At 41.2% G+C, this 144,179-nt stretch overlaps 1 protein-coding gene across 1 annotated transcript; it reads right to left on the bottom strand.

The window, feature by feature from the left end:
• Positions 1–38,555: 38,555 nt before the first annotated feature.
• On the bottom strand, positions 38,556–122,128 carry LOC126252086 (neural-cadherin-like). The gene is made up of 15 exons (XM_049952942.1): positions 122,003–122,128; positions 121,727–121,895; positions 121,437–121,637; positions 97,100–97,368; positions 95,656–95,861; positions 95,365–95,507; positions 94,961–95,221; positions 92,602–92,946; positions 83,767–83,880; positions 83,440–83,626; positions 60,159–60,348; positions 48,051–48,268; positions 46,295–46,492; positions 43,653–43,820; positions 38,556–38,844 (listed from the first exon to the last, which is right to left on the bottom strand). Exons 1-15 carry the CDS (start codon positions 122,035–122,037, stop codon positions 38,777–38,779), a joined length of 2,772 nt encoding a protein of 923 aa, XP_049808899.1. The 5' UTR covers positions 122,038–122,128; the 3' UTR covers positions 38,556–38,776.
• Positions 122,129–144,179: the final 22,051 nt, after the last annotated feature.

The raw sequence follows: 144,179 nt of genomic DNA, 5'->3' as shown, positions 1-144,179 counted from the left end.
GATACGGTGACCGATACTCACAAGGGAACCTCCCCACCGCACCCCCCTCAGATTTAGTTATAAGTTGGCACAGGGATAGGTCTTGAAAAACTGAACACAGATCAATCGAGAAAACAGGAAGAAGTTGTGTGGAACTATGAAAAACATAAGCAAAATATACAAACTGAGTAGTCCATGCGCAAGGTAGGCAACATCAAGGAGAGTGTTAGCTTACGAGCGCCGTGGTCTCGTGGTTAGCGTGAGCAGCTGTGGAACGACAGGTCCTTGGTTCAAATCTTCTCTCGGGTGAAAATTTTAATTTTTTATTTTCAGATAATTATCAAAGTTCAGGCACTCACACATAATCAACTTCGCTCTCCAAAATTCCAGGACATGTTCAGATTTGCTTTGACATATACAGAATTTGACGGTCTACGCAAGGAAACATTTCAAAACGTAAAAAACATATGTTTTGAAAGAGCACAGGGAGAACTGTGCGACTCTGAAACTGTTGCATTCATTTGATGCAGTTTATGTGACAAATTCTTATGTTTTCATCACTTTTTTTGGAGTGATTATCACATCCAATCGGGCAAGGTAGAAGAATCTTTTTACCCATTCGCCAAGTGTGCAAGTTAGGTGGGTCGACAACATATTCCTGTCATGTGACGCACATGCCGTCACCAGTGTCGTAAAGAATATATCAGACGTGTTTTCCTATGTAGGAATCGGTTGACTTATGACCTTGCGATCAAATGTTTTCGGTTCCTATTGGAGAGGCACGTCCTTTCGTCTACTAATCGCACGGTTTTGCGGTGCGGTCGCAAAACACAGACACTAAACTTATTACAGTGAACAGAGACGTCAATGAATGAACGGACAGATCGTAACTTTGCGAAAATAAAGAAAGTAAAATTTTCAGTCGAGGGAGGACTCGAACCAAGGACTTTTCGTTCCGCAGTTGCTCACGCTAACCACGAGACCACGGCGCTCATCAGATAACATTTTCCTTTTTGTTGCCTATCTTACACATGGACTACTCAGTTTGTATATTTTGCCTATTTTTTCATAGTTCCACACAACTTCTTCCTGTTTTCTCGATTGATCTGTGTTCAGTTTTTCAAGGCCTATCCACTGTGTCAATTTATAACTAAATCTGAGGGGGGTGCGATGGTGAGGTTCCCTTGTCAGTGACCAATTACCGTCCAAAGCGCTGGGCGAGTTCATTCGTTTGTTTTGAAGGGGAGGCCTTATTATTTGTCCGCTTACGAATTTTTCTTTAGACTTGTTTGGAGGTATCAATCTGTCACCAGTCTCGAGAGAATTGATCTGATGTAGCACATTCATTTGCGATCGCTCCACGCCAGCGATAAAACCAGAGTGAAATGTCCACAACATTCCTCTTGTTTCATAAACGATTTGAGATATTAAAAGATATTTTGGCAAATGACAGTAAACAAAGAGGAAAGTATTTTGCTGTATGTTTATTAAGCAAAACCTCTTTATCTACGGTGTTACTCCACTAACTACAGACATTTTTCACGAAAGAATTTAAATTTTAAGGGCCATCGGTAGCAGGTGGAATGAGAAATGCAATAGGTTCGGGAACAATGTAAGTGAAGACATTACACGTCTATTTTTGTACCAAGGATGTGTTTTTCATAAAATATTGACCTCACTTAATAAACGTAATGAACCACTGTTTCAGACTTCTCTCAAAATTGTGTCTGCGCAATATGTTCATGAGGTGACATTTTGCAAACTGCACTATGTGTTGGCAGAAGAAACAAATTTTACCATGTCAACAAGAGGTTTTACTCAAAATTCGCCACTCATGACGTTTCTCTGAAAGTTACAAATGGTTAACAGCCTAGGCGAAACTTCCTGGCAGATTAAAACTGTGTGCAGGACCGAGACTCGAACTCGGGACCTTGCCTTTCGCGGGCAGGCGGAAGTAAAGCTGTGAGGACGGGGCGTGAGTCCTGCCTGGGAAGCTCAGTTGGTAGAGTACCTGCCCGCGAAAGGCAAGGTCCCGAGTTCGAGTCTCGGTCCTGCACACAGTTTTAATCTGCCAGGAAGTTTCATATCAGTGCACACTCGGCTGCAGAGTGAAAGTCTCATTCTGGAACCTAGGCGAAAATTAATCACTGCATTTCCAGTGGAATTCTTTATGTATACTAACCACGGTGACCATGCAAGTGTGGGCGTAGACGGGCTCCGCTTAATACTTACACAGAATGTGAGTGTAGGCTTCAGTTTAGAACGGCACTTCCCCTGCAGCCCTCGGCATTTCCCCTACAGCGCCTTCCTGCAGCCTCCACCACTACCGCCCTCTCAACGCGTGCCCTGCCATCTACGCATCTACCAGAAACGGTATTTTGCGTAGACTCTAGATCGTTCAGCGATACTGTGTTGTCAGAACACCTTGAAAACTGTGTGGTATATTTGAACTGTGCGAGAGGGAAGGCCGGTCTCGCATGCGTTTTACGCAGAACGTTGCGGGAAATCCCCACTGCTAGGAAAACGTAGCTTCAGCTAATTCCTTCGCCAATGGACTACACTCCCTGAGGATTCTTCCAATGAATCTGTCTGGCTTCTGCATTACCTGACATTAGTTTTATATGGTCGTTGCACTTTAAAGCGTCTCTGTAACGCTTTTGGGTTTATTAAATGAAGCTGATTTTACAGGACTCCAATGAAACTTTATAGATGAACATGCAATATCGCCAAAACAGCACTATGTGCGGTGGATAATCACACAGATAAACACGCAATATCGCCAAAACACCACTATGCGAGCTGGATACTCACGCCGTAATTGAAACTAGTAGGTGTCAGGTTTCGACAACTGCCTGACTATTTTACATAGCGACCTGCAGTAAGTCGTTTGGTGCGACGGAATACCAGTAAATGGTTTTGTATGTGAGCTCCGTTAAAAATTTAAAACAAACATTCCCTCTCGACATTACTGTGGCTTCAGTTCGTAACAGTGCACAACAGATCAGATTGAAACAGAACCTGTATGTAGAAGCTATAGAAAGAAGATATAGGTGTTCATTCTTTCCGCGTGCTATACGAGATTGGAATAATAGAGAATTGTGGAGGTGGTTCGATGAACCCTCTGCCAGGCACTTAAATTCGATTTGCAGAGTATCCATGTAGATGTAGAAGTAGAACAGAACTCTCGTGGCAGTTTGTAATACGTAAAATATGGCTTAAGAAAGTAGAATTATGACTAATGTGTTCTTCAAACGTTGTAAAACACACGCAGTTTCATGTCAGTGATGTATTATTTCAAAAGTTTTTCAATCAAAAACTGTCGCGGGTCCCCTGACAGCGCTCAACTCTTACGCTACATGGATAAAACGCCCTTGGCCTGCGGATGCTTGTGCTCACAAAAATCGAATTAGAGCCCACGCTTCGCAGGTGATAAGAGCCATTGCTGTTTGCTGCGTCTGCTGAACCAAAAACAATGAATTCTGTGGCTTCGTAAATAGTCAATAGATGCTGCTACATTCGTGCAATTTTTTATACTCTTGCTTTGCAGATATAACACTTAAGCAATCAGTGTACGTCTGTTCAAGGAAAATTAATCGAAGGATTTGGAGTAAATCGTCAAGCGATGTTGGGGATATTTTTGTCTTTAGGTGTCATGGTTTCGTTTATGTGTCACTCTTAGGAAATTGGAAATTTATGGTAAGGTCTTATGGGACCAAACTACTGAGGTCATCGGTCCCTAAGCTTACACACTACTTAATCTTAAAGTAATTTACGCTAAAGACGACACACACCCATGCCCGAGGGGGGACTCGAACCTCCGACTGTGGGAGCCGCGCGGTCCGTGACAAGACGCCCCAGACCACCCGGCTACCCTGCGCGGCAGTCTTAGGCATCTTAGGATTGTTCACTACAAAAACTTACATATGCACGAAGTACTGCAAAGAAGTGAAACCAAACATTTATTTACTTCTGTGGCCGAAATAAGATAGGAGAAAACAAGATTGGAAGAGTGAAAGTGCTGTCGGGGCCCTGTGGCTCGTGTAGCACTATTCGAAGATCTGATATTATAAGTTTGATGAAAAACCAGTTTGTACCGACGCGAGTATGTATGAGGTTCGACGAAAGTGAGTGCAGTATTGTTGATTGGCAGGTCTGTACGTGGTTTCGAAGAGAAACGCGCCAGAGAATAATTATATCGTACGGCCTTTACTTGCTGTGAGCGCGCATGGGAATGTGATAATTCATCAATCTTTTAATGCAACGGATGCGAGAAGTGAATATCTGTTCAGTCAAATTTTATAAGGACGTGACTTAAATTTGACTTTTCGTTATGGGAAGAAATCTACAGTACCGAAATACACCCAACGGTAACAGTTAGTGTAAATTCATAATTACAGAGCACTCTGTTCTGCAGTAAGGTAAAGGAAAATATATGCATTTCAGCCTCTAAAAATACACTCCTGGAAATTGAAATAAGAACACCGTGAATTCATTGTCCCAGGAAGGGGAAACTTTATTGACACATTCCTGGGGTCAGGTACATCACATGATCACACTGACAGAACCACAGGCACATAGACACAGGCAACAGAGCATGCACAATGTCGGCACTAGTACAGTGTATATCCACCTTTCGCAGCAATGCAGGCTGCTATTCTCCCATGGAGACGATCGTAGAGATGCTGGATGTAGTCCTGTGGAACGGCTTGCCATGCCATTTCCACCTGGCGCCTCAGTTGGACCAGCGTTCGTGCTGGACATGCAGACCGCGTGAGACGACGCTTCATCCAGTCCCAAACATGCTCAATGGGGGACAGATCCGGAGATCTTGCTGGCCAGGGTAGTTGACTTACACCTTCTAGAGCACGTTGGGTGGCACGGGATACATGCGGACGTGCATTGTCCTGTTGGAACAGCAAGTTCCCTTGCCGGTCTAGGAATGGTAGAACGATGGGTTCGATGACGGTTTGGATGTACCGTGCACTATTCAGTGTCCCCTCGACGATCACCAGTGGTGTACGGCCAGTGTAGGAGATCGCTGCCCACACCATGATGCCGGGTGTTGGCCCTGTGTGCCTCGGTCGTATGCAGTCCTGATTGTGGCGCTCACCTGCACGGCGCCAAACACGCATACGACCATCATTGGCACCAAGGCAGAAGCGACTCTCATCGCTGAAGACGACACGTCTCCATTCGTCCCTCCATTCACGCCTGTCGCGACACCACTGGAGGCGGGCTGCACGATGTTGGGGCGTGAGCGGAAGACGGCCTCACGGTGTGCGGGACCGTAGCCCAGCTTCATGGAGACGGTTGCGAATGGTCCTCGCCGATACCCCAGGAGCAACAGTGTCCCTAATTTGCTGGGAAGTGGCGGTGCGGTCCCCTACGGCACTGCGTAGGATCCTACGGTCTTGGCGTGCATCCGTGCGTCGCTGCGGTCCGGTCCCAGGTCGACGGGCACGTGCACCTTCCGCCGACCACTGGCGACAACATCGATGTACTGTGGAGACCTCACGCCCCACGTGTTGAGCAATTCGGCGGTACGTCCACCCGGCCTCCCGCATGCCCACTATACGCCCTCGCTCAAAGTCCGTCAACTGCACATACGGTTCACGTCCACGCTGTCGCGGCATGCTACCAGTGTTAAAGACTGCGATGGAGCTCCGTATGCCACGGCAAACTGGCTGACACTGACGGCGGCGGTGCACAAATGCTGCGCAGCTAGCGCCATTCGACGGCCAACACCGCGGTTCCTGGTGTGTCCGCTGTGCCGTGCGTGTGATCATTGCTTGTACAGCCCTCTCGCAGTGTCCGGAGCAAGTATGGTGGGTCTGACACACCGGTGTCAATGTGTTCTTTTTTCCATTTCCAGGAGTGTATTATAGTTATCGTGAAATTTAAATTTGTCGAGAGCATTACATTTGTGTTTGCTGATATTCCGCTAACAAATTTCAAACAGCTATTACCGTTATATATCAATGAAGACAGAAAAAAAAATTATTCTCGCAACTTGCATTCTTATAAATTCCAATAAACTCAAGCACTGCCTCCCACTTCCTCCCCCTGTCCCCGTAGAATTTAAGATTCCACAAATGCCTGGTATTGTAGTTCCTGAGAACAGGCGGAGCGAGGGGGGTAAAATATACCCACTATAGCTTTGATACGATGGTAGCATTGTTAGATTGATTCTACAACTACGACGTTGCACACACTGTACCTTTCAACCCACTGTCCCTCCTTTTAAAGCGACCCATAGACGGCCAATAATACTGCTCAACGTTCCCTGATGAGCTATATTATTGAATGTCTAGGAGTGAGATTGCGAGGTTGCGCAGTAATGCTGAAAACATGAATAACTTTTGAAATATATTGTGCTGCCCGGAAATATTGTACCGTCTGTGGGCAGTCCTTGCCAGTCTCTCGCGTGATGCAGCCCGGTGGTTGCTGGATACCTTTGTGCTCGCTGTTCGTCATTGTTGTGTTGAAAATGAGGTCCAAACAAGACGAAAGAGCATTCTTAATAGAGTGAATTGTGGGATATTAGAGTAGATGAGTACAAAGACAGATATGTAAAGAATGAATAATATTATTTTTTGTTCTGAAAATACCGAGAACTGTGCCATACGGTCAGGAAGGAAGACGTTCTAAGAAATTTTAATTAATACAAAGTTACTAATTAAAGTATATGTAGATATTTATGTATATGTGTATACCTACAATCCTGTAGCTCACGACACATTTCGTTAACTTCGTTTCAATACTCTGAAGTGAAACTGCTTTTGTAAATGTAGTCACCGAAAGGATTGCCAGTAAGAAAGTATCGTAGCGTAGTATATAACTGCTGACTTGGTGGAATTACGTCTCTCTTTTTAGTATTTTATTTTTTGATTAGGGGGACGTGGGCGTCCACAGAATTTTTCAGGCCAGGAGCAGGAGCGGAGAGGGGGCGGGGGATGGCAACATAAAATTGCCGTATTTGGTATAAGTAATTTGGTCGGTTTCGAGACGTGTCACCCCTCGAGAACTAAATTTTATAAGTAGCACAAAAACTTAATATATCCCAGGGTGGTTCTTCACTCAATATTTGTTACAGGAGATAACTTCGATACACAAAATCAACAAACATATATAGCAAATAAACTGCGAAAAATGCAAGGGGCATCCATTACGTAACATTTACCCAAACATTTACGTTGCGCATCAACTGATAAGGCCATAGTATTGTTACATTGCTATCGACCGCGTAGTACTAGACGAGAGGGAGAGGTTTAGCGGAATCACGGGAAATCACTTCTAGAGGTGTGTCAGCATTTTGTAATAAATAAAATTTCTGTACTCCAGATTCCAGGTGGGAGAAGTGCGTAATTATATGGACAACTATTTCCAAAAAAGTATCCAAAGTTAATTGTCCAACACGTAAAAAGTAATGATATCGTATTCTTTTCTTTCCGATGAACCTCACTTCTTTCAACAAATTTTCGTGAGTGTTCTGTGACGCTGCTTGAACCAAATTTTCATCCACCTGTTTTTCCACTTGCAACAAAGTGTAGCAATTATCACGACAGTAGCGTCTTTATCGTCCAATATTCTGAGCCACAATTATGTTGAGCGGTCTAATGAGAACTTCAAAAATATTGCTCAATATTATTGTGCCATATTATTGACCGTCTAGGGGACGCTCAAGAATGTATATATTATTGACCGTCTAGGGGACGCTCAAGAATGTATAAATTCCCTACTCTTACGCATTTTCTTGTTGATAAATTGTGTCTTCTACGCGTGGGTAAAAAAATACACTGCGCGTGTGACAACGAAGCTTCTGCAGCCACTGAACTGCGGGAATAGATTGTGGATTCGAACGTGATAAAGATATAGCATCCTATGTATAACATTGTCAAACGAACATGAAATAAATAATGAGTTTGAGAGCGAAAATGACCACATTTCAGCGAGTGGTCATAATACAGATTCTGAGCAAGAGGTAGACAGTAATGATTCAGAGGATGTGATTGTAATATCTCAAGCAAGCTATAAAAGAAAGAATGGCACTGTGTGGAATAAATCTGCACCCTGGAGGAACACTCACCCTCAATTATCAAATCTGCTGTGAGGGCCACCAGTGCCGGCCGCTGTGGCCGAGCGGTTCTAGGCGTTTCAATCCGGAACCGCGCTGCTGTTGCTGCTGCGGTCGCAGGTTCGAATTCTGCCTCGGGCATGGATGCGTGTGATATCCTTAGGTTGGTTAGGTTTCACTAGTTCTAAGACTCGGGGACTTATGACCTCAGATGTTAATTCCCATAGTGCTTAGAGCCATTTGAGGGCCACCAGTGGAATGGAGGAGCCAAGACAGAAAATAAGAAAGGCTTCTGGAAATGTGAGGTCTGTCACCGAAAAAAGGACCGAAAAACAAAAGCTGTATATAATACTTGCTGCTGGTTAATACACACATCAAAAAAAGTTTTACATCACCTCGGTTCCGAGAGTTCCGGAACCTGTACAGAAAATTGGAATAGATATCAACATAAACATCATTTCCGCACTTCTTATTGCTCATAAAAACCACACATTGCATGTTGTACTACCATAGAGCAAGACCTTCAGAGGTGGTGGTCCAGATTGCTGTACACACTGGTACCTCTAATATCCAGTAGCACGTCCTCTTCCATTGATGCATGCCTGTATTCCTCATGGCATACTATCCACAAGTTCATCAAGGCACTGTTGGTCCAGATTGTCCCACTCCTCAATGGCGATGCGGCGTAGATCCCTCAGAGTGGTTGGTGGGTCACGTCGTCCATAAACAGCCCTTTTTAATCTATCCTAAGCATGTTCGATAGGGTTCATGTCTGGAGAACATGCTGGCCACTCTAGTCAAGCGATGTCGTTATCCTGAAAGAAGTCATTCACAAGTGTACGATGGAGGCGCGAATTGTCGTCCATGAATGCCTCGCCAATATGTTGCCGATATGGTTGCACTATCGGTCGGAGGATGGCATTTACGTATCGTACAGCCGTTACGGCGCCTTTCATGACCACCAGCGGCGCACGTCGGACCCACATAATGCCACTCCGAAACAGTAGGGAACGTCCATCTTGCTGCACTCGCTGGACAGTGTGTCTAAAGAGTTCAGCCTGACTGGGTTGCCTCCAAACACGTCTCCGACGATTGTCTGGTCGAAGGTATATGCGAGACTCATCGGCGAAGAGAACGTGATGTCAGTCCTGAGTGGTCCATTCGGCATGTTGTTGGGCTCGTCTGTACCGCGCTGCATGGTGTCGTGGTTGCAAAGATGGACCTTGCCATGGATGTCGGGAGAGAAGCTGCGCATCAAGCAGCCTATTGCACACAATTTGAAGCGTAACGCAACGTCCTGTGGCTGCACGAAAAGCATTATTCAACATTGTGGCGTTGCTGTCAGGATTCCTCCGAGCCATAATCCGTAGGTAGCGGACATCCACTGCAGTACTAGCCCTTGGGTGGCCTGAGCGAGGCATGTGATCGACAGTTCCTGTCTCTCTATATCTTCTCCATGTCCGAACAACATCGCTTTGGTTCACTCCGAGATGCCTGGACACTTCCCTTGTTGAGAGCCCTTCCTGGCACAAAGTAAAAATGCAGACTCGATCGAACCGCGGTATTGACCGTCTAGAGCATGGTTGAACTACAGCCGTGTACCTCCCTCCTGGTGGAATGACTGGAACTGATAGGCTGTCGGACCGCCTCCGTCTAATAGGTGCTGCTCATGCAGGGTCGCTTACATGTTTGGGTAGGTTTAGTGACATCTTTGAACAGTCAAAGGGACTTTGTCTGTAATACAATATCCACAGTCAACGTTTATCTTCAGGAGTTCTGGAAATGGGGTGATGCAAAACTTTTTTTGATGTGTATATGTAAGGAACATTAATTTTCAGCTTGTGAAGAATTTAGGCAGTGTACGACGTCTGTTCAAAAAAAAATCCGGAACATTCGTAATTTCGCGCCTCGCCAATGGTGTGTTGGAGTGGAAATGTGATTGGCACCCCTGCACACGCCTGTTTTTAATGTGCTACTGCCGGAAGTTTCATTGTTATATGGCTGTTAGTTACTATTCAGTGCTGTATTGAAAAGAATTTTTGTCCCACAGTTTGTAAATTTCGGAAAGGCAGAGTTAGAGGAGCAACGCGTCTGCATTAAATTTTACGTGAAACTCGAGAAAACCTTTACAGAGACGCACCAAACGGTGTAGGAAGCCTATGGTGATGAGTACTAAAGACATTCTCGGTGTTACGAATGGTTCACACGGTTTAACAATGGCAGGATGGAATCTAAAGATGAACCTCATTCAGGACGCCCTTCGACGTCTACCGAAAGGTTAGTTCATCATGGATTCGTGCCACACCGACAAACTTAATTGATGATACATCGAGATGTGTGGCGACGCCTGCGAGAAAATGTGAGAAAGCAACGGCCTGAAATGTGGCGAGACAATTCGCGGCTCTTGCATCACGATAACGCACCCGCACATTCATCCCTGTTGGTGTGTGGCTGTTGCACAAGAAACGAAATATCACTGTGGTGACTCATAGGACGAAGATTTTCAACAACAGACAAGATAAAAGAAAACTCTCAGACGGCGTTTCTTGGGATCCAGCGAGAGCCGTACCAAGACTGCTTTCGGAAGTGGAAACGGCGTTGGGAACGGTGTATCAATTGTGATTAGATTAGATTAGATTAGTACTTGTTCCATAGATCATGAATACGACACTTCGTAATGATGTGGAACGTGTCAGGTTAATAAAAGGTGTCCATACAAGATATTACATTAGACAAAATATTACATGACACTCAATAATTTTTTTGTGGAGGTTGGGAAACTACCCCCTTACTATATCCAAAAATTCATCTAATGAGTAGAAGGAGTTGCCATTAAGAAATTCTTTTAATTTCCTTTTAAATGCTATATGGCTATCTGTCAGACTTTTGATGCTATTAGGTAAGTGACCAAAGACTTTTGTGGCAGCATAATTTACCCCCTTCTGAGCCAAAGTTAGATTTAACATTGAGTAGTGAAGATCATCCTTTCTCCTAGTGTTGTAGCTATGTACACTGCTATTACTTTTGAATTGGTTCGGATTGTTAATAACAAATTTCACACACACACACACACACACACACACACACACAATAAGTGTCTGCAGGATGATCTTGGATGAGCTCCAGCAATTATTCTGATTACACGCTTTTGTGCAATGAACATTCTTTTACTCAATGATGAGTTACCCCAGAATATGATGCCATACGAAAGCAGAGAATGAAAATAGGCGTGGTAAGCTAATTTACTCAGATGTATATCGCCAAAATTTGCAATGACCCTAATAGCATAAGTAGCTGAACTCAAACGTTTCAGCAGATCCTCAATGTGTTTTTTCCAGTTCAACCCCTCATCAATGCATACACCTAGAAATTTTGAATATTCTACCTTAGCTACCGATTTCTGATTAAAGTCTATATTTATTAATGGAATCATTCCATTTACTGTGTGGAACTGTATATACTGTTTTGTCAAAGTTTGGAGAAGAGTATTTCGATGGAGGCCAGGCACGATAAGTAAATGGTAAGCGCAGGAAAATTTTGTGGAAAACATTCCGGGATTTTTTGGACAGACCTCATATATTGCTACTCGAGTGGCAATAGCGTCACATGGAAATTTCCACTCTGTGCGCATCCTCAGCCACGGAGGCGGGTTCATTATATTTACCAATTCGGAAATAATTTTGGAGAAACTGACCTGTTCTGTAATTACGCAGGCATTCAACAACCAAGAATTCTGCGCAGCGGTCTTCTTGGATGTTACAAAAGCTTTCGATAGCGTTTGGCACAAGGGACTCGTTTGGAAGCTCCACAACTTCGGAGCACCCCTGCCACTCATCAAGTTCCTCTCAACATACCTCGGTCTTCTTGGATGTCACAAAAGCTTTCGATAGCGTTTGGCACAAGGGACTCGTTTGGAAGCTCCACAACTTCGGAGCACCCCTGCCACTCATCAAGTTCCTCTCATGATACCTCGAAGAAAGAAGCTTTACACTCAAAGTCGAAGATGCACAATCAACCACACGTGCCGGAGTTCCCCAAGGATCCGTTCTAGGACCGACGCTGCATTCATTGTACTCATCGGATCTACCACAGTCTCCCAGAGTTGAGAGAGCAATATATGCCGACGACACCGTCCTGTATACCAGAAACAGATGGACAGAAGCAGTACACCGACGCCTACAAGATGCCTGCCACAACCTAGAAGACTGGTCTCGTAAATGGCGCATTGGATTCAATCCACAGAAGAGTCAAGCCATCGTTTTTACGAAGAGAAGAGCCTTCCACGTTCAAGAAATAACACTTTTCGGCACCGAATTGGCATGGCAATACACGGCCACGTACCTCGGAGTAGTTCTGGATGCACAACTCAATTGGAAACATCAAGTTGACTCCGTCTGGAATACGGTCAACCAGAGGATTGGTGCACTCTATCCCATGATTAATGAAAACTCCGCATTATCAGTCGAAAATGGCGTGCTGATATTCAGAATGTTTATACAACCTGTAATGGACTACGCATGCCTCGTTTGGGGAAATGCAGCATCTACTCATCTACACCGACTTCAGACAATGCAGAATCGAATCCTCAGAAGAATCTTTCACGTTCATCACATGTTTCCACATCGTCCACTCCACGACGTAGCGGGAGAACCAGAAGTCCTTGCAAGGTTTCAAGCCACAGCCCGGAAATTCTACGAAAAGGAGGCCTCCAACAGTGAATTAATCAAGAACTTAGGCGCACCGAACGAAGACAGAGACCGCTATAAGCGGCCCGTGGCTCTGCTGTATCGCTAAAAGCCTACAGCATCCACAAGAAGATGTAACAAATCCAAAATTAGTACCCCAATTACCCATACCGTAATAAAGATGACATTAACACCCCCAGAAGTTCCAAATACAGTCCTCTACACTCATAATAGTAGTAAATGCTCCTGAGTAAATACTACGCGAACACAGACACTAGTCTAAGAAGATAACGGAACGGCGCTAATGTAGAGCCTTTTTTCCGATATCTGCCAAACAGAACAAGAATGGCAGGGCATTTGAAACATTATACACATTGTTTCTTTGCACTGACCATGAATTTACGGATTTCTTGCCCTCTGTCTGCTGCCACTGACTTGAAGCAAGACATTCACTGTTACTCTAAGATTCAAGTGATAATCAATGGAAGTTTTCTCACTTCGTTATTTGTGCTTGATGAGCATAAGGGAAGTAATGACGCACTATTGGTCACAGAACCAGATCAGGACGTATATCAGTCACTCCTCATACAGAATTGGGATGTACTGCCATGTTGCATCATAAAATAGAATACATATGCTGCAGCCTAAGATCACTAGAGCGATCTGGGGATTTTACACCTAAAGCGCCGGAAGTTCAAGCTGTTCGACCATGATTCTCTTGGGCTTCGTTATTTCGAAACAGATGATGGCAGGATAATCCTCGTACTCACAGGGGTATGTGTGATTGTGCCTTCGTATCATAGATATAACCAACAACAAAATAGGACATGCTTATGTTTTCATGAAATTACAAGAGATTCCGACGTTGGCCTATAGAAAAGAAGTTTTCAAAGGCAAATTCTCAGGTTTAAAATCGTCAACAACAAAAACGATATCTAGAGGACAGTAACCTCATTCATTTACTTCAATTCCTTGCTAATGCTACTGCTCATCGCATTGTCGTTCAGAATCACACACAAAACCAACAGTTATCGTGTATTACGCAGACCATGATGTCAACCTTAAAAAGAAGGTCACTTCAACTCATTTCAAGTTACACCGCTGTTTCAAATAACCGCATTTTACGATACCAGTACTGCTAGTTTACATCTTATTCAAAAGAAGAAAAAACCCGTCATACGATTTGATTCTATTACAGGATGATCCGCACACATACACAAGTAACGTCATTGGCCATATGTGTGCACAGCTGCAATTTTCACATCATATATGTAATCATTTCCCGTGATCTTTTTCCTTACAGAATGAATGAGCCAGAGTTCAGACACTTTACACTACGTATAATATGCACAAATTTAGTTTCTCCATGATTAATCCTCAGTTATTAAATAGTAGAATGAACCCACCTCCGTGGCCAGGGACGCGCACAAGGTGGAAATATGTATGAGATTACTACCACTCGAATGGCAATAACCACTGCCAAGAACGAGTCGGAAAAGATTATGATTAGATAAAATACAAATTGTCCAGAATACTCTGTATTTTTCGAAATTTATTTTTTGTAATTATGAGACATGAGTGTTTACATCTTAAAGATCATTAAATATATCTGTAAAATACTCTAATGTTGTGATGTGACGTTAAAAATCAAGAAATGTGAATTTGTAAAAACGAAAGATCCGCGGAAATTAGAAACAGTTAGAGATTGCCAACCATTAAAGACTATAAAAGCAGCTTAAGTCGTTTTTTTGGCTTATGTAATTTCTTTCGCAAATATGTAAATGAGCAAACTTTCAATGATCCAGATTTATGTAATTTATTGAAGGAAAATAGTGCATCTGTGTGGACGGAAGAGTGTCAGTTAGCTTTCAACAAAATAAAACAGGAACTTACAAAGAGCCAAATTTTACACCATCCTGATTTATCATTACCGTTCCATATGGGAACTGATGCATACGATTATAGCGTTGCAGTTCATATTTTTCAGAAAACAGGGGTAGGTGGAAGTAAAGAAATTCGTTCTATATATGGCTAATACAATGCCCTTTTCTATGCTATTGATATTCCCAAAACCTTTTCTGCTATGTCTTCCATTTCATCGTAAGATGGAAACAATTTATTCAAGTTTCTAACGTGATAACGATCAGCTCCTTCACACAGGTCTGCACACATTGTTAACTTAAGTATTAGGTTGTGAAATGACATCAGAGATGTTGTAATGAAGCTTAGTAAATTCAGTAATGTGGAACAATCAACAGGAACCTAAAAAACAAAATCAGGAAAGACACTCAAATTAAATTTTACATAACTGTTGCAGTTCCCACATTGCTCTATGGAAGTGAGACACTGGTGATTACCAAGAAGCAAGAAAGCCGGATTCAGGCGCAAGAAATGAAATTCTTTAGAGGTGTTAAAGGTTGTTCAAGAGAAGATAGGCTAAGAAATCAAGATATTAGAGAAGAACTGCAAATCTTTAGCCTCAATGATAAAATTCGACATTACGGAAGAAAATGGAATGGACATCTACAAAGAGTGGAGAGTGAGAGACTTCCCTAAAAGTCACGAAACTATAAGTACCATGGGAGAAGATACAGAGGAAGTCCGCGACAGAGATGGGTACTGTAACAGGCAATTCCTGCGTTCATTTCTTCATAAGATGGATACAATTTATTCACGTTTCTAACATGATAACACTCAGCTCCTTCGGTAACTTAATTATTCGTAAGTTAACTTCACTCCTTTCACCAGTTTCTACTACTTCATCAAAATACACATTTATCTTCCTGTCTCCCACTGAAAAATCATTTCCTTCCTATCACAGTCAATAATTACTTTACGCTTAGTCATCCAATCCATACCTGCAATTATTTCAATACTTAGCTGAAGAACCACTAAGAAATCGTGTTCAAACAACACATTTTTAATAACCATTTGTAACCACATATGAGATTTTATTGGTTTACTACAACTACCAGTAGCACCTATTATCTTCACGCTCTCAACTGACATCTCGACTATTTCACGTTCATTCCTAATATGCTCATAAAATGACTGGAAACACACACTAATCTGACTAGGTACCACTATCGATTAATATCTCAGCTTCCACACCATGTATATTTACAGAGATCATTATTTGTTCACATTGTCTCGTCTCATCACCTCTATCTTCCCATAATAAATCCTGTTCCACTTCCAAATCATTCCACAGTATACCGCCCGGCTCAACCATTTTATCCGATGGTGTTTTCTGCCTCCTACTACTACCTTCTTCTGTTTGAAACAAAACAAGTTTTATTTCCGCAGTATCTGTTGCATCGTCAAGCTGGCTTACTAAATCTGAACACAATGCTTCTGCCGTAACTTGGTACACATTGTAATCTTCCGTTTCGCTCACTAATCTCACCCAGTTATCAGAACAAGCAGACGCTTGCCCTATAACACAGTTTCCGGCTGTCTTTTCTAATCCGCTGTATTACGCACCTCACATGCCCACATTCTTTATTATATTCACATATCTCATCAACATTATTTACTTTATGTCACATCTCTTTCAAATTACTTGCTCCTTTCGTCTCACAAACAAAATACTCATCTTCATTACTCATCACTTCCTCATTACTTTCCGTAAAATATACGCTACTTTCTTTCTTCCAATCCGTCAAACCATCGAACATATTACTTAATTGCGTCAGCCATCCCTTATCCTCAGTTATTTCCACTTCATTTACCGAGACAACTTGCTTATTAGCTACCGGAAGATGCGCCACTCCAACAACATTCGATATTTCTCTTGCTAATATATCTAATTCGACCGGTGCCCAAGTCACGACATTTCAAATGGTTCTAAGCACTATGGGAATTAACATCCGAGGTCATCAGTCTCCTAGACTTAGAACTACTTAAACCTAAGTAACTTAAGGGCATCACACACATCCATGCCCGAGGCTGGATTCGAACCTGCGACCGTAGCAGAAGTGAGTGCTGTTTCCAGAGTACACTTCACCTCGTTTAACCCTTTCACTGCTCCAGATGTAAATACACGCTAATCGTTTCAGTGCTCCAGACGTATATATACTATTTGCTATAAAAAATACTTACAGCGGTTCCCTGCTACAGTCGTATAGTTGCATATAACGCCGACAATCAGGCCAGCGAGTCGGAGGTAATTGTTGCGCAAGTATGCAGTTTAATTGTTGGAATACTAGGAAATACCTGAACGACTATTGAATGCTCAATTCTCTTTCTGCTGAGTTCATTCGTATCGCTATATTACCTAGTTTGCGTGCGGCCGTTTCCGCGTTACCGAATAAAATGACGCGACGTTACCGTCTGTTTACAGACGATGAGCTGCTGAGTATTCTAAACCAAGTGACGACGAGGACATCATCATGCCCAATCCAGCTGATTATGGGAGGACAGATAATGATGATGGCGAGCTGGTAGATAAATCTGTCACCACAAATATAAAAAAATATTTGTGAACCAACAAACGTTGAACCAGTAAATGCAGATCCAGATTTTGATGTTATCGTCGATTCTTTCTCCGATTCTGAAGAAGAGCCTGAGCGTATGCCTGAATAATCTCCTAAGAGACACAAAACAGTTGATTTTAGATGGAAAGACTGATTTAGACCCTAAAGTCTATAATTTCGATAACAGTGGTTCCGGTTGCAAAATCGTCAATTCAGATGATTCATATACTGTATACGACTGCTTCCAAGGTTTTTTAAATTTTTTTTTTGTTTTAGCCAAGAAATTGTGAGCTACATAGCTGAGCAATGTAATTTATATTATGAACACCTTTGCAATGATGCCAGTGAAAAATCAAGACTGCGACGTTGGAAAAACACAAACAGTGACGAAGTTTACTGTTTCCTTGCTGTAAATTTTGTGATGGCTCAAGTGAGAAAAAATGAAATAAACAGTTACTGGACCAATGATCAGTTACTGTCTACTCCAATGTTTGCGCAAATCATGCCGAGAGATAGATATCTTCTGTTACTTAGAATGTTGCATTTTGCTGATAACAAAACCTGGAAATTACGTCGAATTGTGGATCACTTAAGAAAAGTATTTCCAGGTGCTTTCTATCCTTTTAAAAATTTGTGCATTTACAAAAGTTTAGTTCTCTTCAAAGGTCGTGTCTTCTTCAACTAGTACATTCCTTCCAAACGCCACAGATTTGGTGTAAAATTTTTTGTGTTATGTGATTGTGAAACTGGTTATATTCTTGACTTTTTTTATTTATGTGGGTGCAGCAACAGACGTAAAAAAAGAAAATGACTTTGGTGTAAATGTTGGAATACCTGGAAGCATTGTTCTCACTTTACTTGAACGTTGCCTTGGTAAAGGTCACACATTGTGTGTTGATAATTGGTACATTAGCCCAACGTTATTTTCTTATTTGCATGACAGAGTGACTACTGCCTGTGGAACTGTGAGAACAAACCGCGAAGGCATGCCTGCTTTATCAAATGGCTGGGTTCGAATGGTTCTGAGCACTATGGGACTTAACATCTATGGTCATCAGTCCCCTAGAACTTAGAACTACTTAAACCTAACTAACCTAAGGACATCACACAACACCCAGTCATCACGAGGCAGAGAAAATCCCTGACCCCGCCGGGAATGCTTTATCAAAAACACTTAGAAAAGGCGAGATCGAGTTTATGTCAACAGATCTTGCTCTGAAGTGGCAGAACAAGCGGGAAGTGAGGATGCTTTCAACCCTTCATACAAGCGAAATTACAGCGACTGACAAAATTGACAGAACCACAAATGAACCAAAAATAAGACCAGCTTGCATCGGAAGCTACACTGAAAATATGGGGGCCGTCGACAGGAGCGACATGATGCTAAGTCAGTAGAATGTGTACGAAAAACTGTAAAATGGTATAAAAAAGTATTTTTTCGTTTTGTGGATCTGTCTCTGCTCAATGCGCATGCATTATACAAACGGGACGAAATATTTCAGTATTTTATTTTCAACAGAAATTTATCAAGGAGATCCTAGAGATTCACCACCAACCGCAGAGGACGTCGTGGAAGGAGATAGGCTGATGGTGACAATCCCTTACACCTAACCGAGCGCCACTTTATCTTGCTAATCCCAGGAACTTCAAAGAAGGCCGCCCAGAGAAGGTGTATTCTATGTGCAAAACATGATAAACGAAGTGACAAAAGATACATTTGTGTAAAATGTAATGTGCCTTTATGTTTGAATCTTTGTTTCGAGAGATACCACACTTTGAAGTATTACTAATGTAATATGTTTTGTATTTTTTTATCCTAATAAAGTACCTTTTCTGAATAAAATAAGACTTTCTGAACAAAGATTTTTAAAAAGGAAACGATTTACACCGACAATACTGGATTTTGCGTCTCATTTTTATCTCAATAATAACGGTAGACTGCTACAGTCGTATATATACGCACCGGGTGAAAATAACGCGCATAGAGCGGGAGCCGTTGAGAGTAAATGCTCAGTGAAAGGGTTAAGTTCGTTACTCGTTTTGGTTCCCTTGGCGTCGTCATTGTTTCGGCGGCAATACTGTTTCTGAAGCCGGCGGGGTCTCACAAAGCATTCCTCAGCAGTTAAGATCCGCTACTGTTGCGGACCCCCGTTTCCCACTCTTATCATTGCCATGGTGGTTACAATTATAATCTCCCCTACCACGGCCAAAACCTCTTTCGCCTCGTCTTCCACTATCTACATGTGCCGGTCCCACATTGTAATCACTATGTAAGTTTCCGTTTTGACTTTGATTATTTTGACCAAGTCTTTCGTAATAGTTACTATTTCCTTTCTGATTATAGCTCCTGTTGTGGTGACTGTACTGGCGATTTTCGTTATCACGGTATAACACATCTAGATCTCCTATCTTTTTAAAAACGCTGTTTTGCTACGGTCACCATCGTGTAGCCGCGGACACTACGTGGCAATTTGCCGAGCAGTATGTCCAACATTCTCTGTTCGGTTATGTGTCCTTTTACATGCTCGATCTTTTTACACATATCTTCGCTTTAACTTTTCATATTTGAGTCTCTGCTGGCACGGTACTGAGGAGCATACGTAAATTACGTAATTACTTCCTCTTGTTTACTGGCTGATCAGTATTCGTCTTCAAATCGTTTTAAGAATTCGTCAAGCGTTTCGCAGCCGCTCAGGGCGCGATCTGTCCAACTATCTGCGTCAGCACTTAGTCGTGTCCTGGCAATCCTGACACGATTTTCTTCTGGCAATTCTTTCGGAATTAACGCCTTACATTTGTCCATGAACACGACAGGTAACTACCACCTTTCGGATCAAATTTATCAATCTCCCTTCTTATTTGGCTCTGGCATGTCCTCGTATAACGTACATGGCGGTTAGATTTCATGCGTTCTCCAGATTTTTAATACACTAATTTACCTCACCCACATCTTTGTCTTTTATTTCAGAAAACTTATTAATATATATTTCCAACGCCTGAACTTTGGCCTTAACAGTTACAATTTGGAAATTCAAAGAAGCCACCGAGTTTTTAAAGTCAGAACGGACTCTTGCTATTTTCCGATTCACCTTTATGTTAACATTTTCATTGATCTCGTCCGTTCTCACACCGATATCATGTTGTAGTTGATTTTCGATATGTCCACAATTTTCATCTACTACGTCACCCTATTGTTGTTGCATGTTGTCCTTCATTCTTTTCATTCCGCCCGTAAAAAGTTTCATCACATCTTTTCTGTTATTACTAAATTTAGTATCTAAGTCATTTATTTCTTTTCACAAGGTTTTGTTTGAAATTGCTATTTCACCTCTCACATTAGTTATTTCCTCATTTACAGGCGTTATCTCACTACTTACGGTCTTCGTCACGAATCTAATCTCACTGCCTTATTTGCTCACGCAATTTTTTGAAGCATGTGCATTAAAGCATTCGTAATACTAAATACCGGCAAATTACTACCCTGTTGCATTGTTTGTTTGGTTTTCGTCTCTGTTGCATTTACATCACTTTTATATCCTGTGTCTTTCATTTCCAAATTATCATTACTGTCATCAAATATTTCGTGCTTCAGCTTTGCATTGTTTACACATTCCATTCCTCCAGCATTGTTTAGTTTGTCGTCAATATCAGAAACATTGTCGAACATGTCTACGCACTAGTAAAGGCTGCTCTTGATTCTCAAGGTGACATATTAAGTGACCATTCCCTTATAGGTTTTGTTCACTGTCACATTTTGCGATGAATGTTGATTGACGAGAGTAATTATTCTGTACTGAAAATCACAAACATTGGAAGGGCTGTTATAGTACTGGTATTGCTAAAACCAATTGTAATCAACATAATCCCTCCAATTAATTGGCTAGCGAGTTGGGTCTGTGAACACTGTACATCTGACCACTTCTTTAACTGAGTCGAATAATTCAGAGTTATCTAAGCAGTGAACTGCCACTAGTGAAGTCATCATTACTAGGCAGCTGATATTTTGACTTGTTCATGTAATTATACCTTTCATGGGCATAGTTTTCCAAATGCGTTCTATGGATAACATAACTGAAAAAAGGAGACAAAATTAGACAAGCACAGGAATTTGCTACCTACTGCTAATATAATTTTGAAGGTAAACATTCCATGTGCATTACAAATTACTGTGCATTTGTTTTTCAAATACATTGTGTGAAGTTTGGTGAGAGTGAACACTAAAATATAAAATTTGCAGCCCACACATATTACAGTATAACAAAAGTGGCCAGAGTTAAGTTGCGTTCTCTCCCCTCTCCGCACTTGTAGGACTTTTTTTTGGTGTTTATTGCTTCTTTCACCTCTGGCGAACATATGAATAATGCCAATATGCACCAAAGTGTGGAGTCTACATTTAACTATAGGGCCCCTTAGAACTAGTTGTGTAAGTCATTTCAAAATTTGGAGAAAGGCAAGGGCATACCACTTCCATTTGAATCCCACCTAGTGAAGCACTGTGGCATTCAAACCTAACTTCACTGTATCAGATTTACTTTATGTGCATATTCACATCACTTTAGCTCTGTTAATACTTTGTTTCAGCTAAGCGTCTAAGCTTAGGCAGATGCATTTAATGTACCAGTACCATAATATCAAACAGATAACATCAAATCATCTGCAAAAAGAAAAGCCAACATAAAGTTTGTTATGCATTTCACTGTTTAAGATGGTCCCTCACTCAGGTGGAACACATTGTTTCAAAGCCAACACGCATTTTCTGCATACAATCCTTTTCATTATCAAGGACTGAATGGGCCCCTATACATTTCACTAGTTTGATAAACATATGTCTGTAGTATAAGTAGGGCATCTCTCTTTCATAGTTTGACAGTTGCTCTATACTGTGTGGAATGTGCTGGTTGGTTTGCAAAAAAATAATTCCTCATAACAAACAGATAGTTACCACAAATTATTTACCAATTATTACAGTACTTTGATATTAAACTTAATGTAGCTTCAACTACACACACACACACACACACATGCATGCATGTTTACAAGGCTGAATAATTTTCTCCTTTCCATGAGAGAATGATAGGTAGTAGGCTACAAGTAATTTTATTTTCTAACGTAATGTTTATCAAATGATGCCATTGGTTGACAACTGTGATGAGTTATTTGTGACAACATTCACAAAAGGGTTGCTGCCAAGCCTAACTGCTGAAACATTTGTCTGTGTAGAAAGTTTGGAAAAGTTCTCTGTTGATTATAGGTATTTCTTATTTCTCCGAGATAAATATTGTTGTCAAAGCTCAGAAATAAGACTATGTTGTTAATGACAGAAAGTGTTGAAAGGAAGCATACATTCTAAAAGTTTGATAGCCATAATCACATGTAGATTGAATGAAATATTCGTAACTCAAGTGCATATTAAGATCTAATAATAATTTTAAGAAATATGCTATCCATCCTTTACAGAATTCATTATAGTTCAGTCATTTATGACAAGCTTAACTGCGTGATGGACCAGGGCTTGAGCCTGGACTCTTGCCTTTTGCAACCAAAGATCTTGCAGTAGTACTGTCCTAACATCCTTCACCTACTTGCTGGCCCTTCTCTATTAATTTTATTCTCTACAGAGACTCTCATGGATGCTAGCACAGGGTTTGACATAACCACTGTCTCAAGGTTGTAACTGATGTAGAAGTTTTTACTTTTGGCAGAATATACATTACATTGCCCAATTACTTTCAGCCAAAATCCTGTGCTGGATGGAATTTTAACAATTATATGTGAGTGTTCAGTGCTAAATTATATTTTAAGGGCAAGTGTAGACAAATTATCAGAAGACTACTGACAGAATCATGCATAATGGTAAAATACGGATGCTGGAGGCTTAGAGAAGTAGCTTCTATGCAAAGGGTGATGGACAACATCTTTCTGTTAGATCACAGCTTTTCATGGAATGATGTGTACAGTCTGATTAATTCCACAATCAGCAGCATCAGCTAAGCACTGTGGCCTTCTTTGGAATACATTTCATTATCTAAACAAGCCATGTCAGATTATATTATAATGATATTTGCCATAAATACTAAGCAAATGACATGCACTGATGTAAAGTTAACGAAGAAGCTCCTTATTCAGCTTTGCAAGAACAGAATAAAATTGAGAGTAATAAATCCTTAACAACGATGGAAATGTTATAAAAAACAAAGGGTAATAGTAGTGTCACTTTACTCCCTCCAAAGCCCAACACTTTGATTCATTGACTGTGGCATCTCCAACACAGAACCCCTGTGGAAGGGCGGAACTACTAGGATATATGGGTATCCGTATGTTATCCTCTGACACACTTGAGAGGTCCTATCTGTCACATGTGTTGCCTATGTCTTTTCTCTCGGGGTGTCCGACCTCTTGATGGCAGTGTGCCATTTTCATGTCCTGGTCAACTTTCCTGCTGTCCTCGAGGGGGTGTCTCTTCCTGTCTCCTATTTGTTATTTCTTTATCAGTTGCCAGTATGTGGGTGGGCTTCACTATTTCCAATGAGACAATCAGTGATTTGTTGTGTACATCTGTCTGCAATGAATGTTCACCCCTCACCAGTACTCTGTACAGTCCTGAATAAGGTGGATGCGGTGGTGATTGAATGGCATCTGTCCTCAGCATGATGTGCAAACATGCACAAAGCTCCTTATGGAAGAGCATTTTTCTGTTTCCATACCGTGATCCCTTGGAGACCAGAGTTTAGATATCTGGTCTTACTTGTTAAGCCATGTGGAAATTCTACGATCATCAACAGCTCTTGTGCTGTGAAGAACTCAACTCGTAGACACAAGGTCTCTCCACAGATCATTTCCACTATTGACACTTTTTAAATCTGGTCCGTAGGCAACTCACATTCCCAGTAGAACTACTGGCAATGCTGAGGCCCAACTGTTGACACATGAACACAGCCTTCAATGTCTGGCGCTGCTGCTCAACCATTCTGTCACTGGCTAGATGGTAGATGGTTGTGTGATGGTGTCAGAATCTGTGTAGTTTGGACAACTCCAAAAATAATGTTGACCCGAACTGGTGACCCTAGTCTGTAATGACACTCAATGAGCAACTGAATCTAGCTATCCGTAAGGCCAGAAAGACCCATGCTACTGTCTCTGCTGATGTACCTGTTAGTGTCACTGCATCTTGTATATCAGTCTACTACTGTAAGGAGATAATGAAAATCTTCTGATGGCAGCAGTGGTCCCACGATGTCCAGTTTCTGTCATGAGCATCACTGTGGTGTTCTCACATTTGGGTGGGTTAGCCCATGAATACTTCCAAAGAATAACTTTTGCAGTTTTGTGGGGGCAAATGGTCATGGCTTGCCTTCTGACGTATCACACCAAACCTCAGTCCACATTCCTGCTGGTCATATTTGCTTGAACTGCAGCCCTGTAGAGATGTCGTGCCTGTATTTTTTGAGCTGTAGGTCAAGTATTTGAGTCCTTGCCGGCTGGTCATAATCAGTGGTTTGTAATATGGGTTGCACCCTTGACAAGAAATCAGCAATGATGTTCTCCACTCAGCCAATGTGATGCAGGTCTGCTGTAAATTGCACTGTAAATTCCAACTGCCTAAAGTGTCATGGGGAGCAGGTATACTTATTCTTGCTAAATGCATAGGTGATAGGCTTATGGTCAGTGGAGACAGTAGATGCTTTGGCTTCTATGCATGGGCGAAAGTATCACACCCCCACATATATCACAAGTAACTTCTGTCATTCATGCTCCATTTGATTTGCAATGCTGTAAGTTTGCATGAAAAGAACCCTAAGGGCGCCAGAGTCCATCCACATTTTGTTGGAGGACTGCTCCAATTGTCTGTTGGCTGGCATCAACAATTATGGCTAAATGTACTCGTGGGACCGGATGTGCCAACAGGATCACATTCCTCAGGATGTATTTCACTTGTTAAAAAGCTTTTTGCATCTCAGGGGACCATTTCAGGAGATGTTGGCCTGTCGTGTCTCTGCTCCATAGAGCAGCCACCAGTGTTGTCTACATATCGGCCGTACCTGGTAAATGCTGTCTATAGAAATTGACTGCTTCGAGAAACCTTCTAAGTTTGTGATAATATGTGGGAGGTGGTATTTTCTCAATGAAACCTATTTTGTCGTTTGGAGGGCATATCCCGGTCACTGAAACATCATAATGCAGAAACGTTACTTGTTTCTGCCGGAGTGTACATTTCGCTTCATTCTCTACAACTCCATATCTCTTTATATCTGCTTGATTATAGCCTTGAACTGTTCTTCTTGGTCACTTTATGACTTTGAAAACACTAAAATGTTATCTAATGATATGAAACATTTTCATCCACACAGCATCTCATCAATAAATCACTGTGACACCTGTGCCGCATTTTTTGGGCCAGAAGGCATTTTCATTTATTAGAACAAGCTGAAGTGTGTTATTACTGCTATTTTCTGAAAGCCATCTTCTATGACCAGAATTTGGGGGCAAATGTTCATGCAGTCACTCACAATGAACATTGTTGTCCCTGCCAATACAGTGGTAAAGTCTCTGACATTGGGTACTGGATACCAGACCAGAACTGTGCAGGCATTAAGTGCCCTGTAATCACCACAGGGCCTCCAAGTACCATCTTTTTTCTTTGTCAAATGCAAACAGTGAGGTCCACAGGTTGTCAGGCCTGCATATCATGCCATTTTGCAGTAAGTCTCCGAATTCTGTTTTCACTGCTACAAAACAGTATGGGGCTAATCTCCTCAGGCAATTTGACACTGGTTGACCAGTTGTCACTTGAATTGGCTACATGAAGTCGTGTACTACTTACTGTATAGGTGATACTTTGGTGCTGTTTGTACCTGGCAACAATAACATACTTGCACAGGTCACTGCCTGTCTAGTGTTTCATTCCAGTATGCCCCTAATCACTTCACTGTCCTTTCAAACCTGTGTGGTGCTAATGTTGACTTCCATTCTGGTGTGGTAAAGAAAACCAGCACCTAGTATGGAGTCTGTTGCTTCTGCTATAACAATAGTTGACTCACAGCTCTGCTGCAAACTGAAGCTGGCTTTTAATGTGCATTTACTGTGCGTGGCTATTGGTCATTTATTGGCTGCTGTAAGGCCTGCTTGCTGGGAATTTCCTGTCACTGTACAGCTTCCTGCTGGTGGTATGCTAACATCTGATCTGGACTCTATAAGTTAGTAATGGCCGGAACATGTCTCTGATGTACATACAGTCTATGGGACAGGATTGATACATAAGATAAGTTACTCACCATGTTCCCTTGCTCACCTCCTTGTCGCCGGTGTTTGTGGTAGCTGCATGGTGCAATGCATCTCATGGTTCTGTTGCCAAATCACCCGAGGTACCAACAGACCAGCTGCTGAAAACTGTTCTGGTTCATCTCATTTCCATTCCTACTGTCTAGCCTAGTTGAGTTCTTCTGTAGCTCGAAGTAACTAAATATCTGTTTCTGTAGTGACTTGATCTTCTTTTTCAGTTCATGCAGTTGATGATTTAGATCTGATTGTTGGCTTCTCTTTATAGCTGCCACATCTTGTTTTTCACAGCCATTAGCAACCAGTGTGATGCTCACTGTCTATGAGTTGTTTAATATTGCACAGGATTTGTCTGCTAATGTTATCAATGCGGTAATACCATCTCTTGCATGGAACCACTGCTGTTTTTACTGCTACTGGTAGCTGTGTTAATCATATATGCCATAGCACTCTGTCTTGTAAATCTGCGTCTCCTATGAAGCCAAGCAAGCAATACTGGGAGGGAGTTAAGTTGTTCCCAATTTACTTGTAATGTAACACTTTCTGGATATGCAGATCCAATGGTTTAAACATGCAATCAGTTAGTGCTTTCTTCAAGCATATATATTGTTGCTTCTCCAGCAGCTTGAGTATTATGTCCGTGCCAATAGTGGCCATCCTGTTATCTAATTCATTCAATGATGCCACGAGTTTTTTGTGCTCATCCATTACCTCATTTTGCACGAATGCCAGTTCCAGCATCACAAACTGTAGTGCTAGTTTGCCTGGTAGGAATTGTGGTGCCTATACCTCCATCTGCAATCTTCTCATGATAGGACATCTAGTCCTATTTGTGATCACAGACTGGTCACTGGACTAGTTTGCTCTGCCACTGCTAACTGCAGGTCTGCAATTTGCCTCTGCTAATTGTCCTGTAAGGCTGGCAACTGCATTCTCATCTCCTGTTTTATCACATCTTTACATGATGATACCGCCTGATTTTGCATATTCATTTTTGCAAACTTAGGTCTATTTGCTTGCGGGGTCACCAATTTATAGTTATATTCACTATAAACAGTATGAAAATAACACACACCGGTGTAAAGCTATGAAAAAGGTGAGAACAGAATCAAATCTATAATAAAAAATTCTGAACAACTATGGGATGAGGAGATAAGGTAATGGCAGAATTAAAGCTGTGGGGATGGGTTGTGAGTCATGCTTGTGTAGCTCAGATGGTAGAAACTGCGAAAGGCAAAGGTCCGAAGTTTGAGTCTCGGTCTGGCACACAGTTTTAATCTGCCAGAAAGTTTCAGCTATGGAACTATTATAAAAAACAAAGAGTAGTAGTAATGTCACTCTACTCCTTCCAAACCACAACACTTTGATTCACTGTGCAATTATTTCCTCTCACTGCAACAACTCCCACAATATGATAGTATGAAGAAGGAGACCCTTGACCATCGTCAAAAGTGTCATCTGGCTGCTTTTCCGTAAGTTGTTTGAACAACACTGGGAGAAGCTCAACTGTAATAGGGAGACCCTTCATTGCTGCATAATTTCCCTTGAACATGCGGTGGGATTTATTTGCTGGCTAAATTCAATCTGTTTTGCGTTGGGCTAACTGTAATCAGATAACTGAAGGCAAAATTTTTTCATGTGCTCAGATTCCCTGAATATAATTAAAAATATTCATCAGACATGCTAACATGGTAAATGACCCAGTACATTGAGGATGGCATTTTTCTTTTCCATTGTAACAGTGAAGGAGTCTTACCCTTTTGGAAGCTGGAGCAAGCAAGTATCCTGTGAAATGAGGAAGCTGATGCAGTGGCTTATGTTGCTTGAAGACGATGTACTGGGGGAAGTTGTTAAGGGAAAGACCTTCATCTAGTTGGTAGTAAGTGGAAGAAGATCCAGTGCAACAGTGTATATTTCAATAACCAACCAACTATCTGGATCTGGCAAACATTCTACCGGTTACTCACATGCAAACCTCATGATTAAGGAGAGTGCAGTGCCCTCTGGCAAGATCAAGAGTCCTTCATTTTATGATGTTTATGGTGCACCTACAGCCAGGTACATAAAAACTCGTGTTTTAAGGTATACCAACAATGTTAAATTAAGCAAATTCAGGTCACTTTTCTCAGAAACTACTGGACAGACTTGTCTGAAGATTTCTCTGTAAATTAAATGATCTTTGTGCTCCTCACTGATCTGAAATGGCTGTGGTATTTTAATTCAGAATATATTTACAAATTTAACTTCCATACATTCAATTTTTTGTGAAAAAGTAATAAATATTTTTATTGCTCGAGAATTATTAGTATAGTAACATGACTGATGATCCACAGCTGCAATAAAGTGATGTTTACAAGCTGTGAAATTTTCAGTAAAGTTTCTTTCACAGTTTCGGAAAAAACAGGACAAATGCAAGTTTGCTCTTGAGTGTATGCGGGTGTCCATCATCTTTTTAACATGCCCCAAACATTCTAATTTTATTACTGGAAGATTATAAGATTCACTATGCCAGATAGGACTGAGTATTTTGCTATCTCTAGTGTCTAGATATTCCATATACTGTACACTTCTCTCAGACTCAGATCTACTGAAGACAGCTACAGTTGCAGAAACTTCCATCCCCCGATTGAGCCTTTATAGTTTTTCACATACCTAGGTTTGTGAAGAGCCATTGTGTTTTGATCTATCCCTATTACTGAGCATCCACGACATTATTTAGTATGTACCTGGAAGTGGACAACTTTACCTGTGTCAACACCTGTTGCTGTAGATCAGCCATTCTTAGAAGTGTGCCCTCTCTTCTGCCCAGCTCCCATCAAAGGCAACAGGAATGCCATTTCCATTGTCATTAATTTCTGCTGCTTCTTACTTGTAGATTTCATTGAATATTCAGCTGCTGTAGTGATAGTATCCAATATGTAATTAGTGTACCTGTGACACTTTGTAGAAATTTTTGGCAAATTAATTACTGGTAATAGCATTTCACCATCTATAAGATCCTGCCCAGTGCACCAAAGACAATAAACTAACCTCACATTAGTGTCATATAAATCACTGTTAGAACACTGTTGTGATGTGTAAAATAGTTTTTCACTGCTGCAGACACTGCAACTATTTTCAGTTTACATACTACAGCTACCCTGACACCTGCATCTTCACAAAAACTTACTTGAGCACCACACAACTTCCAGATCAACACTTCACTTAGAATACACCACAATAATCCTAGATCTACTATAATATTAGTACTGCCACAACTTTCACTATTTTTGTGCAGGCATCAACTGTTATCTTCTGTCTCACTTGGTGGTGTTTCACATACAAGATACAGACTGCTGCTACACTGATTTTGACATTTACTTACAATAGGTTTCCAGTTTTGATTTCCTCTGAATTTACATTTCTTGAAAACACTTCTTGGTTTCATTATTATAGAACCATAGGTTATTATACATCACACTAAAACTTCCAAGAAACTTTATATTCACGAACAATAGCAAACAATGAGAGACGTATTTCCAAGAAAACAGCTTTTGCTAACAAGTACGCCGGATGACAGTCAGCTATCAAAATGTGCTGTAGCAGGTTAATCAACACAAGACTGACTGTAAACTAAAAGAGCTGGAGATGTAAAACTTTTTATGGAGAAGGGCAAAAAATTACTACAGTGACAGATGTCATAAAAATAAAAAAAAATAATAAAGCAGTTACAACTGGTGGACAGTAATAAGTAGAATGTAAATGTTCAAAAACATAGTATTTAATTACATGAAAAACTAAAAATTCATGTTTTGAAAAGTTTCAGCCTCCTGTCTTACCCGGAGCAAGCAGGTATCCTGTGAAATAAGGAAGCTGATGCAGTGGCCTACACAGCTTGAAGACAATGTACTGTGGGAAGTTGGTAAGGGAAAGACCTTCACCTAGTGGGTAATAAATGGGAGAAGATCCAGTGCAACAATTTATAACTCAATAACCAACTATTTGTACCTGGGAAACATTCTACCAGTTACTCATATGGGTATCTACACTGGGCCAAGAGTACTTCAGTGTATGGTGCTTAAGTGCACCTACTGCCAGGTACATAAAAAGTCTTGTTTGAGTGATGATCTACTGATTTACATGAAAACTAAAATTTTTAAGGACATAATGATAAATGTGGCTGTACCTCTGATTTCAAGTAAAAATATCGAAAACCCGCAGATGGGAGTTTTGAACTAAGACTCAACAAATGCTTCTTGAAATTTCTTATAAAATATTTTGAACTTAGGCCCACTTCATATCTAATGTTATGATGGCTAAGAATTTTGTTTGGTAGGAAATATTAACTCTAACCTCATTAAATGTGGAACTAAACTGTTAATACTGGAAGATAATTTGCCAGCACCACTAGTTCTTAAAACATAGTATGTAGAAAGTATTGCCATTTGGCCAACAGTGGAAGTGGACCATAAGCTTTTCTCGATTAATAAGTGCAATCAATAAGAAAGTCTTAAGGCTGGTTTACACGTTGATGGAATGTCTGTGTTAAACAACATTTTCTTTAGGTCAAATGGTGCCACTCACTCTCACTCCCAATAGAACAGAACTGAATGTCAGCATCAAACATGTCAAAAATTCTCAGGAAGATTGCTGTGGTGCCTCCCTAAATTCTAAAATTTTGTGAGACCTACCATCTGTCCTAGCAGACATCTCTACCGTTGCAGCCACACCTTGATTCTCTTCAAAGCATCCATGCCATAATGGAACCTAAACTGATGCCATCCAGAATTGCCATCTGCATGCAAGGCAATCTTTTTTGATGTGCGTGAGTGATGAACAGTCAATGCATCATGTGCACAAATACACCTCCCTTTGTTGTGAACCAGTGCTACTGTCTGTGAACCAGTGCTTCTATCTGTGAAACAGTGCTTTTGTTTACAACAAGGACCAAAGGACTATCACACAATAACTATTTAAGGACAATCTACTACACAATAACTATTTGAGAATAATCCTTGTGGATTGCTTTGGGAAGATAGCTTGCAAATGCCATAGCTTCCTGAGCAGGACCAGTCACAGTCCAGTGGTTAATGGCTCAGGTGCTGTCCTCCCTTTAGTTTTTCTGAGGCTTTGGAGAGCTGCACTCCAATTTCCAGAGGCCATAAATTCCACATGCAGTAGCACACATAAATGCCCTCTACGTTGTACTGCTTTTTGCTAATTAGTGCTGAGCACCCACGTGGACCAACCTACTAAATCATTACACAGCTTCATATCCTCCTTTGTCCATGGCAGTGTCTTGCCACAGTGTTCCTGTTACCTTTATTTGTCATTACCTTTGTTCTCTGCTGGGAACAAACTTTTAGGGTTTAAATTGAGCTTTTGAGCTTTGTGTAAATTTTGATGAAGGCTCCCACCTACGAACTTTAAACATATTTTTGTTCCTGTATTGGCAGTGATAAACTAAGAAGCTTTGCTGTGCAAGTCACACCTAAATTTTGTACCGATCACATATTCCCCTTTTTGTTTCTGTTAAATGAAATGTAGTAGTGTCTACCATAACAAATGATTTGTATTGCCAAAAATTTGCCCCCTTGTTTCTTTTTTGTTGCTTCTCTGAAAGATGTTTTCCATGAAATTTCCCACCTTCTTCTTCTTTTCCTCTTAATTTCCCTCACCTGACAGCTGTGATGTACATTGTGCAGCAAAATACTTTTGGCACTGCAAGCATTACCATCCCGGTGACCCAGACTTCAAGCACCCCATTTCCACCATCCCCATTCCTCTTATGCTCCATGCAGCTCACCTCCCGCAGTATGCTACCCTTTGTGCAGTTATGCACTGCTCCACAAGCTCCAAGTGGTGTTTATTCATTGTTTCCGTCATGCACTTGCACCCTCGTCAGTACCAAATGTATGTTTTTTTCTTCTCCCTCCCAGTCATATTCATCCTGCTCTCATGCCCAAGATGCAGCCTACATAAGGAAGCCAAAATGATCCCTCAAATCTCATCCACAGTGGAGTGTGTTTCATCCAGCCTAATCCCTGTCCCTAGTCCATGCAAGCTGCTTGTTAAAGTAGCTGGTTTAAATCAGTTTCTCACCCAGTTCGCACAACTCTTGTGCACCATTACACCTCAGGTACAGGTCTCGTTTCCAACCCATCAATCATACAACACTTCTGCCCACCTCCCTGCATTCAACACCTGTGCCCTGCACCTGTGTTTTCCTCTGCTGACATGATCTTTGGCATGTCCCGAGTTATGAGTGACAAACAAAGTTCACCCCTACTATTGCTGAGCCGGAATCCTCTGTCATGACAGAGGCTTGTGACATCATTACCAGCCTCCACAGTCTGACAGTGACCATAAATTAAAAGAGCATCTGACACATGATTGCTGTCATCCGAAATGCAGCGCTCCTGGTCACTATTTTCTGTGGAGGAGTGTTCTGGCATGAGGCCCATCCAGCTCCTCCAGCACTTCTATGGCTTAGCTGAACCCCATGTCTTGACAGAAAACCTTTTATTCTACAACTGGAAATCTTGCTTGCCTTCAATGATTCATATGGCACTCGCCACATAGAACCACACAGACGTCGGCACCACTGCCGTTCATTGCAGATCAGTTGTTTAAGTCTCTTGGCCCCTTGCTGGCCATAGCTGCCACCCAGCCCCTTATCCTTACCCCACCTCCTACTTCAGTCCCCTTGTGCTACATGGCAAGTCCCTCAGCCACCCCAAAGTGCAACTGGCAGTGGTGTCCCCACAGTCCATGCTTCGAGATGCACAGTCAGATCTAGTGCAAATCATGATGTGTTTGAACAGTGAGATGGCCAGCTTAACTGCTGCCCTCACTAGCTCTCGTCTGCCCATTTCTGCACTCCCCATCCTGCCCCACCCACACAGTCCAAGGTCACTATCGACATGGCTCATGCAACTGCATCTTCCCTCTCCACAGTGACTGCCAGATTGCACACCTGTGCAGGTGTTACTATTCCCCACTGGGCTGGCAAGCTGGAGGATCCACGCAATGTTGAACATTTGTGCTGGTATCACTAGCACTTCAGCAGTGACATTGCCAACTGCAGACTGCTGTGCCCATGGCATTCAAACTCAGTTAATGACTGGCAGTAGGCACACCCAGTTTCTCAGCAATTCCTCAGTGTCTGTTTGCACTTGACCACTGTAACCCCACCTCACTTATCGCCTATCTCATAACATCAACAGCAGCTCAAGCCTGTCCATCTTCCCATGCAAACTCCTGCCCTGGTCTGGCTCCCCATCCCCCTTCCTCCTCGCTGACACAAATGGCTCCATCATCACTACCTACAGTCCCCACACCTGCCGCCCTCATCCCAGACTTGATGAAGAGGTTCTTTAGACTTTCACTATGGCTGATGTCACTGACCTAATCCGTGGCACAGATTTTATCTCTCATTTCAATCTTCTTCCTGACCTTGCACAGTGTCACCTAGTTGATGGCATGTCGGGTCACTCCACCCCCTGCACTTCTCACCCCACTGCTCACCTTGCCATTAAACAACTTTCTTACAATGGCACTTTCACTAATTTCCTTTCTGAATTCCCGCCTCTCACCCACCACCAGTACCACCTGCTAGTTGCACAATGATATGATGCACTACATCATGAGTGCTCCAGGCTCACCAGTTCACTGCTGTGCCTGTTCTCTTCCATCGGGCAACCACAGGTTTGCACAAGCAGAAATCTAGACTTCCATTGACACTGGAATGCTCTGCCCATCCAAAAGCCCTGGATCCTCCACACTCCATTTAGCAATGAAGAAAGATGGGACCTATGTGCTTGTAGTGATTATCGGCAGCTCAGTGTGAGAACAATTCCTGACCATTGTCCTGTCCCACTCTTACACAGCTATAGTGATGACATAAGAAGTGTAACAAACCTGTACTGTGCACCCTACCTGTAACAACCAGTTTCGAGCGAGAGGACTAAGCATGACCTCACCAGTGTGGCCCTTCTGGCATACCCCTACTCTCAACCTCTCTTGCTCTCGCCACTGATGTGAATCAGTTCACGATCAGCTTGGTCCTTCGACAGCGCATCAAGTACATTTGGCAGCCTCGCCATATTCTGGGCTAAGCTATGTGAGACCCAGCACAAATGGGCTGAGTGCAGTCAAGAAAAGCTCATCATCAAATAGATAGTGAAGTACTTCCGCTCTTTTACCATCTTCACTGACCACCACTCTCTTGTGACAGGGTTTCATCAGAAATATGGTGCCAAAATATCACAGTTCTATCAGCAGGAGTACATGGCTCAGTTTTCTACCAATATATACCAAGTAGCTGATGTTGATAACATTTTTGTTGACCATCTCAGTTGCTCCTGCACCTTGAGCCAATCATTAGATTAAAAGGTCATCACAAAAGCCCAGTCCACCAATCCCACACTAGCTCAGTTAAGGCAGAACCTGAATTGTGACATTGCCCTCCATGTCCGTGGCACAGACCCGCAAATTTAGTGTGATACACTTTTTGACCTCACACATACTGTCAGCTCCAAAGATCCCATCCACCCCTACCTCCCCCTCCCCCCCCCCCCCCCCCCCCCACTTTCTGTAAACCAGCTTTTGACTGCTTGCATGGCTTGGCACAAACTGGCATCTGCATGTCCACTGCCCTCATCCAGGAACATTTGTTTTGTCCTGGCATTCAACGGGACTGTTGCACTTGGGCCTGCACCTGTGTGTCATGCCTGTGCACTGAGTGGACTGTCATTTTCATGCTCCATTTCCCCCTATCGAATATCAGATTTCCCACATTTACACTGACATCATCAGATCCCTGCCATCCCTAGACACCTGTTGCTATCTTCTCACAATAATAAACCAGTTTAGACTCTGGCCAGAAGCCATCCCCATCCCAGACACTTTGGCTGAAATGGTTACTACCTCATTCATCATGCCTGGGTTTTGCATTTTGGCTGCCCCACCACAATTCACTTCCTATTTATTCAAACCCCTGTCTGGGACTTGCACCCTTGTTCATTTGACCACCATCTACCACCCCACAGCTAATGGCATGGTGGATCATTTCTATCATACTCTAAAATCTGCCCTTATCTGCTATGACACAAAATCGTCCACAGCCCTGCCACTTGTCCTGTTAGGTTTGTGGGTGGCCTACAAGGCCGACCTGGAAGTGTCTGCCACTGACCTGGTTTACATGCAGCCCCTACCCCTACCAGGCGACCTTATTGAGCTGCAGACCCTCATGCTACTACCCGTGTCCTTGCTTGTGCCCAGCAGCTTCAACACAGTATGGCCTGGCTCTGACTGATGCCTCCACAGTGCCATGGTGAGGGCAAGACTTTTGTACACCATGACCTAAAGTTGTACACTCATGTAATGCTACACATAAATGCCCCCACTCTGCCCACAATACTCAGGTTCTCACCTCATTTCACAATTAAATGACAAAACATTTACCATGCATCTCCATGGCACCCCTTCCATTGTGTCCTTCAATAGATTAAAGCCAGCTTAAATGCTCACCCTCAACAATGCCCAGTGACAGTCCAGGTCTCTGTGTCTGCCACTGATGCCACTGCTGATGCCACTACCGACACCACCCCTTTACCCTGCCCCCGCCAGTGCTGCTGAACCATCAGCTGGCACCTGGGACCTCTCTCCCATTTGTTTCTCCTCCTACTCCTGCCTTTTAGCATGTGGAGCCTGATACTAAGCATGTAGTGCCTGATCTGAACACACTACCTCACCACTGCCACCAGACAGAGTCTCAGACAATGCTCCTCCAGACCTCCAGATTCAATGTCATGCCCTGCAACCATGCCAGCCAGCTTCTCACAAGGTTGCCTGGAAGATGGCAGCAACAGCAGCATCTGCACTTACTCAGCATGCACTATATCATATGTGGCAGCTGCACATTGTGCATAGCTATATGTGCTCTGCCTGCCCGAGTGCTCACCCCCCCAACCCGCACTCAGTGAGACTACACCGTGCTGCATCTCCTCGTGCTGCCCAACACCTTCTCTGCAACCATTGCTCTGCCACGCAGCCCCTTGTTTCCCGAGATGCAGCCCAAGTGATGTCGCACATCATCAGGCATACCTTCGCCAATGCAGTACAACATGCTGTCCTGCTGCTTGTCTGTCACACGTTCTGGACTGCTGCCTGCTGCCACACACAGCACACCACCCTCGTTCATCACCATCGCTACTGCACCACCCTTGCTGCTGGTAGCGGCCAGCTGTTTGCCCCCCCCCCCCCCCCCCCACTGCACCGCAGTCCGCGTCCGCACCACTACACCATGCTGTCAACTCAGAGGCTGTCAGATGTTGTGGACATCACCTGTCACCCATCCATGCCACCGCTGCCAGTGTTCACTGCCGCAGTGATCTAAGCAAGGGGTTCTTTAGGCTGGTCAGTAGTCTTCCCCGGCTGTCTCCGTGGGATTTGCCCACCAAGTGAGTTGTGGTCTACAATGCAGAACTATATGTTTCTGAATGCCCTGGTGTGGATAAGACATTTTCTCATGTGCTTTGACTTCCTCAGTTCCATCCAAGTGATTTCATAGATGTAACCAGCAGAAAAAAATGCCTCAGATGATTATGGACTCCATGACACATCTCCATAACAAGGGACAGGAAGCAGTATTCTGCTGGATATCAGGACATGTCAGAATCCAGTATGATAATAATTCAACCAAGGAAGCTTGTCAGGACACACAGCGAAAACATATGGTGTCTACTTATGCAATATTTCCTCACTGTTGAGCCAGAAAGTCATAAACTGTTGTGGGGCAGTGTGTTTCAATGTGTTGGAAAAGAAGCTCCGGTCTGTGAAACCAATTATCTGTCTGTGTTAAGCCTCCTTCTGGTTGCAGAAGCTGGATGAAGTGGCACTGACCTGTCTCCATTGTCCTCTGACTCATGGATTTTTGCTCCTGTGAGGACCTGCCAGTTTGTGGAGCACATGGAGTGTGTGTTTCAATACATCACATTCTAACAGACTGTTCTATATTCTAACAAGAGGGCAAGAGTAAATTTAAGTGAGAACATGCTGTCTATGTTAGTTGATGGTAAGATGAGTGTGGTATACATATTAAAATTTTGTGAATTTCCAGACTCAAACCTAAACTGTTAGGCTGGAGGTTTTAGAATGTTACAGAGTGACTGTCACATCCTGTTTTTATTTAATAAGCAGGCAGCCACATTTGTTCCTTTTTCAATATTTTAAGAACTGACACATGACAAGCTTTTATAATATGTTTGTTTTTGTGTGTTTTGTCTACAATTTTTCAGCATTCTTACACATTTTAATCAAATTCATCTTCTCAGACCTTAGTATCGGCTCTGAAAACATTTATGTCATTTGCCCAAATAAATCTTGTCACCATCAAATAAGCCAAAACCAAATGTTGGGTGGCACATGAAAACAAGGTAGAGATATTACAAAATTCGTCAGGAGAGTTTACTCTCTGGAGTACATGACAACTGAATGTAGTAATACACCATTGCATCGCAGCTACAGTAAAAATAGTGGCAGAAGATTCCTGTCTGACTTGTTTGTATTGAAAGAGTTTTGTTTCTTTTAATCACATCTACATTATCATGTCCAAGAATTAACTTGGCCACAGACATATTGCTGTCTTTGTATATAGCAGTAAATGCCGTCAGTGAAAAACAAAGGCAGAGAGTAGATCTCCGAAAAGAATTTTTATTGTGAAAACACTGGTGTTTTTGGTTTTATTGTTGAAAAAATTGTTTAAATGATGGAAAAGTATTGGGAAATCTTACTAATATTTTGAAGCCAAACAAGTGTAAGCAGTCAAGAATGCTGTACAACCAAAGCAATTACATTGCATATTTTCATTAAAAAAAAAAAAAAAAAAAAAGATTTAGAAACTCTTATCAAAAAATTTTATTGTTTTTAAGGATAAGTTGACAATAGTACCCATCAGTTATTTATATGTAAAAAAATCTGTTTTCACAGGAAGTTAAATCTCCATTCATCAACAGAAAACACATATTATATCAACAAGTCAGTGATAAAAAATATATGTATATGTATATGTTCACATTTGTTATTTATAAAAATATGTTAAGTCTTGATTTTTTTCAAATAATATCACAACACTGCAGCAAGCAGAGAGTATGTATACAAAGAAAGTGTCTGTGAATGATAGAACACTTCTATCCTTAGTCTCACTTTTGAGAAGTTGGTCTACTACCACTGCAGGTTTCTTACTCAACCCTGTAAGATGTGTCACATTGAGTGCAAGACTTATTGGTCCTGCCAAGGTGTATGTATTATACTCTGGTAACATCTTGTGCAATTTTTGTGATGTCCTTGCAATCCTTTTCTGTGCCATCATACTCTGGAAGAGATGAATAAGGAACTAAATTTTGAGTGTAGTTAGGAAACTATCAAATGTAGAATCATACTAATACACTACAAAATCTAGGAATAGTTAACACGAAAGCCTTCTACAGATTAATATTTTAATTTTTCTTTTATATAATGTGCAATTTAGAGCAAAATAATAATTTATGTTATTAACTAAATTTCAGTGCAACATCATGTCATCAAAGTTTCCAGACACTGCACACACTAACCAACATTACTTCTTTCAGCAAATAATGTGGTGTGTGTGTGTGTGTGTGTGTGAAAGAGAGAGAGAGAGAGAGAGAGAGAGAGAGAGAGAGAGAGTGAGTGAGAGAGACCTTCAGCGTACTGGACAAGGGAGACCTTGTCAGTGCAGATGCACCATTTCCCAGTCACCAGGCTGCCTGTGTCATGTCCCCAAACAAACCCAATCCAACCTCTGCAACATCTGAGTCCATCCCTATACAACTCTCAAGCCCAATCCCTTGCCACAGTGATCATGTCCCTGTAAAAGACCCAGGTGCAAGACCCTGCCCAGTCCATCCACCCAGCATTTTGTATTTCAGTCCTGTCACAGGCTTATCCTTCCGAACTAGAGTTTGGGCCATATGTGAAAGCAGTTGTGTCATGTACCAGCTCTGCTGAAATCACTGCACAGCTTTTTATATTGGTACGACCACCAACGAGCTGTCCACCAGGATGAATGAACACAACCAGAGTGTGGTCAAGAGCAAAGTGGACCACCATGTGGCACAACATGCACCTGTACATGACATGCTTAACTTCAGTGGCTGCTTTACAACCTGGGCCATCTGGATCATTCCATCCACCACCAGCTTTTCTGGACAAAGAAGATGGGAAATATCCTTACAACAGATTCTCCTCTCCAGAAATTATCCCAGCCTCACCCTAAGGCAACCTTCTATCCACACCCCATCCATCCAAGGAGTTTCTGCTCCCTCTGTCCTATCACCTCCTTCCAATTCAGGCCCCCTCACCCTCATTGTGCATTGCTCTCTCTGGCCAAGCAGTTCCAGGCACTCCACTCCAGAACCGCACTGTTGCTACGGTCGCAGGTTCGAATCCTGTGCATTTTCCTTCCTTTTCTGAAGAAAGGCTTTGGTCAAAAGCTATGTGTAACAGTCTTTTTGCTGTGGCTGTCTGCAGCTCAGTGCTGCATCTTTATGGTATCAATCTCTCCTTTCCATAACTGCTAATATTCCAACCTGGACTTTCCATTGCTTAGCACTGAAAGAAACTTTGATAGACAGGGACCACTTGTGTGATGAAATGAAATGAACATATTATTTCACTACTGTAATAAGGGAACACACAAATTTACAAAGACTGAAGGACTCAAGCATAAGGAAAAAAATAGTTAAATACATGTGTGTGTGCATGGGGATGGGCGCATACACATGCGCGCACTTGCGCGCGCGGGCATGTGTGTGTGTGTGTGTGTGTGTCTGTGCACGCATGCATGCTTGCGCCTTATACAGGGTGTTACAAAAAGGTACGGCCAAACTTTCAGAAAACATTCCTCACACACAAAGAAAGAAAATATGTTATGTGGACATGTGTCCGGAAACGCTTACTTTCCATGTTAGAGCTCATTTTATTACTTCTCTTCAAATCACATTAATCATGGAATGGAAACACATAGCAACAGAACCTACCAGCGTGACTTCAAACACTTTGTTACAGGAAATATTCAAAATGTCCTCCGTTAGCGAGGATACATGCATCCACCCTCCGTCGCATGGAATCCCTGATGCGCTGATGCAGCCCTGGAGAATGGCGTATTGTATCACAGCCGTCCACAATACGAGCACGAAGAGTCTCTACATTTGGTACCGGGGTTGTGTAGACAAGAGCTTTCAAATGCCCCCATAAATGAAAGTCAAGAGGGTTGAGGTCAGGAGAGCGTGGAGGCCACGGAATTGGTCCGCCTCTACCAATCCATCAGTCACATCTGTTGTTGAGAAGCATACGAACACTTTGACTGAAATGTGCAGGAGCTCCATCGTGCATGAACCACACATTGTGTCGTACTTGTAAAGGCACATGTTCTAGCAGCACAGGTAGAGTATCCCGTATGAAATCATGATAACATGCTCCATTGAGTGTAGGTGGACGAACATGGGGCCCAATCAAGACATCACCAACAATGCCTGCCCAAACGTTCACAGAAAATCTGTGTTGATGACGTGATTGCACAATTGCGTGCAGATTCTCGTCAGCCCACACATGTTGATTGTGAAAATTTACAATTTGATCACGTTGAAATGAAGCATCATCTGTAAAGAGAACATTTGCACTGAAATGAGGATTGACACATTGTTGGATGAACCATTCACAGAAGTGTACCCGTGGAGGCCAGTCAGCTGCTGATAGTGCCTGCACACGCTGTACATGGTACGGAAACAACTGGTTCTCCCGTAGCACTCTCCATACAGTGACGTGGTCAACGTTACCTTGTACAGCAGCAACTTCTCTGACACTGACATTAGGGTTATCGTCAACTGCACGAAGAATTGCCTTGCCCATTGCAGGTGTCCTCGTCATTCTAGGTCTTCCCCAGTCACGACTCATAGGCTGGAATGTTCCGTGCTCCCTAAGATGCCGATCAATTGCTTTGAAAGTCTTCCTGTCGGGACACCTCCGTTCTGGAAATCTGTCTTGATACAAACGTACCGTGCCACGGCTATTGCCCCGTGCTAATCCATACATCAAATGGGCATCTGCCAACTCCGCATTTGTAAACATTGCACTGACTGCAAAACCACGTTCGTGATGAACACTAACCTGTTGATGCTACATACTGATGTGCTTGATGCTAGTACTGTAGAGCAATGAGTCACATGTCAACACAAGCACCGAAGTCAACATTACCTTCCTTCAATTGGGCCAACTGGCGGTGAATCGAGCAAGTACAGCACATACTGACGAAACTAAAATGAGCTGTAACATGGAAATTAAGTGTTTCCAGACACATGTCCACATAACATCTTTTCTTTATTTGTGTGTGAGGAATGTTTCCTGAAAGTTTGGCCGTACCTTTTTGTAACACCCTGTATAATGTGCAATTTAGAGCAAAATAGTAATTTATGTTATTAACTAAATTTGGGGACCATAAAATGAAACAATAGAGATACACAGTAAATGTTCAGTGTAGCTGCCAGGGTTCACCATTTGCAGGTTGGCTCTTATCTTCTTCCAATTAAGACATTTGCAATTAAAAGGTTGTTCTTAAAATAGATCAAATGCTTTTGTTTGACAGTGTCAGATTTCAATGGGCCACACTGTCCTATCACATCTCACTTTTCTGGCTTTGCTGTTTCTCACTTCACCATAACATGATGAACTGTCTACCAAGATATACTCAATCCAGTCACTCATACTCAATACCCAAGAGGAACATATATTCCTAAATAGGTGCTGCATGGTACTAAATCAAATGTATCAAAGAAAGGGTATAATTTGTATGCTCCTGCTGGTTGTGATGAAGAATGTCATTTGGTTCAAAGTCGCTCAATAGATTCGATATATTTTATAGAAACCTGTAACCAACTCAGTTGTGTATAGTAGTAGTTCCCTTAATCTTTTCTACTGCTTTTCAACACTCACACTCAGTCACTCACTCACACACACACACACACACACACACACACATAATTTTAGTGATCTACTAAAAGAATGTTTGAATAGGATTAGAAGAGACACATGAAGTGAAAAGTGAAAATTTACTATTAACAAATCTACCAACTTCCTTGTTATAAAGCTATAAAGAAGGTAAAATAATCCTTTGTTGCTGGAAAAAAATGAAAATAACTTTTTCAGTTTCAATGGTCTTGATGTCGTTGTGATGAACTGAGATTTTTATACTTATACATTGTGGCATGCTACTATAACCTTTTAGTATGTTTATCTACCAGGGCTGACTGTCACACAAGAGGGGGGAAATTTGTAACTCAGACACTGAAATGACACTTAGTTGTGTTAAGTTTTACAATTTCAATTATTAATCATTTTGCAGAAAAAAGCTATAAGTTCAGTAATGACTCTTTCACCCACCACTGAATCGGCATTATATTGAACATTTCTGGCAGATAAAAACTGTGTGCCAGTCCAGGATTTAACTGGGAACCTTGCCTTTCCTGCGTAACATTTTTACTGACTGAGTTATCTAGGTAAAAGTCACAAACAACACTAACAGCTTTACTGCCACCAGCTCCTCTCCTGTCTTTCAAATTTTGCAGATGTTCTCCTACATACCTTTTGGACTAATACTCCTGGAAGAAAGGATACTGTAGAGAAATGACTTAATCATAGCCTAGGGAATTGTTTCGAGAATGAATCTTTTACTTGGCAGTGATATGCAGGAGAACTTCTGTGATGTTTGGGAGGTAGGAGTGAGGTACTGGCAGAAGTGAATCTGAGAGGACAGGTCTGAGTCATGCCTGGATAGTTCAGTTAGAAAGAACAAGTCCCTGTTCGAGTCCTGGTCTGAGTCCTGGTCCAGTATGTAAATCTGCCAGGAAGTTTGAAAACAGTGTACACTCCCTGCAGAGTGAAAGATTCATTATGAAAAGAATTCCCTAGCTATGTATAGCCATTTACCTGCAACATCCTTTCTTCCAGGAGTGCTAGTCTGATAAGTAAGCAAGTAAACTTCAGTAAAATCTGGAAAGTAAGACAGCTACTAGTGGAAATAGAGCTGTGAGGGTGAGTACTGAGTCATTCCTGCATAATTTCAATATTTGCCACTGTCTGCTAAAACATTTAAAATTAATTGTGTACCTGTGGTCAAAGAGGATAAAGAACTAGAAGCTTCTGCAATGCCTTCAAAGTCATAGCAACATGTGTGGTCCAAATTGTCAGAGAATATTTTCATATCAATTTCTCTTTTGTGTTTTTCTATTATATTTTTTAATATTTCTTCAGAATTCTGTTGAATCTCTGAAAATTCTGCAAAAAGAAAATGAAATTTGAGAGGATAGCATATTATTTTGTATTGAAGAAATCGTATTTGTACTCCATAACATATATTTGTTCCAGCATTATTGTAATAATGCTACTCTCTCTCTCTCTCTCTCTCTCTCTCTCTCTCTCTCTCTCTCACACACACACACACACAGAGCTATTGTTTCTTCTCAGCATTGCTGCCTGATTAAAGTGAGGTGTGGATGATATAGATGTATAAAAGATGTGGTTTTAGAGGGGAGGAAGAATCATATATTGTGAAAGATTTATGGATATTCTGGGGGCCGGGTAGGGGCTGGTGTGTGAAACATTATGGGAATAGAACACAGGGAAAGTCAAGCAATTGAAGTAAGAAAACAAAATAAGGAAAGGGTGATATATATGAACACAATGCAGTAAAAAGTAACAAGAAGGGTGTGAGGCTGGTGTGAGGGCAAGGGGGTGACATAACAAGGAAATGGGATAGGGAGCAGGGTTGGGTAGAGGGCAGGGAATGATGGAGACAGGTGGCAGATGAGTCACAGCAACAGATGGTATGTTGCAGGTACAGTTTTTATTTTCACAAGTTGCAGATGGCGCAGGTTGTTAAGAAGCAGAGCAATTTGCTTTGCAAGTAGATGATGTTAGTTGCTCCTCCACCACAACTTGGTGATGGTAATACATCTGGCTACATTATTGGTTTGTGGCCATATCGGTGTAACCAAGTGCACTGAGTGCTTTAAAGTTCATAGGTATTGTGGCTGCTTGTGCACATTGCCCTAACTACAATGCCACAGGCAATGCTAGCACGAGGGCTGGAATATGAGTGGTGTATTGATGTTTGGCACAGGTCTTTCAGCTGTCTTCCTCAGGATATGACAGTTTGGACTGGGAGCTTAAAGCTGGGTAGGCATATAGATGGCTATGAATGTTATGTATGTTGTGTGGATGATAGAATATTGCATTGAAAGATGTAGGAAGGATAATGGGGAGGATATGTTCATTTAAAGGGACAGTCAGACAATGTAATTTAGTTTCCCAGTCCTTGGTGGATAGTGGTGATGAAGAAGGGGCTATTTTGTGGTTGGTCAGCAGGTGTACAGTGAATATGGAATGAACATATGGATATGGTATGGGATAATCTCTTTTCGGAAAAGATGAGAAGAGTAATGTCAATATGCAAAGGCCTTTGTAAAACTTTCAGCATACTAGGAGGATGATTCTTTGCTACTGCAGTTAATGCATAATGCATCTGTGGGTGACTGGTCTATATTTTTTAGTGCTTTATAGTTGGTAGCTGTTGAAATACAAGCAATTTTTTGAATTTATTTGCAACATGCTCCATTGCAGTATTTGTAATACTACATGTACATACTTGTGTGTGTGTGTGTGTGTGTGTGTGTGTGTGTGTGTGTGTGTGTGTGTGTGTGTGTGTGTGTGCGTGTGTGTATGTGTGTGTTGAGTGTAATGTAATGTTCGTGTTGTATGATGATGATGATGATAATGGGAGAAGGTAGAGGGTGAAACCCAGTGCAGGCACATAGCCTACTCTTCGTGAATAGCACCAAGGAGGCCGCTGATCTTAACTTCCCCATTCGAAGGACAGATCATCATCAACAGTGTCACATACCCTCACTTTGTGAGACACTGTGGAGAGGTTTGGTATTTAAACTAGGACATTGGTACAAAGTCTGATGTTCAGGAACTTTACACCACCACCTCTCCTTCCCTTGCCAGCCAAATGCTGATGATGAAAAATTTTTACACCACCAGGATTCAAACTGTCATAGCCCCAGGTCAAGCACCACTGCACAAGTGTGTATGAATGACCTTGGCCACAGAGGTAGGTTACAAGCATTGTTTGTGACTGGCTTTAGTGTGAGTGTAGGTTCTTATGTACTCATCACTGATATGGGTGTCCATGTCTAGGAAGCTCACTGACCTGATGGTAGAAGGTGAACAATGAGAGAAAATGTGTTAATGAGGGTCTGTTGTCCTTAATCTGGGACTAGATCATCATCAGTAAATCTGAAGAAGGCACAGGATTTAGAACTATGAGTAGCTAGTAAAGATTCCCCTAGATGGCCTTTGAGTGGAATGGCGTAGGAAGTTGCAGTCTTGAGTGCGCAATGGAGTGCAGTAGATGTGACTGTAGGTGATGCCTTTAAACAAGTTGAAGTTATGGGTAAGCCATGATTACGAGGGAGGAGGAGATAAAAGTTGAAAATCAGCTGAATAAGTTAGAGTTGGACTGTGACATGAATGGGGATGTTAGTATAAATTTAATTTTTGTATACATTTAATTTCTTAGAATCAAGGAACAGATTATTAGAACACAGCATAAGTTTGTTAACTTTGCAGATAAAACCATATTTTTCTAGAAAAGTAATTATATGCATTGGCTACAAAAAAAAGTCTGGCACTTCTGTAGAATAGAAATTACATGTGACATCTAAAAATCTTAGAGGTTTTGTACATACTGTGCATTTCCACTGATTCTGTAGGCCCAATCTTGTCAACATATATTTTCAATTCTTTCATGCTACAGGAGACTGTGTCGTCTTTCCCTCCTCCTTCATCAGCGTGAAATATCACATTTTCTTGAACATCATTCTTTACTTCAGTTGTTTCATGGGTACTGCATTGATATTTGTATCCAATGAACATTGCACCTAGCACTGCAAATCAAATTTATTACACTATGTTTATTAAAAACAGATCTTAAATAAAAATAAAAGCAGTAGTTTGATCAGATACATGTATGAAGAAGTCAGAAAGGTGACTAGGGATTGAGATGTATTTGCTCTTACAATATACTAAAAAGTGTTTAAAGCCCTACATGTATACATTTTGTTGTTATAAGAGCATGTGAAGGACTTTGCTGCAACAAAAATCATTTCTCACCACAATTCATCAGTTTTGTTAATACACCATTAATTCATGTATTCTGTTTTAGTCAGATTATCTTTTTGCTTCTCTCCATTGTCTTCTTGAATGGTTATGCTTTTTCTCATTTCATATTGTTCATACACATATCATTTTCCATCAATCCTATCATGAAAGGGACCTTGTATATGTGGGTTGTATCAAACTATACATTCATGAACTGCTCATGGGTACTCAGGTAGGTGTGTCATGTAGATGGTGCAGGCTAAGTAGATGTGGAGATAAACAAACATCTCCCATTTCTTGACTGCTGGTTAAATGGAGACCAAATGATGTGCTATGGTATAACATTTACTGAAAGCCAATGAATTGAGATTTGTCCTTGCACATTTTCAGCTGTCATAAGTCCATCTGAACAGACCTCTAAAAGCTCAAGGGTACCAACTGACCACCGTGTCTTCCTCAGCCGAGTTTGAGTCTCGGTCGGGCACACAGTTTTAATCTGCCAGGAAGTTTCATGTCAGCGCACACTCCACTGCAGAGTGAAAATCTCATTCTGGAAACATCCCCCAGGCTGTGGCTAAGCCATGTCTCCGCTGTATCCTTTCTTTCAGGAGTGCTAGTTCTGCAAGGTTCACAGGAGAGCTTCTGTAAAGTTTGGAAGGTAGGAGACGAGATACTGGCAGAAGTAAAGCTGTGAGTACCACGCGTGATTCGTGCTTCGGTAGCTCAGATGGTAGAGCACTTGCCCGAGAAAGGCAAAGGTCCCGAGTTCGAGTCTCGGTCGGGCACACAGTTTTAATCTGCCAGGAAGTTTCATGTCAGCGCACACTCCGCTGAAGAGTGAAAATCTCATTCTGGAGATTAAGAAGTGATTCCAAAGTGTCACAATTCCCCTAGAAAAGGTAGATTGAAGTTGTTTAGTAAGAGCAAGAAAGTGTGTAGAAAATAATGAATTTACCTTAAGAGAAACAAGACTAAAACCCTCTAGTCTGCAGTCAAAATGTTGAGCACTACACACTTCTTCCTTAGATTTCTAGAATAAAGTTAGTGGAGCTTTTGTAGAGTTTAACAACAGTATGCCATTCACTGCTAAATTAATACTCAGCACTAATCCAAGAGATATCTCCAAGTTACATAATTATGAGAACAATACACAATACATTTAAGTCTGGGTTTGAGTTCTATTTTGGTGCACAGTTTATATTTTTTTGCAAGCAAACACTTTACTAAGAGGAAAAGAAGTTGTTTGAGAAATTTCTCGATTTCTAAAATCAAATTTGTAATTATATGATTCCTGGTCTGCATTTTTTAATAAATTATCTTCTTATTTAATAAAAACAATCTTACCAAAGAACAAGACAGCTGATGATAGCAACACAATCAGAATCCATATACCAAGAGAAAATGTGTTCCTCTCTTGTAGAAATCCATGCCTTACACCTTCTGCATCATCAGGGCAAACACACTTGTAACTAAGTTTTGAGTGTTGATAGAGACATTTTCCACTTTCGGGATTACTACAAATGTCAGCTCCTGGTTTCAAAGTACTGCTTTCACTGCCACACCTAGTAACAGAGATAAAACAATGTTTGTCCAAAATATGAAAATGACATCCAAAGGTGGAGTTTATGCTACAAAAAACAAATTATAATGATATATCCATATAAATAATCTGAAAACCTTTATTTATGTTACATTAGAATTTGCTAAAGTATGGTACTCATATTCTTGTGAAAACTTTTAAGATAATCTATTAGCTAAGTGGAAATTTCTCAAATATTGTTGGATTCAAGTTGCTCTAAATGTATTTTGCTTCTGACGTCTCACTTCACCATATTAAAACTTCCAGGTCTGTTGTGCTCACATTTGATATCATATGTGTAACGACCTTATGTATAAAATGATCTATGTGTATGTACCGAACTTTCAATTAAACACTTCTTTTTCTAATAAAAATTTCAGATGCAGTCCATATGTACTTCTCCAACACTGTAATTAGCTCTGTGTCACTCATAAATATCCAGACTCTAGAAACAGCATAAAAAACTTTTAAAGCAAAATATTAAGACCATGTTCTTCTGATATAGCAACTGTTCTCAGCCATATATTTAATGTATCACTTTCATGATTTTTTTTCCAGACAGGCTAAATTTTTCTATTGTTAGACCTCTCTTTAAGAAAGGTTCTAGGACAGATACTAATAGCTTTTGATCCCTTTCACTATTAAGTGCCTGCTCAAAAGTGTTGTAAAAGATAATATTTAGAAAATGGTTGAACAAACCTGCAAATGTAATATTTTGAGGCAGTCTCAATTCAATGGCAAGGTTTCACCTACCCATTTTTTATGAACTGTCTAAGACCTTCAGTTGTACAGATCACAGGATACTACACCCACATCTATATCCACATCCTGCAAACGACTGTGAAGTGCATGGCAGAGGCTACATCTCATTACACCTGTTATTAGGGCTTATTCCAATTCCGCTCACATATTGGCTGTGGGAAGAATGAGTGCCCAAATGTCCCAGTGCACACTGTAATTAATCTAATCTTGTCTTGACGGTCTGTATGGGAGTGATACATAAGTGTTTATAGTATATTCTTAGATCTGTCACTTGAGGGGAGCTTGAACACCCTATGTCAACAATGTTAAATTGATACTTGGCTTCTCTACATTTCAGAAATCACTGCAGCAATGGACATAGAACTTTTGCAAATGGTTCAAATGGCTCTGAGCACTATGGGACTCAACTGCTGTGGTCATAAGTCCCCTAGAACTTAGAACTACTTAAACCTAACTAACCTAAGGACAGCACACAACACCCAGCCATCACGAGGCAGAGAAAATCCCTGACCCCGCCGGGAATCGAACCCGGGAACCCGGGCGTGGGGAGCAAGAACGCTACTGCACGACCACGAGATGCGGGCGAACTTTTGCAAGAAATTACACATTACATATTCTGATTTAAAAGCATTGCATTTCAGTCATTGGTTTGAGAAATACAATACTTCAAGTACACTAGTGTTCAAAATTAAAGCAGCAAACTGCTATATCCCTGTCCTGTGTCTAATACAAGATATAATCATACAAACAGTCTACAGGTGTCATTACAATCATGTTCTGCATGGAAGACGGCATTCAAATCAATGTACAACTACACCAGCAATGACTTCAGGGCACCTGTCAAGTGGGGGTAGTGCTTGAAGGGTAGGCCCACATCCGCAGTTGCTGTGTACACAGTCACAGACGGTGCAGTATGGTACAGAGAAGACGTCTACAGACTCTCTGCTGTGGAGGGCCACAGAAAGAATGGAAGCGGGAGAGTCTCAAACTGTTGTGGCCTGATGGCTTAATGTGAACTGTTCTGTTGTTTCTCGGATGAGGCAACAGTGTATAGAGACCGCAACTGTATCCCAGAGACCAGGAAGGGTCGACCATGTGTGACATCAGAAAGAGTGGACCATTATTTGCCTGTAAAAGCATGATGGTACCGCCTTAGTACTGCACTGCCACTGGCATCTGACCTCACAACATCCCCTGGATGTGTTATAGTGAGGCAAATGGTGCACAGAAGGCTTCAGCGGAGTGGCTTTTATTGTTGGAGACCTGCTGTCTGTTGACCTCTGTAATGTCTTCAAAGAGGGTAAAGTGTAGAGTGGAGATGTCAACATGCTACTTGGACAATCGAATGGTGGGCCAATGTTGCTTTCACAAATGAGTCTCGATTTGGTCTGGAAGCAATTCTTGACAGATTCACACTGAAGGGCAGGTGGAACACAGTTTTGGGACCCAAACATTATGGAAAGAGACTGATATCAAGGAGGATCTCTAATGGTGTGGGCAGGGATTATGCTGAATAACCCTTCATGAAAATTGTACAGGTGAATAAGTAAGATTTAATCTCCTGAATTGAATCTCAATTAACATGTCTGAGACGCACTAGGGAGACAGGTTGCATCACATCAGCATCCCCCAACAACTCTCCAAGACTTGTGAACAGTGCAGCAGGAAGAATGTGCATTATTGCCTCAACATGAAATTGACGACATCATTCACAGCATGTCCCATTGTTGTCAGGCCTGTATTGGTGCCAGAGGTGGTCACACCCCGTACTGAGCACATTAACCAGTTGACAGAATGTGTGTGCAAATCTTTTAAGTTGGGAAAAAATGAAGAACATTTTCGTCTACTGTTATACGTGTTGCAGTTGATAACATTCCATGTTCTTTACATTGTTTCTACTTTACTACCTCCTGTTTACACTGCTTTGTGGCAAAAAGAATACAACCTAGCAAAATTTCTGTTTGTTGCTTTAATTCTGGGCATCAGTGGATATAGTTAAAATTTTTTATAATTTTTTTCACTCTCTCCAAAATAGTTTTAATTATATTTGGCATTATGTTTTTATTTTAGTTCGGGAGACTCAGTATATCCATGTGTCAGCTTCATGAAAATTTGAATATTCTACTCAAGTTCTTTCTAAAATTTGGTGAATAATGCAAGTAAAAGCTTAATTTTCAGAAACAGCTTCTAAAATCTGAAATGACTAAAAATTATTGAATATATGTTGTATTTCTTTGTTTGTACTATCTCAGACACACCCTGTTCAGTATTGTGTATCACCCTTTTAACCATTTTCCATGGATCTCATTTTTTTCTATCTTCTATATTCCCTAGTGATCATTTCTGGTGCACACTGTGCTTTATGAATGTGAACTGTGTATTTGTAAAATTTCTCTGGTGCTGTTTTCTCCAGGAATAATTTCTCATATACTGTAGCACTTTCACCTTACTAATGTCGTTATCATTAAAAGCAGTAGTAGCATCACAGACTCCCCATTTGAGTGCCTCCTCCCAACCAAAACTTTTTTGGTATGTGAGTCCATCTGAGATTGTTGAAAGACACGTTTGGATTCTTATGTAGACACATTTTCAAACAGTTGGGATGTGCCCAAGCTTTGTAAATGGGTTTTATGACTTCTATAACTGCTGTCGGGATGGAATGTTTCTGGTTGTATGAAGTATTTGAGCACTGGATGTTGTGTTACTTGCATAATGAATCTGGTCCGTGAGGGCGAAGTTGATGTAATGGTTTGCCATCTGACAGTTTGTGGAGAAGGTGGTCCATACTTATCAGTATTATTCCTGATCTCCATCCTCTAGTGTTGTTGTATTCCGTTAATAATTTTGACTGCCAGCCTACCCCTTATAGTTTTAGCCTCAGAAAGTTTCTTGTTTCTCAAACTTAGTTTCAGCTTCCTCAGCCTGGTGCCCATCCTCTTCTGAACATGATCCACAGATTCCAGCTCTGTGATAATATTATCATCTTAATGCTGAGTACTATTACATTTGCTTTTGCATCCCCGTCCTCTAAGACACTTGAATAACAAACACCCATTTCACTCATGGCTCGACTCAAAATTTCAGTATATGCAGAGCCCTCCATTTCACCACTTGTTCCTTCATGGTTCCTGTCACAGATGTGAACTACCTGTTTCAATCATTTACATTCATAACAATGTTTTTTCAGAATCTGAAAGTCAACCACCTTCTGGTGTCCACACTGGTCATCATAGCAAAAGAATTCTTTGAACTCGTACATACTACATGGGTTTATATTATGAAAAACTACTATACTGTTTTCAACAGTGCTATCAATACAAACAAAATAATTTTGCTGTTGTAATACTGCAATCCACAGCCTTCTGCATAAAGAATTATATTTTTTTTAAAATCTTGAAGCTATGCTTCAAAAATATTCTAAATAGTAAGTTTATAAGTGGTTGTATATCAATTTCTTAAGGAAATTACAAATTTTATAATGGGATAAAAATGTAAAAAACTTTTTTTCTGTTCTAACTCCCCTTAAAGTTGGTTTTAGAAACTGTCAAAGTAGGTTTTCATGGGATAGTGTCTGCCTTCAAGAATCCACCAGTTGAGTTCTTTCAACATCTCCATGACACTGTCTCCGTTAGTCTTATTTGGTGTGTGTCCAACACACAATATTCTAGGATGGGCTGCACAAGTGTTTTGTATCCAGTCTCTTTTGTAGACTATTTGCATTTCCCTGGTATTCTTTAGATGAACCACAGTCTGCCACTTGCTTTACCTACAACTGCGACTGTGTGATCATTTTATTTCATATACCTACAAATTATTACACACAGGTATTTGTGTGAGATGACTGGTTGCAGATATGTCTCACTGGTATTATAGTCATAAGCTATGTTTTTGTTTTGTGAGGTGCACAATTTTACATTTCTGAACATTTAAAGCAAGTTGCCAGTCTTTGCACCATTTGAAATTGTGCACTTTGAAATCTTATCAAGATATGTGCAACTTCTTTCAGGCACTACTTCATTATAGATAACTGTGTCATCTGCAGAAAATCTGAGATTACTATTAATATTATCCAAAAAGTCATTAATATACAATTTTTTTGGAATAATGTATTAGTGGTTCACTTCATATTTAACATAGGAAACAGAGTCTCACTAGATAGCTCTAAGAATGGGTCTTGGGTACAGTTCAGTATATGAAAGGGTGATTGTTAAAAGATACACTACTCATTTTTTCATAGTTTTAAGAAAAACAAAATAAACTTATTTTCTAGTGTGTTATTAAATAGTGCTTTGCAAATTTTACATATTAAAATGTGTACATAGATCTACAATCAGTTACAGTGTTGAAGCATAACACCTGATAGGAAACCAGAAAAAAATATTTTACCTTGTTGACTTGCATACCTTTTAATTCCCCAAAAAATTTGAAGCATGTTTTTGCTTCAGGCAAAGCAGATTTTTATTAAACAGTAATATCTGTTAGCACATATTACAAACACAAATAGTTGATGAATATTATTGCATTACAACAACTTGTATTTCTGAATCTTATTCATTATCATTGTGAGAAACAGAAGCTACTGGCCACTGTAAAAGTAGATCATAAAAGCCTTTGTGTTTTTCTACAATATATGGCATAACTTTCTTTAAGTCTTTAAGTCTTCAATTCTGCAATTTTTGATGGGTATTTTTCCTTGCAGATAAGCTTCTTTACTAAGTAAAGATACTTCATTAGTTTTCTTGAGGATAAAAGTATTCAAACTTTGAAAACCATCTCATCTTATGTACTCAGTTGTTTTCACAATACCTTTATGCTCATGAGAGTATTCAAAATAATGATATTTTGAAATACTACATTGTGCTATTTCATTTCTTGAAAGTGTCTTGTTTCAAGACAGATTAATGAATTTTTGTAATAAATGGGTCATCAAGTAAGTTAAATATGTCTACTTGTGTCTGTATGTGTGTGGATGGATATGTGTGTGTGTGTGTGCGCGAGTGTATACCCGTCCTTTTTTCCCCCTAAGGTAAGTCTTTCCGCTCCCGGGATTGGAATGACTCCTTACCCTCTCCCTTAAAACCCACATCCTTTCGTCTTTCCCTCTCCTTCCCTCTTTCCTGATGAGGCAACAGTTTGTTGCGAAAGCTTGAATTTTGTGTGTATGGTTGTGTTTGTTTGTGTGTCTGTCGACCTGCCAGCACTTTCATTTGGTAAGTCACATCATCTTTGTTTTTAGATATATTTTTCCTACGTGGAATGTTTCCCTCTATTATGTGTGTTTGTGTTTGTGTTTGTTTGTGTGTCTATCGACCTGCCAGCACTTTCATTCGGTAAGTCACATCATCTTTGTTTTTAAATATATATTTTTCACACGCGGAATGTTTCCCTCTATATATATATATATATATATATATATATATATATATATATATATATATATATATAAAACAAAGATGCCTGTGTCCATTCATGCGAATGGACAGTTTGTTGCTGGTCATTCCCACATAGAATGCATCACAGTGTAGGCAGGTCAGTTGGTAGATCACGTGGGTGCTTTCACACGTGGCTCTGCCTTTGATCGTATACACCTTCCGGGTTACAGGACTGGAGTAGGTGGTGGTGGGAGGGTGCATGGGACAGGTTTTACACCGGGGGCGGTTACAAGGGTAGGAGCCAGAGGGTAGGGAAGGTGGTTTGGGGATTTCATAGGGATGAACTAAGAGGTTACGAAGGTTAGGTGGACAGCGGAAAGACACTCTTGGTGGAGTGGGGAGGATTTCATGAAGGATGGATCTCATTTCAGGGCAGGATTTGAGGAAGTCGTAACCCTGCTGGAGAGCCACATTCAGAATCTGATCCAGTCCCGGAAAGTATCCTGTCACAAGTGGGGCACTTTTGTGGTTCTTCTGTGTGAGGTTCTGGGTTTGAGAGGATGAGGAAGTGGCTCTGGTTATTTGCTTCTGTACCAGCTCGGGAGGGTAGTTGCGGGATGCGAAAGCTGTTGTCAGGTTGTTGGTGTAATGCTTCAGGGATTCCGGACTGGAGCAGATTCGTTTGCCACGAAGACCTAGGCTGTAGGGAAGGGACCGTTTGATGTGGAATGGGTGGCAGCTGTCATAATGCAGGTACTGTTGCTTGTTGGTGGGTTTCATGTGGACGGACGTGTGAAGCTGGCCATTGGACAGGTGGAGGTCAACGTCAAGGAAAGTGGCATGGGATTTGGAGTAGGACCAGGTGAATGGATATGTGTGTGTGTGCGAGTGTATACCTGTCCTTTTTTCCCCCTAAGGTAAGTCTTTCCACTCCCAGGATTGGAATGACTCCTTACCCTCTCCCTTAAAACCCACATCCTTTCGTCTTTCCCTCTCCTTCCCCTCTTTCCTGATGAGGCAACAGTTTGTTGCGAAAGCTTGAATTTTGTGTGTATGTTTGTGTTCGTTTGTGTGTCTGTCGACCTGCCAGCACTTTCATTTGGTAAGTCACATCATCTTTGTTTTTAGATATATTTTTCCTACGTGGAATGTTTCCCTATATACAAAGATGATGTGACTTACCGAACAAAAGCGCTGGCAGGTCGATAGACACACAAACAAACACAAACACACACACAAAATTCAAGCTTTCGCAACAAACTGTTGCCTCATCAGGAAAGAGGGAAGGAGAGGGAAAGACGAAAGATGTGGGTTTTAAGGGAGAGGGTAAGGAGTCATTCCAATCCCGGGAGCGGAAAGACTTACCTTAGGGGGAAAAAAGGACAGGTATACACTCGCACACACACACATATCCATCCACACATATACAGACACAAGCAGATCCTAATCCTACTCCTACTCCTAATGATCCAACTCCCCAAGACACTATCCAAATTGAACCCTGCCTGGAACAGTTCCGTCCTCCGTCACAGCGGGACCCACCTCCTCTTCCTCAAAATCACCCTCTCCAAACCTTCCAGGAATTTCTGACTTCCAGCCTTGCCTCTCAATCCTTCTTAAAAAACCTTAATCCTACTCCCAGCATCACCACTGCTGAAGCCCAGGCTATCCGTGATCTGAAGGCTGACCGGTCCATCGTCATTCTTCCGGCGGACAAGGGTTCCACGACTGTGGTACTTGATCGTCGGGAGTATGTGGCTGAGGGACTGCGTCAGCTTTCAGACAACACCACATACAAAGTTTGCCAAGGTAATCCCATTCCTGATGTCCAGGTGGAGCTTCAAGGAATCCTCAGAACCTTAGGCCCCCTACAAAACCTTTCATCTGACTCCATCAACCTCCTGACCCCACCGACACCCCGCACCCCTACCTTCTACCTTCTTCCTAAAATTCACAAACCCAATCATCCCGGCCGCCCCATTGTAGCTGGTTACCAAGCCCCCACAGAACGTATCTCTGCCTACGTAGATCAACACCTTCAACCCATTACATGCAGTCTCCCATCCTTCATCAAAGACACCAACCACTTTCTCGAACGCCTGGAATCCTTACCCAATCCGTTACCCCCAGAAACCATCCTTGTAACAATTGATGCCACTTCCTTATACACAAATATCCCACATGTCCAGGGCCTCGCTGCGATGGAACACTTCCTTTCACGCCGATCACCTGCCACCCTACCTAAAACCTCTTTCCTCATTACCTTAGCCAGCTTCATCCTGACCCACAACTTCTTCACTTTTGAAGACCAGACATACCAACAATTAAAGGGAACAGCCATGGGTACCAGGATGGCCCCTTCGTACGCCAACCTATTCATGGGTCGCTTAGAGGAAGCCTTCTTGGTTACCCAGGCCTGCCAACCCAAAGTTGGGTACAGATTTATTGATGACATCTTCATGATCTGGACTCACAGTGAAGAAGAACTCCAGAATTTCCTCTCCAACCTCAACTCCTTTGGTTCCATCAGATTCACCTGGTCCTACTCCAAATCCCATGCCACTTTTCTTGATGTTGACCTCCACCTGCCCAATGGCCAGCTTCACACGTCCGTCCACATGAAACCCACCAACAAGCAACAGTACCTGCATTATGACAGCTGCCACCCATTCCACATCAAACGGTCCCTTCCCTACAGCCTAGGTCTTCGTGGCAAACGAATCTGCTCCAGTCCGGAATCCCTGAAGCATTACACCAACAACCTGACAACAGCTTTCGCATCCCGCAACTACCCTCCCGAGCTGGTACAGAAGCAAATAACCAGAGCCACTTCCTCATCCTCTCAAACCCAGAACCTCCCACAGAAGAACCACAAAAGTGCCCCACTTGTGACAGGATACTTTCCGGGACTGGATCAGATTCTGAATGTGGCTCTCCAGCAGGGTTACGACTTCCTCAAATCCTGCCCTGAAATGAGATCCATCCTTCATGAAATCCTCCCCACTCCACCAAGAGTGTCTTTCCGCCGTCCACTTAACCTTCGTAACCTGTTAGTTCATCCCTATGAAATCCCCAAACCACCTTCCCTACCCTCTGGCTCCTACCCTTGTAACCGCCCCCAGTGTAAAACCTGTCCCATGCACCCTCCCACCACCACCTACTCCAGTCCTGTAACCCGGAAGGTGTACACGATCAAAGGCAGAGCCACGTGTGAAAGCACCCACGTGATCTACCAACTGACCTGCCTACACTGTGATGCATTCTATGTGGGAATGACCAGCAACAAACTGTCCATTCGCATGAATGGACACAGGCAGACAGTGTTTGTTGGTAATGAGGATCACCCTGTGGCTAAACATGCCTTGGTGCACGGCCAGCACATCTTGGCGCAGTGTTACACCGTCCGGGTTATCTGGATACTTCCCACTAACACCAACCTATCCGAGCTCCGGAGATGGGAACTTGCTCTTCAATATATCCTCTCTTCTCGTTATCCACCAGGCCTCAATCTCCGCTAATTTCAAGTTGCCGCCGCTCATACCTCACCTGTCATTCAACAACATCTTTGCCTCTGCACTTCTGCCTCGACTGACATCTCTGCCCAAACTCTTTGTCTTTAAATATGTCTGCTTGTGAGATGTCTGCTTGTGCCTGTATATGTGTGGATGGATATGTGTGTGTGTGTGTGAGTGTATACCCGTCCTTTTTTCCCCCTAAGGTAAGTCTTTCCGCTCCCGGTATTGGAATGACTCCTTACCTTCTCCCTTAAAACCCACATCCTTTCGTCTTTCCCTCTCCTTCCCTCTTTCCTGATGAGGCAACAGTTTGTTGCGAAAGCTTGAATTTTGTGTGTATGTTTGTGATCGTTTGTGTGTCTGTCACCTGCATAAAAAATACACACTGGTTCAATTGCTTCATTGTCAGTTTGTACTATTCTCTTGTCAGTATTTGCATATTATTTTAATTCTGTTGTAATTACACCACTACTAATATAAATACTATTTTTCTTCCTTTTTGCTCTTTATTATGTGCATTTACCTGTAATACAGTACAATCCAGGCCTGTCAGCCATCACATGGTCCCCTTAAAATTAATAAATTTCTTATTTTTTTCATTTATCATTAAGATTTCACTTTCTATTGCCAGTCATTCTAGCCAAGTACATGTGCTGTTTTATGAGTACTGGATTGATGGGCCCAAGTTTGAGGGCACTGTTGAACCCATGCTAAGATGCAGTGTAGCTAAGCAATATGTTAATAACCACTCATGAGGCATGGAAGACAAGACATGTGACTGCCTCTTGTGTATGGCTGCAGAGAGATACTTATGAATCTCACCCTCTTGTCTTTGGCATCTCCTACAGGCAGATGACTTTATCCCATCTGCCTGTCTCTCTAGTAATTTACTTCTGCCTCAGAGCAAATGGCTTAAACCATCTGCCTTACCCTATTTTGTAACTGGTGTATGCCTCTTTGTCTTACTATTATTTCACATTTGACCTGAACTATCATTTTTCCTTTCAAATATCCTTTAACTCTTGTTACCCGCCCCGTCATATATGATGTAATACCGTTAGTCCTGGAAGATCTCGTTGCAAACTGGAACTGCAGTAAATGCAAACATGATTTGCAGTCTTTTTGAGACTTTCACTCACTTCTGGCAATGATCTATTCCATATTGTCCACATATCACTTGGTGTACTTTATAATATGTAAACTATGCATACAGGATATATACAAATTCTTACCCCAGTTATACTTTTCAAAACCTTATTATTCAGTGTATAGTTTAGATGCTGCAGGAAATATTAGTATAAATAGTTTATTCCGAAACATTCTATTTAATTAAATGTTCCAAATTTACAATTTACTTAAAATGTGTACACTTAGAATTGAACCCCACTAATAACTGTTTGTTGTATGGCTGACATACTACATTTAAAATCCATCATTTTCTTCTATCTGAAGAACATTTTACTTATTCTGAAGTATTTATAATTAAAAAATTACTTATGTTCAAAACTGTTGCTTTCTGATATCTTCAAAACTTAAAATATAAGCCTTTCAAAAATCTAGTGTCATAGGTTTGTAGAACAATTTTTCTGTTTCCAAAATTGTATTATTTTACTAGAATAAAATTTTAGTTAAACAACCAAAAATCAGAAAATTTAAGTTTCCAGGAAGCTCTTGGTAGACTTTTCTAAATCTCAGATATATTGTAAAAGTGGAAATCTAAAATTCCACTCTCATAGCAGATCCCACTATTTATGCTATTTTAAGGCTATTTGCCTGTTTAATGTGTCATGTATTCTCTACCTTACCTGTTTACATATATATTCAAAATATTATACACTTTGTACAGTGAAATATATAAAAAGTCAGTCCTGGTTGTGCTATCATAGAGTAATGTTTGTACTTCAGACGCAACAGAGCTTTTGTCTTTACAAAAGTGGTTCAGATATATTCCGTTAGATGTGTTCCATCCTTGATTTTCCCAGTTTAAGAGCTGCAAACTACCACTATGACTACTGGGAAAGATTTCAGATATTGAATCTCCAGTGCACACTCTGCTGTAGAGTGAAAATACAGTCTCCGTTTTCTGCTCTGTATGTCTCACCATCACTATGAAATCTAGTCAAAGTTGTACCCTCACATATTACTCTTTCATTGTGAAAAATCATATTCATACCAGAAGAGAATTATGTTCCATTACTGGAAACAAAATATGAAAGAGACTTACATGCAATGATATTTGTTCAGTATTTCACTGGCGTATATTAGTGGTTCTTGGCAAAAACCAGTACTGCAGTCAGAGTAGCCACAGCCATGTTCCACATTCAGAGCTGCAGTTGCTTGTCCCCACTGTGTGACATTCACTGATGGAGGCAGTGGGAGCACCCTTCCATCCAACCTAATGTCATCCATACAGCCTATTGATAAGAGTTTTATGAGGTGTTCATTGTTACTGAAAATTTATATGTGACATAAAATATACTTACTGAACACAAAGTAAATGAAAAGTGAAAATACAGTCTCATAGATGAATATGACATATACTTCTTACACAAAGATAGTTGAAATGATGTGTAGTGACAGTAATACTTATGCAGAAGTGTAGACATAACTTAGTTATGGATAATGTTAAAAACAGAATGCAAATAAAAACAAAAAATAAATGTTGATACTGATGTGAAACAAGTATCCAAGAGCAAAAGTAATTCTTATATAATAATAGGAAAAGCTTTTAGTAATTTTAAAAGAAGAAAATGTGGACAAAATTAAAATTAGAGATGAAATGGATAGCAGTTTGGCTGGATACCGGATAGCTGTTCATCCCTAAGCCAGACAGCTGAATATCCGGTAACTAGATATTTAGCTGAACATTGCTCAGAGCACACCATAATATGCAGGTCTGAATGAAACTGCAGAGGCCAGGTGCAGACGACAGGATGGATTCAGATAAATTCAGTCATCTTCATTCATTAGTGAAGTCAGCAAATGTGATATTGATTAACTACCTTGACTATTTGACTTATCTGAGTACTTTCACTTGTTATTTTAGGTTACTGTTGAAAATAATTTGTTAATTTCAAGATAAACTACAAAACATGTAATTTGGGGATATTTTGATATGAACAGAGACAATAATAAGTTTGCTACTTGTTTGTAGTGTAGAATTCAAGATTCTGGTGATGGAGAAGGAAAAAAAAATCCAAGTTGTGTATCAAAGCCTTAACTAACCTTTTATTCTCTTGTTTTGACTTGTTTTATTACTCTGATCAACAAGGTATTAACCCACCTGCTGAGTTTCACACCCGTTGGTTGTGTCCTGAATTCCAGCTGGAACATGGAGTTCTTGCTACGAAGTCTTTTCTAGATTCTCACACCAGAGATAACATAGGAAGGGAGCTTAATACCATTGCAGATCACTGGGGTATTGACCAAACTGAAATACATATACCCATTGTGACAGAGGTGCAAAAATAGTGAAAGGTGTTCAAAGGCTGAATATGATTCTGCAAGAAGTTACGACCACTCACATCAGAAGGTTGTAACTGAGTTATTGAAGGTCCAGCTGAAGTAACAGGAATGATTGCTAGTGGTAAGTACTCATTGTGCACTTCAAACATTTTAGCTTAGGTCAAGAAAAACGGTTGACAAGATAACAACATGAGGTAGAATTTCAACTTTTAGATGGCAGATTGCCTTTTTGAACAAAAACAGGCCATGTCATTGCATGTGACTCATGATATGTTTATTAATATGGCATATTGTCAGTGGTGTTTGATGGAACAATGTGGAGCTTGTGAACTCTGTGGACATTAATGATTGTTAGTAAATAAGCCAACCTTGGGAAAGATCAGTTTGGATTCCATAGAAATGTTGGAACACGTGAAGCAATACTGACCCTACGACTTATCCTAGAAAATAGATTAAGGAAGGGCAAACCTACATTTCTAGCATTTGTAGACTTAGAGAAAGCTTTTGACAATGTTGACTGGAATACTCCCTTTCAAATTCTGAAGGTGGAGGGGGTAAAATACAGGGAGCAAAAGGCTATTTACAATTTGTGCAGAAACCATATGGCAGGTGTAAGAGTGGAGGGACATCAAACGGAAGCAGTAGTTGGGAAAGGAGTGAGATAGGGTTGTAGCCTATCCCCGATGTTATTCAATCTGTATATTGAGCAAGCATTAAAGGAAACAAAAGAAAAATTCGGAGTAGGTATTAAAATCCATGGAGGAGAAATAAAAACTTTGAGGTTCGCCGATGACATTGTAATTCTGTCAGAGACAGCAAAGGACTTGGAAGAGCATCTGAATGGAATGGACAGTGTCTTGAAAGGGGGATATAAGATGAACATCAACAAAAGCAAAATAAGGATAATGGAATGTAGTTGAATTAAATGAGGTAATGCTGAGGGAATTAGATTAGGAAATGAGACACTTAAAGTAGTAAAGGAGTTTTGCTATTTGGGGAGCAGAGTAACTGATGTTGGTCGAAGTAAAGAGGCTATAAAATGTAGAGTGGCAATGGCAAGGAAAGCGTTTCTGAAGAAGAGAAATTTGTTAACATCGAGTATAGATTTAAGTGTCAGGAAGTTGTTTCTGATAGTATTTTTATGGAGTGTAGCCATGTATGGTAGTGAAACGTGAACGATGAATAGTTTAGACTAGAGGAGAATAGAAGCTTTCGAAATGTGGTGCTACAGAAGAATGCTGAAGATTAGATGGGTAGATTACATAACTAATGAGGAGGTATTGAATAGAATTGGGGAGAAGAGAAATTTGTGGTACAACTTGACTAGAAGAAGGGATCGGTTGGTAGGACATATTCTGAGGCATCAAGGGATCATCAATTGAGTATTGGAGGGCAGCGTGGAGCATAAAAATCTTAGAGGGAGACCAAGAGATGAATACACTAAACAGATTCAGAAGGATGTAGGTTGCAGTAAGTAGTGAGAGATGAAGCAGCTTGCACAGGATAGAGTAGCACGGAGAGCTGCATCAAACCAGTCTCTGGACTGAAGACCGCAACAACTTCTGTCACACACCTTGAGGCTGCTGCCAAGGGTCATCATTGTGTTGAATTGGATGTGGGGATGCAAGGGATGTCAAGCACATCCCACGGGTCCTCTGATTGGCCCACTGCTGTGGCTGCCCCGGGTACTGCCTGCACTGAGGTTGACCCCTCAGCTGTGGTCGAGTGGGAGATCATTCCAAAGTCTGGCAGGCAGTGAAAAACTTTCTGAGGGGCCAATCGTAGGGCCTCCTCGGTTCATTTGACGAACAGGTTTCAGGCGTTATCTGTGGCTGACGATGTCTCTGAGCCGGATGCAGTCATCCACCGTGTTCCAGAGGAAGCTTCTCGGCCCGCAAGGTCTGGGCATTCACAGAGGGTGGGTTTGCTGGTAGTTGGGAGCTCCAACATTAGGCGCATTATGGGGCCCCTTAGAAACATGGCTGCCAAGGAGGGGAAGGAAGCCAATGTGCACTCTGTGTGCATTTCAGGGGGAGTCATTCCGGATGTGGAAAGGGTGCTTCGGGACGCCGTGAAGAGTACAGGGTGCAGCCAACTGCAGGTGGTGGCTCATGTCGGTACCAATGACGTGTGTCGCTTTGGATTGGAGCCGATTATGTCTGGTTTTGGGCGGCTAGAGGAAATGTTAAGGATTGCCAGTCTTGCTTCCGAGATTAAGGCAGAGTTCACCATCAGCAGCATTGTCGATAGAACTGACTGTTGTCCTTTGGTGCAGAGCCGAGTAGAGGGTCTGAATCAGAGCCTCAGGCAGTTCTGTGACCATGTAGGCTGCAAATTCCTTGACTTGCGCCATCAGGTGGTGTGTTTCCAGGTTCCGCTTAATAGGTCAGGAGTCCACTACACACGGGAGGCGGCTACATGGGTAGCGGTGGCTGTGTGGAAGGGATTGGGTGGTTATTTAAGTTAGAGGGTCTCAGGGAATCACAGAAGGGATGTCCGTCTAAATGTGGGCAGGTAAAACACAGTAAGGTAGTTGTAGAAACAATTGGTATTGTAGTTGTAAATTGTCGTAGCTGTGTTGGGAAATATCCAGAGCTCCAAGCCCTAATAGAAAGCACTGAAGCTCAAATAGTAGTAGGTACAGAGAGATGGCTAAAGCCGGAAATAAGTTCAGCCTAATTTTTTTCAAACAATCTATCAGTGTTGAGAAAGGATAGATTAAATACAGTTGGTGGTGGAGTATTTATTGCTGTCAGAAGTAGTTTGCCTTCTAGAGAAACTGAAGTAGATAGTTCGTGTGAAATAGTATGGGTAGAGGTTATACCTGACAATTGGACTAAACTATTAATTGGATGATTTTACCGCAACCCCGACTCAGAAGATATAGTTGCTGAATAGTTCAAAGAAACTTTGTGTGGTGTCACCGCCAGACACCACACTTGCTACGTGGTAGCCTTTAAATCGGCCGCGGTCCGTTAGTATACGTCGGACCCGTGTGTCGCCACTATCAGTGATTACAGACCGAGCGCCGCCACACGGCAGGTCTAGAGAGACTTCCTAGCACTCGCCCCAGTTGTACAGCCGACTTTGTTAGCGATGGTTCACTGCCTACTTACATTCTAATTTGCCGAGACGATAGTTTAGCATAGCCTTCAGCTACATCATTTGCTATGACCTAGCAAGGCGCCATTATCAGTTACTATTGGTATTGTGAATCATGTACCGTCAAGAGCGACGTTAATCATTAATGGATTAAAGTTAAGTATTCCACCAGCTATGTCCATTTTTCTAAATTCTAATTTCCTTATCATGTTCTAGACCTCACGCCAGCCTGCGTGAGCTAAAACGCGTGCATTTCAGCCTCCTCTAGTAACACGGTGTTGGCTCTCCTGCCAACCACAACATTGGCGATGAGGCAAAACCGCATTCTTATCGCTATTGCCCTGATTTACTTGTGTAATGGCTTCGCCACAATCTCCAGATGTACTGTCCGAATTTTATCGCTTACAGAATCAGCAGACTCAGGCCTTACTGGATGCCCTTGGATAGCTCGTCCAGGGTCAACGTGCGATGCAAAACGATGCGGCAGCAGCCGCTCCACTGCTAACGCAGCCACAACACGCAGTTCACGCAGTTGCACCAACTTTTCGAGCTTTTGATGCTGCCCTGGAAAGCTGGACGGAGTGGTCACGCCAATTTGGATTCCATCTCGCCGCCTACAGAATTCAAGGTAACGAGCGGCAGCCTTTTTTGTTATCATCAGTCGGGGTGAACACGTACCATGTGATAGTCAAATTATTTCCCCGACGCGATGTAGCAACTCTGTCCTACCAAGAAATTTTGTCGGCATTAGATGCATATTTCAAAGAATCAGTCAATGTAGTTGCGAAACGGTATACCTTCTTTCGTACAAAACGTACGGCAGGTCAGACTAATCGGGAGTGGGTTGCAACCTTGCAAGGCCTTACTAGGGATTGTGCTTTTGAGTGTCAATGCAGACTCCCTTATTCAGATACTAAGGTACGTGATGCAATTGCACAGAATGTTTCTGATGTTCGTATCGGGGAACAGATTTTGAAACTAGTCAATCTCTCCCTTCAACAAGTGATGGACATATTGGATCGGCAGGACACGCTTGACTTTGCTCAGGAATCATTTGAAACTTTGCCACCCGTGTGTCACGTTAACCGGCCCACCAGGCGAGCTGCACGGAGCAGTAAACAGTCCTTGCGCCCGGCCGCGCCGCTGCCGCCAGGCTCTCAGCCATGTGTGCCGCGCCGGCAAGCAAATGCAGTGCTAAAATCATGCCTGTGGTGCGCTACTAGACATTCACGTGAGAATTGCACGTCATGCCAAGCTATTTGCTTTTTCTGTAATAAAAAAGGACATGTTCAGAGTGTTTGCCAGAAAAAGCTCAGATCGCAATCTCACAACCATTCCAGGCCCTTTTGCTTCGCGCCGGATTCAAACCAAGGATACTCAGGCTCCGCCCATGGAAATTCATGTAGTTCATTCCACTCGGCTCAGTGCCACTCTCTCTAACAGTGACTGTATTCGTCCCACAAATAGTGTGCGTCGACATCGCTGGAAATCCCGTCAAGTCGCAAGTGATTATGTGCCCGTGTCAGTTCACGTTGTACGAGACAGTCAGTCTTGTCGTCAGCAGGACAATAAACTTTTTGTGGACTTGGACATTAACGGCAAAGTGATACCATTCCAGCTCGATACTGGGGCTGCAGTTTCACTGATCAATCAAGACACTTACAAACTGCTGGGCACACCTCCGTTGCGTGCCGCAAATGTTAACTAGCTATTCAGGTCAAGAGATCCCTGTGTTAGGACAGTGCAGCCTTCTCGCAACATACAAAGGACAAACAAAACTTGTGTCATTTTACATCCTTCGTTCTTATTCTGCAGTGAACTTGTTTGGTTTCGATTTATTTCAGTTGTTTAACTTGTCTATAGTAAATCAGGTCCTATCAGTGAACAAGACTGTGCCTTCAGACAGTGTTTCTCGTCTACGTGAAGAATTTGCAGACATGTTTGCACTGGGCGTCGGTTGCGCTAAGAACTATAAAGCACATTCGGAACTGAAAGTAAACGTGCAACCGAAATTTTTCAGAGCACGCAATGTTCCACACGCATTGCGTGATGAGGTCGCAAAAACATTACACGATTTGGAATCACAAGGTGTAATTGAACATGTGCAGGCTTCTCTCTGGGCATCACCCTTAGTAATTTTGCCAAAACCTTCCGGAAAAGTGACACTTTGTGTGGACTTCAAGGCAACAGTGAATCCACAACTAGTGATTGCAACTTTTCCTTTACCCCGCCCGGAAGATATTTTTGACAAACTGTGACTGGGTAAATATTTTTCGAAGTTGGACCTGGCAGATGCGTACTTCCAAATACCGGTGGAAGAAGAATCCCAGTGTGTTTTGGTGGTTAACATGCATCTTGGTTTGTATCGATTCAAACGACTGCCATTCGGGTGTGCATCCGCCCCTGCATTGTTTCAGCAATATCTACAAACTGTTTGTGCATCGGTCCCTACTGCAGCAAACTATCTGGACGATATTGTGATCTCTGGAAAGACGGAAGAAGAACATTTAGCCAATCTCAGAACATTATTTCAGGTCTTGCGACAAAATGGTCTTCGCTTGCGGAAGGACAAATGTGTGTTTTTTGCTCATGATTTGCCATACCTGGGACATGTACTCAATGCCCAAAGCATACATCCCAGTCCCACGCACCTTCGTGCCGTACAAGACTTGCCTTCGCCACAGAATTTGAAGCAGCTACAGAGTGCGCTGGGAAAAATAAATTACTATAACAGATATGTGCCACATGCCTATTCCATTTCAGCTCCGCTTCATCGCTTACGCCGTAAAGGTGTTCCGTTCATCTGGACGACGGAATGTGAACGCGCCTTTCGCCAGTTGAAATCGGCGTTGCTTTCCAATACTTGCCTTATGCCATTTGATCCCCAGAAGCCCCTTTTGTTGACGGTGGATGCATCGGATTTTGGGATCGGTGCTGTGCTTGCGCACAAAGATGGATCGCATGATCGCCCTATTGCCTTTGCGTCCAAACTGCTCTCGTCTGCGCAAAGAATTTATTCACAGATCAAGAAAGAAGCATTGGCTCTCATATTTGGTGTTACAAAGTTTCATGATTTCTTGTATGGTCGTCACTTTACCATCATCACAGACCACAAACCTTTGACATCGCTTTTTCTTCCGAACAAGCCTGTACCTCCACGTACAGTGCAGAAATTCATTCGCTGGTCTATTTTCCTCTCGCAGTACTGCTACGATATCTTGTATCGGTCAACTGCTAAGCTCGGAAATGCCGATGGATTGTCCTGTTTGCCTGTTGCTGAGGATAGAGCATTCGATTACTCCGAACTTGCTTGCATGTTCATTGATTCGGAAACCGATGATGTGGTCGAATCGTTTCCGATTGATTTTCGTCGTGTAACTACAGCCACAACTGCCGACCCTGTCCTTGCTACAGTTTTGCGTTTTGTTGCTACGCAATGGCCCTTGTCAAAGTCACAGATCAGGGACCCATTGGTTCGCTGATTTTTTGCTCACAAGGAGAGACTTTTTGTTCGACGTGGTGTTTTACTGTTGCGTTCTGATAATGATCAGTCCAGGGTCGTGGTCCCACGTTCGTTACAGCCCTCTGTCTTACAGCTTCTCCACCAAGGACATTGGGGTATAGTGAGAACGAAACAACTTGCTCATTAGCACTGTACTTGGTTCGGAATTGATGCCGCGATTATGAATCTGTGCTCTTCTTGCATGGTGTGTGCCGAACAACAATCAGCACCACCGCGGAAATTCTTTGCATGGCTAAAAGCCACTTCCCCTTGGCAACGCTTACACATCGATTTTGCTGGTCCATTCTGGAATGCTCGATGGTTGGTTGTGGTAGATTCATTCAGTAATTTTCCTTTTGTTGTCCGGATGTCTTCCACGACGTCATCTGCCACCATCCAAGCGTTATCTGCTATCTTTTGCATTGAAGGTCTTCCACAGACTATTGTTTCCGACAATGACCCACAATTCATGTCCGCAGAATTTCAGTCATTCTGCAAGGCCAATGGTATTCAACATCTGACATCCGCGCCGTTTTCGCCACAGTCAAACGGTGCCGCTGAATGATTGGTCAGGACTTTCAAGTCACAGATGTTGAAGTTAAAAGAGTCGCATTCTCGGGAGGAGGCATTATTGCTCTTTTTGTCCTCGTATCGCTCTCAGCCCAGAGATGGTCGCTCGCCGGCTGAGTTGCTCCACGGTCGCCCTCATCGAACCTTGATGTCTTTGCTACACCCGCCGCATCAGGTTCCTGTGCAGCGGCAGACACCTGCTTTTGCCCCAGGCGATGTTGGCTACTACCGCCACTACCGAGGTTCACGGCGTTGGCTCGAAGGGCGCATTCTTCGCTGCCTCGGACGCGCTATGTATCTGGTTTTGGGGGCCTCTGGTGAGGTGCGCCGGCATGTCAACCAGCTGCGCCTCTGTTGTTGCACGGGATCTGCCGCTCGCCATCTGCTTTCAGCGACGGTGCCATCCGGTCAGCGCCCAGGGGACCCATCTACTGGCTCGCCTCAGCCCCAGGTGTTACCGATGCTGCCTTCCCTTTTGCTCCATAGCGACACGCCGCCGCACCGCCCTGGGTCACGCGCCGCCGATCGCTTCCCGTGATCAGTTGTCCTCCGACATGAACTCTGGCCCACTCCAGACCACATGTTGTCTTCACCCATCAGGTGCCCCGGCCCGATGGAGGTCGACCCTTCGGCCCCTCCTGTCTCTCTGCAGGCGCATACACCGCATGTTGGCATGCACCCTGGAGCATGTTTTCAGGCGTTTCCTAGCTCCCCGCGGTCCGAATGGCGGGGTGTGGGTGGCACAGCCTTGCCTGTTGTTAGGCTCCCCACCTCATCGCATACATCAACATGGGGTCCTCCCCATGGTGGGCGGAAGCCTTATGCCACAACCGTACGCCGATTTGCGGGGGAGGAATGTGGTGTCACTGCCAGACACCACACTTGCTAGGTGGTAGCCTTTAAATCAGCCACGGTCCGTTAGTATACGTCGGACCCGCGTGTCGCCACTATCAGTGATTGCAGACTGAGCGTCGCCACACAGCAGGTCTAGAGAGACTTCCTAGCACTCGCCCCAGTTGTACAGCCGACTTTGCTAGTGATGGTTCACTGCCTACTTACGTTCTCATTTGCCGAGACAATAGTTTAGCATAGCCTTCAGCTACATCATTTGCTATGACCTAGCAAGGCGCCATTATCAGTTACTATTGGTATTGTGAATCATGTACCATCAAGAGCGACGTTAATCATTAATGGATTAAAGTTAAGTATTCCACCAGCTACGTCCGTTTTTCTAAATTCTAATTTCCTTATCATGTTCTAGACCTCACGCCAGCCTGCGTGAGCTAAAACACGTGCATTTCGGCCTCCTCTAGTAACACGGTGTTGGCTCTCCTGCCAACCACAACACCTTGACTCTCATTTCAAATCAGTACCCCACTCATACAATTATAGTCGGTGGTGACTTTAATCTACCCTTGACATGCTGGAAAAATTATATGTTTAAAGCCGGTGGCAGGCATAAATGTCATCCGAAATTGTACTGAATGCTTTCTCAGAAAATTATTTTGAACTATTAGTTCATGAGCCCACTCGAAGCGTAAATTGTTGCAAAAACATATTTCACCTTTTAGCAAAAAATAATCCTGGACAAATAGTGAGTATTGTGACCAATGCAGGGATTAGCGACCACAAGGCAGTTGCTGCTAGGCTGAATACTGTAACATCTACAATCATGTAAAAGAAATGCAAAGTATATCTATTTAGAAAAGCTGATAAAAATGCTCTTAATGCCTTTTTAAGAGACAGTCTTCACTCCTTCAGATCTGATCATTAAAGTGTAGAAAAGTTGTGGAATATTTTCAAAGAGATAGTATCGACAGCAATTGAGAGATATATACCACATAAATTAATAAGTGATGGTACTGATCCTCCATGGTACACAAAACGGGTCAGATTGCTGTTGCAGAAGCATGCCAAATTTAAAAAAACACAAAATCCCCAAGGTTGGCAAAGTTTTACAGAAAGTTCAAAATACGGTGCGTACTTCAGTGCGAGATGCTTTTAATAATTTCCACAACGAAATTCTGTCTCGAAATCTGGCAGAAAACCCAAAGAGATTCTGGTCATACATAAACCACACCAGTGGCAAGACACAATCAATAACTTCACTGCGTGATAACAACGTTGAAGTCACTGGTGACAATGCCACTAAAGCAGAGTTATTAAACATGGTTTTCTGAAACTTCTTCACCAAAGAAGACGAAGTAAATAATCCTGAATTCCAATCAAGAACAACTGCCAAGATGAAAAACATAGAAGTAGATATCCTATGAGTAACGAAGCAGCTTAAATCACTTAATAAAGGCAAGGCCTCCGGTCCAATTTGTGTACCAGTCAGGTTCGTCTCAGAGTACGCTGATAAAATAGCTTCATATTTAGCAATTATATACAACCACTCGCTCACAGAAAGATCCGTACCTAAAGACTGGAAAATTGCTCAAGTCACACCAATACCCAAAAAGGGAAGTAGGAGTAATCCACTGAATTACAGGCCTATATCACTAACGTCGATTTGCAGTAGGGTTTTGGAACATATGCTGTATTCCAACATTATGAAGTACCTCGAAGAAAACGATTTATTGACACATAGTCAGCACGGTTTCAGAAAATATTGTTCTTGTGAAACTCAACTAGCTCTTTATACTCATGAAGTAATAAGTGCTATCAACAGGGGATGTCAAATTGCTTCCATATTTTTAGATTTCCAGAAGGCTTTCAACACTGTTCCTCACAAACGTCTTCTAAACAAACTGCGTACCTACGGAATATCACCTCAGTTGTGCGACTGTATTCATGTTTTCCTGTCAGAAAGGGTTGGATTCCTTGGGGAAGGAGACCAGACAGCGAGGTCATCGGTCTCATCGGATTAGGGAAGGATGGGGAAGGAAGTCGGCCGTGCCCTTTCAGAGGAACCATCCCGGCATTTGCCAGGAGTGATTTAGGGAAATCACGGAAAACCGAAATCAGAATGGCTGGATGCAGGATCGAACCGTTGGCCTCCTGTCAGAAAGGTCACAGTTCGTAGTAATAGATGGAAAGTCATCGAGTAAAACAGAAGTAATATCCGGCATTCCCCAAGGAAGTGTTATAGGCCCTCTATTGTTCCTGATCTATATTAATGACTTAGGAGACAATCTGAGTAGCCATCTTAAATTGTTTACAGATATTGCTGTCATTTACCATCTTGTAAAGTCATCAGATGATCAAAATGACTTGAAAAATGATTTAGATAAGATATCTGTATGATGAGAAAAGTGGCAATTGACCCAGAATAAGGAAAAGTGTGAAGTTATTCACATGAGTAAAAAAGAAATCAGTTAAATACGATTATATGATAAGTCACACAAATCTGGAGGCTGTAAATTCAACTAAATACTTAGGGATTACAATTACAAACATCTTAAATTTGAATGATAACATAGATAGTATTATGGATAGAGCAAACCAAAGACTGCGATTCATTGGCAGAACACTTAGAAGGTGCAACAGGTCTACTAAAGAGACTGATTACACCATGCTTGTCTGCCCTATTCTGGAGTATTGCTGTGCGGTGTGGGATTCGCATCAGGTGGGACTGTCGGATGGCATTGAAAAAGTACAAAGAAGGGCAGCTCGTTTTGTAGTATCGCGAAATAGTGGAGATACTGTTACAGACATGATATGTGAATTGGAGTGACAATCATTAAAACAAAGGCATTCTTTGTTGCAAAGGGATCTTCTCTTGAAATTTCAATCACCAGTTTTCTCCTCTGATTGCAAAAACATTCTCTTGGCACCCACCTACATAAGGAGAAATGATCATCACGATATTAGAAGAGAAATCAGGGCTCGCACAGAAAAATTTAAGTGCTCATTTTTCCAGCGTGCCGTTCGAGAGTGGAACGGTAGAGAGACAGCTTGAAGGTACTTTATTGTGAATAGCAGAGTAATCACGTAGATGTAGAACAACACAACAACAGTAAATAATGCAACCAGCCACAAATATGTTTAAAATTCTTTTATTCCACAGCCATAACCGAGGTCATGCCCATTTTCAGATGGTTAATATTTCCATTAACATAAATGTTTTCACCAGTAGCATGTCGTCAGATCCAGCAGTGTACAAGAATATTTGAATATCTATTGACACTTTTATGTTTCAAATATTCTTGTGCAGTGGTGGAACTGATAACATATTGTTGATGAAAACATTTATGTAAATGCACATGTTAGCCTTCTAAAGATGGGCATTAATGCCCAAAACCAGTTATGGCTCTGCAATAAAAGCATTTTAAAAGTATTTGTGGCTTGTTGTGTTGCTCACTGAAATAACAAAAAAAGTCTGGTCTTTCCTCCATATCTGAAGTTATACCACATGTTGCGGTATTAAGCAAGATTTAGATAAAGATGAGACAGCATAAAGAACCCCTGAGGATATGGTTCAAAAGCTGAATTAGAAAGTCATTTCAACTCCTTAAATAAAGATTCAAATTACTTGATCGGAATATTTATATTCCCAAGATTCAAGACAGATTATTTGGGGTTTCTTGAAGCTGAGAGAGCTCAACAGAAGATCCTATTGGAATTTTGTGAACAATCTTATACAAGTAGCAGTTCACTTCCAGTTCCTACTAAGAGATGCAGAGGAGACAAAACTGATTTTGTGATTGCTTTAATGAAGTGCTAACTGAACTAATAATAGTCACTGTAACAATCAACAAACAAATGTGATTGCTAGTGAGACTGACTATTATTTGAGGACAGTTTGAATTGATTGCATTTGTTAACTTTGCTCTGATGTGACAAAAGCTGTGGGATATCTGCTAATATCATGTTGGACCTCCTTTTGCCTGGCATAGTGCAGCAACTCAACATGGCATAGACTCAACAACTCATTGGAAGTCCCCTGCAGAAATTTTGAGCCATGCTGTCCCTCTAGCCGTCCATGACTGCGAAAGTGTTGCTGGTGCAGGATTTTGTGCATGACCTAAACTCTCAATTATGTCTTCTAAATGTTCAATGGGAATCATGTCAGGTGGTATGGGTGGCCAAATCATTGACTCAAATTGTCTAGAATGTTCTTCAAACCAAGCTTGAATGAATTGTTATCCATAAAAATTTAATTGTTGTTTGGGAAGATGAAGGTCATGAATGGCAGCAGATTGCCAAACATAACCATTTGCAGTCAGTGATCAGTTCCAGTGGACCAGAAGACCCAGTTCATTCCATGTAAAAACAGCATACACAATTGAGGAGCCACCACCAGCTTGCACAGTACCTTGTTGACAACATTCCACGTGCAAAGTCTGTTAATTCCTGTGTTTGTGGCCATAATGGCCATGGAAGCCTTTCACACAAATCATCTGAGTACCAATGACATCTCCAACAATGCACTGCCTTTTATACCTTGTGTATGCGATACTACTGCCATCTGTAAATGTGCAGGTCCTTACAAGATGCCTACCATATTACACATGCCAGAATGTGGCTCCTAATTAAGTGATGATCTGTAGTGAATAAGACAGTGTCAGTAAAAACTGTAGTGCACACAGCTATCTGAGTGCCAGTGGTTTATAGTTAGTGATAACAATGTTGTCTTGAAGTGTAAATAATAGCTTAAATATGATGGCACTTCGAGGTGCTCGTTATACAGGTTCCTGTCCTAAGAACAAAAAACATGGGTGTTTCTTGCCATGTATGTGGTGAAACAGTGATAAAAGGTTTCTCAATTTGTGCTGAAACCCAACTATGGATTCATTCCTTCTGCATCCAGTGGCTCAATACAAAAAATTCTTTATGTTAATGTGACAGTGAACAATGCGTGCACACAGGCGAGATGTTAAAAACTTAAAATTTAAATACTGAACAATTCATCACTTAAATGCTAATAAATGATACCTTGTGACTAAAAGATGAACTAAAACTATTAAGAACAAATACACATAGTAACAACAGAAGTGCGTGCATTGAACAAGGAAAAGACAATGTAAACACAATTGAAGGAAAACATAAAGCTTGCAGTAGGTCCACTAAAACAATTAACAGTAAACGAATAGAATTTAAGACAGACAATATATATTCAACAGTTGTGACAGGAAAAAATTACAGTGTATTAGTTGAAGAACAAACTGACAGCCAAAGAATAAACTTTCCAAAAAAACAACCTAACCACATTTGCAAAATATACAAACACATCTACCTCAGTGCACATGGCCAAGATAATGTCAGGAAGTAGTAAACAAGTGAAGTTAAAAAAATGAGTTATGGTGCTTGGTGAGAGCCTTGCCAGGAGAACTGCTGAAAAAATAAACAATTTTAGTATGGTACGTCACTTACGGCTACAGGAATAATCAAACTGAATGTATCTAAAAACAAAGATGATGTGACTTACCAAACGAAAGCACTCGCATGTTGATAGACACACAAACAAATACAAACATACACACAAAATTCAAGCTTTCGCAACCAACGGTTGCTTCATCAGGAAAGAGGGAAGGAGAGGGAAAGACAAAAGGATGTGGGTTTTAAGGGAGAGGGTAAGGAGTCATTCCAATCCCGGGAGTGGAAAGACTTACCTTAGGAGGAAAAAAGGACAGGTATACACTCGCACACACACCCATGTCCATCCGCACATACACAGACACAAGCAGACATTCTTTCGTCTTTCCCTCTCCTTCCCTCTTTCCTGATGAAGCAACCATTGGTTGCGAAAGCTTGAATTTTGTGTGTATGTTTGAGTTTGTTTGTGTGTCTATCAACCTGCCAGCGCTTTCATTTGGTAAGTCACATCATTTTTGTTTTTAGATATATTTTTCCTACGTGGAATGTTTCCCTCTATTACATTCAAACTTAATGTATGTTTGACTGAGATAATAAAAAATAGTAACTCACTAAACAATTTATCTAAGAATGATACCATCATAATCATGGGCAGAAGCAGTGATGTTTACCAGAATGAGGGGAAACATGCTACACAGTGCTTAAATACTAACTACATGATCTCAAAGTGCCCAACATCATAGTTACTAGCATGCCACACAGATGTGACCTACAGGATAACTCAGTCATAAATTCGGAGCTTGAAAAAATAAACAGACCATTCCAAAAGTGTGCAAGGCCTATCATAACATGACATTCTTCGAACTTCCCACATCAAGAGAACTATTTACGATACATGGACAACACTATAACAATGCTGGAAGTCGCTCATTGGTAAAATGCTAGCAAATTTAATACAGAATGTTGACCACATTACAAGAAAACCAATCTTTATAGAACCAGTCTCTACAAAAACTGTAATTTAGGAATTGTTTGTGATAAAACTTGTGCGGCTATGAAGAAACACAGAAAGGAGACACCTATAGGCAATGGAACTAAAATGTCAAAAAATACAACCACAGCTACTGCTGATAACCTTGGTGTTGAGTACTTGTATCACCCCCCCCCCCTTCCTCTGCCCCCCACAACCACAGGTAAAGTAGAAAAGACATCCACAGTCAGAATACAAAAGAACCGCAAAAGATGTCCAAGAACAAGGAATGAGGGTTTTTTATGGCTTCACCAGAAAAAGAAGATCAAGCAGACACCAGTAGTGAAAACAAACAGGTAAAAAAGAATGGTTAATTACATGCACCTGAACTTGACAGAAGTACAAAATTCATACTCTTTCATCAGAATGTTTAATCGTTTCCAAATAAAGTCAATGATTTCGAAATACCCTCATCAGATGAGCTCAAGGAAGCTTCTGTTATATTTTTAAGTGAATATTGGTTGAGTAGTGATATGTTAGGAGTCATAAAATTACCACCAGGATTAACATTATTCTCATCATTCTGTAGGACATCCTCTGCCCATGGTGGGACATGCATTTTTGTTAAAAGTAACACTGAACATCACTGCTTAAAATCCTTAGAGATACTGGGAAAGAGGAAGACTTTTAAATTTCAGCTACAGAAATAACACCACTAAAAACAATAATAATTTGCTTATACAGAAGCCCAGATGGGGATTCACATATTTTCCTACAGAAACTAGTCAGTGCACTTAGCAAACATAAAGATAACAAGAAAAATCTAATAGTATATGGTGACTTCAACATAAATTTCCAGAAAAACTCAAATGTAAAACAAAATCTCATGACCATTCTACCAACATATAATTTATAGGCCACTATAAACTCTCTCTCTAGAATTACCAAAACTACTTGTACCACTATTGACCAAATATTGAAAAATGTAGAAAAAATGGCTTCCAGGCTGGAACCGTTTAAAAACAGGATTTAGTGACCGTAATGGACAGTATATTACGTTCCATACAGTACGAATACCTACACCCACAATGCCAACTGAACTAGTTAAAAATATATATATATATATATATATATATATATATATATATATATATATATATATATATATATATATATATATATATATATATATATATATATATATATATATATATAAAGATGATGAGACTTACCAAACAAAAGCGCTGGCAGGTCGATAGACACACAAACAAACACAAATATACACACACATATATACACACACACACATATATATATATATCACGAGGGTGTGGGAGTGTGACTTTTGGCAAGGGTCACACTCATTCAAAAACCACAGAACCCGAAGACGTTGCTGTGTCATGGGGAGTAAGTGCCGCCATTACAATAAGCACCGTCAACACACAAATCCAGGACGCGTCTGAAGTGGGAACCATCGGCATCCTGGTCAGCGTCTGTTCACACAATGTGCGGCTGGTCATAATGCTCCAGGAACTAACAATCCCTGGTTCTAAACACCCAGTGGAAACACTGGACCAACTTGATTACAAGCAAGTATGACTCGTGCAAGTAATAACAACATTACCCCAGGTGGTAACCAATCCACCCATCAACAGATGGCAACCAGGAATTCGGATTCTGGGGAACCTGGACTTACACGATTACATCAGAGAAAGTCGGAGCTCTCTGGCAAACTTCCACTTAAAACACCTACATACATTGGAACCTTTAACATAAATACATTACTCCAACCAGGAAAACTTCTAAACCTTACAACAGAACTTGAAAAGCAAAAGATAGTAATACTAGCTTTACAGGAGACACGTTTTACAGATGAAGAAACATCAGATTATGGCAACTATCGCATCTTTAAGAGCAAGACGGATAAACGAATCGGAAGAGGAGCCCCCCATCTCGGGATGGCGTTTATCATACACAAGAGCGTGCTCAGCTCCATCAAGGAAGTTACTCCCGTAAATAATAGGATAATGACGATGCGCTTACAATGTGCCAACAAAACATACACAATGGTTAATGTTCATGCTCCCACAAACGGAGACAACAAGAAAAACCCCATAGAAACAGAAAAGTTCTGGGAAAATTTGGAGAATATAATGGCCAAGATTCCAAAAGATGATACAAAAGTTCTACTCGGCGATTTTAATGCCCAAATTGGTAGAGAGAAAATCCACCAAAAAACCGTAGGCAAATATCCTGCACATAAATTTACCAATAAAAATGGTACAAGGCTCGTCGAACTATGTAAGCAGAATAACCTGAAGATAATGTCAACATCTCTAAGAAAATGTCCAAGAAAACAAAAGACATGGAGATCTCCTATACAACAAATTGGCGAGTTTCAAATAGATCATGTGGCGATTTCATACCCAGTACAAAAAGAAATTTACGACGTCCAAGTACGCAGAGGAGCAAACATTGATTCAGACCATTACCTAACTAGAATTAAAATCAAGTTTACAGCACGAAGAAGTCATCAGAAGAAAACAGAAATACAGAAATATGACACCAAGAAGATTAAAGAATCTAAAGTAAAAGAAGAATGGGAGAAGGAAAAGGCAAACACATGGGAAGAATTTCATTCTAAAATCACGCGAATAGCTAAGGAAACTATTCCCTTGAAAAAGATATTCAAACACCCTTGGTGGGATTCAGACTGTGAAAATGCATTGGAAAGGAGAAAAAAGGCATTTCAAGAATATAACAGTAAAAAATCACAAGAAAGCCTACATTTATTTAACGAGGTTAGAAAACAGGTTTCAAAATCTATTAGGCAAGCAAAAAGGAAGTACACAAAGGCACAACTGGATGCCATAGAAGAAAATTTCCAAAACTATAATACAAGAGACTTCTACAGAACTTTCGCAGATAAAATACGAGGATATATCCCTCAAAATTTATGTTTCAGAAAACCAGATGGTAAATTAGCCCTAACAAACCAGGAAAACTGTCAAGTATTGGCTCAATATTTTTCTAACCTACTAAATTGCCCAGAACCTAGTTTAAGGTTTCCCAAAGAAATCTGTGCCAACGCTCAACCGGATTCATTACCACCAACACAGGAAGAAATCAAATGTCACATTAAAAACTTAAAAAATAATAGAACATCTGGCGAAGATGGCATTGTTGCAGAGCTATTAAAAAACCTAGGACCAAAGACGTTGCAAGAGCTCACAAAAATAATAACAAAAATATGGGAAACAGAAAAATTACCAGAGGAGTGGAAATGTGCCCTTATTCACCCGTTACATAAAAAAGGAGACAGAACAAATGTCAATAACTACAGGGGAATCTCACTTTTACAAGTCACCTACAAAATTCTCTCAACATGCCTGCTGAAAAGAACACAAGAGCAGCTGGAATGCCAAATTGGTGATTATCAAGCAGGCTTCCACCCCGGTCGCTCATGCATAGAACAAATATTTAATTTAAAGACAATATTAAAACACAAAGCAATTAGAAATGCCCCCATAATTTGTACATTTGTAGATTTTAAGAAAGCCTATGACTCAATTGACCGGCAATCTTTGTTTAACATTTTAGAGGAACTTGGACTTGACTCCAAAACACTAAGGCTTATCAAAGAATCACTGACAGACACTGTATCTAAAGTTAAATTCAGGGGAGAAATCTCTGAACCTTTTCTAATAAAAACTGGAGTACGTCAAGGTGACGGGCTATCTCCACTTTTGTTTAATATAGTCCTGGATAAAGTCATTAAGGAATGGGAAAAAGAATTAAAAAATCAATCCTGCTGGAAACCAATCCATCTTGGTAGAACCAAAGACAACGTGGAGATATCTTGTTTAGCATTCGTGGACGACTTGGCCATACTTGCAGATGATGAAGAAATCGCCACCAAACAAATAGAGATCCTTAAGGAATGCGCGGATAAAGTAGGTTTACAAATTTCGTTTCAAAAGACAGAATTTTTCTGTACGAAATTCCATATACACAGTTTGAACACAAAATATGGAAAAATAAATAGAGTAAAACATTTTAAATACCTAGGTGAAATTTTGGAGCCAACCGGAGGAGAGAAAGTTGCACAGAAGATCAGACAACAGAAAATGAAGAGAGCATATGGTATGACACATGAAATATACAATAAAAAATGCATCTCCTCGAACACAAAAATCAGACACTACTGCGCAGTAATTAAGCCAGCAGCACTATATGCTAGTGAAACGCTCACACTCCACACAAAATGTGATTTAGAAAAAATACTAAAAGAAGAACGAAAAATTATGAGAAAGATTTTAGGTCCAAAATTAACAGAAGAAGGATACCGGATACAATCAAGAAGAACCACAGAAACTATATCAAACCTGGCAGCAGACATAAGAAGGCGAAGATTAAAATTTTATGGACATGTCACTAGACTTCCCCCCACACGACTTACCAACAGAATTCTCACTTACATAGAAAAAGTCAAATCAACAACACCATGGATTAGCCAAGTAAAATTAGATTTACAAAAAGCAAATATTGAACTTAAAGATGTCAAAGATAGAAAAACTTTTAGAAATAAGGTGGAAAAGTGGAATGTATTGTCGGAGAAGGAAGCACTAAAGAGACCAGGAACAAAATGGACAGAAGAAAGAAAAAGAAAACATGGAGAACGAATGAAAGAAGTATGGAAGAAACGACGTCAGAAAGCTTTGCGTGATCCTTCTGGGTCCATTCGCGATAAGTAAGTAAATATATATATATATATATATATATATATAGTTCCTGATGAGGCAACAGTTTGTTGCGAAAGCTTGAATTTTGTGTGTATGTTTGTGTTTGTTTGTGTGTCTGTCGACCTGCCAGCACTTTCATTTGGTAAGTCACATCATCTTTATCTTAAGCGAACAGAACATAGACACCTTCAAGCAACTGTTAGCTAAGGAAACATAAAAGTGTAAAAGTATATGTGAAAAGTTCAACAGATTTATGGAAATATTTAGCAAGTACTATGAAACTGGATTCCCCAATAAAGAAACATAGACCTAGGTCTAATAATAGAAGCAGATCTTGGGCAACAGCTGGAATAAAGATCTCAAGCAAGAAAAAGAGAAAACTATATGACATTATAAAAATGCAGCAGTTATGTGATGATTTTCATGCTTATTACAGAAAATACAAGACAATATTTAAAAATGTTGTCATGGAAACAAAAATGAAGGCAAATGATCTATACATTCAGTCTGCTGGAAACAAGACCAAAGCTGTGTGGACAAGTTGTGAAACAACAGATAGGCATTGTCCCTACCAGAAATGCCAATATCATGCTATCTCAAGATGGAGAGAAAATAACAGAGCACAGGAAAGTAGCAAATACCTTCAATAGCTGTTTTACAAACATAAGTGGGCCACTAATCAGTTAGATTACTCCAAGTAAACAAAATACAACAGCATCACCACTTAAGATCAACAGCTCTGCTACCTCATTCTATCTGTACCCAATGAATGAAGAAGAAATCCTGACCATCATAAAAACCTTAAAAACAAAACAGTCCTCAGAAGTAGATCATATACCTGAGAAATAATAAAACAATGTAGTGAATGAATTGAAAAACCACTAACATATTTATGAAATAGTTCACTGGCATCAGGGACTTCCCCTTCTTGTCTAACTTCTCAAAAATTCCAGGAAAAGTCTTCCATGAAAGAGTTGCAGAGTTTATGGCAAAATATCAAATCCTATCCACAACACAACACAAGTTTAGGAAGAACCATTCAACCAACAGTGTTATCTATGAATTCCTAAGTGAAATTTGCCAGAAAGTAGACAGTGGTGATTATATCAATAGTGTATGCCTTGACTTGTCAAAAGCATTCAGTATTATAGATCATGAAGCACTCCTACAGAAATTAAATCAACTAGCCATAAGAGCCATACCTAATGACTGGGTCAGGTCATACCTTTGCAGATGGAAACAAACAGTGGAAATACAACACATTGACTGCAAAAAAAGCACAAACCATATTTCATGCATTGGTAATCTCAGCAATGATGTTCCCCAAGGGTCAGTACTGGGACAAGTGCTGTTCCTCCTATATGTAAGTGACCTACAAATAAACATACAGTGTCAAAATGCTTACCAGTTTGCTGACGGCACAAGCTTTCTCATTACTGCAAAATCAGAAAACCTACTACAAGAAAACACAACAAAGACAATGGATAGCATAGCGGAATGGTTCACATACAATATGTTAATCATAAATGAAGAAAAAACTGTAGCAATCAACTTCCATAATGTCCAGGAAAAGGTTCCAAAAACTATAAATATCCAATTGTCAAACAAAGCTGTAAATAGAGTTGACCTGACAAAGTTTCTTGGGCTGTGCATCCAGGATAATGTCAGGTGGGGAATTCATATTGACAATCTTAGCAAAAAATTGAACACATTCTGCTTTGTAATGAGGATCCTTTAAAGCTGTTGTACTAAAGATTGCCTAAAAGTGTGTACTATGCAAGTGTCCAATCAATGCTGAAATGTGGAATCATTTTCTAGGGAGTTTCTCCAAATACCATCAAGCTATTTAGAATCCCAAAAAGAATCAGAAGAATCATTGAAAATGCCAAACAGAAAATCTTACAAGCCACTCTTCAGAAAACTGCAAATCCCACACTCTTCCTCAAAAATGAAGATGTACATACTAAAAAACAAGGCAAAAAATGGATTTCCATATGCACCATAAAAAAACTAACAATAATTATTCAGGAAACTGCCAAGTAACATACAATCAATAAACAACATAGCAAGGTTCAAAGCTGCACTAAAGGAGTATCTAATTGATCACTGCTTCTGCAGACTTAAAGAGTATTTTGATAAATAATAATGTGCCAGTATGAATAATTTACCAGTCTTAGCCACTGAAACTATAGTAACATTGTAATCAATGAACAAATACAAATAATGTACCAGTAATAAGTAATATAACCTTAAGAGATTAATGATGCTAAAATGATAGAAATAATTCTGTATTAAATGATGTCCAACATTTTATATACATTCTATATACCAACAATGTTTCATGGACATATAAATAAATACTTTATGACTTTTGTCACCTTAGTGTGTATTTGGAAAAGGTTCCACAAACTATAAATATCCAGTTGTGGTCACCTAATGCAACACAGTATCCAAATTTGACAAAGTTTGCCAGATTGTATCTATCAGCATCCTAAAAGACTTTTCTATGAAGCTCGCCTTGTTTATGAATACAAATGAAACCACTTATTACCTCTTAATGGAAAGATATTTCTGTTCATTCACCATAATTTGCCTATACTTCAGCATGAGTACTTATTTTTCATTAAAATTAATAATACACAGTGTTTTATTTGAAGATATTGTGACTTTATTTGTGTTTAGAGTATCTTACATGTGAATTAAAGAAAGTCAGTTTTATAAAATTTTAATAATTTGTTGAAAAGCGGCATTTGCCAGATATTGACCTACTATCTGGTATCTGGTCAGATAGTAAAATTAAGCCAGATAGGTCAGATACTTGATAGGTGCCTGATATACATTTCATCTGTGATCATGATTTGTAAACTGAGTGAAACAACTTATAAACAGAGCTTACCATTCTTATAATCAGCAAAAATTTCCAATGTGTTCATGCCTAGGTACTCTGCTTTTCCACCTGCATGCACACCTTCCTGTTTATCAACAACTAATAGCTGATGTCCTTCAAATGAGGTGGTCTGATTATATCTAGTAAATTCACCATCATCTAACTGAAGGATAGATAGTGAGCCATAACGTGAAATCTGAAATCCAAATGAGTTAGATTAATAAATGCTCATATGTCCACAAGATTATAGTTTAGCTTAACTTTACAAATAATTGTAACTATACATATAAGAAACTTAATTTTTTTAAGAAAAAGTGAAGGAATCCCATTACTTGCCTTTACAGTATGCCAGTTGCCATCGCTGATGTTAACGTAACTTAAGCAGACAGACTGTTCTTCAGCATGTATGCTGTTGAGGTTGTAACGGAAACATAAGCTTCCATTTCTTATCTAGAAAAGACAGGGAACTCACTACTCATGTGACACTGAAAATAAACATGAAAGTGAAAAAATTGCACCATTACATGTAGATATACACTCCTGGAAATTGAAATAAGAACACTGTGAATTCATTGTCCCAGGAAGGGGAAACTTTATTGACACATTCCTGGGGTCAGATACATCACATGATCACACTGACAGAACCACAGGCACATAGACACAGGCAACAGAGCATGCACAATGTCGGCACTAGTACAGTGTATATCCACCTTTCGCAGCAATGCAGGCTGCTATTCTCCCATGGAGACGATCGTAGAGATGCTGGATGTAGTCCTGTGGAACGGCTTGCCATGCCATTTCCACCTGGCACCTCAGTTGGACCAGCGTTCGTGCTGGACGTGCAGACCGCGTGAGACGACGCTTCATCCAGTCCCAAACATGCTCAATGGGGGACAGATCCGGAGATCGTGCTGGCCAGGGTAGTTGACTTACACCTTCTAGAGCACGTTGGGTGGCACGGGATACATGCGGACGTGCATTGTCCTGTTGGAACAGCAAGTTCCCTTGCCGGTCTAGGAATGGTAGAACAATGGGTTCGATGACGGTTTGGATGTACCGTGCACTATTCAGTGTCACCTCGACGATCACCAGTGGTGTACGGCCAGTGTAGGAGATCGCTCCCCACACCATGATGCCGGGTGTTGGCCCTGTGTGCCTCGGTCGTATGCAGTCCTGAGTGTGGCGCTCACCTGCACGGCGCCAAACATGCATACGACCATCATTGGCAGCAAGGCAGAAGCGACTCTCATCGCTGAAGACGACACGTCTCCATTCGTCCCTCCATTCACGCCTGTCGCGACACCACTGGAGGCGGGCTGCACGATGGTGGGGCGTGAGCGGAAGACGGCCTAACGGTGTGCGGGACCGTAGCCCAGCTTCATGGAGACGGTTGCGAATGGTCCTCGCCGATACCCCAGGAGCAACAGTGTCCCTAATTTGCTGGGAAGTGGCGGTGCGGTCCCCTACGGCACTGCGTAGGATCCTACGGTCTTGGCGTGCATCCGTGCGTCGCTGCGGTCCGGTCCCAGGTCGACAGGCACGTGCACCTTCCGCCGACCACTGGCGACAACATCGATGTACTGTGGAGACCTCACGCCCCACGTGTTGAGCAATTCGGCGGTACGTCCACCCGGCCTCCCGCATGCCCACTATACGCCCTCGCTCAAAGTCCGTCAACTGCACATACGGTTCACGTCCACGCTGTCACGGCATGCTACCAGTGTTAAAGACTGCGATGGAGCTCCGTATGCCACGGCAAACTGGCTGACACTGACGGCGGCGGTGCACAAATGCTGCGCAGCTAGCGCCATTCGACGGCCAACACCGCGGTTCCTGGTGTGTCCGCTGTGCCGTGCGTGTGATCATTGCTTGTACAGCCCTCTCACAGTGTCCGGAGCACGTATGGTGGGTCTGACACACCGGTGTCAATGTGTTCTTTTTTCCATTTCCAGGAGTGTATAAAGAACTATAAAACCACTTAGAAGCATCTGTTGCATTTTGCACTTTTTAGCCAAACATATCTCCTTTTTCTTTTATGATGAAAAATCTTTTGTTCATCAAAGCCATGTGATGATTTGCAAAGCCTGCATGCACACCCTCCATGTGGTTCACATTGGGTGACATTAATTCCAAGCACTTTAAAGGGAATGCAGTTTCAGAAAAGTTTTTGTGGATTTATGAATCAATGACATATCCAGGATGGAATAACACAATATCTTGAAAAGAATTGTTTACGACTGAGCATGTAGAGCTGATGCTGAATCATAGACATGCACAATGAAAAGACCGCCATACATTTTAGCTTTCAGCCAAAAGTAATTTTCTGAAGTAGAAAACACACACACATTCACAAAAGCACAACTCCACACACATGGTCACACATGACCACAGTCCAGTCACAGTAGCCAAAGACAGTGGTCATGTGTGTGTGAGTTGTGCTTGTGTGAATGTGTGTGTGCTTTCTACTTCAGAAGAAGGCCTTTTGGTACAAAGCTAAAATGTAAAGTGTGCTAGTGCAAGCTGTCACCAGCACATCAGGCAGCAAAGAGGTTGTGAGAAGATTGATAGAGGCCAAAGACAAACTTGCAAGAAATGAGTCGCCAACGCCCTCTTGACTGCTAGTATTTAATTCACTGCCACGGACAGGAGGGGTCAGTCTGTCACACACACCAAATCAGTTGTCCAGTGAGTCAAGTTGAGTCATCAGTCGCAGCCCAGTGGGAATTGCAGTTACAGTTAGCTCAGCTTCTAGCTCAGACTCAGGCAACACATAGTGACTAGAGTAGTGTGCATAGCTGGATGTGTACTTCACCAACAGTGAGGCTAATGTGGACTATTAAGGAAGAGCTTGTACCACAACACCTGGACTATCTTAAGTTAAGTAACTTTTTGTTCTTATGAATAAAGAACCCTGTTAATACATGCATGCAGTTGTGTTATAAAAAGAGGACACTGGCCACCAACAACATACTCTCCTTTTTGAACAGTTCTCGGGTATCCAACTGGGTAGTGTCGTAATTTCTCTACAATATTCTGGCAGACGTACATGCTGCCATCTTTAGGTGGTTCCTGATGAATGCTGTGCTGTTCCTCTTGGCCTCCTATATATACTAGCCGTTACCCCCTCCACCGTTCCTCTCCTGGTGTCTTTGGTGCAGCAACGCGGCGGCTACAACCTAACAAGACTCTTCGAGTTCGTGCTCACCTCAATATACTTCCTGTTCGACAGAAATTATTATGAACAGAAAGATGGCGTCGGCATGGGATGCCCACTTTCACTGGTTGTAGCCAACTTTTTTATGGAGAATTTCGAGGAGAAGGCACTAGAACAAGCCAAACAAAAACCAACTTGTTTCTTCTGCTACGTGAATGACACATTCGTTGTTTGGCAACATGGACGGGACAGCTTAAATGAATTTCTTGAACACCTCAACTCGCTGCACCCAAATATACAGTTCACGATGGAGGTGGAGCAGGATGGTGCCCTACCGTTTCTTGATGTCGTAGTGAAATGGAAACCTGATGGCAAGCTGGGAAACAGTGTATACAGAAAACCTACACACACCAATTTGTACCTAAATGCCTTCAGTTGCCACCACAACTCCCAGTGTGAAGGCATTTTGCGCACACTTGTTCACAGGGCACGATCGATCTGTGATCAGGAGAGCCTTCCAGCAGAACTGCAGCACCTCAAGACAACATTTTGGAAAAATGAGTACAACCAGAAGCAAATAAGACACACACTCAGACAGACTGCACCAAGAGAACAAGAAGAAGAAACAGAAGAACACAAGTCATTGGCGTGCATTCCGTTTGTCGGAAACACCTCAAGAAAAATCGGTAGAATCCTGGGGAAACACAATGAGAAATGTGTATTCCGACCCCCTGCAAAAACCTTGACTCTACTGGGTTCAGTGAAAGATGACCTAGGCCTTCGAAAACCAGGCGTTTATCAAATTCCCTGTCAGTGCGGAAAATCATACATTGGGGAGACAGTCCGCACTGTAGAAGAGAGGTGCCGTGAACACAAGCACCATACCGAATCACGCCAGGCCACTAAATCAGCTGTGGCTGACCATTGTATAAAGACTGGCCATACTATGGACTATGAAAAAACAAAAATACTCTGTCAATCCTCCTACTTCTGAGACTGCGTTACTAAAGAGGCCATTGAAATCTGACTACAGGACGATCTTATTAATAAAGACAGCGGCCTTCAACTTAGTCAGGCTTGGAACCCTGCACTCAGCCTGGAGAGAAAGATGCAATTCCAGAGATTGAGGACCACCCCCGATGGCGGCAGCAGGGAGACTGCAGACCCCAGTTCAGACCCAGGCACCGCTTCCCCCACCACCTCCAGTAGCTGCCGCACTGGCTGCACCAAAGACACCAGGAGAGGAATTGTGGAGGGGGTAACGGCTAGTATATATAGGGTGCCAAGAGGAACAGCACAGTATTCATCAGGAACTACCTGAAGATGGCAGCATGTATGTCTGCCGAAATATTGTGGAGAAATTACAACGCTACCCAGTCGCATACCCGAGAACTGTTCAAATTGGAAATACGCTGGGAAAACTTCAGATCGCAACATCCTCTCCTTGCTTCCCATGGTACAAGCCTACAGTAACAACAAGATGACACGAAATATGGCATTCTTTTTGTTGTATATGTCTGCAACTCACCATCTCCTTAATGTAGTGAATAGCCCTCTATCCTTTTCACAATATTATTGTGGATTTTTTTTATGTTGAATTGATTAAAATAGATGTTCCTATTAAAAAATAAATTTTGCTTATTTAGTGTACATCATCTGGTAAAGTACTGAAAATAGACTCATAATAGTTTGGTTGGATCTTCCTTAAGTTTAGAGTTGCTGTTGAGAGACATCTTTGAGGGTTTGGATGTCATCATGTGCCCTTGCTAGGAAAGTTTTCAGTTTTACTCATTTAGAACCAAGTCTTTCATCCAGTAAATTTTCTTTTGGTATCTGACACATAGTGGACAGTGTTTTTGTGATAGATTTTTTTCAAGTTTTGGATTTATGGTTCACAAATATGTGAAGGGGCCTTCACCCCCAAAAAACTCTCTGTGATCATTAAATTTTCTATCTGGATTAGGGAAACTAACTGATTTCAAAGCCCACATCACGATTATAGTGACAGCTGCCCAATGTTTCTTCAAAAGTGTGCTGGGTGCCTCTTAGCCTAAAGGATGTCCTCAAAATAGAACTTGACCCACTTATTCATAAAGATGTGTTAACGCCTATTCCCCATAGACAATGGACCATTCCATTGGTAACAGTATGCAGATACAAAGGCAGTGACATAGACTGAAACCAGGGCCCAATGCCAAAATCCAGATGTTGACCAAGTTACACTGGCTCAGCATGAAGCCTTGCCAGTGGCTCCACAACTACCACCTAAGTGCTGGTATTCAAGGCATTTTAGCGGTGCTTGGCGTGCTGCATATGTGACCTCCCCACAACAATGTATGCCCTTTCATGTATAAAAGCTAATCATTCAGCGAGTCTGACTATGGTACAGTGGGTGACTTTGAATTGGTGTCCACTCTATGTTGGCTTTCAGCATAAGGCTGCCAACATTCTTTTGCTGTCGTGACTTGACTGCCAATCTGGGGATCCATCTGCAGCCTCACAGATCAAACTAAGGTCAGCCCAAAACACTTGTAGAGTGACAGCATCCTACAGCCACCAATCTGTTGTTCAAGCCTAGGCAACACTGCTGACTACTGCTGGACTGAGAATTGACTTGCTTCACACAGTTATGAGAGCAGAGGTGTTGCAGCTTGACACTGCATTATGAGGCAGTTGAAATGCTCAACTGGCAAGGTCACTGGTGAGCTGTGTGGATGAAAGCACTAACATCAGCACATCATTGCTGACTCATCCCACCATGAGATTCATTGGCATCTGCCCATCTCCTTTGGGCACACAGTCTCTATGCCTGTCTAACTTGAGAGTTAGTAAATTATTGTCGCCTCTGGTTGCCTTCATCTTCTGCATCTGTTCTCTACCACTGTCTGTGAACTACAGATTCACTCCAGTACAATAATGATAAATACAAAAGCTGAAGTGGAAGCACATCGCTTACCCACCCTGTTGTTTCCAAAGCACCTTATTCAGTAAACCTGATCTTGCAGATACATAGTTTCAAATTCTCTTGGTCACAACAGTACAAACTTTCCTAGTACTCAGTACTGCACATGGCCTCTACCGTACAAATCAGTTGCCTTTTAGAATTGTGTTGGCCCTGGCCATATTACAGTGTGTTATGGATTTTTTACTACAAGGTATTCCAAACTGTGCCACATATCTTTGTGATATCTTGGTTAGAGGTGCAACTCCAGAGCACCATCTCCACAACCTTGAGCTCTGCAGCAAAAGGACTAAAATGCAGTCTGCACAAGTGTGTTTCCTTGCAACTATCCTTGACATATTTGGGGTTCAGTCTCCTGGTCAGTGACCTCTAACAAATGCAAGATTACATCATGGCTGCCACCCACAAGAAAATGGTGTCAGATACCCCCACATAATGCCCTTTGTGGTTTTGTTGCAACTTTTAAGGCCACCCCTATTGAAGGCCCTACTTGACAGAGGCTTCATAGCCAACCCCACCACACCCACACAGAAATGTGCCACCCACTGCTAGTGCACATTGCCATCAAAGCCTTTTCCTTCTGTGTGGGTGCTCCCAGTTGAGGCCTGTGAGTTTGAATGCCACCCTACCTGTATTTGAAAACAGTCTCCATCTGTCCTGTGTCCATTATGGATACTATGTGATTCACCCACAGACTCTTGAGACGTCCTTGAAGTCAATTTCACGTCTGCCATCCTGATTAATAGCTGGCTTTTTCCTTGCCTCAGTGAGCCCTGCAGCTAGGGTGACTCTTGAACTCCCACTGCACCTTGTCCTGCCCCATCCTTCTGCAGCAGCATCCATGGACATTGATCCACTATCTGTCCCAGTGACAGACCTTCCAGACTATACACAACCTACATTCTTCTCTCCCAGTAGCCATTGCCAGGGGGAAGGGGATGATGGATGTAGTAATGCCACCTGACATCACTATGTCACTTTGAAACATTGCTATTGATTACTGCGGCACCACCACTACTTGTCATCAGGAGTGCCCTCTGATGAAATTACGTCAGACATTGCACATAAGCCAACCTAGGGCAAGTCAGAGTCAACTGTAATAAAATCAATGAAGAGTACACCAACCAGCATATTGATTTGTTTTACTTTGGACCCTGTTTGTTATTGGTGGAACTCCGATATCGTGTACACTGTATTTTGGTTGGGATGGTTACTTAAAGTAGTTTGCACTAATCCAGGAATGTTCTATAACAGATCTCACTTTATCAAATAAATCAGGGGGATCCCCACAAGTTTTGTGTGTAACTTGACTATGCAAAAGTAGAGGGTCATAAATTAAGTACACTCTAAGACAGAAAAGAGATGCACCATGAATTACCCAAATGGGATGGAAATCAGTGAATGTGACATACATGTACAGACAAACAAATGCTTACAATGTAAGAAAAATCTGATAATTTATTCAAGAGAAAGGGTCTCACCAATTGAGCAAGTCATTAATTTGTTGATCCACCTCTGGGTCTTATGCAGGCAGTTACCTGGTTTGGCCCTGATAGAGCTGTTGGATGTCCTCCTGAGGGAAATTGAGCCAAATTCTGCCCATTTGGCATGTTAGATCATCAAATTGCTGAACTGGTTTGGGGTCCCTCCTGTTAATGCTCCAAACATTCTTGATTGGCCAGACATCTGAAGACCTTGCTGGCCATGGTAGGGTTTGACAACCATGAAAATGGGCTGTAGAAACTCTTGACTTGTGCAGAAGGAAATGATTTTGCTGAAGTGTAAGTTCTGGGTGCCTTGCTATGAAGGGCAACAAAATGGAACAAAATGGGACATAGAATATCATTGATGTACTGATGTGCTGTAAGGGTTGTGCAGATGAGAACCAAAGGGGTCCTGCTATGAAATGAAATGAAAACCAGACGGTCACTTGTGGCTGTTGAGGCATATGGTGTGTGGCAGTCAGGTTAGTATCTCATTGCTAGCTATGGCATCTCTTGACATGTCTTTGTTGGTCATTTGGGCATGGAATCTCATTGACTGGAGTAGAATTGTCTTCAGTGATGAGCCCACTTCAAAGTGAGCCTTAATGACAAGCAAAGACATGTTTTGAGACACCTGGGACAGTGGGGGATACCAATCTGACTGTCATCCACTATACAGCCAGACAACCAAAAGTGATGGTCTACCGTGCTATTTCATTTCATAACAGGTGCATTTTGGTTGTAGTCCACAGCACCTTTACAGCACAGCAGTACATCAGTGATGTTCTATGTCCTGTTTTGTTGCCTTTCATCAAATCCATCCTGGGCTACGCTTACATTTCAGCAAGATAATGTGTGTTTTCACATGGTAAGAGTATCTATTGCTTGTCTTTGTGCTTACCAAACCCTACCTTGGTCAGCAAGGTCACTGCATCTCTCTCCAATTGAGAATGTTTGGAGCATTATTGGCAGAGCTCTCCAACCAAGTCAGTATTTTAAAGATGTAATGAATCAATTGGACAGAATTTGGCACCCCCCCCACCCACCCCCCTCCCCCTCTCCCAGGAGAACATCCAACAACCATATGAATCAATGCCAAGCTGAATAACTGTTTGCATAAGGACCACAAGTGGACCAACACATTTTTGACTTACTCAGTTTGTGAAGCTCTTTCTCGTGAATAAATCATCCATTTTTTCTGAAATTTTAATCATTTGTTTTTCTGTACACAATTACATCTACTGATGTCCATTTCGTTTGGATAATTCCTTCATTATGCATCTCTCTCTCTCTCTCTCTCTGTTCTCTCTGTCTGTTTGTCTCTTCTCTCTCCCCCCTCCCCCCATCTTTCCTTCATCAGATAATTAATTGTTCTTTGATGCTTCAGTAACTGTCCTACCATACTATTTTTTTCTGTTAGGATTATTCTTATATGACATGTCATTAAACCTATTATGCTTTTTAATGTCATATGAATTCAAGCAAACCTTAATATCTACATCTACATTATGTGTGATTTCATCATTCTTCCATTTCTTTTACACAGTGAAAATAAGACTCTGATCACAAACCTCAAGAATGGCATATTCCTGTGAGACCTGGTCAGCAAGGCGGAAAAGCTCTCCCTCAACCTCTTCTGTTTTGAATCTCATCTGCATGACTGTGGTGAAATGACTGAGTTCAAATGATAGTGCAAACTTAATGTAACTGTGAGGCAGGAATGTGATGGGTTTCGTAGGGACAGAGCAACTGGGGCCACTCCATCCCACATCACACCAGCACTGTGGTGCTGCTCCTGTCAGGTCTGCTAGACATGTGCCATGTGCTGTACAGTTGAGCTGGCTGCATGCTGCCTTTGTGTGAGAGCAGCCCGTAGTTGTACCCACAGACAGCAGAGGATCAGCCAAGTCCACAATCTGTGAGAGAACACCAGAGGGGGTTTTATTTTCACTAATTGAGGCAACATTTAAATAAGCACATCTACTGAATTAATAAGTAAACTTCTCTATTTCTATTTAAAAACACGCAGATATTTACAGAAATATATTTATATGATGATAAACTAAACAAAGTGAAAGCCAAAAATTATTCTTCTATTCAGTAATACATCTCATGGAATAACAATCTAAACACTGAATCTGTACAACACATGGATCTAAGCCTGAGGGACACTATATCTACAATGGTTCTAATTCAGCTAATTTTACCATTTCATTAGCAACCTCAGTATTGCAACAGTTTGCATATATCTGTTATGTTTGGCTTATTCTAAGGGCTTCTATGCTCTGTGTAAAAACTAAGATTGGTCACTTTTCAGGAGACTGATCAGCTTCACTTGTATATTATTTATGTGATAAATCTGCTGTCAGTATTAAGTTTTATCTTTTATTGATGACCCTTATCTCATATTTGGCATCTGATTATACACTGACAGAAAAAAACTCAGAACACCAAAAAATAATTAATGCAGATTAATGACATTTTAGAAATACCTTTGTCTCAGTAACATACTTAAGTGATTAATATTGCAAGATCACAGGTTAATGTAAATGAGAGATAATCCATTGCAAATGTGAAATAAACCAGTGTGACCATCATAATGTTGAATGCAAGCATGAAAATGTGCGTTATGTTGTACAGGTACGAGATGTCAGTTTGTGGAATGGAGTTCCATGCCTGTTGCACTTGGTTGGTCAATACGAGGGCAGTTAATGCTGTTTGTTGATGACGCTGAAATTGTCATCCAATGATGTCCTATATGTGCTCAATTGGAGACAGAGCTCATATCTCATGATCAACTAGGCCAAGGAAACATGGGAACACTCTGTAGAGCATCGTTGGTTACAGCCGTTATATATGGATGAGTGCTATCCTGTTGGAAAATACCCCCTGAAATGCTGTTCATGACTGGCTGCACAACAGGTCATATCACCAGGCTGACATAAAAATTTGCAATCAGGGTGTGTGGGGTAACCATGCGAGTGGTCCTGCTATCATTCAAAATCACACCCCAGAGCGTAACCCTATATGTAGGTCCAGCGGGTCTAGCATGCAGACAGGTTGCTTGCAGGCCCTCAAATGACCTTCTAACCAACATATGACCATCACTGCTGCAGATGGAATATGATACACCAGAGCTGTATGCCAAACACAGTGGCCTTCCCTCTCAGTAATGCACATGATCATCTGTAACCCAATCTTCTTGCGACTGTATATTCTCATGCCCACTGCTGCCAGCAATCTTGTACAGTGGCTACATTCCCGCCAAGTTGTTCTGCAATATCATGGGAAGTACATCTGGTTTCTCATAGCTCTGTTACATAACCTCGTTCAAGCTGAGTGAGGTGTTCATAATGACATTTTTGCCATCTGAAAGGCATTATTGTCTAATTTCAATTCACCACATCCAATCTCAAAAGTAACCTATGCTTATGACTGTTACTGTGTGTATTTAAAGCAAACCTGCTACTAGTGCCACTCTTATGTGACTGGCGCAAAATTTGAACAGAAATCATCTTTCTGTCAGTGTAGTTACTATGTAAGTTGGAGGTATTTGGGTACTACAGCAGATCAGTTGAAATGTGACTAATTTGGCTACAAAAATTCAGTTGTATGTGTGGCAAGGAATCAAAATACAATCTTCAGGTTGTTTGAAAGGGCCATCTAGTGAAGAGTCCAAACAGTACAAAAATGCATTTGCATCTATCTATGTTCCTAGGTTAAAATTGTCACATTTGGTCAAAGCATTCACTGTCACCATTGTTGTGTAACTTATATCTACCTACTTCTAATTTATTCAGTTTAGAACTTATAATGTACTAAGAGTAAAATAGGTTCTTCATAATTTCATATTATGTATAAAAACCCACTTTACCACTAAAAATAAGTAAGAATTAAGATTATATATTTATTTACAGATAAAGCTCTTACCTGGCTATTGTGAAAGAAATTTCTTATGCAGCCATCAAAGTTTAATGACTTTGGAAAGACACGCCACTCTGTTGCCTTTGTAGGAATTTGTGTCCAGTAAATTCCACCAATCTGGAGAGGGCTGTTTAAATTGAGTTGAGTGTTCAGATATGGCAGGCTTCTCTCTGCTTGACAGCTTGTCCCATTGAAGAATACCACTGCTGCTTCTTTCATTTCTACCACATCAGCAGACTTGCAAAAATCCACTACAAGACGAACATTCTATTCAAGCAGAAGAAACAAATTCAAGAATTCATATAATAACACATCTTCCTCTACACTGTTTGCTGAGTCAATTTCATTCACAAACAATATGAAAAAAATGAGTTAAATAACTGATTTTACTGCTAACTTTTGATAATTACCACAGAATTCCAAAATATGTCAATGTGATGCCATTTTCCATCATTTAGATTTCTCTCCACATGTACACTTAGTTCCACAGTTCCTTGTGTTGTTTTCAATAATAATCTGGGTTTACCATTGTATATCTCAAATGCAACAAAATCTGAAAATTTTATCATTAACACATCACATTTGTTAGTCACAAATAGCCTTCTGTATATTCCCATACATATCTCAGTGTGTGGGTATAGCATGGGAATTACAATTCTTGTAGAGAAAAAGATGATGGTGTTAAGAAAATGAGAGGATACCTGACACAGAATCTTCAAGTGGGGCTATAACTGACACTGGACCATTGTAGAATATCAGGCCACGTTCTTCCTTTGTTAAAAACTCGAGACTAACATGGTTTTCAGATTGTGGAGTGAGTGAGGGAAACCAAGCCCATCCATCTCCTTGGAAACTTCTGACTGTTCCTTGACATCGAGGACCATCATAACCCACTGGGCAGATACAGCTGTAGCCAAGATATATGAATGTCAGAAAAGAAATGGTATATTATGTCAAAATATAAAAAATTTATTTGGCTGTGAAATACTATGTGTGCAGACTCTTAATATTCTGCCTTTAAACATTCAGAGTATGAACATGAAAGCTCAAGTGTTATTTCCTCTCTGTTTAGCATTATGCTACTGCTGTAATGACTGGAGGATATTTTATTGTTCTTGCTCATTATACACTTTAATGATGTCTCTCACTACTATGATCCCATAAGCATATGTTCATGCAAATACAAATATGTCAGAATGCAAAGTTGTGCTTATATGTCAGCAATAAAGTGGTACTGCAATCTCCAGTCCAGATGAGAGGAAATGCAAATCAGCAAATCGTAAGTAATTATTTTTTACATAAAAAATAATGATGTGAACTGTTTAATAATCTAAAAATAAGAAAACTGTATCGTCATAGATCCCACTGATGATGACTTAGAACAAGAAAAACGTGAAACGTGGCTGGGATAAATAAATTAAGTGGCAGCAGGAAAAGGTGTTTTTATTTACAAAACAAGTAGAAATATATATCGTTGAAGAAACATTAATGCATAACTGGCTCTGTGTCCATTTGCTGCATAAATATAAAAGTGTGTGCAGTATCAACATTTTGTTATAGCTTGTTACATGTTTCTCCATGTTCAAAAGCAGTTCTTGAGGCATGGTTTCAGTTGATGGAAATGGACTGCATTTCACAAGACAATCATTTCTTGAAGAAAGAAATTGTTGCTCACATGAAGGCATCACATGATAGTGGAGATTTGTTTTTGAGAGTGACTGACACCTGCCAGCCACTGACCCAACTGTTTGATCCTCTGCAGAGCTTCTTGCATTTTGGTACAGTTTTCTGGTATCGTAACCTACCATATAGACAACAGCTTCATGGAGCTTCTGCCATTCCAGTTACATATCTCATTCTTTTGCAGTTGCTTGGAATTTACATATGTTCTTGCCATGTTTGATTTATGTGGTATTCTTACATGTTAATTTTCTTTTGCAAAAAATTGAAAATTTGCATTCCCCATGTAACAGCAGATGTGCTGAATCAAGTATGCCAACTGTCTGAAATCCAGAAAATCAGAAAAGTCTTTAATGTGGTATTCTTTCTTCAATGATGGTATGTCTCTTGCTGGCACAATGCTGCCCATCTGTAAATATAAATATGACAAATATAAATATGACAACAGAAAAATGCAAAATTTACCTGACACTAGGTCCCTTCTGCACACAGCAGCCACCATTGTAACAGTGATGGTCATGACAGCTTTTGTGTGCTGATTCGTTTGTGATGTCCTGACACTCAGGTGTAACGATCACAGAAACACCAACAAATGATGTTGTATTTGCATCAACCAAGAGAGAATATTTGCTTGGCCTGTAGCTGTTTGTACATGGACCCTCACATTTTGTCTCATGAACTAGACAGTGGTTTATACCAATGAGGACTATATTAAGACCAATTTTTCTTGTAATCTGCAAATAGAATGAATTATCTCAAGTAGGACAGTAAACTTTATTGATGACTATGGAAGTGTTTATTATCCATGCTAACTAAATATATTGTCAAACAAAAAAAATGTGAATGTTTTTCTTGGCTCCACTTAAGTCAAGTATTAAAGAAATATTTTACTTTGATTTCTCAAAAGATAGAAAAATATTCACAGAAATAATGTTTGTTTAACTTGCATATAAAAGACCACAGTAAAATGTAGGTGCTGAAGTCTTTATGCCAATGGAGAGCAAATATTTTTCATTGTGTTTTACACTATCTCATAGTACTTAACAAGTAAATGGGAACCAGCTTCATTTGAAATGTAGATCCATTTCAGTTTAAAATGGAATTCAGATTTTGTGACATCAAAAATACCAGTAAGGTTTTGAAGACCAAATGTACTATTGGATTCACTGACGAAACCCCTTTTTTTTTATAATGCAAAAGATTTCTGCAAGACTTCTTCTCCCTCTCTCTCTCTATCTCTCTCCATCACTTCATCCTCTACTCCCTGTTCATCTCCTCATCCCCTATCTCTCCCAACCTCCTACCTCCTCTCTCTGTCCATCTCTTTCTTCCCCATCTCTATTTCCATATCCCCCCCCCCCCCCCCCTCCCGCCTTCCTTCTGTCCATCACGTCTTTCCCCCTCTCACTGAGCTTGATCCCAGCTTACTGATATTGCAAGTGAAACCTTAATCGAGAACTCAATTCATTTAAAATGAGTGGGTAAATCAGTTGGGATCATTAATGCAATGGGTATAGGAGAGACCTCTCTCACTGCTGGATCTGTGAGGAGACTAGCTTGAATGACAATACTTCTCAAAGTTTTGATCTGTGAATGGGTAGGACTGAAAAGTTTTGAATGGTTCAGATTCCATAGTAGTATTCTAATCATAATTTGATAAGCCACAAATACAGCATTCTTCTTTCCTTAACTGAATGTGATGAAAAAAAAGGAAAATACACTGTTATGTGTCCAATATTTGTTTAAAATTATGTTTAAGGAGAAAGAATATATGTGATATATGTGGAAGAAACAATTTGGCTAATGGTTTAAATGTCCTTATATTTAAGTTAAAACTGACTCCAAGAAATAAAATGAAACCGCACGTTTTCACAGCACAACATTTTGTTTCTTGCAGTCATGTTGCAGGAAAATCCCTACATTGTTATTTAAAAAGATATATAGCCTATGGCCATCTGTATGTTAGTAGATTGTCATATAACAATTTGTAGTAAATCAGTTAGGAACGTTACGAGTTTTTTGCTGACTATGTTTCCCCCTGATGTAGTATTCATTTATATATGGTTATTAATAGAGGGAAACATTCCACGTGGGAAAAATATATCTAAAAACAAAGATGATGTGACTTACCAAACGAAAGCACTGGCACGTCGATAGACACACAAACAAACACAAACATACACACAAAGTTCAAGCTTTCGCAACAAACTGTTGCCTCATCAGGAAAGAGGGAAGGACAGGGAAAGACGAAAGGATGTGGGTTTTAAGGGAGAGGGTAAGGAGTCATTCCAATCCCGGGAGCGGAAAGACTTACCTTAGGGGGAAAAAGGACGGGTATACACTCGCACACACACACACACACATATCCATCCACACATATACAGACACAAGCAGACATATTTAAAGACAAAGAGTTTGGGCAGAGATGTCAGTTGAGGCAGAAGTGCAGAGGCAAAGATAACCAGAGCCACTTCCTCATCCTCTCAAACCCAGAACCTCCCACAGAAGAACAACAAAAGTGCCCCACTTGTGACAGGATACTTTCCGGGACTGGATCAGATTCTGAATGTGGCTCTCCAGCAGGGATACGACTTCCTCAAATCCTGCCCTGAAATGAGATCCATCCTTCATGAAATCCTCCCCACTCCACCAAGAGTGTCTTTCCGCCGTCCACCTAACCTTCGTAACCTCTTAGTTCATCCCTATGAAATCCCCAAACCACCTTCCCTACCCTCTGGCTCCTACCCTTGTAACCGCCCCCGGTGCAAAACCTGTCCCATGCACCCTCCCACCACCACCTACTCCAGTCCTGTAACCCGGAAGGTGTACACGATCAAAGGCAGAGCCACGTGTGAAAGCACCCAAGTGATCTACCAACTGACCTGCCTGCACTGTGATGCATTCTATGTGGGAATGACCAGCAACAAACTGTCCATTCGCATGAATGGACACAGGCAGACAGTGTTTGTTGGTAATGAGGATCACCCTGTGGCTAAACATGCCTTGGTGCACGGCCAGCACATCTTGGCGCAGTGTTACACCGTCCGGGTTATCTGGATACTTCCCACTAACACCAACCTATCTGAACTCCAGAGATGGGAACTTGCTCTTCAATATATCCTCTCTTCCCATTATACACCAGGCCTCAATCTCCGCTAATTTCAAGTTGCCGCCACTCATACCTCACCTGTCATTCAACATCTTTGCCTCTACACTTCTGCCTCGACTGACATCTCTGCCCAAACTCTTTGTCTTTAAATATGTCTGCTTGTGTCTGTATATGTGTGGATGGATATGTGTGTGTGTGTGCGAGTGTATACCCGTCCTTTTTCCCCCTAAGGTAAGTCTTTCCACTCCCGGGATTGGAATGACTCCTTACCCTCTCGCTTAAAACCCACATCCTTTCGTCTTTCCCTGTCCTTCCCTCTTTCCTGATGAGGCAACAGTTTGTTGCGAAAGCTTGAACTTTGTGTGTATGTTTGTGTTTGTTTGTGTGTCTATCGACGTGCCAGCGCTTTCGTTTTATATATGGTTATATATTAAAAATGTATAACCTATGTCTATCTGAATGTTTATTAGTGTGTCACGTAAAAATCGGAAATATTTCTGTCAAGAATGTTCCAATATTTTTCTTAACAGTCTTTCCCATTTATACAGTCTATATATAGATATATACCACATATATTTATAGAATGTGTGCCCTATATCTGTCTAAACATTTATTACAATGTCATGTAAAAAATGAAGTAAATTGGTCACAAACTTTTCTAAATTTGTGGTAACAGTATTACATTACAACTTATCTTTATATAGTAGCACAGATATTTTGCTTGATATGTTAATTTGAATGTTAGAATGTGTGGATGAATTTCATTTTTGTTCTCAGATACTCTCTTAACTCACATCTGGGTTTTTATAAGCTGTCAGTGGTGGAGAACCAGCCACCCACCCAAACTTCCAGTCCATTACATACTGACCAATTTGGTCACTCTCATGGTCTGAGCAACTGTGGATGTTTCAATCTTCATACACCAAGTGATAGAGTGAACAAAGGAGAAAGACAGTCAGTGTAGTAATTGTAAATGAGAATCTAATAGAATGCAAACACAATAGTGCTATGTTATTTTAAGTGATTTACAGGTTTAAGTAGCAGCCTGGGATTTGATGGACCAGATCTTACTAAGGGGGCAGGACTGTTGTGACAACAACTGCATTTCAGACTTTGCAACCTATCAAGAGGTGTGTGAGTGAGCCGTCTACAAGATCCTGCTGCTGGGTGCTAGAATATTGCTGAAAAGCTTGGTGCAAAGCCTCAGTCCACCACAATGATGGGCTGAAATTCCACGTGCCCTGGCACAATACTTCCCATGCTCACCTACTTGACGGGAAGTGGGGCCCTGTCACAGCATAGCCGGACAGAGTGAATATAAATACTCGCTGCTCAGCTTTTAGCAGCACTTGTATTCACACTATGAATGGCTATGGGACTTTTGACTATAGCTAGTCTCTACACCAGCTGGAAGTCTAACACAGGCCAAGCACCTTCAGCTTTGCCTAGCAGCATCACCAGCTAACCACAGATCAACCAACCATCAGTAGACCTGGTGGTTATTGGCCTGAGGTGAATGCCGTCAAAGGAGGAACACTTCTAGGGTTTCTTTGTACAGCATCTGGGCACCTCCTGAGGTCCTGAGTTCTGCACAGGCTGTTCATGGCCACCTTGGCTTAAGACAACCTGCCTTACATCGGCACTGCTGCCGAGCCTAGTCACAGCCTTCCACTGAGGCAGCATGAGGTAGCAACGCTGCCATCCATACCTGTACTGCCACCAAGTGTCATGCCGAGCTAGCAACCACTGCCTGGGATCAGGCATGCAACTGTGATGCTGACACCAATTTCTGTGTGGAAGTCTTGAAGAGTACAGAACTTTAACACACTAACTGAGCTTTCCTGTTTCTGCACACACTGAGGCACTGATAGAATGCAAACCACCCTCCTGTGTATGACATTCTGGTATGAAAAAAAACCATCCTGGCACATAATGGTGTCCACATCCACGACAAGATTACAGAAGCTATACCCTGAATTCCACAAGTCAAAAAAGACCTAGAAAGAGCCTAGATAAATTTTAGACTTAAACTCATACAGAAAAAAATAACATATGGGACGTGCACTAAGAGAATGAAACTGCAAAGAAAATGGCAACAGAATGAACTGAATAAAGAATGAGACTCCATGGAGAAAAAAGTGAGAGCTGCATGGTAAAGCAGTTAAATGAATTATAAGGTTTTCATGATCCAATAGGATCCAGTTGCACATAATAATTAATAAAGATAATTAGCTGTATTTATGATGAAGTTTTAATCTTTTCAGTCTAGATGGCTACAACAATGAACAACGCATCATTTTAAGTAGCCCTGCAATCATTATTTTGTTTGTACTCTCCATCCCTGTGGCGAGAGTGTTGTTCCCAGGATATTCACATAGTCGGGAAAGAACAGTTTTTTCTGTTAATTATGTAATATGCCAGTTCATTACTATTTTAAGTGTAAACAATGAGTGACAAATGATATTCATAAATATCATAAGCAGTATATAACAAATTATAACTTAATTTAGTCTGCAGAACCAGTTAATCATTATTCATCCAAAAGTCATCTCAGAATGATATAGGAATCATTGTGGTAATGACGAACTTCAATGCAAGATGCTTTTAATAGTTTCTGCAATGAACTCTCTTTGCACATCTGGCACTAAACCTAAAGAGATTCTGGTCCTATGTAAAGTACACCAGTGCCAAGATGCAGTCAATACCTTCACTGTGTGGTAACAGTGGTGATGTTATTGATGAGATGCCACTACAGCAGAGTTACTAAACATGGTTTTCTGAAATACCATAACAAAAAAAGATGAAGTAAATATTCCAGAATTTGAATCAAGAACAACTGCCAACATGAGCAAGTTAGAAGTAGATATCCTCGGTGTAACAAAGCCACTTAAAACACTTAAGAATCGAATTAGCTGGGGTAGTACTTGCACCTAAATGTGTGTATATAGATCATCTAGTGATAACTTTTGTCTTCCTTAGAAACTTTGCATTATTGGTAGAAAAAGCATAGTACAATAACTCAACAAATGTAGAAATATGTGGTGATCTCGACACTGATTTTCTTGAAGAATCTGCTAGAAAGCTGCAATTGATAAATTTAATCATGTCATTTAACTTAAAGATAAAAGCCATACCTCCAATGAGAGCTGTCTTGAGGAGGTGGCCACTAACACTGACTGCACTGTAAAGATTATAGATATTGGTTTTCCAGATCACAGCGCACTTAACAATAATTTGAAACCACCACACAGTGTACTCCCAACAGGAAAAATATCTATTAAGTGTAAAAATTACAGTGACAGTAACATAAATATCTTTATACTTAACTTGGAGAAAGAAGACTGGAAAACTGTATTTACTTGTTCATCTACAAATGAAAAGTCTGAACATTTTTTGCAGATATTTTAATATTACTTGAACTGTTATTTCCAATGAAAAAACTATCAATTAAAAAAAAAAAGGATGCTTGGGTCCCAAATGGTAGTAAAACTTCATCAGAAAAGATGAGGCTGCTGCACAGACTTAGCAGACTGGACAGTGGCAAATCCAGAGTTTGAGGCATATTGTAAACATTACAAAACCACATACAGGAGAGTTATCGAATTTGCTAAAAACGCTCATGATGATAAAGCAGATGGGGGGGTGGGGGTGGGGGGGTGCGGGGGTGGGGGAGGGGGCTCTTCTAATAAATGCAAGACTGTCTGGGGTATAGTAAATGAACAACTGGTAGAATGATAAGGGTAGAGGATGAAATCATACTGAATATAGAAGGGCAGAAGACTGAAAATGTATATAAAATTGTTAATAAATTTAACAGGTAGGTTTCTGAAATTTCCACAAATTTCCTGACCAACTCTTCAAACATTGTATACTTTCTTCCCACAAACCATACTCATCTCAATTCCTTTTTCCTATCTCCTATAACTCCATGTAAAATTGAAGATATAAGGAAAAAATTGAAAAGATTTATTCTGCTGGGACAGTGGCAAATCCAGAGTTCAAGGCATATTGTAAACATTACAAAACCACATACAGGAGAGTTGATCAAATGTGCTAAAAAGGCTCATGATGATAAAGCAAATCACTCATCAGTGAAGAGAACATGATGAAAATCATGAGCATTCCATTTGGGATGTTGTTGGGCCAATCTGGTTTTGTGGTTGCAAAGATGGACCTCTCCATGGACGTCACAATTGAAGTTGCACATCATGCAGCCTATTGTGCACAGTTTGAGTTGTAACATAACATCCTGTGGCTGCACAAAACGCATTATTCAACATGGTGGCATTGCTGTCAGGGTTTCTCTGAGCCATAATCTGCAAGTAGCAGTCATCCACTGCTCCTGTATAGTACACATATGTAAAAAAAAAAAAAAATTTGCATGACTTTGGTTCCGAGAGTTCCGGAGCCTGTACAGAAAACTGGAATAGAAATAAACATAAACATCATTTCTTCCCGTTTTATTGCCCATGAAAATCACACATTGCACGTTGTGCCACCATATAGCGAGACCTTCAGAGGTGGTGGTCCAGATTGCTGTACACACCGGTACCTCTAATACCCTGTAGCACACCCTCTTGCATTGATGCATGCCTGTATTCGTTGTGGCATCTTATCCACAAGTTCATCAAGGTACTGCTGGTCCAGATTGTCTCACTCCTTAACAGCGATTTGGCATAGGTCCCTCAGAATGGTTGGTGGGTCATGTCACCCATAAACAGCCCTTTTCAATCCATCCGAGGCATGTTCGATAGGTTTCATATCTGGAGAACATGCTGGCCACACTAGTCGAGCGATGTCATTATCCTGAAGGAAGTCATTCACAAGATATGCACAATGGGGGCACTAATTGTCATCCATGAAGACGAATGCCTCGCCAATATGTTGCCGATATGGTTGCACTATTAACGGCGCCTTCCATAGCCACCAGTGGTGTACATCGGCCTCACATAATGCCACCCCAAAAACAACAGGGAACCTCCATCTTGCTGCACTCGCTGGACAGTGTGTCTAAGGCATTCAGCCTGACCGGGCTGCCTCCAAACACATCTCTGACGATTGTCTGGTTGAAGGCATATGCGACACTCATCAGTGAAGATCCTGATCATTCCATTTGGCATGTTGTTGGGCCAATTTGGTTTTGTGGTTGCAAAGATTGACCTCGCCATGGACGTCAGGATTGAAGTTGCGCATCATGCAGCCTATTGTGCACAGTTTGAGTTGTAACATAACATCCTGTGGCTGCACAAAAAGCATTATTCAACATGCTGTCAGGGTTCCTCTGAGCCATAATCAGCAAGTAGCAGTCATCCACTGCAGGAGTAGCCCTTGGGCAGCCTGAGCGAGGCATGTCATCGGCAGTCCCTGTCTCTCTGCATCTCCTCCATGTCAGAACAACATTGCTTTTGTTCACTCCGAGACAGCTGGACACTTCCCTTGTTGAGAGCCCTTCCTGGCACAAAGTAAAAATGTGGACATGATTGAACTGTGCTATTGACTGTCTAGGCATGGTTGAACCACAGCCTACCTCCTTCCTGGTGGAATGACTGGAAATGATGGGCTATCAGACCCCCTCCACCTAATAGGTGCTGCTCATGCATGGTTGTTTACATCTTTGGGTGGGTTTAGTGACATATCTGAACAGTCAAAGGGACTGTGTCTGTGATGCAATATCCACTGTCAACATCTATCTTAAGGAGTTCTGGGAACCGGGGTGATGCAAAACTTTTTTTGGTGTGTGTATTATAAATACCTCAATTCTAGAGGGAACATTTCCAAACCAGATAAAACATGCTAGAATTATACCTCTCTATAAGAATGGAGAGAAAAATGACATTGCAAACTATAGGCCACTTGCCATACTGTCTGCTTTCTCAAAAATCTTTGTATACTGTGTGTCAATTAGATGAAAAATATTTTTAACATCTAACAACATAATCTCATCTTCCCAATATGGATTTTTGAAAAACAGGTCCACCACACATGTTCTGTATGCATTTTTGCAAAAGTACTCAAGCTTTTTTGACCATAAACAACCTGCTATTGGTATATTTCTTGATCAGTTCAACACATTTGATGTGGTCACCCACAAGCTGCTCCTTACAAAACTCCAGCAGTATGGGATTAGAGGTGTAGCCCACAGTTGGTTCTGTAACTACCTCAGTGAAAGAAAGCAATATATAGAAATAAGAAATTCTGACTTCCAGATATTGCAGGTCATATACACTACATACCAAAAATTATGTGCATCAGAGGTCTGTTCTTGGCCCTGTTCTTTTCATATTGTTCATTAATGACCTCTGAGAACATATACCAAATGCCAGCTCCTTCTTGCATGCTGATGACACAAATATTTTGATAACAAGTAGAGGTGACATATTGCAAGATGGTGTCAATCAAACTACTTGTCAATTACAACCTTGGTTTGAAGCAAATAGATACTCATAAATACACAGAAAAATGTAACTATGAACTTCCACACAAGACAAAATCTGACTCCCTTCAATTACAAATAGGCAGGACACCAAATTTCTTGGACTTACTACCAGTAACACTCTAAATTTGAAACCGCATATTGAGGCATTGTCACAAAAGCTTAACAAATTCTGTTATTTATTAAGATCATAAAAAAACACAGGTAGTGTATATATTTTGAAAATGGTGTACCATTCCCATCTGTCTTGAGGTATGGCCTGATCATCTGGGGAATCTCTCATAATTTTCAAACTACAAAAACAAGTGGTAAGAATAATGACATTAAAAAAAACGAACTGAGCACTGTAAACCACTGCTTAAACAGTTAAAAATTCTACCACTGACATGCTTCCTTATAATGGAATTGGCTTGTTTTACAGTACAGCACTTGGAATCCCTCCACAGAAATGTAGACTGCCACACACATGACACCAGAACAAAACCCAGTCACAAATTATAACTCACAACACAAAATTATATGCTAATTGGGTTAAGTATAAGGGTGTTAAAATATACAATGACCTCCCATAAAACATCAAAAAAAGCAAAAATCAAAAAATAATGAGTAAATTAAAGGAATCATTACTAAGTCAGTGTTTCTGTTCTGTACATGAATTTCTTGAAACAAAATTTGAGTTACTTGTAACAAGCTGGATTTTGTTTTAACTATACTGTACAGCATGCAATTTTTATCTGTGTGTGCACTAGGTGCACAAAACTTAGTAATACAAACATAATCTCCAGAGGGGATCCATCTGTACAGAATATTCTTGATGATGATAATTATGCAAAACATATGGATTACTTCTTAGTCATGTAAATTTTCATTAGTTATTCACTTGTATTTCAGCTCAGTAAGATAATTTACACTATTATTTCTTATAGCATTATGTTTTTGTCTGTATCTCATATATATATTCCGCTACGCAAAGTATGTACCAGCACCACCACCATCCTACCATAATTTTTACTGACTTGTCCTATATCATGATGTGCTTTAGTGTACAAAATGTATGATTTACAAGACTAATAATAAATAAATAAAGGCAAGGCTTCTGGTCCAGGTTGTATACCAGTCAGACTCCTTTCAGAGTATGCTGGTACAATAGCTTCTTACTTGGCAATCATATACAACTGCTTGCTCAATGGAACTAAAGACTGGAAAGTTGCACCAATCACACCAGTACCAAAGAAAGGAAATAGGAGTAAACCTCTGAATTACAGAACCACCCCAGTAATGTCAATTTGCAATAGGGTCTTGGAAGATTGTGTTTGAACATCATGAATCACCTCAAAGAAAAATTATCCGTACTCTTCTGTGTAGATTCAAGTGATATATTAGTTGGAGGAAGTAATTTGTCTATTCATTTGTTTTGGAACAGAGATCTCAGAGGGCTCACCACAATGCACAAAACTTTTCTTGTAATATTACTACCTGAGTGAATGAGCATTTCAGCACCAACCAAGGAAATAGTTGATGAACTGCACTGTTATTTTGTAAATTTTCTCTATCTTTTCTTTTAACTATATTTGATTAATGGTACAAACTGATAGACAGTTCTCGAGAACTGGTCAAAAAAAGCTTTTGTCAATGACCTTCTTTGTGGGTGATATGTGTTTCCTTAGGATTTTTCTGTTAAATCTCAGCCTAGAACCTGCTTTTCCATGTTTAGTTATATATGGCAATTCTCTCATAACTCTCCTGGAAATATGCTCCTACATACATGGGAATTGCGAAGGATTCCACTGACCATCAATACTAAGACTACAGTCAAGCAATCATGGATTTATTTTTCTGTTTGCTTGCATTACGTTAATGTATGCTTAGGATCAACTCCCATTTTCTGATTATCATCTGCATGTGCATTGTCATGATGTCCCCTTCTTGTAGGCTGACCCATGTACATCATCTGAGAGCTAGAGACATCATCTGCCAGACTATTTATTTATACATCATGAACAATAATGGCACTACCGCACTTGCTCATGATATACACAATGCTGCTTTTGCTTCTGATTATGTCATTCTCCTAAGAGATAACACACCAGTTCTGTTGGCTAGGAAGTCTTGAGTGAATCACATATCTGCTCCAGTATTCTGTAAGTGTGTATTTTGTTTGCTAGGAAACAGTGCAGAACTGTACTGGAGCTTTATGAAAGAAAAGAAAAATCTAATGTTCACTTGATTGGTGCTGGTGGAATCAAAGGCACTAAAATAAGTCCCAAGTTCTGGGCATCCCTTCTGCAAACATTCTTAAAAACTGGACTACTTCCCCCTTTTTCCATCACATGGAGCACTCCTTTGTTCCAGCGACCTTAAATGACTGTTGTTAAAAGAGATACCAGTTCTTCTACATATCTAATAAAAATTAAAATCAGTACTCTGTCAGATAGAGTGACTTTTCTCTGCAGAATATGTTAGGCTGTTTTCTTCTGTTGTAAACTTACATGTTTATTTATTTGCCTTTCACTCATTTGTGTGACAAGCAGATTTAGGAGCCATATTACGATTTTTTTTGCTAAAGCCATGTTGGAAAATTTAAAAGTTCAGCACTCATTTTATCATCTTCCATTTTAGTAACATCATGTTTAGTGATCGTCTTCCATCTGGATTTGATCCACTGCCTGATTTTACACAGGAACAAAACCATTTTGGGTGTTTTGGAACTCAGCAGGTAATAGTGTGGTAATGAATGGCAACGTGTGCACATAGACTTTGCTGGCCTTTTTGGACCACCTATTGGTTGATTGTGGTTGACTCATATAGCAAGTTTCCTTTTGCTGTGCCAATGAATTTGACAGCACCACATAGCACAATTCAGTTGATGTCATTGATTTTTTGCCTAGAAGGTTTACCTGAAGTAATAGTGTCAGACAATGAATCTCAGTTCATGTCAAATGAATTTGAAACATTCTGTGAACGCAATGGAATGCAACATCCAAATAGTGCACCATTCCATCCACAGTCGAACAGAGAAGTGGAACGTTTTGTCAGAAAATTTAAGCAGCGATGGCCAAACTTCACTCTGCACACAGCAGGGATCAAGCATTGCAACTGTTTCTCACCTCATATCATTTTCACCCACAAGATGGATCATCACTGGTGGAATTGCTTCACAGCTGCCACCATCGGATGCTCCTCCACCTGCTCCACCCTCCTCAGCACCCGGCACTGAAGGAAGGCTGTAAGTATCGCTTCGCACCACATGTTATTGTCTTTTACAGTATTTTTAGTGGCAGCAGATGGTTGGCACAAGGCGAGATCATCTGTGGACTTGGGGGTTTGCATGTTTCTTCTTTCAGGTCCAGTTGGCTTGCAGCACTGCCATCAAAATTAGCTTCACCTCTGTCATGTACACAATGATCTTTCAGTCTCTCTTCATCTACATCTACATCTACATCTATACTCCGCGAGCCACCTTACGGTGTGTGGCGGAGGGTACTTATTGTACCACTATCTGATCCCCCCTTCCCTGTTCCATTCACGAATTGTGCGTGGGAAGAACGACTGCTTGTAAGTCTCCGTATTTGCTCTAATTTCTCGGATCTTTTCGTTGTGATCATTACGCGAGATATATGTGGGCGGTAGTAATATGTTGCCCATCTCTTCCCGGAATGTGCTCTCTCGTAATTTCGATAATAAACCTCTCCGTATTGCGTAACGCCTTTCTTGAAGTGTCCGCCACTGGAGCTTGTTCAGCATCTCCGTAACGCTCTCGCGCTGACTAAATGTCCCCATGACGAATCGCGCTGCTTTTCGCTGGATCATGTCTATCTCTTCTATTAATCCAACCTGGTAAGGGTCCCATACTGATGAGCAATACTCAAGAATCGGACGAACAAGCGTTTTGTAAGCTACTTCTTTCGTCGATGAGTCACATTTTCTTAGAATTCTTCCTATGAATCTCAACCTGGCGCCTGCTTTTCCCACTATTTGTTTTATGTGATCATTCCACTTCAGATCGCTCCGGATAGTAACTCCTAAGTATTTTACGGTCGTTACCGCTTCCAATGATTTACCACCTATGGCATAATCGTACTGGAATGGATTTCTGCCCCTATGTATGCGCATTATATTACATTTATCTACGTTTAGGGAAAGCTGCCAGCTGTCGCACCATTCATTAATCCTCTGCAGGTCTTCCTGGAGTACGTACGAGTCTTCTGATGTTGCTACTTTCTTGTAGACAACCGTGTCATCTGCAAATAGCCTCACGGAGCTACCGATGTTGTCAACTAAGTCATTTATGTATATTGTAAACAATAAAGGTCCTATCACGCTTCCTTGCGGTACTCCCGAAATTACCTCTACATCTGCAGATTTTGAACCGTTAAGAATGACATGTTGTGTTCTTTCTTCTAGGAAATCCTGAATCCAATCACAAACCTGGTCCGATATTCCGTAAGCACGTATTTTTTTCACTAAACGTAAGTGCGGAACCGTATCAAATGCCTTCCTGAAGTCCAGGAATACGGCATCAATCTGCTCGCCAGTGTCTACGGCACTGTGAATTTCTTGGGCAAATAGGGCGAGCTGGGTTTCACATGATCTCTGTTTGCGGAATCCATGTTGGTTATGATGAAGGAGATTTGTATTATCTAAGAACGTCATAATACGAGAACACAAAACATGTTCCATTATTCTACAACAGATTGACGTAAGTGAAATAGGCCTATAATTATTCGCATCTGATTTATGACCCTTCTTGAAAATGGGAACGACCTGTGCTTTCTTCCAGTCGCTAGGTACTTTACGTTCTTCCAGAGATCTACGATAAATTGCTGATAGAAAGGGGGCAAGTTCTTTAGCATAATCACTGTAGAATCTTAAGGGTATCTCGTCTGGTCCGGATGCTTTTCCGCTACTAAGTGATAGCAGTTGTTTTTCAATTCCGATATCGTTTATTTCAATATTTTCCATTTTGGCGTCCGTGCGACGGCTGAAGTCAGGGACCGTGTTACGATTTTCCGCAGTGAAACAGTTTCGGAACACTGAATTCAGTATTTCTGCCTTTCTTCGGTCGTCCTCTGTTTCGGTGCCATCGTGGTCAACGAGTGACTGAATAGGGGATTTAGATCCGCTTACCGATTTTACATATGACCAAAACTTTTTAGGGTTCTTGTTTAGATTGTTTGCCAATGTTTTATGTTCGAATTCGTTGAATGCTTCTCTCATTGCTCTCTTTACGCTCTTTTTCGCTTCGTTCAGCTTTTCCTTATCAGCTATGATTCGACTACTCTTAAACCTATGGTGAAGCTTTCTTTGTTTCCGTAGTACCTTTCGTACATGATTGTTATACCACGGTGGATCTTTCCCCTCGCTTTGGACCTTAGTCGGTACGAACTTATCTAAGGCGTACTGGACGATGTTTCTGAATTTTTTCCATTTTTGTTCCACATCCTCTTCCTCAGAAATGAACGTTTGATGGTGGTCACTCAGATATTCTGCGATTTGTGCCCTATCACTCTTGTTAAGCAAATAGATTTTCCTTCCTTTCTTGGCATTTCTTATTACACTTGTAGTCATTGATGCAACCACTGACTTATGATCACTGATACCCTCTTCTACATTCACGGAGTCGAAAAGTTCCGGTCTATTTGTTGCTATGAGGTCTAAAACGTTAGCTTCACGAGTTGGTTCTCTAACTATCTGCTCGAAGTAATTCTCGGACAAGGCAGTCAGGATAATGTCACAAGAGTCTCTGTCCCTGGCTCCAGTTCTGATTGTGTGACTATCCCATTCTATACCTGGTAGATTGAAGTCTCCCCCTATTACAATAGTATGATCACGAAACTTCTTCACGACGTTCTGCAGGTTCTCTCTGAGGCGCTCAACTACTACGGTTGCTGATGCAGGTGGCCTATAGAAGCATCCGACTATCATATCTGACCCACCTTTGATACTTAACTTAACCCAGATTATTTCACATTCGCATTCGCTAATAACTTCACTGGATATTATTGAATTCTTTACTGCTATAAATACTCCTCCACCATTGGCGTTTATCCTATCCTTGCGGTATATATTCCATTCTGTGTCTAGGATTTCGTTACTGTTCACTTCCGGTTTTAACCAACTTTCCGTTCCTAATACTATATGCGCACTATTTCCTTCAATAAGAGATACTAATTCAGGAACCTTGCCCTGGATACTCCTGCAGTTTACCAATATTACGTTAACTTTTCCTGTTTTTGGTCTCTGAGGACGGACGTTCTTTATCAACGATGATAATGTTCTCTCTGGTAAGCCGTCAGGTATTTTATCGTTTCGCCCAAGGGGGGGTCCCTCTAACCTAAAAAACCCCCGTGTGCACGCCACACGTACTCTGCTACCCTAGTAGCTGCTTCCGGTGTGTAGTGCACGCCTGACCTGTCTAGGGGGGCCCTACAGTTCTCCACCCAATAACGGAGGTCGATGAATTTGCAACCATTATAGTCGCAGAGTCGTCTGAGCCTCTGGTTTAGACCCTCCACACGGCTCCAAACCAGAGGACCGCGATCGACTCTGGGCACTATGCTGCAGATATTAAGCTCAGCTTGCACTCCGCGTGCGATGCTGGTTGTCTTCACCAAATCAGCCAGCCGCCGGAAGGAACCAAGGATGGCCTCAGAACCCAAGCGGCAGCATGGCCACAGCAGCTGCCAGAAGGTGTCATCAGGACACCACAGGACAACCCCATGGAGATGGAGCCTTCGCCTCTGCCATCTCGTCTCATCCTACTGATGGAGTTGGATCCACCCACACTGCAGCTGTTGCCACCAGCCTCTTGTTCATGGCAGCAGGAGGTGGACGTGTACCATTCTGGTCATTTTCCCAGGGGGACATTTCAGCCAGAATGCAGGTCAGATGGCGGGGTACTGCCGGAAGCTTGATGCTCCCTGCAGCCACAGCTTGCAGCCTGCCGTTGCACCCACACTCCTGTATCCCTCAAGATGACAGTCCATTGCTTTGCAGGGAAGGGGGGGGGAGGGGGGAGGCATGTTTTGGCATAACCACAAGTGCCAGAATTAAGATGAAGAACGCAAGACCAGAGAAGGTGGTGAGGAACTGTCAGCCAATAGCCCGCTGACAAGGACCGTGCCGCTCCAGGCCCAACCTCTGAAAGAAGTGAATATAAGTGCCACTCCTATCAGCCTCAGTGAACATTAGTGGACATGATTTGCAGAGTATTAGCATGGCCTGTCAGAGAGTGCTACGATATCTGATTGTAGTGATCTGTATCCATTGCTTGTTTGAGCATTGTGTATAGCAAGAACTTGAATTTATGTTGTATGTTTGTACATTCAAGTTAAGTATTGTCAACCTTCTTCATTGAAATAAAACTACTAATCTTATTTGCTTGAATTGTTATATAGCATTCTGAGAACGCAGCTTCCTTTAGGCACCCTATATGAAACGAGTGGCCAAGACCCACCACTAGTTACTATTAGTACAAACTCATGTTTAGTTGTTTGTGAGGTGTTTGGAACTAGTAAATGAAGAAAATTATCTGAATATCTGTGTTGGAATTTTTATTTCAGAAGGTAAAAATAGGGTAATAGCTAAAGAAAGCATAATAATCAGAAAATGTAATGAACCTAAGACATCTGCAGATACACGAACAACCACAAACATCACCCTCAAATTCTATCAAGATAAGTATTCATCATCATAAAAGTGTTGCTACCTGCTCAGAAACTGCTATTATTTGCAAAACTTCTCATGTAGCAGTAGAAAATGAAGTCTATAATTAGCAGTTTGAATTAACATTTATGTCATGATTGACAGCTGGAAATTCTTGGGTGGATGCTGCACTTTATTCTTACTGCACATTTTTGTACAACGAAAAATTCTTTGAATGTTTGCCAGAGATGATGAACTGTTCCTACACCAGTCAGTAGAATGACTTTATAGAGGGAGAAGCACATGTAAGCCAGAACAGCTGCTACTATTCAGCAAGAGATTGCAGTCAGGATGGAAGAACATTCATTCTGTAAGCTGACACTGTAGAATACATTAGCGACCAACTATGAAAGCCAAAGTTGCAACATCTCACAGCTCTGGCAGGGCTTCTGAAGGAGCAAACTAAACAGGAAAACTAGGACAAATGAAGTTGTCATGGCCCAACAGCAATGCCCGGCTGCTCCATCATGTAACAGTTTCTGTGGTGTGGGTGTTGCCGTTGGAGAAACAATAGCCAGCCTGCTCACAAATATGTTACCCAAATGAGACCCTCATTCTCTGACATTTATTGTGCACAGCAATATCCAGGTGTGTACAGAATGCTGAGCAATGTAGTCTATGCCAGCCAATAACTACAAGATGAAGACCACTTGCTGTTCAAGCTGAAGCAGTCAGCTACTACTGACAGGCTTTGTCATCTTTAGCTACAGGCCTGTGCCTGAGCTTGTATGCAGACAATTTAGCACTTTTGGTCTGGTAGGTCACCTGCTGGGTGACTACTTTCTGCTGACAGCCACTTTCTTGGTGATGTGGGTTTGATCCTGGGCTAACTAGCTGCCCAGGTACACTGCTGCTGTTCAATACCAAGAGTGGGCAAGTTCTGTCATCTTCAGTCATGTCTGGCACTGCAGTTTAAACAGTGCATTGTAAGCTTCAGTCATGAAGTGGTCAAACAGAGAGGAGCTGTCTCTGTCAGGACCCCATGGCTGCACTAACACCAACAGCTGCCACCACCAGCATGTGCTGCCAACAGCATGTGCAACAGACTGACAGGCAGACTGCTGATGCTGACATGCTGCATGACCATGGCTGACTAGATCACAGAGGACAGCAACATTCTTGTCAGCTTTGATTCCATCTTTATACCCATTGTAGACAAAGGACTTTCTTAATCAGGGATGTTTTACTGGTGGTCTCGTGTTTGTCCCCAGCCATCACCATCTCTGCAACCCATGTCCAGGTGTGGAAATGGCATTCCATGCTGTCTTGCCCACAGTTGATCCGTCCACCACCATGAGGGCCACACCTTGACCTCTGCAATATCTTCTGAGATCTGAAAAGTTATCTCAAACTGGGAACTTGAAGCCAGGTTTGCTGATTTGAACTTTCATTGTCCCAGAAATGTCCACCTGTGATTTCCTGATTTCCAAACACTACTACCAAAATTTCTCCAGTACTATATGTGGAGATAACATCACTGGGGAAATGGAGCCAGTGGAGAAATGTGGCTTACACTACTACAAGGGATTTATATGAAATTGAGATACACGATATGAAATGAAAAGAGTGATGCCAGAGATGCTGATAACAAGCATCAAAACAGATACAGGGATTAGTGAACACAGGGCTGTCATAGCGAGATTAAATATTCTAACTCCCAATTCATCCAAAAATAAACAAAAAATAAACCTATTCAAAAAAGCAGATAAAAGGTAGGATCCTTAGCAGGTAGGACTGATGGAGTACATTGAGAAAATTCAAAGAAGGCCAGCATGTTTTGTATTAACATGAAATAGGGAAGAGAGTGTCTCTGAAATGGTACAGGATTTTGGGTGGACATCATTAAAGCAAAATCATTTTCCGTTGCAGCAGAATCTTCTCTTGAAATTTTGATCACCAACTTTCTCCTCCAAATGCAAAAATATTTTGTTGATGCTGACCTACATAAGGAGAAATGATCATCAGAATAAAATATGGGGAATCAGAGCTTGCATGGAAAGATATAGGTTTTCATTTTTTCTGTGTGCTGTATAAGACTGGAAGAATAGAGAATTATTGTGAAGGTGGTTTGATGAACCGCCTGCCAGGCACTTAAATGTGATTTGCAGAGTATCCATGTAGATGTAGATGCTGATGAAATCCCCATCATCCATATATTACAGTGAATTTAGTAAAAAATACTTTCTTAAAAGTGAGGTATGTCAAAATACCATTTCATAGCACACTTTTGGATAAAAACAAGAAATGTTAATTCACAGAGCTCTATAGGACTTGTAAATTACACAATGAGCAAAAGTGATAGTGTCAATAAATTTATGAAGCCACTAAGATTGTTAGTCAGTGAGAGAGGGCCATTTTCATGGGCAATACGACCTGTCAATTTGACTACCATATAATAAAATATTTAAATGATGAAATATTACAATCTGAAATCTTGTGTAATTATAGCCATTGACTGCACAAACAACATTCTTCTGAACAGTCTTAAATCTTAGGCACTGAAGATACAAATAATAATTTGTTTAATTTTTAACTAATAGTGAGCAGAGACATGCTTGAGAGTTCGATGAGTTTGGATAAAGAATCATGAGACAGATATGTTATAATAGTGAAATCATTAATTATCAGCAGTTTCATTGAGTCTTAGTCCTTATTCTGATTTCATCAGCAATGATTGACTGTAAGCTGTGTAATGATTATGAGGCTTTTTTACACTTCTGGTTGAGAGTATTTATAATTTGTGAAACACTTGTGAAACAGTCAGCTTGTTATGGATTGCAGTTTTACTCCAGAATCAAAGATAGCGTGACTGTAGTCTCAACACTGGTGATCAGCCACTGGAAACTCTCACAACTCCCAAGTATCTAGGAGGGCCTTCTACATAACAGTTACATGAACAAAATTTTAAAGCACTGACTTTTTTATGAGAGTAGTTACTCCCAGCTAAAAATGAAAATAAAAGATATGTGACCTGTTTGGTTGTAGTTCAGTTATGTTTATGATAAGATTAACTAGGCTATCACCACAACAGTCATGGTAAAATGTGCAATTTCCATTATATGCTTTGTTAAATTTCTTTTCATCCAAGTGAACATTAACAAAATAACTTGAGATAATTACATAAATTCTATTTGTAGCTCTTATTATTCAGTAGTAGCTGCAGTTGATAAGGCCTGCTCAGAATGCAAAGAGGAATTGTGATGATATGTTTTAAGTGTTTTTAAGCTGCTCTCAAGGTAGTAACAATGCAGTTTTGCTAATATAAGAGGTATTCTGATTTTAATGTGAGCATCATTCTGAAAAAAAACTTCTAGCTCTGGACCTGGAGATGTTTGCAGATCAGTAGATAGCAAAATTTTGTCTCATTTGTCATAGTACTGCAGAACAGATGTTTAATGTTTTTGTAGGGTGGTGTTCTATTCCTCTTAGTGAGGTTTAACAAGGATTGTATAAAGAGAAGAAAAAAATTGAAAGCAGTTACTCTGCCATCTATGTCCTCTTTGACACTGACTACTGCAGACACAGATGACTTCATGCATTCAGTTTCAGATGCAGTACTTGTTTATGGGCAAATGGTAGTCACAGCCAGTAAAGGCATAGGCCCCCACAGCCAACTGATATGAACTGCATTTTCTATCTCTACACTTGCTAGTTGAATTCATTACAGTTGTACTGCTACTTGATACATACTACTCTGTTACTGTTGTATTCTGTCATAATTTAACTTTTACCAAGTCACATGCATGTTCTTATTCCATTTGTTTCTTGTTGTTGTTGTGGTCTTCAGTCCTGAGACTGGTTTGATGCAGCTCTCCGTGCTACTCTATCCTGTGCAAGCTTCTTCATCTCCCAGTACCTACTGCAACCTACATCCTTCTGAATCTGCTTTGTGTATTCATCTCTTGGTCTCCCTCTACGATTTTTATCATCCACACTGCCCTCCAATGCTAAATTTGTGATCCCTTGATGCCTCAGAACATGTCCTACCAACCGGTCCCTTCTTCTTGTCAAGTTGTGCCACAAACTCCTCTTCTCCACAATTTTATTCAATACCTCCTCATTAGTTATGTGATCTACCCATCTAATCTTCAGCATTCTTCTGTAGCACCACATTTCGAAAGCTTCTATTCTCTTCTTGTCCAAACTATTTATCGTCCATGTTTTACTTCCATACATGGCTATACTCCATACAAATACTTTCTGAAACAACTTCCTGACACTTAAATCAATACTCGATGTTAACAAATTTCTCTTCTTCAGAAACGATTTCCTTGCCATTGCCAGTCTACATTTTATATCCTCTCTACTTCGACCATCATCAGTTATTTTGCTCCCCAAATAGCAAAACTCTTTCACTACTTTAAGTGTCTCATTTCCTAATCCAATTCCTTCAGCATCACCAGGCTTAATTCAACTACATTCCATTATCCTTGTTTTGCTTTTGTTGATGTTCATCTTATACCCTCCTTTCAAGACACTGTCCATTCTGTTCAACTGCTCTTCCAAGTCCTTTGCTGTCTCTGACAGAATTACAATGTCATCAGCGAAGCTCAAAGCTTTTATTTTTTCTCCATGGATTTTAATGCCTACTCCGAACTTTTCTTTTGTTTCCTTTACTGCTTGCTCAATATACAGATTGAATAGCATTGGGGAGAGGCTACAACCCTGTCTCACTCCCTTACCAACTACTGCTTCCTTTTCATGTCCCTTGACTCTTATAACTGCCATCTGGTTTCTGTACAAATTGTAAATAGCCTTTTGCTCCCTGTATTTTACCCCTACCACCTTCAGAATTTGAAAGAGGGTATTCCAGTCAACATTGTCAAAAGCTTTCTCTAAGTCTACAAATGCTAGAAATGTAGGTTTGCCTTTCCTTAATCTTTCTTCTAAGATAAGTCGTAGGGTGAGTATTGCCTCAAGTGTTCCAACATTTCTATGGAATCCAATATGATCTTCCCCGAGGTCAGCTTCTACCAGTTTTTCCATTCAACTGTAAAGAATGTGCATTAGTATTTTGCAGCTGTGACTTATTAAACTGATAGTTCGGTAATTTTCTCATCTGTCAGCACCTGCTTTCTTTGGGATTGGAATTATTATATTCTTCTTGAAGTCTGAGGGTATTTCGACTGTCTCACAGATGTTGCTCACCAGATGGTAGAGTTTTGTCAGGACTGGCTCTCCCAAGGCCGTCAGTAGTTCTAATGGAATGTTGTCTACTCCCGGGGCCTTGTTTCGACTCAGGTCTTTCAGTGCTCCATCAAACTCTTCATGCAGTATCGTATCTCCCATTTCATCTTCATCTACATCCTCTTCCATTTCCATAATATTGTCCTCAAGTACATTGCCCTTGTATAGAACCTCTACATACTCCTTCCACCTTCCTGCTTTCCCTTCTTTGCTTACAACTGGGTTTCCATCTGAGCTCTTGATATTCATACAAGTGGTTCTCTTTTCTCCAAAGGTCTCTTTAATTTTCCTGTAGGCAGTATCTATCTTACCTGTAGTGAGATAAACCTCTACATCCTTACATTTGTCCTCTAGCCATCCCTCTTAGCCATTTTGCACTTCCTGTCGATCTCATTTTTGAGATGTTTGTGTTCCTTTTTACCTGCTTCATTAAATGGAATTTTTATATTTTCTTCTTTCATCAATTAAATTCAATATTTCGTGATTCTCTGCTGCCCTCACTACTTCATCCCTCAAAGCTACCCATTCTTCTTCTACTGTATTTCTTTCGCCCATTCCTGTCAATTGTTCCCTTATGCTCTCCCTGAAACTCTGTTCAACCTCTGGTTCTTTCAGTTTATCCAGGTCCCATCTCCTTAAATTCCCACCTTTTTGCAGTTTCTTCAGTTTTAATCTACAGTTCACAACCAATAAATTGTGGTCAGAGTCCACATCTGCCCCTGGAAATGGCTTACAGTTTAAAACCTGGTTCCTAAATCTCTGTCTTACCATTATATAATCTATCTGGAACCTTCTAGTATCTCCAGGGTTCTTCCATGTATACAACCTTCTTTCATGATTCTTGAACCAAGTGTTAGCTATGATTAAGTTATGCTCTGTGCAAAATTCTACCAGGCGGATTCCTCTTTCATTTCTTAGCCCTAATCCATATTCTCCTACTACGTTTCCTTCTCTTCCTTTTCCTACTGTTGAATTCCAGTCACCCATGACTATTAAATTTTCATCTCTCTTCACTACCTGAATAATTTCTTTTATCTCATCATACATTTCTTCAATTTCTTCATCATCTGCAGAGCTAGTTGGAATATAAACTTGTACTACTGTAGTAGGCGTGGGCTTTGTGTCTAAATTGGCCACAATAATGCGTTCACTATGCTGTTTGTATTAGCTTACCTGCGCTCCTATTTTTTTATTCAATATTAAACCTGCTCCTGCATTACCCCTATGGTGATTTTGTATTTATAACCCTGTATTCACCTGACCAGAAGTCTTGTTCTTCCTGCCACCAAACTTCACTAATTCCCACTATATCTAACTTTAATCTATACATTTCCCTTTTTAAATTTTCTAACCTACCTGCCCGATTAAGGGATCTGACATTCCACGCTCCGAACCGTAGAACGCCAGTTTTCTTTCTCCTGATAACGACGTCCTCTTGAGTAGTTCCCACCCAGAGAACCGAATGGGGGACTATTTTACCTCCGGAATATTTTACCCAAGAGGATGCCATCATCATTTAATCATACAGTAAAGCTACATGCCCCCGGGAAAAATTACAGCTGTAGTTTCCCCTTGCTTTCAGCTGTTCGCAGTACCACAACAGCAAGGCTGTTTTGGTTAGTGTTACAGGGCCAGATCAGTCAATCATCCAGACTGTTGCCCCTGCAACTACTGAAAAGGCTGCTGCCTCTCTTCAGGAACAACACGTTTGTCTGGCCTCTCAACAGATACCCCTCCGTTGTGATTGCACCTATGGTACGGCTATCTGTATCATTGAGGCACGCAAGCCTCCCCACCAACGGCAAGGTCTATGGTTCATGGGGGGGGATTTGTTTCTTATATACTTGTATTTTATGTCATCACATTTCTCAACATTCTACCTTACCTTGTTCTACCAGGCAGACACCTATCTGAACAGAATTAAATGCATTGAAATGAACGGATCTGTAAGGACAAAATCAGTGAATATGCAGTGACATGAAATGATATTAGTGTGGGCTATTCAGACATGTGAACTTGTAATTTATTGCTACATCTACCAGTAGGCTTTCTGAATACATCTTCAGGTCTGACTCAAGTCTTTGAAAATCATAAGGAGGAATATTACTGGAAGTAAAACTTTTGAGCTGGATCTGGAGGCAATTTCTCAAACTGTATTATGATAAAATGTAGATGTATTTACACTCATGAGCAATTATATCAGAGACACTTACCAGCAGTGTGTAGCAACTGCTTTCACCCAGAACATCATGGTAACATATTTTTACATGATTCCCAGAGACACTGAAAGCATTAGTGAGCCACCATGGTCATCCTGCTACCTCTAATTCAACTGCCCATGAGTGTATGCATGATCAATGAAAACATACCTCTTCTTTGTGCACTTGTAGGAGTCCAGTTATTGTTTCACGTCTGTGAAGCTTTGGATCATTGACGGAAAAGAAAATATCTAGCAGAGGTGGCTGTTTTCCTTGTTGCCTAATGCTAAATATTTCCACATTTCTTTCATCAGTGCTGAGTATTTCTGCCAATACATTTGTAAGATGTTGAGCCTTACTCATCTGTGTACCCTACTTAGAAAGAAAAGCAAATCATTGCAGATTGCATTTAACATGTGTATGAGGCATCAATAGTTAGCACACTTGGCTTATTAACTTACCATGTATTGCCACTCTCTAATGAAGTCTTTAGCAGATACTCCAGAAATTTGCATTGATCCCGAGTTTCTGACAGAACTATGTGGCAAATTCTTTACTGTGACAATCATAATCGCTGAGACATTATGCTGTGAATGCCTTCGATCTGACACTCTGAACATCAGAGTGTATCTGAAATTAACACGAATAACTTTGAAATGTGTGCCAGAAACTGGGTAAAAAGATCTTTTAATGAATATACATGGTTAGATTTATTTTCAGTGCAATGCTGAACTCACTTTCCCTCTGGTGTATTTGATCTCATGGTCACCATCCCCGTATCTTCATCAACTTTAAATCTTTGGTGATGCTGATATTTTGCCCAGTAGAATTTCTTATCAGGTAGGTCCCAATCGTCAGGATCTTCTATGTGTATCCTTCCAATATCTGTTTCTGGAGTTTGATCCTTTATATCAGTGTGGAAATATATTAACACATTCTAATATGTGTATGAAAATCTACAAATAACCAATGTAAGAGTGTTATACTAAAGCATGCCCTTTATATTATGTACCTAAATTGTAAAGTACGATGAATATACTACTGAGTTACAATAAAAATTAATGTGGATTAATGCCAAATTAGCTAGTATTTGCACATAAACAGAAACTTTATTCAGCACCATCAGAAAAACTGTGGATGTTTACCGCAGAAAGTTCCAGAAATGTGTGTTGTTACAGTGTCTAAGGGAAAAGTAAACTGAATAGCTGGGGGGAGGGGGAGGGCGGACAACTTTCATGTGGAGATGAGAAAAATCAACAAATACTGTGCAGAGAAAATAAGACAAAGAAATACCACAATAATATTTGTGCTACGTTGGTGAAAGTGGTAGCTTACTAAAATCTAAGAAGCAACTTATCTAGTGTTTGCAGTCCAGAAAACATGTGACTAGTTGTATTTTTTTTTCATAAAAGTCAATAGACAGTGATAAACAAAATGTACTATTATAGTTTTAAATGAGACAGGAGGATATAAGATGAACATCAAGGACAATGGAATGTAGTCAAATTAAATCAGGTGATGCTGAGGGAATTAGATTAGGAAATGAGACACTTAAAGTAGTAGATGAGTTTTGCTATTTGGGGAGCAAAATAACTGATGATGGTTGAAGTAGAGAGGATATAAAATGTAGACTGGCAATGGCAAGGAAAGCGTTTCTGAAGAAGAGAAATTTATTAATATCAAGTATATATTTAAGTATGGAGTGTAGCCATGTATGGAAGTGAAACATGGACAATAATAAATAGTTTAGACAAGAAGAGAGTACAGGTTTTTGAAATGTGGTGCTACAGAAGAATGCTGAGGATTAGATGGGTAGATCACATAACTAATGAGAAGGTACTGAATAGAACTGGGGAGAAGAGGAATTTGTTTCACAACCTGACTAGAAGAAGGGATCAGATGGTAGGAAGTGTTCTGAGGCACCAAGGGATCACCTATTTAGTATTGGAGGACAGCATAGAGGGTATAAATCATAGAGGAAGACCAAGAGATGAATATACTAAGCAGATTCAGAAAGATGTAGGTTGCAGTAGGTACTTCGAAATGAAGAAGTTTGCACAGGATAGGGTAGCATGGAGAGCTGCATCAAATCAGTCTCTGGACTGAAGACCACAACAAGAACAACAACAAATGAGACAGTGGCACCAAAAGAACGATCTGACAAGTTTTTTCTCTGAGTATCTATTTTCTTTGAGGAAAAAGTGGGTAGAAAGTAGAGGAAGATGCTTAATCAAAAAGCAAAAGTAATTTAGAGCTTTGGAGTATGCAAGAGACATACAGTATTTGGAAAAAAATAAATAAATAAATAAACAAGTTGCAACTCACATTTTAACTTTTGTGTTACTTATTGCTATTTCAGCAAGTCTAATAGTTTCATGTATACTCATATGTAGGGTGCTAAAGACTAGCTTATCACAAATCTGCACAAAGTATATGATTTAAAATGAAGCAAAGGGCATTATTAAACAAATATGTCATTAATGCACCTTACCTGATGCTTGTAAACCAGTACATTCTTTTTTCCTGGTTTCATCAAATTATCATTGACATCTCCAATTGTAATTTTGACTGTGGCTGTACCAGTAAGTGGAGGATAGCCAGAATCAATAACTAGCATTGGGACCAAGTATTCTCGCTTCTCTTCCCGATCAAAAGTTCTGAGTGAAGAAATAATTGCAGAGCCATTTCCATCATGACCATCTGTTAAAAAAATGCATTCCATCAGGGATTACACAAATTATGTTGAATAAATCCTGCAAAAATAAATCTTTGATTCATTCATGAGCATTTACTACATTTGGTTTCTGACAGTTGTGCATTATCTTAGGAAATCTTTAACTTAGAAGTGCGTATTTAGTGATAGCAATTACGTCATAAATTTGATTATTTTTCAAAGAATAAAGATTGTTTGTGTAGAGACAGATAGTAACCGATTGTATAACTGAAAGATTATGTGTAATGGGTGACTCAGCTTAAAATACGTAGAAAATTAACTATGAAGCTATAATATTAAATCTTCTGTCTCATATAACTTTGTGTTAATAAATATCAATCTAAAGGTTGCTTTTTAATTAAAAATGGACTTTTAAAAAGTTTAGAAAAAACCTGTGACAATTAGGACAAAAGGGACAGAAATTGTATTTACTGACTCCTGCTACTAGAGCGTGCACTGAGTGTAGTGTTACTATGTGTATGTGCTTAAATCAACTGCCATCTGTATCAGCATGGGCTGCCCACTAGAGGCCAGCCGTTGGAAGTGTACACAGTGACTCACACCTATATGTGTGTGTAACGGCTCTGGCACACCTTCACTATGTTATTTTAATATGTAGCATCCACATCAACTGTTATGTGTATCACTTATGTGGCACCTTCTGTGTGATTCTTTTGTCTTGTTGCATGTGAAGTCATGAGAGGCTTATTTCCATTATTGTTCAGAGGTTTATGAATAAAGTCATATTTGTGTTACTTGGATCTGTTTCATGTCTTACTTGGTTACTACACAATTGACGGTTTCCATGTGTGCATTATTTAAGTATAGTTTCTTCAGGTTAAATCATAATAGACATCATGCTACTGGCCTTGATTGAACAGCTTACTTTGGCAGTGACCACTTTGTTGGCTTCCACTAACAGACAACGTACTGTTCCACTAGTCTATGCATCCAGTTTTCTTCTGTTTGATAGTTCAGCTGAGGACTGGATGGATTATGAAAAAAGACTTAGACAGCAATTTTAGCTTTTGGTGAGACAGACTCAAATTTGTGCAAAGCATTATTCCTCTCATGTATTCCACCTAAGATGTATCAGTTACTGTGTCAGCTTGCCCATTTACAAGAACCGGTAGCTCTTACTTTTGATCACAAGTGCAGTTTATTGTCCATCTACCATTCCAAATGAATGCCCATTATACTGGTGTGAGTTGAATTCTACTGAAGCCACAACAAGCCAAATCAGTCATACAGGGCTTCAGCGACTGAACTTCATGGCCTTAGCTGTAAGTGTCAATTCATAATTGATGCCCTTAATGACTCTTATGCATACTCTATGATGTGTGATGCAATTATCTGTTTAGCTCCATACAAGGCAGTGTCACAAAAGGCTTTACTCTGTGAACCCTCCTCTTTGGCAGAAGTTTTGCAAATAGCACCAGCTTTTGAAGTTTTTCAGACAGTGGGTGAGCAAATTGAATCATGGGGTGATGTGGCAGTAGTGTCACAAGATGCGCCCACTAGGATGACAGTTAGCTTGCAAAAGGAAGTGTCAGAGGCAGTGGTAGACATGTGGGCCTGAGCAAACAAAAGTTGTCCCAAGCAGTCATGAGCACCACAACGCCAGGGCCAGCATTCTCTGTTTTGTTTTATCCTTCCTGTTTTGTCCAGCAAGAATGTTCAGCATGCCTTAAGCCCAGGGCTTCTTCTAATGCTTGCCAGAAGAAAGGCCACACCACCTCCGTGTGTTATTTGCCAACGGTTGTGCAGGATATGGACATGGACGTAAACTGTGTGACTCCAATGCTTTTGATTTCTTTTCTCCCAAGTTGTTTATTGAGTTAAGTGTGTTTCTCCAAGTGCTCTAACTCCAGGCTGACACAGGTGCTGCAGTGTCATTATTGAATTCTCAAACCTAAGTGAGTTTAGTCTTGCCACCATTGGCACTGGTCACATGGAAGCTGGTCAGAACATTGCACTGTTGGGATGAGTTACAGCATCTGCCTCTTACAAGTCAATGGTTCATTCCTTTACATTTTTGGTGGTTTTGCTGACACTAGGGTTCAGAATTTGCTCAGAATGGTTACATTTCAGGGATTTGAATTTTCTGTCACTGACACAGTGTACCTTGTGTCTGATCAGGTATGGTATTTGCAATTGAAAACTATATGTGAGGAGTTTTCAGACTTTTTTTTTTTTTTGGCAGGTATAGGGTATTCTTCGTATTTTTCTGCTCATATTTCTTTGAAATCCACAAATCGGCCTCATTTTTGTCATGTGTGTCCTATTCCTGTCATCCTGAAAGAGCAAGTGAAAGCAGCCTGTTATGGCTAATGAATGGTCATCTCTGCTAGTTGTAGTTTGGAAGCTGTTGGAGAAACTTCACTTATGTGGAGACTTCAGTACTCCTGTCAACGTGCTGTTGATCGTGGATACATATTCTCAACCAGGCCAGGAGGAACTGTTGGTGAAAATATTGGGTGGATAGTATTTTTCTAAAATTGATTTGTTTGAAGCTTATCTGCAGGTTCCTTTGGTTGAAGACTCTCAGCGAGTTCTGGTTCTGACTACTCGTTTTGGTCCCTGTCAATATGTGGCTAGTGCCCTTGGTATTTACCAATGATTTTTAGAGCAACTGACTATGCCTGTCTTGGGTTGCATTAATTATCTGGATGATATTGTTGTCATGGGCTCCTCCATGGCTGATCACTTAAAAAATTTGCACACTTTGTTTTCTGCCTTACAATCTGCAGGTTTATGGTGTTACCTTGTGAAATCTCAGTTTAACTTCTATTGTTTATTTAGCATCTGAAGTCTCACAGGATGGGGTTCAGACTCTGCTAGAACACATTGCTACTGTTTTATGTATGCCTCGCCCCTCATCCACGAAGGAGCTTCAGGCTTTCCTAGGGAAGAAAATGTACTTCTGCAATTTCCTGCGAGGAGTGGCAGTATTGGCCCACCCATTGCACGCATGCTTTTCAAATGTTCAAATCAAAACTATTCTTGGTCCTTTGTTTAGTTATATTCTCACCAGACTAGCACATAGTTTTGGTGACTGACACCTCACAGTACAGCCTCAATGCAGTCCCAGTGTACCGATATGCCGGCAACTCTGATCAACCCAGCAGCATTACTCTCATGTGGAAAAAGAGGCCCTTGCCATAGTCTGTGGTCTCCAGAAATTTTATGTTTTTTATGGCTCCAAGTTTTACCTTACTACTGACCATAAAACCTTGGTTTCCGTGTTTAGCCCCCACACTTTCTTACTTGACAAGGCAACACACCACATACAATGCTAGGCCTTGTTCTTGTCATGCTACAAATGTGAAATTCGTTTCCAACCTACATCTAAACATGCCAATGTGGATGCCTTGTATTGCCTTTCCATGGGTCCTGATTTTGATTGCTTCCATCTAGGTATAGAAACACAGGCTGCAGTCAAGAGTTTCCCAATTATGAGCTCACACATAGCAGCTGCCATTGCTGCTGACCCCATTCTCTGCCAAGTGGTTCAGTTAGTTCAATAGGAGTGGCCAGATAAACCGCCAGGTTCAGCTTTGGACCTCCTGTGCAACTATTTTTCTTTATGGCATCACATCTCTGTTTTTGACAGTGCTTTGCTGTTGTCCATGGAAGACATCTCTCCCAGAGTAGTCATTCCTACTGCAATATGGCAAGAGGTTCTACACCTTCGCCAATAGGGCCATTGGGGTGTTTTGCACTAGTGTGCAAAACTGTTAGCTAGGAAACTTCTTCTTTGGGCAGGTATTGATGGCGAAATTGTCTGTTTTGTCATGGCTTATGAGCAGTGTGCTAGACAACATGCAGCTCCCAGGGCATCTCTGTCCCCCTGGCCCACTCCATGCCAGCCCTGGGAATGCATTCATGGGTTCCTTCTTGAATTCTTTTTGGATCTCAGTTGGGGGTGCATTTTCTCAGTTTGAATGCTTTTGAGTTTTTTTTTTCTGTTGAGGGGTTACCTTGTGCCTTAGTTTCTAATATTGGGTCCCCAGTTTGTTTCTCTCACCTTTCAGTTGTTTTGTTCCTGTCATGGCCTTTGTCATGTTATGGTTCTGCCATTCTTTCCTCAATCAGAGAACAAGGCTGAACAACTAGTGCATACATTCAAGTCCCAAATGAAAAACTTTGTTGTGGTTCTGTGCTGGATGGTGCCTTTCTCTGGTTCCTGAGCCCCTACCCTTTCATTCGTGTGGGTGAGCAGATCCCAGCTGTGCTACTGTATGGCTGACAGACATGTACACTGCTCTGTCTTCTGTGGCCTGTGCTGCTGCAATCAGGTCCATCTGGCCACTTTGGCGGGCATTATTGGTGTGAGTGCGAGGCTTTGTTTGCTGGCCGAAGTGGATACTGTCCACTGTTGTTCACTGCCAGGGCTGCCATCTTTGTGATAAACATTGGGCTGATGAGTTGGTGGCTTGCCATTTTGATCAACTCACTGCTGGAAACTACCAGTCCATGGGTGTGGCTCCTGTTGCCACAGCCCACCCTGCTGCCGTCCGCCTTGAATCCATGATTGCCTGCTCTGGAGGCACACCCATCCCACTGGCTACCCCCTCCATGTGCAGCTCCCTGGGGTTATAGCTTCTTGAGACTGGGCACTGTTCCATTTCTGGCCTTGGGTCAGTTGTCGCAGCCCGCTGTTCCGTTTGGGCCACCTCCACTGGTCCCCTCACTATCATCGCCTCAGCCATCATTGGCAGTGGGTCCAGCCCTATCCCCTCCACACTGGGAATTGCCTGCTTATGAGGACACAGGGAGGCTGATGGCACCCTTGTCCTTGGTGCTTCATCCAGTGCTGTGTGGGTCCACCATCCTCAGGCATTCCCCTGTCTCCGCACGTTCCAGCCCTATGCTGTGGTGTCCTCCCAGCACATTGTCCCACAAGCTGTTGGTACCGGCTGCCGCCACTCTGGATTAATGGATGTGTCACTCAATGGGCCGCCGGTGCCTCCTCCATTGTATGGTGCTCTCTTCTCCCAAGAGAGAGGTATGGTCTGTCCTGCTAGTTGTGCATGTGATTGTCAGTGCACTGAGTGTAGCGTCACCACACATGTGTACTTAAATCAACCACCAACTATATCAGTGCAAGCCAGCCACTAGAGGCCACCTGTAGGAAGCACGCACAGGGCACAGTATCCACCATGCCATCTACTGGTGACTCATACCTTTATGTGCACAGAGCAGTGCTGATGCACCCTCACTATGTTCTATTAGTTTGTACTGTTCACATCAGTTGTTCTTTGTATCGCTCTTGTTCCATGTTCTGTATAATTCTTTTGTCTTGTAATGTATGGAGTCACAAGAGGCTTATTTCTGTTATTGTTCTGAGGTTTATTAATAAAGCCATATTTGTGTTACTTGGATCAGCTTCATGTATTACTTGGTTACTACAGTACAGACAAAATTAATGGCCGGCCGCTGGTGGCCGAGCGGTTCTGGCGCTACAGTCTGGAACCGCTACGGTCGCAGGTTCGAATCCTGCCTCGGGCATGGATGTGTGTGTTGTCCTTAGGTTAGTTAGGTTTAAGTAGTTCTAAGTTCTAGGGGACTTCTGATCTCAGCAGTTGAGTCCCATAGTGCTCAGAGCCATTTGAACAAAATTAATGGACCTTCGCAGCAGGCACTCAGATGATCCCAAATGAGTTTTTACAATTATTCTGCTGCACTGTCACCATACTTTTCAATTTTATGTATTTTATCAAGAAGTGTGTTTTTGTTTGAAGCCTCATGCAATGGTTCTTTGTCTTAATGTAATTCACAGTGTCAAACTTTCCACCATGTCCAGTTGCAAAATTTGATTTGCATAACATATTTTCTACAGTTCCTTCACTGCCAGTGATAAAAGTAATCCTACTTTTTATATTGCTGTTAAAATTACACTTTCTTTTTGATATGTGAAAGAGGGAGCATAAACTGGAATATTACAAAACATTAACAATAAATAAACAAAGATTACAGACAATAGGAGAAGCAACACTTCCCAGCATATATACTTGCACAATGCACAGAAAGTTGTAAATCAGTCATCTGGTAACATAAAATACCTTAGCTAAGCAGAATCGCAAATATGTGGGACACTAGAATACCCCAGGAAAATTTTTGGGACAACAGAACATTTTGGAAAAAAATGGGACAGTCTCATAAAAATGGGATGAGTGGATACCCTACATTAAAATCTCAACTCATTATTGAGATGGTAACATCAGTTGTATACCTTCATGAATGCAGGCTCATATAACTTGCCCAATTCATCTTCACTGTCATTAGGGTTGGGAATTAACTACCCAAGACAGGAAGGGAGGGATAGGTAGGCAGTCATGAGTCTATTATGTTAAAAGTTATCTGTATGTACTATAGAACACAAGAAGTTAATAGTTTGCACTGAATTACTGTCTATGGCAGAATTTAAGACCAAGCTGCTTGTCCATTGAAAATGGTTATTGCTGATGGAATAAAAAACCCTTCAGTTATGAGATAGTGGATCTACACAACCAAGGATAATTTGTCAGGAACACAGAGAAAAAAAAAAGAAGAAATATTAGTGTAGAACAAAAGACATATGGCAAACAGGTTTGAGTTAAAACTTCCTAGCAGATCAAACCCGTGTGTCTGACTGAGTCTTGAACATGGGAACTTTGCCTCTCATGGCAAGTGCTCTACCAACTGAAATATCCAGGCATGATTCACAACCTGCCCTCACAGCTTCACTTCTGCCAGTGCCTCTTCTCTAGCCCACCAAATGTCGTAGAAGTTCTTTACATACCATGATGGATTAGCACTTCCAGAAGAAAGGATACTGCAGAGAAATGGCTTAGCCATGGCCAAAGCGATTGTTTCCAACCAAAGGTACATCCTGGTCTGGTATACAATTTTAATCTGCTAGGATGTTTCAAATCAGCAAACACTCCACTGCAGAATGAAAATTCTGTCTGGAAATAATTCCCTAAGTTGTTGTTAAGCCATGTCTCCATCACTATATGCAGAGGCGAATCCAGTGGAAGGGGAGGGGGGGCGTTGGGGCTACAGTCCTCCCCTCTTAGGCAGTAGACCACTTCTTAGATTTGCCAATTCACTCATATGGTAAAATAAGATCAGACATCAGTATATATTATAGTTATATTGATAGAAAAACTCATTTTGTGGGATTCTGATTAAGACTTAGTATACACTCCTGGAAATGGAAAAAAGAACACATTGACACCAGTGTGTCAGACCCACCATACTTGCTCCGGACACTGCGAGAGGGCTGTACAAGCAATGATCACACGCACGGCACAGAGGACACACCAGGAACCGCGGTGTTGGCCGTCGAATGGCGCTAGCTGCGCAGCATTTGTGCACCGCCGCCGTCAGTGTCAGCCAGTTTGCCGTGGCATACGGAGCTCCATCACAGTCTTTAACACTGGTAGCATGCCGCGACAGCGTGGACGTGAACCGTATGTGCAGTTGACGGACTTTGAGCGAGGGCGTATAGTGAGCATGCGGGAGGCCGGGTGGACGTACCGCCGAATTGCTCAACACATGGGGCGTGAGGTCTCCACAGTACATCAATGTTGTCGCCAGTGGTCGGCGGAAGGTGCACGTGCCCGTCGACCTGGGACCGGACCGCAGCGACGCACGGATGCACGCCAAGACCGTAGGATCCTACGCAGTGCCGTAGGGGACTGCACCGCCACTTCCCAGCAAATTAGGGACACTGTTGCTCCTGGGGTATCGGCGAGGACCATTCGCAACCGTCTCCATGAAGCTGGGCTACGGTCCCGCACACCGTTAGGCCGTCTTCCGCTCATGCCCCAACATCGTGCAGCCCGCCTCCAGTGGTGTCGTGACAGGCGTGAATGGAGGGACGAATGGAGACGTGTCGTCTTCAGCGATGAGAGTCGCTTCTGCCTTGGTGCCAATGATGGTCGTATGCGTGTTTGGCGCTGTGCAGGTGAGCGCCACAATCAGGACTGCATACGACCGAGGCACACAGGGCCAACCAACACCCGGCATCATGGTGTGGGGAGCGATCTCCTACACTGGCCGTACACCACTGGTGATCGTCGAGGGGACACTGAATAGTGCACGGTACATCCAAACCGTCATCGAACCCATCGTTCTACCATTCCTAGACCGGCAAGGGAACTTGCTGTTCCAACAGGACAATGCACGTCCGCATGTATCCCGTGCCACCCAACGTGCTCTAGAAGGTGTAAGTCAACTACCCTGGCCAGCAAGATCTCCGGATCTGTCCCCCATTGAGCATGTTTGGGACTGGATGAAGCGTCGTCTCACGCGGTCTGCACGTCCAGCACGAATGCTGGTCCAACTGAGGCGCCAGGTGGAAATGGCATGGCAAGCCGTTCCACAGGACTACATCCAGCATCTCTACGATCGTCTCCATGGGAGAATAGCAGCCTGCATTGCTGCGAAAGGTGGATATACACTGTACTAGTGGCGACATTGTGCATGCTCTGTTGCCTGTGTCTATGTGCCTGTGGTTCTGTCAGTGTGATCATGTGATGTATCTGACCCCAGGAATGTGTCAATAAAGTTTCCCCTTCCTGGGACAATGAATTCACGGTGTTCTTATTTAAATTTCCAGGAGTGTATTAAGTTTTGGATTTTATCACAGAATAATCAGTTTGAGGTTCTGAGAACCATAAAGCACATCGTCATTGATTGTGGGACTGTAACATTTATTTATTCTTCTGATATCTGTTTATCTTATAGTGAGTCTGGTTTATCTGTGTTGCAGGTCCACATTGTAAATACGAACATTCACACAAAGCTCTCACTGGTTTCTCTGATATTCACTTACATGTGGGATTAATGATGGTGTGCTTTTGGCCCTTATAGTTCTCATTTGTATCCTAGGTAAGTCACCCTGTTGGTAGATAGTACTACCTGAATTTAATAATTTTCACAAATGGCAGTTTGTGTTTGTAGTTGGTTGTTTATTGTGCACTAATTGACCTTTGTGTGCAGTGTCAACATGACCTCTGTTGGATCTATTTCAAGTTTTTATTTTTATTCATTTACACGTCAAGTTCCGTAGGACCAAATTGAGGAGCAATTGTCCAAGATCATGGAACATGTCAGTACATAAAATTACAACATAAAAGTAATAACAGGTAAAAATAAAATTTTTATGAATAAAAAAAAAAGTCAGTCCATAAGTTTAAGAAAACACAATCAACAATACAACAAGAATCATCTTTATTTTTCAGGGAACTCCTCAACAGAATGGAAGGAATGACCCATGAGGAAACTCTTCAGTTTCGATTTGAAAGCACGTGGATTACTGCTAAGATTTTTGAATTCAAGTTGTAGCTTATTGAAAATGGATGCAGCAGTATACTGCACATCTTTCTGCACAAGATTTAAGGAAGTCTGACCCAAATGCAGGTTTGATTTCTGCTGAGTATTAACTGAGTGAAAGCTGCTTATTCTTGGGAGAGCTAATATTGTTAACAAGAAATGACTATATATATATATATATATATATATATATATATATATATATATATATATAGAGAGAGAGAGAGAGAGAGAGAGAGAGAGAGCGAGAGAGAGAGAGAGAGAGAGAGCCCAATGTCAAAATACCCAGACATGTGAACAGGGGTCAACAAGAGGTTCATGAACTTACACCACTTATTGTCCGAACAGGCCATAAGTGAATGAAAATAAGCAAAGTAGACTAATTTTTGTGTTGAATGGTCACTCACTTCAGATACTGTTCAAATAGTAAAAATGGCAACATTAAGTCTTTGAACAAGATCCTGAAGTGGGCTTTCCATGACAGTTTTCTATCTATCTGAACACCTAGAAATGTGAACTGTTCATTTTCACTAATCATATGCACATTCTGTGAAATTAAAACGTCAGATTTTGTTGAATTGTGTGTCAGAAACTGTAAAAACTGAGTCTCACTGTGATTTAGTATTAGTTTATTTTCTACAAGCCATGAACTTAGGTCATGAATTGCACTATTTGAAACCGGGCCAATGTTGGTCACAACATCCTTTGCTACCAAGCTAGTGTAATCAGCAAACAGAAATATTTTAGAGTTACCTATAATACTACAGGGAATATCATTTATACACTCCTGGAAATTGAAATAGGAACACCGTGAATTCATTGTCCCAGGAAGGGGAAACTTTATTGACACATTCCTGGGGTCAGATACATCACATGATCACACTGACAGAACCACAGGCACATAGACACAGGCAACAGAGCATGCACAATGTCGCCACTAGTACAGTGTATATCCACCTTTCGCAGCAATGCAGGCTGCTATTCTCCCATGGAGGTGATCGTAGAGATGCTGGATGTAGTCCTGTGGAACGGCTTGCCATGCCATTTCCACCTGGCGCCTCAGTTGGACCAGCATTCGTGCTGGACGTGCAGACCGCGTGAGACGACGCTTCATCCAGTCCCAAACATGCTCAATGGGGGACAGATCCGGAGATCTTGCTGGCCAGGGTAGTTGACTTACACCTTCTAGAGCACGTTGGGTGGCACGGGATACATGCGGACGTGCATTGTCCTGTTGGAACAGCAAGTTCCCTTGCCGGTCTAGGAATGGTAGAACGATGGGTTCGATGACGGTTTGGATGTACCGTGCACTATTCAGTGTCCCCTCGACGATCACCAGTGGTGTACGGCCAGTGTAGGAGATCGCTCCCCACACCATGATGCCGGGTGTTGGTTGGCCCTGTGTGCCTCGGTCGTATGCAGTCCTGATTGTGGCGCTCACCTGCACGGCGCCAAACACGCATACGACCATCATTGGCACCAAGGCAGAAGCGACTCTCATCGCTGAAGACGACACGTCTCCATTCGTCCCTCCATTCACGCCTGTCACGACACCACTGGAGGTGGGCTGCACGATGTTGGGGCGTGAGCGGAAGACGGCCTAACGGTGTGCAGGACCGTAGCCCAGCCTCAAGGAGACGGTTGCGAATGGTCCTCGCCGATACCCCAGGAGCAACAGTGTCCCTAATTTGCTGGGAAGTGGCGGTGCGGTCCCCTACGGCACTGCGTAGGATCCTACGGTCTTGGCGTGCATCCGTGCGTTGCTGCGGTCCGGTCCCAGGTCGACGGGCACGTGCACCTTCCGCCGACCACTGGCGACAACATCGATGTACTGTGGAGACCTCACGCCCCACGTGTTGAGCAATTCGGCGGTACGTCCACCCGGCCTCCCGCATGCCCACTATATGCCCTCGCTCAAAGTCCATCAACTGCACATACGGTTCACGTCCACGCTGTCGCGGCATGCTACCAGTGTTAAAGACTGCGATGGAGCTCCGTATGCCACGGCAAACTGGCTGACACTGACGGCGGCGGTGCACAAATGCTGCGCAGCTAGCGCCATTCGACGGCCAACACCGCGGTTCCTGGTGTGTCCGCTGTGCCGTGCGTGTGATCATTGCTTGTACAGCCCTCTCGCAGTGTCCGGAGCAAGTATGGTGGGTCTGACACACCGGTGTCAATGTGTTCTTTTTTCCATTTCCAGGAGTGTATAAATAAGGAACAGGAGTGGACCCCACACTGATCCCTACGGTACCCCCCACTTGACCGTACTCCACTCAGACCCCACATCACAGCCATTCTGAACACTGTGAATAATGACCTTTTGCTGTCTGTTGCTAAAGTAAGAAGTGAACCAATTGTGAGCTACTCCCCATATTCCATAATAGTACAACTTCTGGAGCAATATTTTGAGATCAACACAATCAAATGCCTTAGTTAAATAAAAAAATATGCTTATTGTTTGAAACCTTTTGTTTAACCCTTCCAGTACCTCACAGAGAAAAGGGAATATAGCATTTTCAGTTGTTAAATGACTTCTAAAGCCTAACTGTACATTTGATAGCAAATCATGTTATATAAAATGATCTATTGTCCTTGCATGCACAGCCGTTTCAATAACTTTAGCAAACTTTGATGGCGTAGAAATAGGTCTAAAATTGTCTACATTATCCCTTTCTCCCTTTTTATACAGTGGCTATACTATTGGGTACCTTAATAATTCAGGAAACTGACCATTCCTAAAGGAAAAATTACAAAAATGGCTAAATACAGGGCTAACACGTGCAGCACAGTACTTTAATATTCTGCTAGGCACTCCATCATATCCATGGTGACCCCTTAGTCTTCAGTGATATAATTATTGATACTATCTCCTCCTTGTCTGTATCACAGAGTAGTATTTCAGACATCAGTCATGGAAAGACATTTGCCAAGAAAGTTATATGATTGCCTGTAGAAACTAAATTTTTATTTAATTCACCAGAAATGCTCAGAAATGATTGTTAAATACTGTACATATGTCTGATTTATCAGTAACAGAAATACTTTTACTACAAACTGTCTCTATATCGTCAACCTTTTGCTGCTGACCAGACACTTCCTTCACAACTGACCATATGGTTTTAGTTTTATCCTGTGAATTAGCTATTCCATTTGTATACCATATACTCTTTGCCTTCTTTCCTGACAGAAAATAAAATTTCAGGGTAAGGCCTCCCAGACCAGAACCGTTGACTGAGAAAGTGACAAAATCAAATAAGTGTGACTGCAAATGTGCAATAAGCACAAGGTTATTGTGTGGGTGCAATACAAAAATGTCTGACTTGATCCCCGAAGTTAACTTGTTAGCAAAAACATGTCAGGAATCTTCTACATTTGTCTGAAAAAGTAAAACAGCTCAAAAGCTTCTACTTACACAAAAGTGTGGAACAGAGAGTAACAGAAGCTTAAGCATTATTTTGTTCTTGCCTTAAACTGTACTTAATTATGTACAAAGCAACAAAATCGCACGAAAACCATTATTTCTTTTTTCAAATATGTACAATAATAGAATACATATGATGTGCTGAGAACTATAAGGGCCAAAAGTACACTGTAATCAATACCAAGTTAATTTCAGGGAAACCAGTGAGACAGCTTTTTGTGAATGTTATGAATATTATTCTTATTTTATTACTGTAATTATTGTTATTGGCAGTGGCTGTAGTTGTATAAATATGTTGATAAGCATACTGTTATGCAGCAAATGCTATTAATTTCACTCTCTCATATTTATCTCAATCTAAAAACATACAGAATGTGAACTCATGAACCACCACTGAGTATGTGAAGACTAATCCCAATCTTTCACTATGATATGGAACATGTTAGTCGGTTTACAAGTGTAGTACAGTTTCTCTGGAAAAAAAAATGTACCATATGCTCAGTTTCTCAGTGACACACTGTGTCCCATAATTCTCATGATAATTAGCTGTCTGGACTCAAACCTAATGGAACAAGTGTAAGAACAGTAACATTAAAAAGAAGAAGACCCTGAGAAAAGAAGAGAGAAATGAAAAAGTCAGAATGTAAGAATGTTTTTTACTTGCATATGTTCTGCTTGAAGAAAACACATTACACTTCAGAAGCTGTTAGTATCCTATAACCTTTCTGTTCTAGCACATGCCCATTGTACTGATTCAGAATAATATCCCACTCCCCCCCCCCCCCCCCCCCCACTGTGTGTGTGTGTGTGTGTGTGTGTGTGTGTGTGTGTGCGCAGCATGCACAAGCTGCTGACCATTCACACTTGATATTTGATGTCTCTACTCATCATTACTCCTAATACGTGGCTCATTGTCTGGATATTAGTTCAGTTTTTGTTATATCAAGCTCATTGTGGATAATAACTTCATTTATAAAAAATCTGAGAGTGAAAATGTTATTTTATACAAAACTATTAAGTGTAACAGAAAAGGCAATGGTCCTGTTACATTTCTCAGGAGTCCACTAGTTTTTACTTCACCATCCAGGTCTCTAACATGACTGCAAGTTGGGTTTTGCATGATCAGTCTTGTCAAGATTAAGAAACTCATTTTCTTCTAAATATGTAATTGTGTTTGAACTCATTACACACTGTGTGAAAAACTTAAGAACAAGAGTAGCTTTTGCATGATGTGTCACTACCAAGTAATATAGTTTGATGAAACTTGGGAAGAACTGCTGCAGTGTAGTACAAATGGTAACTGAAAGAAATACTGAATGAGACATAGAGAAATGACACTTCTGTTCAAAGATAATAATTACACTGAAGTCACTGCAATTTATGATATTCCTTGGACATTACAGAAGGTAGGATGTGGTTCTTAACAGGGTGTACGAACACCAAGGATGGCAATGAATGCTCTGCAATGTGCTCCCGTGCTTGCCATGAGCTTGGTAAGGAGTTCTGGTGGTAGGGTATTCCATTCCTCCATCAGTACAGTTGACAACTGGTGGATAATCATTGGCACATGTGGACATGTGCAATATGTCTCCTCAACATATCCTACATGTGCTTGATGGGATTTAAGTCAGGGGAATAGGTTGACATGGCAATTTGCCTAATATCCTCTCATTCCATGAGTTCCTCCACCTGCACAATTTGATGCAATGACACAGTGTCATCCACAAAAAAATGAAGTCAGGGCAGAATGAAACCCTGAAAAGGTGCACATGGGGAATTCACAATAATGCTCAGTGTTGAGTGAAACTTGTTATATGATTTGGAGGTCAGTCTGCCATTGTAACCTTATACTTCCACAAATCTGAACACCTGGACCACAAAAATGGCCATGTTTAACAATGTTCCTAGGTGCGTTACCCACCCTCATTTGGCGAGAGATAGGAACATGTAATGAACCCAGGAACATTGTTGAACATGATCGTTTTGGTGGTCCAGATGTTATGTTGTGGGGAGGCATAAAGTTACAGCAGCATACTGACCTCCAAATCTTTGAACACGATACACTCACTTTTCAGTGTTATTGTGATACTGCATTCCTTTCCCATGTGCATATTTTCAGGAGTACGTTTGGCTCTGACTTCATTATATGGATGACAATGTGCAACTGCAGAAAACAGTGTAGGGTTAGGAGCTTCTGGAACAAGAGGGTAATAGGCAAATGGACTAGCCTGCCCATTCCCTCGACCTAAACCCCATCAAGCACATGTGGGATGTATTGAGGAGACATATTCCAGCACTAAATGAAACAATAAGTTCACTGTTACCAGTCACCGTTTTAATCGAAAATAGCCTTGATTGCCTGACTGGGCAGATTAACTTTAAATGCGAACATTTTTAGGTTAGGCTTTACCGTGACTGTTACTGACATTAAATGAAACAATAAGTTCACTGTTACCAGTCACCGTTTTAATCGAAAATAGCCTTGATTGCCTGACTGGGCAGATTAACTTTAAATGCGAACATTTTTAGGTTAGGCTTTACCGTGACTGTTACTGACATTAAATGAAACAATAAGTTCACTGTTACCAGTCACCGTTTTAATCGAAAATAGCCTTGATTGCCTGACTGGGCAGATTAACTTTAAATGCGAACATTTTTAGGTTAGGCTTTACCGTGACTGTTACTGACATTAAATGAAACAATAAGTTCACTGTTACCAGTCACCGTTTTAATCGAAAATAGCCTTGATTGCCTGACTGGGCAGATTAACTTTAAATGCGAACATTTTTAGGTTAGGCTTTACCGTGACTGTTACTGACATTAAATGAAACAATAAGTTCACTGTTCAAGATTCAAGATTCAAGATTCAAGATTCTTTATTAGCCATTGATCATGCAAGATGAAATAGGCTTCGTCAGTACATAAAATAATATTAATATTCCAGACACTATATATAATGCATAGATATAATTAGCATATGAGTAACTTACAAATAACCTAAACCTTAAGCAGGTGACTACAATGCTTAATACGTATTCTTGTTTCAGATACATACAAAGGTACCAAAAATGAGTTACATTGTAGTAGCAAACACAGTAGTTACGTAACACATCATAACACTGGCAAATAAAGTAGTTACCTAACACAGTTGAAATACAAAGGTATTAGATATGAAATATTTTGTAACAGTATATATAGTAGTTAATTGAGTTAATTATGCAATTACAGGTTTATCTCTGTGCTACTCAGATCATAATATTCTTGCATAGAATAAAATGGATTGTCAGATAACCAATTGTACAAATTTTGTTTAAGAATTTTTGTGGGCATGTCCCGAGCAGATTGCGGTAGTTTGTTGAATATTTTTAAGGTATTCACTTTGTTTAAAGTTAATCTGCCCAGTCAGGCAATCAAGGCTATTTTCGATTAAAACGGTGACTGGTAACAGTGAACTTATTGTTTCATTTAATGTCAGTAACAGTCACTGTAAAGCCTAACCTAAAAATGTTCGCATTTAAAGATATTCCAGCACATTCACATGTACCAATGACTCTCCATCAGTTGTAAACCGCACAGATTGAGGAGTTGAAAGCCCTACCACAAAAACTCCAAACCTGTGGCCAGCGTGGGAGAACATTGCAGAGTGTGCATTGCCATCCACAGTGATCTCACACCCTGTTAACAACTACATTCCACCTTTTGCACTGTGCAAAGGACCATCATAAATCATTATGACTTTAGTGTAATTATTGTATTTGAATAAAAGTGTTATTTCTGTATGTCTTATTGGGCATTTCTTTCAGCTAAATTTTGTACAATACTGTAGCAGTTATTTCTATGTATGGTCCAAGTCTCATCAAACTATGTTGCTTGGCAGTGAGACATCAAGAAAAGTTCCTTTTATTTTTAAGTTTTGCATACCAGTGTACCATCTAGAATTCTTTTGCATACAGAGATTAATGAATACAACAGTAGCTGTGTGCATAATTTTTGCTGTTTTTTTATGGCATAGAAGAAAAGAAAATTATTTGCAGCTTTATTTGGAAATGCATGTTGATTGTTAGCACTAAAGAAATATGAAAATCATAATAAAGATGCTTGTCTAGAATTAAAATTTGTATCACTTAGTAGTAGGCAATGAGCGCTGCATCACTTTCCATATGGTTGGGGACAAAAATTGGATGAGAGCTTGATTTATGAAGCAGAGAGAACCACACAGGTTTGGCTGAAGAAATGTAAAGGAAACGCAAATCATACTGTACTTAGTAGGATTCTACACTTGTAAATTTTGAAAAAGATTAAACTGTTTTAGCATTATGTGCCTGTTACCCTCCTGAAACTTGCAACATTATGAGGAGCGAGCCTGAGGGACAAAAGGCAGCAGTGTGTTTTTGGTGGCGTAATAATGTGGCCAGATGGGCTAGACCAGCTAGCCAGGCAGGCTACGATAGGAATGCGGGTAGAGGTGATAACTGAGCCACAGAATGTGGCTTTTTCTTAAGGTGGGTACAAGCTTAGCCAACTGCAGGTGTGTAGACCACACAATGGCAGATAACATGATTGAAATGAAACATTCATGTACACTGAAGCGCTAAAGAAACTGGTATAGGCATACTTATTCAAATACAGAAGTATGTAAACAGCCAGAATATGGCGCTGCTGTCGGCAATGACTGTATAAGACAACAAGTGTCTGGCACAGTTGTTAGATTGGTTACTGCTGCTACAATGGCAGATTATCAGGATTTGAATGAGTTTGAACTTGGTGTTACAGTTGGCACATGATCGATGGGACAGAGCATCTCCGAGCTAGCAATGAAGTTGGGATTTTCCCATATGACCATTTCACGAGTGTGCCATGAATATCAGGAATCTGGTAAAACATAAAATCTCTGACATCGCCTGGCTGGAAAAAGATACTGCAAGAATGGGCCATCAACAGATGTCAGCCTGCGAACAATTCGATGAAACGTCACTGTATGGACTTTCAGAGGAGAAGACCCACTTGTGTACCCTTTATGACAGCATGACACAAAGCTTTACACCTCGCCTGGGCCCGCCAACACCGATATTGGATTGTTGATGTCTGGAAACAAGTTGCCTTGTTCGATGAGTCTCGTTTCAAGTTGTATGGAGTGGATGGATGTGTATGGGTACGGAGACAACATCATGAATCCATGGGCCGTTCATGTCAGCAGGGAACTGTTTCAGCTGGTGGAGGCTCTGTAATGGTGTGGGGCGTGTGCAGATGGAGTGACATGGGACGCCTGGTACGTCTAGATGCAATTCTGATGGTGGTACATATGTAAGCATCCTGTCTGATAACTGTATTCATTCATGTTAATTTTGCATTCCGACAGACTTGGGCAATTCCAACAGGACAATGTGATACCCCACATGTCCAGAACTACTACAGAGTGGCTCCAGCAACATTCTTCTGAGTTTAATCAGTTCCGCTGGGCACCAAAATCCCCAGACATGAACATTATTGAGCATATTTGGGATGCTTTGCAATTGGCTTCTCAGACGAGATCTCCATTCATGGACAGTCCTGCAGGATTCATGGTGTTAGTTCCCTCCAGCACTACTTTAGACATTAGTTGAGTCCAAGCCACGTCAAGCTGCGGCACTTCTGCGTGCTTACGTCGCCCTACACGATATTAGGCATGTGTACCAGTTTCTTTAGCGCTTTGGTGTATATAGTCAACAAGAAGTACAAAACAGACATTACTGGCAGGTTACAGAAAAACTAAACCAGAGAAATTGCAGCAATGGGACAAGCTTATTGTAATTTTAAGCGTAATCTTAGACCTAATATTTATAGTTATAATGGTTTTTAATTAGTACAGTTTGTAATATTAATAATTTTAAAAAATAGCAAAATAAACCAGTGAAGCGATATGTTCATAGGAGGTGTTATATGAAGCAGTGTCAATAATCACTACAACAAGCTACTTGTAAATAAGGCAACGGTAGAAACAATTATAGACAAGTTTACTAAACTGATTGCCATTTATTCTAAATTCTCCATATATGCGACACATTATATGAAGGTAGTAACAAATAATCCTAGTCGATGAGTAACGAAAATTTTTTAAAATATATAACATGGATTCAGTCATGTGTGAGGTCAGCGAAAGCATTTAAGTGCAGCAAAAGAGGACGAGAGGGTCATAGTAACATGTCGTGAGTTGTTGCTCAGGCACACTCTGAGTTCCGAGAAGTACTGAATTGAGCAGCAGTGGTGGTGGGTTGCTGTTTGGCTGAGCTTGCTCTATCAGCAACTGCATTTGCCCCCTCCCCCACGTTTGGAGTTGGCCTGGACATGAGCACTGACATTACCGATGCCAGTGATGTTGAGGGTCCTCCTCCCTATGTGCTGCAACGTAACTAACGATTTTTCTGAAGAAGTGTGGAAGTGTCAAGAGGGGCAGTGGCACTGTTCGATCTAAACAACGAGCAGCAGAGCCATTTGAGGACCTTGATGCAACCTACATGCAGTAAACACTCATCTCAACGACAGGAGGGAAGAAGAAGACTGTAGAACAGCACTGTGTGCAGTGCTTGGGCACCTATGGCGTCCAAACACATACGAGGGCAGTTCAATAAGTAATGCAACACATTTTTTTTCTGAAACAGGGGTTGTTATATTCAGCATTGAAATACACCAGGTTATTCCCCAATCTTTTAGCTACACAACACTATTTTTCAACGTAATTCCATTCAATGCTACGGCCTTACGCCACCTTGAAATGAGGGCCTGTATGCTTGCACGGTACCATTCCACTGGTCGATGTCGGAGCCAACGTCGTACTGCATCAATAACTTCTTCATCATCCGCGTAGTGCGTCCCACGGATTGCGTCCTTCATTGGGCCAAACATGAAAATCCGACGGTGCGAGATCGGGGCTGTAGGGTGCATGAGGAAGAACAGTCCACTGAAGTTTTGTGAGCTCCTCTCGGGTGCGAAGACTTGTGTGAGGTCTTGCGTTGTCATGAAGAAGGAGAAGTTCGTTCTGATTTTTGTGCCTATGAACACGCTGAAGTCGTTTCTTCAATTTCTGAAGAGTAGCACAATACACTTCAGAGTTGATCGTTTGACCATGGGGAAGGACATCGAACAGAATAACCCCTTCAGCGTCCCAGAAGACTATAACCATGACTTTACCGGCTGAGGGTATGGTTTTAAACTTTTTCTTGGTAGGGGAGTGGGTGTGGCGCCACTCCATTGATTGCCGTTTTGTTTCAGTTTCGAAGTGATGAACCCATGTTTCATCGCCTGTAACAATCTTTGACAAGAAATTGTCACCCTCAGCCACATGACGAGCAAGCAATTCCGCACAGATGGTTCTCCTTTGCTCTTTATGGTGTTCGGTTAGACAACGAGGGACCCAGCGGGAACAAACCTCTGAATATCCCAACTGGTGAACAATTGTGACAGCACTACCAACAGA

This window comes from Schistocerca nitens, chromosome 4 (assembly GCF_023898315.1).
Source record: "Schistocerca nitens isolate TAMUIC-IGC-003100 chromosome 4, iqSchNite1.1, whole genome shotgun sequence".
In the NCBI taxonomy this organism is placed as follows: Eukaryota; Metazoa; Arthropoda; class Insecta; order Orthoptera; family Acrididae; genus Schistocerca; species Schistocerca nitens.
Note: the sequence above shows the minus strand (reverse complement) of the source record. Positions and strands in the feature narration are given on the sequence as shown.

Coding starts and splice junctions, on each gene's coding strand:
- LOC126252086 (XM_049952942.1), bottom strand. CDS start 122,037: ATGGTGACCATGAGATCAAATACACCAGAGGGAAA. Junction 121,896..122,002: donor TCAAATACACCAGAGGGAAA/GTGAGTTCAGCA, acceptor TGTTAATTTCAG/ATACACTCTGATGTTCAGAG. Junction 97,369..121,436: donor TACAAGTGCACAAAGAAGAG/GTATGTTTTCAT, acceptor TTCTATTTGCAG/ATTACAAGAAAAATTGGTCT.